This window comes from Bos indicus x Bos taurus, chromosome 13 (assembly GCF_003369695.1).
Source record: "Bos indicus x Bos taurus breed Angus x Brahman F1 hybrid chromosome 13, Bos_hybrid_MaternalHap_v2.0, whole genome shotgun sequence".
NCBI classification, from domain to species: Eukaryota; Metazoa; Chordata; class Mammalia; order Artiodactyla; family Bovidae; genus Bos; species Bos indicus x Bos taurus.
In genome coordinates, this window is record NC_040088.1 from 16,482,504 (window position 1) to 16,623,176 (window position 140,673).

Genomic DNA, 140,673 nt, shown 5'->3' on the forward strand with positions numbered 1-140,673 from the left:
TGTGACCCCATGGACTGTAGCCCGCCAGGCTTCTCTGTCCATGGGGATTCTCTGGGCAAGAATACGGGGGTGAGTTGCCATGCCCTCCTCCAGGGGATCTTCCCAACCAAGGGATCGAATCCAGGTCTCCCGCATTGCAGGCAGATTCTTTACTGACTGAGCCACATCCCTGGTTGGGGAACTAAAATCCCACAAGCCATGATGTGTGGTCAGTAAAAAAATAAGCAAATTTCTTAGTACCTGACTTTTAACTGAGGTATTCAGACGTTTAATGTGATTACTGACATGCTCAGATTTAAACATATCATCTTGCTATTTGTTTTCTACATGTCTCCTCTATTCTTTGCTCTATTTTTTTCCCTTTAACTGCCTCCTTTTGGAATAATTGAATAATTTTAATGATTTCATTGCATCTCCTTTGCTTATTAGCTACATACAGTTCTTCAGTATTTTCATGGCTGTTTTAAACTTTCTAGTGTATATCTTTATCTTATCACTTTTTACCCTCAAGTGCCATTATGTCACAAATACTATGATCCTTTTAATCTCATCTCTCCTCCTTCTGACTTCATGCTATTGTTGTCATATTTTTTGTCATATATATATATTGTTGTCATATATTTTGCTTTCTTGTACATCATAAAACTAAGTAGATTATTATTTTTGTTTAAACAGTCAATTATCTTTTAAGGACATTTAAATTATAAGAAAAATTATATACTCCCCCATGGAGTTATTTTCAGTGCTCTCCGTTCCTTTGTGTAGATCCAGATTTGTATCTTGGTATCGTTTTTCTTCAGTCTGAAAACCCTCCTTTAACAGTTCTTATTGTTCAGGTCTACTGGTGATGAATTATTTCAGCTTTTGTTGCTTTGAAAACATTTTCCTTTCATCTTCATCTTTCTCTCTTTTTAAAAACAAAGTAAAACTGACTTACACTATTAAATTAGTTTCAGGGGTACAATATCATGGTTCAGTATTTTTATAATTACAAAGTGGTCATCATGAAAAGTCTAGTTACCATTAGTCGCCATCAAAGTTTTTCCAAAATTATTGACTATATTCCCTGTGCTACACATTACATGACTTATATTTAGTTTGTAACTGAAGTTTGTACCTCTTAATCTCCCTCACCTGTTTCATACACCACTCTTGGCAAACATCAGTTTGAGCTCTGTATCTCTGAGTCTGTTTCTGCTTTGTGATGTTTGTTTTGTTTTTTAGGTTGCACATATAAGTAAAGTCATATGATATTTGTCTTCTTCTGGCTTATTTCACTTGGTATAATACCCTCTAGGTCCACCCATGGTGTCACACATGGCAAGATTTTTTTTTATATAGCTTAGTAATATTTCATTATGTGTATATACCTCATTTTTATCCATTCATCTGTTTATGGGCACTTAAGTTGCTTCCATATCTTGGCTGTTGGCAATAATGCTGCAGTGAAGCTGCTGCTGCTGCTGCTAAGTTGCTTCAGTCGTGTCCGACGCTGTGCGACCCCAACATAGGGGCACATAAATCTTTTCGAATTAGTGCTTTTGTTTTCTTCAGAAAAATACCCAGAAGTGGAACTGCTGGATCATACAACACTTCTATGTTTACTTTTTTTGAGGATTCTCCATACCGCTTTCCGTAGTGGCTGTACTCATTTGCATTCCTACCAACACTGCATGAGTGTTCCCCTTCTCCAGTTCCTCACCAACCCTTGTTATTTCTTGTATTTTTGGCAATAGCCACTCTGACAGGTATGATACCATATCTCATTATTGCTTGATTTGCATTTTCCTGATGATTAGTGGTATTGAGCATATTTTCATGTATCTGCTGGTCATTTGTGTGCCTTCTTTGGAAAAAAAGGTATATTCAGGTATATAAGCCCATTAAAAAAAAAAAAAGGGTTGTTCGTTCTATAAAACTCTTAGAGGAAAATATAGGCAGAACACTTGATGACATAAATCAAAGCAAGATCCTCTATGATCCACCTCTTAGAGTAATGGAAATAAAAACAAAAGTAAACAAGTGGAACCTAATCAAACTTAAAAGCTTTTGCACAGCAATGGAAACTATAAGCAAGGTGAAAAGCCCTCAGAATGGGAAAAAATAATAGCAAATGAAACAACTGACAAAGGATTAATTTCCAAAATACACAAGCAGCTCATACAGCTCAATACCAGAAAAACAAACCCAATCAAAAAGTGGGGAAAAGACCTAAACAGACCTTTCTCTGAAACAGACGGCTAACAAACACATGAAAAGATGCTCAACATAGCTCATTATTAGAGAAATACAAATCAAAACTACAATGAGATATCACCTCCGCTGGTCAGAATGGCCTCCATCAAAAAGTCTACAAACAATAAATTCTGGAGACGGTGTGGAGAAAAGGGAACACTCTTGCACTGTTGGTGGGAATGTAAATTGATACAGCCACTATGGAAGACGGTATGGAGATTCCTTTAAAAACTAGGAATAAAACCACCATATTATCCAGCAATCCCACTCCTAGGCATATACGCTGAGGAAACCAAAATTGAAAGAGACACATGTATCCCATTGTTCATTGCAGCACTATTTATAATAGCTGGAACATGGAAGCAACTTAGATGTCCATCGACAGATGAATGGAGAAAGAAGTTTGGTACATATACACAATGAAATATTACTCAGCCATAAAAAGGAATACAGTCCGTTCTAATGAGCTGGATGAACCTAGAGCCTATTATACACAGTGAACTAAGTCAGAAAGAGAAAGATATATATCATATTCTAATGCATAGATACCGGAGAAGGCAATGGCACCCCACTCCAGTACTCTTGCCTGGAAAATCCCATGGACGGAGGAGCCTGGTAGGCTGCAGTCCATGGGGTCTCGAAGAGTCCGGCACGACTGAGCGACTTCACTTTCACTTTTCACTTTCACACATTGGAGAAGGAAATGGCAACCCACTCCAGTATTCTTGCCTGGAGAATCCCAGGGACAGAGGAGCCTAGTGGGCTGCCGTCTATGGGGTCGCACAGAGTTGGACACGACTGAAGCGACTTAGCAGCAGCAGCAGCAGCAATGCATAGATACGGAATCTAGAAAAATGGTACTGAAGAATTTATTTGCAGAACAGCAATGGAGAAACAGACATAGAGAATAGACTTATGGACATGGGGAGAGGGGAGGAGAGAGTGAGATGTATGGAAAGAGTAACATAGAAACTTACATTACCATGTGTAGAATAGACAGCCAATGGGAATTTGCTATATGTCTCAGGAAACTCAAACAGTGGCTCTGTCTCAACCTAGAGGGGTGGGTGGGGAGGGAAATGGGAGGGGGGTTCAAAAGGGAGGGGATATATGTATACCTATGGCTGATTCATGTTGGTGTTTGGCAGGAAACAACAAAATTCTATAAAGCAATTATCCTTCAATTAAAAATAAATAAAATTTAAAATTATATATATATAAAGGAAAAAAAAAAAAGGCTTGTTTGTCTTTTTGATGTGAGTTTATTTTGATGCGAGTATTAACCCCCTTTGGCTATATGGTTCACACATATGTTCTCCAACTCAGGCTTTTTTTTTTCTTTTAAACTTTTTATTTTATATTGGAATATAGCCAATTAACAACATTGTGATAGATTCAGGTGGACAGGCAAGGGACTCAGTCATACATATACATATATCCATGCTCCTCCAAACTCCCCTCCCATCTAGGCTGCCACATAACACTGAGCAGAGTTCCCTGTGCTGTACAGCAAGACCTTGCTGGTTATCCATTTTAAATACAGCAGTGTGTTCAGTCAATTCCTAACTCCCTAACTACCCCTTCCCCCCGACCTAGCCCCCTGCCACCACAACCATAAGTACATTTTCTAAGTCTGTGAGTTTGTTTTGTAAATAAGTTCATTTGTACCATTCCTTATTAGATTCCACATGTAAGGGACGTCATACACGCTGTTTCTCACTTATTTCACTCAGTATGACAGTCTCTAGGTCCATTCATGTTGCTGCAAATGGCATTATTCCATTCTTTTTAATGGCTGAGTAATATTCCGTTGTGTGTATGTACCACATCTTCTTTATTCATTCCTGTTGTTGGACATTTAGGTTGCTTCTAGGTCTTGGCTATTGTAAACAGTGCTGCAGTGAACACTGGGGTGCATGTATCCTTTTAGACCATGTTTTCCTCTAGATATATGCCCAGGAGTCTCCCACTCAAGTTTTTAAAAAACGTCCTCTTTGATTTTTTCAACACTCCATCATTTGCTTGCTTATTTATTTAGGCTGCACCACACGGCATGCGGAACTTCCCCAACCAGGGATCAAACTAGCGCCCCTACAGTGGGTGACCTACCTGAGGGTGCGGGTCCTGGTTACACTGCATCCTCACCCCTCCTGCCGTCTTGTTGTAGTTCTCTACGTCTTTAGTTGTGGAGAACCTATTCTGCTAGCCTTCAAGTTGTTCTCATAGAGAGTTGCTCTCTAAATAGTTGTAATTTTGGTATGTCTGTCGGGGGAGAGCTGAGTTCAGGGTCCACCTACTCCACCACCTTGGCCACACTATCCATTTTTGAGGGATGTTTTTGCTAAACACAGAATTACAGACTTTCCCTCCGTAATGGGGGGACTTTTCAACACATTAAAGATGTCATGGCATTCCTTTCTGGCTTGCATAGCTTATGACGAAAAGTCTGCTGCTATTCTGATATTTGTTCCTCGGTGTATGTTTCTTTTGATTCATTCTCAGTGGTTTATCAATTTGACTATGATGTGTCTTAGGATGTAAGTTTTTTTTTTTTTTCCATATGTATTCTTTTTGAGGACTACTGAGTTTCTTGGGTCTATGCCTTTATCGTTTTCATCGTATTTGGAGAACGGTCATTATTTTTTCAAGTATGTTTTCCTTTTCTCTCTCTCATCTCCTTCTGGTATGTATTTTTGATACTTGGTATTGTTTCACAGCCTCTTCTGTTCATTCCTTTAAAAGTATTTTGTCTTTGTGCTTCATTTTGAATATCTATTTCTGGGCCTTCAATTTCACTGGTATTTTCTTCTGTGTGATCACTTGTGTCTGACTCTTTGTGACCCCCATGGACTGTAGCCCACCAGGCTCCACTATCCATGGATTTTTGAGGCAAGAATGCTGAAACAGGTTGTCATTTCCTACTCCAGCGTATCTTTCCGACCCAGGGATCAAACCTGCATCTCCTGCGTTCCCTGCATTGGCAGGTGGATTCTTTACCACTAAGCCACCTGGGAAGCCCCCATTCTTCTGGGAGGGTCTAATTTCTTCTGCTGTCAATCCTATTCAGTTTATTTTAATTTCAGATATTTCACATATCATCTCCAAAATTTGACTTGGATTTTTAAAAAAGTATATGCCCTATGCCTTTCCTCATTACGTTCATGCTTTCCTTTACATATCCTTATGTGTTTATAATATTATCTGTTAAGGTCTTTGTCAGCTAATCCTATCATCTGTGTCATTCTGGATCTGTGGAATTATTTTTCTCCTGACTCTGATCATATGTTTCTAATGCTTTGCCTGGTGAATTTGTTTTGCACCAAACATAATAAATTTTAACATTGTTGAGTGTTGGGTTTTGTTGTATTTCTTTAAACATGCTGGACTTTGTTCTGACAAGCAGTTAAGTTGCTTGCAGATCAGTCTGAGGATTAATACTGAGCTTGTTTTATGGCAGGCCAAAAGCAACCTTTATCCTAGGATTACTTGAGCCCCACTTCAAAGGCATGACCTTTGCAGGACTCTATCTATCACTGTGTGTTAGAATGTCCCTTCTCTGGCTGGCAGAGACTTCAACTATTCCCAGAACTATGGGAACCCTGGGAATTACTTGGCATGCAACTTTCTCTTTTTTCTTTCCCTGGTTGCATGGAGTTTAATCCCATGTCCTGATCAGAACTCACCTAGGGGTCCAGGAAACCCTGTGGGATTTTCTGAGCTCTATCTCTGTGCAGCTACCTTCTCTGTTATGTTGTTCAGTTGTTCAGTCACTCAGCTGTGTCTGACTCTTTGTGACCCCATGGACTACAGCACGCCAGGCTTTCCTGTCCTTCACCATCTCCCGGAGCTTGCTCAAATTCATGTCCATCGAGTTGGTGATGCCATCCAATCATCTCATCCTCTGTCGTCCCCTTCTCCTCCTGCCTTCAATCTTTCCCAGCATCAGGGCCTTCTTCAATGAGTCGACTCTGCATCAGGTGGCCCAAGTATTGGAGCCTCAGCTTTAGCATCAGTCCTTCCAATGAATATTCAGGGTTGATTTCTTTTAGGATGGACTGGTTTGATCTCCTTGCAGTCCAAGGGACTCTCAAGAGTCTTCTCCAACACCACAGTTCGAAAGCATCATTTCTTCAGCACTCAGCCTTCTTTATAGTCCAACTCACACATCCATATTTGATTACTGGAAAAACCATAGCTTTGACTATACAGACCTTTGTCAGCAAAGTGATGTTTCTGCTTTTTAATATGCTGTCTAGGTTTGTCATAGCTTTTCTTCCAAGGAGCAAGGGTCTTTTAATTTCATGGCAACAGTCACCGTCTATAGTGATTTTGGAGCCCAAGAAAATATCTGTTGCATGTCCATGTAAATTTTATCTGCCTCGGCCTTCCTGTACCCCTACCTCTGTCTCTTCAATTCAGTGATACAGTGGGTGTCAGTTTCCCCATCTCTGTGCTGAAGGTTGGAGGCATCCTAAATGAGTAAGATTGGTAATCACCCCTTCCTGTGCATTTCCTGTCTCTCAAGGAGTCACAGCCTGTGCTTCCTGATGTCCAATGTCTAAAAACATTTGTTTTATGTATTTCATCTGCTTTTCTGGTTGTTTATAGTGAAAGGCAAATCCCACGCACTTAATCCTTCATGGGTGGAACAGAAAATCTCTATCCTAGTTGTTTTCACCATTGGTTTATACTTTAAAATATCATTTATTTAATAGATGGTGGTTTCATTAAAAGTTATTAGAGACAGTTTAAGAAAATTGTGTTGGGAGTTAGTTCATGAATATTTTTGAGTTTTACAATTCTATCAGGAAGTCTGGCTCTGTGAAGATTTTGTGAAAAGTTGAACTAGGCAAAGATCTTCAAGGTTAACTTGAATTGATCAAGACACAACGCATTACTTAACCTTTAAATTTGTTTTCTTAAAGCATTCAAGATCTTGACAAGGATGCCAAAACCATTCAAGGGGAAAAAAATAATCTCTTTGGCAGATGGTCCTGGGTGAGATAAATGGATATCCACATGCAAGAGTGAAGTTGAACTCTCACCTCACACCATACACAAAAATTAACTAAAAATGCAGCAGTGACTTAAATATAAGAGCTGAAAGTATAAAATTCTAGAAGAAATCATCTATCTCAATATCCTGATGATTTTCTCTGGAAAACCCTAATATAGCAGTTCTCATCCACTACTCATGGATATGTACATGGTGCCACCACTGTGGAAAAGCATTTGGTGGTTCTTCAATTAGTTAACAGAGAAGGCAATGGCACCCCACTCCAGTACTCTTGCCTGGAAAATCCCATGGATGGAGGAGCCTGGTAGGCTGCAGTCCATGGGGTCGCTAAGAGTCGGACACGACTGAGCGACTTCACTTTCACTTTTCACTTTCATGCATTGGAGAAGAAAATGGCAACCCACTCCAGTGTTCTTGCCTGGAGAATCCCAGGGACAGGGGAGCCTGGTGGGCTGCTGTCTATGGGGTCACACAGAGTCGGACATGACTGACGTGACTTAGCAGCAGCAGCAGCAATTAGTTAAACAGAGTTTTCATATGGCCCAGGATTTCCACTCCAAAGTATATTGCCAGAAGAATTGAAAATAGGTGTTCAAACAAAAATTTGTGCAAGAATATTCATGGCAACACTACTGACAATAGCCAAAAGGTAAAAAACAACTCAAATGTTTGTTGACTGATAAATATTGATGAATATGTGGCATATCTATACAATATTATTCAACCATAAAAAAATAAAATTCTGATAAATGCTATAACATGAACGTTGAAAACACTATGCTGAATGGACAAAACCAGACACAAAGATCACACAATGTATAATTCTATTTACATTATAAGTATCCAGGATAGGCAATGTCATAAAGACAAAAAAGCAAACTAGTGGTTGCCAGGGGCTTGGCACAGGGGCTTCCCTTGTGGCTTAGCTGGTAAAGAATCTGCTTGCAATGTGGGAGACCTGGGTTCAATCCCTGGGTTGGGAAGATCCCCTGGAGAAGGGAAAGGCTACCCACTCCAGTATTCTGGCCTGGAGAATTCCATGGACTGTATAGTCCATGGAGTCGCAGAGAGTCAGACACAACTGAGAGACTTTCACTCACAGGGGCTTGGAATTAGGAGTGACTGCTTAATGACTATGGAGTTTCCTTTTGAGGGGTGAAGATATTCTAAAACTAAGCTGTGATGGTTGCACAATATCATGAATGTATTAAATACCAATGAATCATACACTTTTAAAATGGCTAAAATGGTTAATTTATATCATGTGCATTTTACTACAATTAAAAAATGTGTTCAAGTACACAGAGAAGGATGATTCTTGAAATTACTAAGAAACAAATTAAAGATACGGAAGTGAACTTTTTAAGTTAAAAAAAAAAAACAACAGTGAATGAAGAATTAGAGGGCGTAAAATAAATCACGTGTGTAACCGTAAGGAAATGGCAACCCACTCCAGTGTTCTTGCCTGGAGAATCCCATGGACAGAGGAGCCTGGCGTGGGCCACATGTAGTCCATGGGTCACAAAGAGTCAGACATGACTTAGTGACTAAACAACAACCACTGTTACAATAAACAGGCAGGCTTATAGAGAATTACAATCACAAAGCAACTTTATTTTTGTCTCCTACTCTCCCTTAAAATCCAACTTGAGACTAGTGTATCCCTTAATTCTAGAAGAAAACTCGGGCCTCTGCAACTTCTCTTCAGTCATGTCCAACTCTTTGTGACCCCATGGACTGCAGTGATGACAGACCTCCCCATCTTCCACTATCTCCTGGAGTTTGCTCCACTTCCTTAGTGCATCTTAGTATCATCCTGTAGTCACATTTGGGGCTTCTCAGGTGGCACAGTGGTAAAGAACCTGCCTGCCAATGCAAGAGACACAAGAGATGCCGGTTCGATTTCTGGGTCGGGAAGATCCCCTGGAGAAGGAAATGGCAACCCACTCCAGTATTCTTGCCTGGAAAATTCCATGGACAGAGGAGCCTGGCAGGCTACAGTTCATGGGGTTGTAAAGAGTCAGACATGACTGAGCATGCACACACACAGAGTCACACTTAAGGTGTGTAACAGTCTCAGTTCAGAAATTTAAATGTCCAATTCGGTTATAATCAAAATGGCTTATCACTTGAAGTTGAGGCTTCTCTAGGCCAGCTGCAGACTGGAAGCCAGCATTAGGGAACTGAGGTCTTGCTTGTGTACTAAGGTTTCTGACCCTTCCAGGGATAGGGCCGTGGGAGTGAGGAAATGAAGGCAAAGCAGGAACAATATCCTGAGTTGAGGTGTTGTGGTAACTGGACCCTGACCTGGCAAGAGTTTTAACTGTGTCTTTCTCCCGTGGACTCCTCCTGCACCCCTCAGGGCAGCTTCTCCCTCCCAGTCCTGCCATCTTCATGCCCAGAGATCCCTCAGGAGTGATGCCCACCCTGTGGCTCTGCTTTCTGCTCCTTTGTCCGCACTGTGAGCCGAAGTTCACCTCCTGGAGGAAACCCTTGCCTCTTGTTCAGGCTCTGAGATGACTACGTGTCGGTTTCCTTACACGCACACAGCCTACATCCGGTCCTAGGGAGGTATGCACACACCCCCTCTCCCGCTCTGCCCCATCCAGGCTCCAGGAGTAGAGGCCATACTCACCTCTGTCATCTGCTCCATCATCAAAGCACGCAGCCAGACACAGGTAGCTCATCCTTTAGATTTTTCCAGGCTGGGGTCTGTGTAGTCCACTGGATTGTCACCCTACAGGGGATGCTCATTAAGTTTCCAACCAGGCCCCCTTTCCTTGGCCTTGAGGTGAGGGGCAGCTGACACCCACTACTCTCCCTGAGGAGACTCAAAACACACGAATGGCTCTTTCAAAGTCACACCAAGAACTCTCCTCCTTCTCCTCTAACTCTTCTTTTACACCTTCAGTGTGGGTTAGGGAGTTAAAGAGGGCTTCAGGTTTTTGACTATCTCCATTATAAATTCAGAGTATGTAGTGTCTTCCAAAAGACATGTATTTTAACACTTTGTTACATGCACATTTAAATAAGTACAACCATTTTGAATACAGTTAACAGCCACTGTTGAGCCCCTAATTTGTCCCAGACATGGTATTAGGCCCTATTTTACATCTCATTTAAAGTCGGAAGGACTGATGCTGAAGCTGAAGCTCCAATATTTTGGCCACCTGATGCAAAAAGCCAACTCATTAGAAAAGACTCTGGTGCTGGGAAAGACTGAGGCAAAAGGAAAGGGGGGGGGGCGGCAGAGGAGGAGAGTGCAATGGACATGAGCTCTAGGAGACAGTGAAGGACAGGGAAGCCTGGTGTGCTGCAACTCACGGGGTGTCAAAAGATCTAGACATGCCTTAGCAACTGAACAACATTTAAAGATATTAACAGTTTAAATTCACTGAAAGTTATTAATAGTTATAATTACTTTGATTTATCAATTTCATGAGTTCCCACAGATAACTGGCATTAAAAAATCTACAGAGTGAGGTGGTATTAATAAGATTCTCAGTAGGAAGAAATATTTTGAAACCCTAGTTGCAGAACTGTAGATCTGGAAATGATGGCAAAGGTTATTCAACCTTACTCATTGCCCTTAAGCAGCAGCTGAGGTCCCGAGAGGCTGAGGGACGTGCCCAAGGTCATCAGAGTGACAGGAGATTGGAAGATGGGGGCTGCCATTTGCTGCAGCTCTTGTTTGTGAAAAGCATTAGATACATTCTGATGCATACTGCTAATTTTAATATTTATCAAACCAGTGGTAGAAATGACTTCTTAATGCAAAATAACTATTTCAGAGTCTTAAAAAATTGAACAATCTGGGCTTTCAACACGAGATAAAGCTGTGAGAATCCTAATCTGCTGTACAGGAGAATAATGGATTCTTAATTGAATCTGTGCCTCAGAGTGGAAGAATGGTTTTTAAATGGAAAATCTCACAGAGGTGGTGATGAGAAATGAGTTTAGCTAGATGAATGATCTCAAGAGAAAGTAAGATAGCAAAGCCAGGGTGGAGAGCGGCTTTTTCTTAAAGATTTCAAATAAACCAAATACAGGCAGTTTGTACCCAGATAGTGAACTACCGTGCTTACTCTCATCTTCCTAGTCTTGGCACTGTCTCATGTTCTGACCTTTATTGGCTACAGTACCCCAGGGTTTCACAGATATTTCTTAAGAAATAAGTATATATGGTATAATGATGATATTATTACTCTATCAAGTACTGTTGGCAACCCAGGACATGCCATTCAGCATTCTCAGACTTCAGTCCTGCGTTCATTTCCTCGGACACAACAAATCATATGCTTCAGGGCTGGCAGGGTGTCTAGAAATAATTTCAACCAATACAATTCAAAGATGGGAAAACTGAGGCCCAGAGAGGAAAGTAACTTGCCAGGAAGGTCACACAGTTAATGGCTCCCATCACAAAAGTAACGCAGTTTGACAGATTCATGAACTCTTGGGTAGTTCCACCCTCAGCTCTGAGGACCTTGGAGTCACATTTTGTAGCCTGAAGTGTTAATTAAACCTGAGGAATTATGGACTTACTATTTATAGGTAGGAGTGAAGACATTAACTAGGCCATGAAACCTGGGGACACAGAAGGAGATTGTCTCCTGAGATCCACATATTACATCAAGCCTTTATATTTTAAGGAAGAACTTGGCTAATGCCATAGTCTCAACTTTCCAACTCTGATCTTCATCTCGAGCTGCTACATATGTAGCCCTGAAGGACCATGACTGCAGCAGTTTTTTGCATCATGAGATAAACAGATAACTGTACTTCTGATAAAGGCTATTCTCACCAATAACAAAGGTTAAAACCATCCTTCTAAACGTATCAATTGCTTCAAAGGACTGTATTTCAAACCATTTTTCAATATTTTGGATTTTAACTGGTAATAGTCAATATGGTCTCATGAATGTAAAAGTGAAAAGGAAGCCACAAAAAAATACTTTTTTATCTCCCATGTTTCTTTTTACTGTTCAGAGTGGCTTTCACTGTACCGCCAGCATCAAATCTCTCTTAGGAGGCCTGGTGGTACGAACAAAAGCACTGAAATCAAAGAACTTCCAAGTTTTAATCTGCCAGAGACTGTGTGGTACTAGAGAAAGAGTCATGTGACCTCTCCATCCCATTTCTGTACAATGAGGATAAAACTCTGGAGGTACCTCTCCTGGATACTGTGTGGACTGGCTAACTGACCCCCTGGAAAGAACCAAAAATTCTATGTAACAGCTGAGTATTTATGGGCCACTAACTGTCACAAAAACTCCTAAGAGACAGGATTCTGTACAGATAGTACAATCTCTATTGGTAATTACTAATTACCCACTGATTACAAAGAAAGTTTTGAGGGTTCCCTAAGAGGGAAGGGAAAAGAAACACTGTACAATGTTGTTCAACAACACCATCTTTATTCAAAAATATATATCTATGAGACATTTCAGAATATACTGCTACCGCCAATGGCAGCCTATACTTCTAAATAAAGTCCTAAATTAATATACAAATTTAAGCTTTAAAAATATTCTTTAAGAAAAAAAACAAAACAAAAAGGAAGATTGAAGACTTTCTGAGGAACATGACCTAAAGGAAAGGTCTTGGAGGCCGATGGATGTCCTAAGTGTAGGAAAACACAAAACAAACCCCCCACCCCCACCCCACCTGGTCACCTCATACACACAAGGAGAAAGGGTCATTTAAATTAAACAAACGAAGTAAAAAGTACACTTGGGGAGGATGTGGGAGAATTGAGAGTTAAAAACCAAAAGCATTTCATTGGGGAAAAAAAAAAAAACAGGACTAACCTCCTTATAGGAAGTCTACTAGTAACAGGTGTTAAGAGGCCAACACATTCATTTACATAATTGCTACAGTTTCATTTCTTGCTCTTGCTGTAATAATTACGCACCAATCTCTAGTCAAAGACTCAATCAGATAAAACACAGCAGTGGGCAAAATCCATTATGTTATATAACATTTTCATCTAGCTGATGAGACCAAATGCCTTCTCCACCTTTCTGGTTGGTTTGTGACTGCTAAGACGCGCCTCCTTTGAAAGCACAGAGTGCGCCCACGGCGATCTGTTTGGAAGCGGCTCGCCTGCAAGACCACAGCAGCACACCACACGGGGAGGGCTTATATGCAGATACAGCAAAGGCTGGAATTCATTCTGCAATTGTGCTAAAGTCATTTACTGCCCTTTGGCCTCTGGGAGAAACACTTTACAGACAGACCCATTAATTTAATAATGACAGGACGACAGGCAGTGTCGATATGTAACCAACACACAGTCCGTATTCAATCTGAAAAATAGCTTAAATGCTACGAGGTTCTACAGAGTTAAACTGCATACCTGCTGTGACTTTTCCTTGTTTTCACTTCATGGCAGGCAGGAGAGCTTCCTGAAGGGAAGCCTGTTACACTTCTAAAAACAGACATCATCATGCTCTAACATGTTGAACATGTAGAATCACATGTAATTGGCTTTTTTGGTAATCCTGAAAAGAGCAACTCAAAATGATGGAAATTCTGAAGCCCCCTCCAAGGAATTCCTTTTATAGCTTTTGGATTTCAGCCTCAGGGCTCTAATTCCTATTACACTATTAGGGCGAATTGTTTTCTGCCCTTTCCAATGTCAAAAATCAGCCCACCAAATGAGAATGATTTACAGACAGCAGGCCTAGCCTTTACTAAAAGTAAGATAAAAATCCTAACTACATCATACAGTCATAACGTCAGCTGGCATGATAATGGAATTAAGACCCCCCCAGTTAATATCCCTCACTCTCCCCCTTCCCGAGATGGGTTAGTCAGCGGCACCTAACACAAAGCACTCCTCCTCCCCGGGGCACAAGGACACATATAGTGGCGTGAACTGAAGGACAGATAAGCATGCAGTGTGTCAGGTCTGCAGGGGAGAGTTTCAAGTTTAGTCACCATGCTGTGGACAAGCACCCACGCAATGAATTAACTGGTAGTGTGTGCCCTATTCCCCCAAAGAAGGGGTCAAAGCAACAGCAGAACCCGGACTCCCAGAAAGCCTTCAGTTTCAGGGGCCCACTGTGCCATTTCTAATAACTGCCTTCAAGCTTTCACAATGTGGGGCAAGGATAATGTTTCTAGAAACGTGCTCCTGACCAGAGGTTGGGACCCTTGATCAGAGCAGCCTGGGAAGGTTGATAGGAACCTTGAGGAAATACCTTATTTTTGATTCATGCTTGTGATCCCCGTGAGTCTGTCTGTCTCGGAACTGTGGCTTGATGTCCCAGATCAGCTTTGAATCTTTACTGCTAGATTCTCTAGTATGCTCACAGAACACATGCACCTAACCTCTGACAACACATTGCCAGAAGTCACAACAAGGGAGAATCTGAGATTTGGCAAACTCTTTATGGCGAAGACGCTCAAAACAGTTGTGCCTCCAACCTCTGGGGTGGATGGCAGCCAGGAAAGCCAACGATTCCAGACCTGAGTCCCTTGGCGGAAGCCTGCCCTGAACTTGAACAAGCCCAGCTCGAAAAGGAGCAACTGCTTTCATGACACAATGTCGTCATGAGGGACAAGATTCTTCTACACATGATTTTCATAACTTCTTAGGCGTACAGAGAGGGCTAAAAAGGGAAAACCAACAGGGGCATGGAAACGTGAAGTGAGTTTGTGTTCTTTCCAAGTATACACTGAAACTGGATTCCATTTGCCACTGTTCTCAATTGTGCTCGACAGAGGAGAGGCGGGAGAGGGAGGAGAATCAGAGTCTGTGGTTCTTTCTTGAGGATGGGGGCCGACTGAACGAGGGACAGAACCAGGGGCTTCCAGGTTATTTCCAACCATGACGCGCCCTCTTCTTTCTGCTGGTACAGATGGGAATCTGGGGCATGACACCTGCCCTAGTCAGTTGAAAACAGGTCACCAGCAGAGGGCAGGGGGGCCAAGCCCCCTGTGACGTTGGGCAGCAACGAGAGGTCTGGCAAGCTCTGAATGTGGGACTTGAGTTCCTTGCGGACCTGGGTTACCCGAGCAAGCTTCTGTTTATATTCCTGAGGAGACAAAGAGTTACGTTAAGGACAAAGAGAAAACAAGCTTCTGTTTATGGTCCCGAGGAGATGATGCAGTTACGTTAAGGAGCTGATACAGATACTCTCAGCCTCCTGGCCTGTGCTCCTGACCAGAGAGCCCCTCACACATTCAGCTAAGCTACCAGGCTCAGGTTTTCAAATGCTCAAAAGCAAGACTGTACACAAAAAATGAAAGCTCTAGAGTTCGATACTGGAAATAGTGAATTAAATGGTATTTAACTGAGTGCTTGAGATCTGGAAGTAAAAAGTGATGTTATGTATTTGTAGTGTCTTTGGTGCTTATCTATTTCAAAATGCTCTGTAAGATAATGCTTGAGCTTTACAATTATTTTGAAGGCTCCACCTAGACATGACTAGGAAAACCACTCTAGAGCTAACTATTTTCTGTGTTAAACTTAGATTAACCCAGAGTTAGCATCTTCATAGACAAGGACTTCAGAAGCTCAAAATTCCCACCGCCACCGCCTGGTTCAGGACTTCCTTGTTCTACACGTAGGCACTGTAGCAAGGCCCTGCTGAGGCTTTCTGGCAGTCACCCCTAAACATGCCCCTGGACTTATCTTTCAGAAGCCCAGCTTTCATCAAGTCCCTCCTCTGATAAAGGGAAGCATAGGGCCACACTATCTCCATGACTGATCTGAGTGCAAGGTCTTCTAAAATTAGCTCCTGCCCACATGCTGCACAGGCCAGAGCCTGCACTGGCCGTTTGTTCAGGATCCCCCTAAGCCTGAGGGGCTCTTTCTTCTCCTGGTCTCGGCAAGGTCCTGACTTTGCTCCTTCGCCAACTGCTGAGTCCCGCCTCTCTAGGAAAATCTTTCCTCCTCATCCAATACACTGGTCCCCCTCTCCGCTGGCCTTCCTGAGCACTGCGCCCCTCATGGACTGCTCTGAGGTGCTCTCTCCACATGTCAGAGTTCTACGTTCCTCTAAAATACGACTCCCTTGATGATAGGAACTGAATATACTATTTTCTTTCCTCAGCTCCCAGCTATAAGGTCTTGGGTAACAACTCTAGGCCAGAGGACATGCGTGGTTTATGGCTCCTTTGGGGCTCGACTTTTTCTTTTTTCACCCTCTTCGGTGTTTCCGCAAAGACAAGGTGGCTCCTGAGACGGGGCCCTTGCTGACTAAAGCCTCTCCTCCAGGAACATAACAGAGCACTGGGCTGAGACACAACGCCCTGGGCTTAGTCCTGGCTCCGACTCCCAAGTTCCAGTGTGACTGTGGAGGTGTTCCCTCCTTTCCTCCATCCTTCTTTATCTGAAAATGAGGGAAGTGGAGTACCCATAAGGTTTTTCTTCATGTTCTAGATTCCTTCATGCCAGACATCTTCCACATACTTAGAGAGGCAAAAGGTTTGAAGAAGAGTGATAAGATAGGAGATAGGTTAAAAAAGAACACTTAGCTGAAGCTGTAAAGACAAATTCCAAGCAAGGAGTGGGAGAGGGAAATGGGGAAATGAGCAGGGAGGCTCTGCCCCTATGTGACTGCTGGCAGTCAGCCTTCCCCCTGAAGTGACAGCTGCTCACACAAGCCCTCAAACAGAGACAAGGGGCAAGTAAAGAAAGGCAGCTCTTCTGATAGCCCCTTCCTTTCCTCTGAGACTTAACACAACTAAAATAATGACTTCTATAAATTATTCCTAGTAACTCCCCCAACAAACCAGTAAGCATCAGAAGGCAAGGACCAAACCCAACTGCCTCCCCAGCATCCACCATGCCCAGCAGTGCCCTGCAAACAGTAAGTATCTACACAGCTGCCCAATGAATTAACAATATATAAAAGATAGGACTATGTACCAGTAATTACCTTTCATTCTTGAAACAAAAAACTGATTTCAAATCTGAGGACCTATTAATAAAATGTCAAAGTTCTCTGCTCTTCCTTCTACAAACAGTTTTCTCCTCTGGTTTTACAGAAATCACAAGAAGCTAACAGAGGACACCTATTCTCTGTTACTGGACATGGATTCATTTATTGAACTTCTCCTGAATTCTAGTACAAAAAGGGTAATAGTTACCCCTTGTTCCCTGTGACCATCCTCTGACCAAAGCTGACACATGAAAGCCACCTCAACTCACAGCCATCCAGAGTAGACAGAGAGCACTTCAGTTGAAGGAGGAATTCCTCAAGGACAGTTTGAAAATCACCGACTCCCTGGAGAGGTGACCTAGGATCAGAATCCAAGGGTCCCTACTCTCGGGTGATCCTCAGACTAATTTAGCAAGTCCACCTGAGATCAAAAGGTGGTTGATTGGATTAACACTCCCACACCATCTTAAATTCAAACAATTCTCATCTTAAAAAAAAAAATCTCATTTGTTCCTCTTTTAGGAGTACAAGAGGTGGGAGGGTATCTCATCATGTTTCAGTTCAGTTCAGTTCAGTGGCTCAGTCGTGTCCAATTCTTTGCAACCCCATGAATCGCAGCACGCCAGGCCTCCCTGTCCATCACCAACTCCCGGAGTTCACCCAAACTCATGTGCACTGAGTCGGTGATGCCATCCAGCCATCTCATCCTCTGTCGTCCCCTTCTCCTCCTGCCCCCAATCCCTCCCAGCATCAGGGTCTTTTCCAATGAGTCAACTCTTAGCATGCATGAGGTGGCAAAAGTATTGGGAGTTTCAGCCTCAGCATCAGTCCTTCCAATGAACACCCAGGACTGGTTTCCTTTAGAATGGACTGGTTGGATCTCCTTGCAGTCCAAGGGACTCTCAAGAGTCTTCTCCAACACAGTTCAAAAGCATCAATTCTTCTGCGCTCAGCTTTCTTCACAGTCCAACTCTCATATCCATATATGACTACTGGAAAAACCACAGCCTTAACTAGATGGGACTTTTCTTGGCAAAGTAATGTCTCTGCTTTTGAATATGCTATCTAGGTTGGTCAAACTTTCCTTCCAAGGAGTAAGCGTCTTTTAATTTCACAGCTGCAATCACCATCTGCAGTGATTCTGGAGCCCAAAAAAATAAAGTCTGACACTGTTTCCACTGTTTCCCCATCTATTTCCCATGAAGTGATGGGACCAGATGCCATGATCTTCATTTTCTGCATGTTGAGCTTTAAGCCAACTTTTTCAGTCTCCACTTTCACTTTCATCAAGAGGCTTTTTAGCTCCTCTTCACTTTCTGCTATAAGGGTGGTGTCATCTGCATATCTGAGGTAATTGATATGTCTCCCAGCAATCTTGATTCCAGCTTGGGCTCTTTCCAGCCCAGCGTTTCTCATGATGTATTCTGCATATAAGTTAAATAAGCAGGGTGACAATATACAGCCTTGACGTACTCCTTGTCCTATTTGGAACCAGTCTATTGTTCCATGTCCAGTTCTAACTGTTGCTTCCTGACCTGCATACAGGTTTCTCAAGAGGCAGGTCAGGTGGCCTGGTATTCCCATCTCTTTCAGAATTTCCCACAGTTTATTGTGATCCACACAGTCAATGGCTTTGGCATAGTCAATAAATAAAGCAGAAATAGATGTTTTTCTGGAACTCTCTTGCTTTTTCCATGACCCAGAGGATGTTGGCAATTTGATCTCTGGTTTCTCTGCCTTTTCTAAAACCAGCTTGAACATCTGGAAGTTCATGGTTCATGTATTGCTAAAGCCTGGCTTGGAGAATTTTGAGCATTACTTTACTAGCGTGTGAGATGAGTGCAATTGTGTGGTAGTTTGAGCATTCTTTGGCATTGCCTTTCTTTGAGATTGGAATGAAAACTGACCTTTTTCAGTCCTGTGGCCACTGCTGAGTTTTCCAAATTTGCTGGCATATTGAGTGCAGGATTTTCACAGCATCATCTTTCAGGATTTGAAATAGCTCAACTGGAATTCCATCACCTCCACTAGCTTTGTTCATAGTGATGCTTTCTAAGGCCCACTTGACTTCACATTCCAGGATGTCTGGCTCTAGGTGAGTGATCACACCATCATGATTATCTGGGTCGTGAATATCTCATCATGTTTAGATTGCTATTATATTCTAGATATCATTAGAGAAAATTCATTTTAATGAAAGGAAGTATGTTCCACATTAAAGTCCTCTTTTCATAGCACTCTGAAAGTGGATGGATCAGGCCCACACCTCCTTGTGACCCAGGGAGGTCTTCTTGTTTTCTACCCACACACATTTCTATTTTAAGGGCAGGTTCATGAGTCTAGGAGGAGGGCATCACTAGACAAAGGATGAAAGCAGGAGCCGATGAACAGGATTAAAAAAAAGAGTTGCAAGATACAACATTAATATATAAAAGTCAATTGCTCTCCTATATATTGGCAATGAACTAGTGGAATTGAAATTAAAACCCAATACCATTTACATTAGTCTTTAAACAATGAAATACTTAAGTATAAAGCTAACAAAATATCTATGACATCTACAGGAGGAAAACTACAAAATTCTGATGATCGAACATAGAAGAGGTAAATAAATAGAGAGATATTCCACGTTCGTGGATAGGAAGATGCAATTCTCTTACAATGTCAGTTCTTCTCAATTTGATCTGCAGATCCAAGGCAATCTCAATCAAAACCACAGCAAGTTATTTTGAAGATATAAACAAACTAATTCTAAAGTTTATATGGTGAGGCAAAAGATTCTGAAGAGTCAACACACTATTAAAAGAACAAAGCTAGACACTACTTAACTCTAAGACTTAACTTTAAGCTGTTGTAATCAAGAACGCAATACTGGCAAAAGAACAGACAAAAAGATGAGTGCAACAGAACAGAGGGCCCAGGATGTATCAACAGTCAACCGATCTTTGACAAAGGAGCAAAGGCAATACAATGGAGAGCAGATAGTATTTTACATACAACATCAACAACATGATCCATGAAAGAAATGACAAACTGGATTTCATTAAAATGAAAAATTTCGACTCTAGAAAAGACTGCCAAGAGAATGAAAAGATAAGCCAGAGAGTGGGAGAAAATGTCTGTGAAAAACATCATATGTCATCAGGGAAATGCAAATTAAAACAATACCGAGGGCTTCCCTGGTGGTCCAGTAGTTAAGAGTCCACCTTGCAATGCAGGGGATACAAGTTTGATCCCTGTTCCAGGAAGATCCCACATACCTCAGGGCAACTGAGACCATCTGCCACAACTACTGAGCCCGTGCTCTGGAGCCTGTGCTACTGAAGCTCACACACCCTGGAGTCTGTGCTCTGCAGCCACTGCAATGAGAAGCCCCCATACCACAATGAAGAGTAGCTCCCACTCACTACAACTAGAGAAAGCCTGCACACAGCAACAAAGACCCAGCACAGCAAAAAATAAAATAAACATTAAAAACAACAACAGCATTGAAATACCACCCCATACCTGCTAGAATAGTCAGAGTGCAGAAAAGACATCACCACATGTTGGTGAGGATGCAGAGCAAGAGGAAGGCTCAAATACACCACTGGTGGGAATGCAACATGGTACAGCCACTCTGGAAGACAATTTGGTAGCTTCTTACAAAACCAAACATACTCTTACCATACGACTATGCTTGCTGGTATTTATCCAAAGGAGCTGAATATCTGGGCCCACACAAATACCATCACACCACCGTTTACAGCAGCCTTATTCATAATTACCCAAAGCTGGAATCAACCAAGACGCCAAGTAGAGGAGTGGATAAACTCTGGTACATCCAAACACAGTATTATTCAGCACTAAAAAGAAATGAGTACGTCAAGGCTGTATATTGTGACCCTGCTTATTTAACTTCAATTAAATAAGCAGAGTACATCATGCAAAATGCTGGGCTAGATGAAGCACAAGCTGGAATCAAGATTGCTGGGAGAAATATCAATAACCTCAGATATTGATGACACCACACTTATGGCAGAAAGCAAAGAGGAACTAAAGAGCCTCTTGATGAAAGTGAAAGAGGAGGTGAAAAAGCTGGCTTAAAATTCAACATTCAAAAGAGGTGAAAAAGCTGGCTTAAAATTCAACATTCAAAAAACTATGATCATAGCATCCAGTCCCATTGCTTCATGGCAAATAGATGGGGAAACAATGGAAACAGTGACAGACTTTGTTTTCCTGGGCTCCAAAATCACTGCAGATGGTGACTGCAGCCATGAAATTAAAAGACGCTTGCTCCTTGGAAGAAAAGCTATTACAAACCTAGATAGCATATTAAAAACAGAGACATTACTTTGCCAACAAACGCCCATCTAGTCAAAGCTATGGTTTTTCTAGTTGTCATGTATGGATGTGAGAGTTGGACTATAAAGAAAGCTGAACACAAAAGAATTTATGCTTTTGAACTGTGGTGCTGGAGAAGACTCTTGAGAGTCCCTTAGACTGTAAAGATATCAAATGAGTCAACGCTAAAGGAAATCAACCCTGAATATTCATTGGAAGGACTGATGCTGAAGCTTCAATACTATCGGCCACCTGATGTGAAGAGCTGACTCACTGGAAAAGACCCTGATGCTGGCAAAGACTGAAGGCAGGAGGAGAAGAGGATGACAGAGGATGAGATGGTCGGATGATATCACCAACTCAATGGATGTGAGCTGGCAAGCTCCGGGAGATGGTGAAGGACAGGAAAGCCTTGCGAGCCGCAGTCCATTGGGGTTGCAAAGAGTCTGGACATGACTAAGTGACTGAACAACAAAAATAAATGAGCTATCAAGCCATGAAAAGACAGGGAGAAACTTTAAATGCATATTATTTCTGAAAGAAGCCAATCTGGAAAGGTTAACTACTGTATGACTCCAATTATATGACATTCTGAAAAAGGCAAAATCATGGATACAAAGGTTGGAGGGAGGAGGTAGGGATGAATAGGTGAAGCAGATGATTTTCAGGGTAGTGGAAACACAATAGTGATGAATTACACATCGTCCAAACCCACAGAATGTCCAACAGCGATGTGAACTCAGGTAACTATTAATCTGGTGTCAGCATAGGTTCATCAGGGCTTCCTTGGTGGCTCAGATGGTAAGGAATCCACTTGCAATGCAGGAGACCTGGGTTCAATCCCTGGGTTGGGAAGATCCCCTGGAAAAGAGAACAGCTACCCACTCCAGTATTCTAGCCTGGAGAATTCTGTGGATAGAGGAGCCTGGCGGGCTACAGTCCATGGGGTTGCAAAGAGACTGAACAACTTTTACTGCTCACTATGTGGGTTCATCAGGAGCAAAAATGTACCCCATCTGGAGGACGTAGATAGTGGGGGAGACAAGACAGGTCTGGGGATAAGGGAGTATATAGGAAATCTCTGTACCTTCCTCTTAATTTTGCTGTGAACCTAAAACTGTTCTGAAAAATGGTGAATCGGCCAACTGGTTAAAATGTATCAGCAAGAGCCACTAGGTACATACTCTGAATATCTAAATACAGGTAAAGACTGCCTTTAATACTGTTAAAACATCCCTGGACAGGGGGAGAATAAGATCCCACAAGCCATATGGCACAGCCGAAAAAACAAACAAATAAACAAACAAAACTGTTAAAATATGTAGCTGCTTAACTGGGACAGCTGAATGACCCCACTTAATGCCTTGAGGAAAGACAAACAATTCACCCCAAGCTCTAATTAGGTCAAACTGAGGCTATAGTAATTTTATAGTCCCCTAAATAAAGGAAATGGCAACCCACTCCAGTACTCTTGCCTGGAGAATCCCATGGGTGGAGGAGCCTGGGGGCTACAGTCCACGGGGTCGCAGAGAGTCGGACACGACTGAGCAACTCCACTTTCCAAACAGATTTAGTAGTAACTGACTCTGATATCCTAACCGTTTTTTTTTTTTTTTTAATTAGAGTCAGCCTTTTCCCAAGTGTATATATGTACAGCTTGTGTCAGAGTCTGTGCGACCCCATGGACTGTAGCCCACCAGGCTCCTCTGTTCATGGGATTATCCATGCAAGAATACTGGAGTGGGTTACCGTTTCCTCCTCCAGGGGATCTTCCCAACTGAGGGACTGAACCTGCATTGGCAGGCAGATCCTTTAATACTGAGCCACCTGGGAAGCCCTTAATGCTGCCACTGACCAACAGAAAATTAAGCATGAATCCAAATAAAACTACTTCCTCAGACACAAATCCAGCATTTACCTGTCTCTACGTCTTCCCTCAGTAGGGGCAGGGCACACCCTTGATAGCTGCCTTCCCGTTATTCTCTTAGGTTCTAAACAGGCAAAGGAGACAGACCTCAGGAGAATCCAAGCATCTTTTTCCTCAAGGTACACTGTGTTTTCTGACAACTAAGACCCACAAGCTCGGCAAGGTTCCACACTGAGCCCTCAGGAACTCCTGTTCTCAGCAGAAATCAGGAATTCTTTTCAAGACACCATGAAACCAACTTCCAGGTGATGAGACCCATTCAAATTCTTTTGACTCACTGAAGTGTGCTGCATCCCACAATCTCTTCAGCACACAGACAAATGATGTGACAAGGTGGTCACATGCTGTTTGCTTAAAATACCTTAGACCTGTGTATAACAGAGGACTCAGCCTTTAATCTAAGGCTCCCACTACCCTTCCTGGTCCAGGAACTCGAGAGATGGAGCCCTGCACCATTTACACCAGCAGATGCCACCCCTGCCCTGCTCCTGTTTCTCAGTCTTCTCTCCCCACCAGCTGATTCACCTCACCCACACTTCACACGGCTCTTTTTCACACCTGTATCTTCAGACACTTGCCTTTTCCTCCACTACCAGGCAAGCAAGAAGACAAGACAAACCCAGGAAGCGCTGTTGCTTTGCCTTCCCTGCTCATGCATAATTTACACTGGGGTGGTGGCAGAGGCGAAGCGCTGAGCTGAATCCGCCGTTCGCTACAGGCACTCACTGCAGCAAAACACGCCCCCACCGACCCCCACCATGGGGAGCCATGAAACAGGCAGGCGTTCTACCAGACTTGCGGCTACTGCTGCCCTGGTGCAGGATCCTGGAGGGGAGGTAGTGCAGGGGGAAGCAGGCACACATGATGAACTGCCTGGGTTTCTGTGATCGCCAAGAAATGCTGAAAACAGAGAAGGTAAAGGACAGAGGTGTGGCTCTAAGACTGAGCCTAGGATTTATGTTCCTGGCAAAACTCTGGAATTTTGCCTCAAAGATTCTTTGAACCAGAAGTAGAAAATGTGTCCAACATCCCCCTGCTTCCTATGGATCCAGCTGACACTGTGGGAACACAGCCCAGCACAGCACATGGAGACAACTGGCCGAGGGAAGCAAGGCTGACACATTCTTTGCCTTTTTTGGTTAGAGGGGTAAGCCAGAGCTGACATGCTGCAGATGAGCTGGGGGATAAGACGGTTAGAAATGACAGGGGCCAATGTCGCAACGACCTTTCGAGGGGAATTTCACTTTCAAAACAAACAAAAATTGTAAGCATTTCCTCTAGCAACTCATGTAAGAAATACAGATCAAAATGTAAACTGTCAAACCTACTTTTTTCTCCTTGCTAAGAAGTATTTACACAACAAAAATTGTGTTAGAAATAACACCAAAGGCAGGGGCTTGATTTGATAAGATTTCCAGTAACAAGATGTCTGTTTTCCTTTATCTTGCCCTGTTGTGCTATAGGACATATGGTATATAAAAATCACCCACTGCCCAGCTACTTCCCATTAAGAATTATAAAGGGTTATTATGCATGAAGAAGTTTATGAAGGGCCCTGTTTGAAACGTGACCTGCCACACTGAATTAAAGTCAAAGAACGGCTTCATCACAGGAACGCCAAGAGAGCCAGGGAGAAAGGGAAAGCTGAGTCTTGCCCCAAGGTTACTTAACATGCCCCCTCAGCCCTCTTGTCTTTCCAGGAGGCTTAACTCTATAGTTGCTGATGCTATAGACTTAGAAATCTACACTTAGAAATCACAGCTTCAACTTAAACTACAACTAATTAACTCATCCTTCATTTTTTATGGGAAAATACAATATCTAAATCTTTGGGCTGAAAATAAGAATGCTGCTTTTAATTTTTCTTCAAGGATCTACATGGGAACATTAAAAACCCATCGCTAACTCGCACCTCTCTCCCAGCCAGCTCCATTGCTCCATGTGACTTAGTGGCAGCTGCGACATTTCAGAATGATCCCTTCTGAGGTGTCACAGCAGGGCTGGAGCTGCTGAGTTAAGATGCTGGGGAAGATACAAGGGAAAGAGAAAGCTGTGGCTCTGATTCTAGTCTTCAGTGGCTTTCAGCTCTGTTACCAAAACCAATAATAAAGGGGCTACTACTGCTGGGGCTCCGAGTGGGCTACCTCAAAATGGCTATACCATGGCATATTAATTATTTGAAGTTGCATGAAAAGCACTGATATAAGAAATTAAAAAACAAGAAAAATTCTGATCCTCTTCTGTCTCCCTGAAAAGCAGGAAATAAATCTCTCAAGTGAAAGGTTCGCTTTCTGCATCTGGAGGTGGAAAGACAGACACCCTTATTGTCAGAGACAGGAATTCAGAGCTGAGAAGCCTGTATAAACAAACTCTGTTACTTCTCTGATTCACTACCCCACACTCAAATTCTGTTTAGATTCTTTTCTAATTGAGCACCCAAAGCCTAAGTTTCTTTGTGCTGTCATTCCTCACAAATTTACTATGTAAAACATATAAAAGCTGCCTGCTTTGGTTACTTCTTAGGTCTCATTTTTAGAAGACCTCTGTGTATATGAAAAAAAAAGACAAAACATTTCTTTTTTTCCTCTTAATCTGCCTTCTGTCCTTTTTGTTTTTCGTTTTAGTAGTACAATCACAAGAACTCAAGAGGAGCAGAGGGGGAAATTCCCCCTCTTCAAAAGTACCCATAGTGTTTCCCAGGAGGGAAAGCGACAAAATGACTATAATTCAAAGTATTCGCAGAGCAATACATTACTTTACCAACAAAGGTCTGTCTAGTCAAAGCTATGGTTTTTCATAGTTATGTATGGATGTGAGAGGTGGACCATAAAGCTGAGCACTGAAGAATTGATGCTTTTGGAGTGTGGTGTTGGAGAAGATTCTTTAGAGTCCCTTGGACAGCAAGGAGATCAAACCAGTCAATCCTAAAAGAATTCAGTTCTGAATATTCATTGGAAGGACTGATGCTGAAGCTGAAGCTCCAATATTTTGGCCACCTGATGTGAAGAACTGACTCATTGGAAAAAACCCTGATGCTGGGAAAGATTGAAGGTAGGAGAAGAAGGGGATGACAGAGGATGAGATGGTTGGATGGCATCACCGACTCGATGGACATGAGCTGGAGCAAGCTACAGGAGTTTGTGATGGACAGGGAAGCCTGGCATGCTGCAGTCCATGGGGTCACAAACAGTCAGACACAACTGAGGGAATGAACTGACTGGCGGAATCAAATGGGAACTGGCTTCTTAAGCTGGAAATCATACCACAAAGTGTTTTTGGAGTATTTCTTTCTCCCCAGAAGACCCTCTACACAAAAGGTTTAAGGGAGCTTCTACTATCACAACAAAAACCCCCTTCTGAGAGGGATTTGCAAAAGCAAGGGAAGAAGAATGAAAAGTTACTATGTATCATGTCCAACTCTTTTGCAACTACAGCCTGCCAGGCTCCCTCTGTCCGCTCCATTCTCCAGGCAAGAATACTGGAGTGGGTTGCCATTCCCTCTTCCAGGGAATCTTCCCAACCCAGGGATCAAACCTGGGTTTCCTGCATTGCAGGCAGATTCTTTACCATCTGAGCCACCAGGGAAGCCCAACACACAGAATTAAACTAATAAAAATGAAACTAACAAAAATAAAATCCATTTTGCGTGCACGTGTGCGAAGTCATTTCAGTTGTGTCTGACTCTTTGTGACCCTTGGGACTGGAATCCACCAGGCTCCTCTGTCCATGGGATTCTCCAGGCAAGAATACTGGAGTGGGTTGCCATGCTCTCCTCTACGGGATCTTCCCAACCCAGGGACTGAACCCACATGTCTTGTCTTCTGTATTGGCAGATGGGTTCTTTACCACAAGTGCCACCTGGGAAGGCCAAACTCCATTCTGGGACTGGGCAAATTTTCAAATCTTAATGTAATCATAAAGCTAAAACTTAAAATTGAACAGATGCCTGTGAAAGTGCTTTAAAAAGAGACTAATTTTAAAATGCACCTGGGTCCCTCAAAAATGCTTATACCAGTTATACAATGGGTCCCTCATACAAAACCAGGTAAAACCAAACCACTAATGCACAGGAAGTATATTTATAATTAATTCATTTTTTAAAAAGTTAACCTTCAAAAAACATCAGCTTTATGCAAATAAAGCCCCCACAAACTGATTTCCTTAACAACCATTTTAATAAAAAACCAAGTTATTGATGTTGTGCAAACATGAAAGGTGCAGGCAGACCTTTCAGCTGTTTCTCTTGTCGAGCCCAATACTGGTGGAGTCAAATATTCCTGCAGGGCAGCAGTGAGAAGCAAAGGGTAGAAAGGAAAAGGGCATTTTTCACACTAAATAACTTTAAGCAATGTTTGTTATAATTTAAAGTGCTGAAAGGTCTGCCTGGAGCAAGGTGGCCTGTAGGTTACTGCTCTGCATTTGATACAGCTCTCTCTACAAGCAATAAAAAGTTTTCACTTCCTTCCGTTAGCCAAAAAAAAAAAAAAAAAAAAGGAAGTAAAATGCATTTCCTAACTCTCCCAAAAGACTGAGGGTACGTCACCCTCCCATGGGAGGGAGGTCTCCATAGTAGAACAGAAAAAACCTGGAGTCAGAAACTCCAGATTCAGGGATTTTCCTGGTGGCCCAGTGGCTAAGACTCCACTTGGTGCTCCCAATGGAGGGGACCTAGGTTCAATTCCTGGTCGGGGATCTAGATCCTACATGCCGTAGCTAAGACCCAGCTCAGTCAAATAAATAAATAAGAAAGAGTTGGACACAAAGAGTTGGACACGACTGAGTGACTGAGCATTCACACACTCAGGTGAGAGATGGTGTCAGTTTGGACTACACCGGTAAGTGGAGACAGAGATGAAGAGAAGGAGGACAAATTCAAGAAAAACTGAGGAGATAAAAATCACAAGGGCTTAGCAACTACTCCAATGTGGAAGAGTGGTGATGGGAGGCTGTCTTGCAGAGCTGCAGAAGTGGAGCTGAAGAAGCGACTGGGACATGAGGTGAATGAAGTGACTCACGTGGGAGGTGGGAAAAACACAAAGAGAAACACTGGATGAAGCCCAGTGTCTGGCTCTGATGAATGGCAGCTGGAAGGGAGAAGATGGTGAATGTGATCATATTAAGCATAAGGTGTCTGTGGAAATTAGATACATGGGTCTTAAGTACAAGGAAGGATCTAGGTATAGACCTAAATTGAAGCCATCAGCACAGAGGTGGTAGCTGAAGCCACTTCAGAGAATGAGAATGAGAAAAAAGCTAAAGGAATATCCATTTATTGGGCAAGAATAGAGAAAAGCATATTAAAGGACAAAAGGCCTAGAACCAGCAGAAGGTGGGATCCAGAAACCAAGAGAAGGAAAACACATGAAAAGTAATAAACAGTATTAAATGCTATAGTTTCTAGCCTCTAGCCCTTGCTGGTCTGGTGGCTAGGATTCCTGGGTTTTGTATAGATGACTGTTAGTCACTAAGTTGTGTCCAACTCTTTGTGACCACATGGACTACAGCCTGCCAGGCTTCTCTGTCCATGGCATTCTCCAGGCAAGAATACTGGAGTGGGCTGCCATTCCATTCTTTCTCCAGGAGATCTTTCTGACCTAGGAATTGAACCTGGGTCTTCTGCATTGTAGGCACATTCTTTACCAACTGAGCCACCAGGGAAGCTCCCATTAAATGCTATGCTACTGCTGCTGCTAAGTCACCTCAGTTGTGTCCGACTGTGTGACTCCATAGACGGAAGCCTACCAGGCTCCCCTGTCCCTGGGATTCTCAAGGCAAAAACACTGGAGTGGGTTGCCACTTCCTTCTCCAATGCATGAAAGTGAAAAGTGAAAGTGAAGTCGCTCAGTCATGTCCGACTCTTAGCGACCCCATGGACTGCAGCCTACCAGGCTCCTCCTTTCATGGGATTTTCCAGGCAAGAGTACTGGAGTGGGTTGCCATTGCCTTCTCCGATTAAATGCTATAGAGAGGGCCAAAAAGAGAAAAGAAAAAGAGAGCCAGAGACTGAGAAATATCTTTAGGCTTCTGAGATTAGACTACTGGTGTGTGTGGGTGCTCAGTCATGTCCAGCTCTTTACGACTGACTGCATGGACTGTAGCCCTCCAGGCTTCTTTGTCCATGGGCTTCTCCAGACGAGGATACTTGAGTAGGTTGTCATTTCCTCCTCCAGGGGATCTACCGGACTCAGGGGTCAAACCTGAGTCTCCTGAGGTTCCTGCACTGGAAGACTGATTATTTACTGCCGAGCCATATGGGAAGCCCTAGGCTACTGTGGGGGATTTTAAAGACAGTAATGGAGATGTACCTGCCAAGCTGCAGTGGGGTTAAGCAGAGGCAAAATGGGGAGCCACGATGCAATGATGTGGTAAAAAAGGGAGAGTAGTAGTGATGCGGGGTGTGCTCGTGTGAGCGTGACGTAAAAACCATATTAGAGAGGCAAGGCATGATACATCTGCTGAGAAGGAGCCCTTCAGCCAGCCTACTGGAGACTTTTTACACAGAAAGGAAAATAACTTGGTCCTAAAGGTCCTGTGCGCTAAGGAAAGGCAAACACTAACTACTGAGGTTGGACAAGCGCTGGAACCTCTTTGTTACGGGTGAAGGTAAAATTATTATTTTATAAATGAAAAACCATGCCAAAGATAGGAGGCTGCCAAAACCACTGACTGGCCTCAGTAGAGAAAGGCACAAAGAGCCTGGAACGGGCACTGCGGATCCTCATCACTAAATCTTGACTGGGGTTAAATGGTATATTTCTGGGAATAACTCCTTGTGAGTCTTATGTCCCACAGAGCAGAAACAGTGGTGGGCAAAATAAAAGCACCAAACAGAGCCTACCAGACGCCATGAAGGAAAAGTGAGATGAGTCTATTTTAATCATTATCAAAACCTCAAGAATGCTTAGAAAGCCACCAGCAAATTTTTGCTGAGTTGAAGTTCACAAAGTTACTCTGCTTAAAATTCTCAAAGAACCTCATGACTGGAGTAAGAGAGATGTCCATACTTTTTCCTAAAGATGTTGAAAGAATCTGAATAAGGAGGAGAACAAATAAGGAGGCTTGCAGAGTCATAGAGAAAGTTGACTGGTACCATCACTTCTTCACGTGAAGCATGCCATACCTTTGGGAGCTCAGGGACTTTGTAAAGGTTTCATGTTGACTCCTTATTATAAGCAAGCAAATTTTTGCTCTAAACATGGAAAAAGACTCATTCTGACCTTACTTTAAGCCCTTCATTTTATAAGGGAAAACAAAGTCAGAGATACAACTTGCAAAAGCAGAGCATGCCATAATCTAGTTTCACTTTCTTCAAAAACCACAACTTACGGTAGGAGCAGAAGGCCCACCTGAACAGGAGTAGGAACATTCATAAAAACCAAAATAGAGCTTTGCTCAACGTAACACACAAGAGCTCAAATTTCTGTAATCTGAACTCTGCTCTCAAAGCTATGCTCACTCAAGTCAATGTTATAATAAGTAGTTGCCATCTTCACACAGCTGTTTCAAATGTAAACAGTTAATTTAAAACCCAGAAGAGAGCCCCATTTGTCTAATTTGTCTGCTTCAATGTTCACTCCTTCATAAAACAAAGACTAATCCTTAACTTGTGGGTATATATCCACATTACACACATACGTATGTATCTTCTACCTATCTGTCTGTCTATAAAGCTCAGTGAAGTTCTAGTCTACTTAAGATGCTTTGAAAAAGATCAAGAACCCATAAGTCAGAAATGCCTACTGAAGGCAAAGACCTTGAAATACATATGACCTGGAGTATACTTAAAGACAAGCAGACACCTGCACACATACAGAATCCATTTTTTTAAATTTCTAGGAATTAAAAAATCCAGATACTAAAAGTTAGCCCAAAGTTTAAAAAAAAAAAACTTCAATAAAAGTAATTGAATATCAAACCATATTCAAGAAACCATTTAAAATGTTTACAAAGTTTTTTGCTAATAAGGGAAAATAACCACGTAAAGTTTTTAAAGGCATATATGATCATTTTAATTTTAAAACAGGAGGAAAAAATAAAAGAAATATATCAAAATTAAAAGTAGATATCTCTGAATAGTGAGATTATGATTTTTTTTTCTTTATATTCATTTTTTCTAAGTTTCCTGTGAGTGCTTCTTTTGTAATTCAAAAAAGAAAAAGAACTGAATATTAGTTGAGTAAGAATGAATGTTTGGGGACTTCTCTGATGGTGGGGTGGCTAAGACTCCAAGCTCCCAATGCAGAGGGCCTGCTTCAATCCCTGGTCAGGGAACTAGATTCCACATGCTGCAACTAAGACCTGGTGCAGTTAGGCAGCTAGCCAAGTAAGTGAGTTAAGTTAGTTTAAAAAAAAAAAAGAATGAATGAATATTTTGGCAGACAAAGCAGTGATGCAGGGCTTGAACACTGTTTTTATTCAATGTATATATGCACTTCATAATAAATCTGAAGAATTAGTGCTACACACACTTGCTAAAACTCAGTGGAGCTGTTCTGGGAAGGAGGAGGAACCATCAAAAGTTGATAAATAGGAAAACAATGCTGTGGCTAAAGGTATGGATTTACAGCTGGGAGAGCTTTGAATTCACGTCACTGTTTTCAAAGTAAAGTCTCAAGTGTCAGGGAACCATGCCCTTAGGTCACCAAGTAAGTGAAGTACATTATATGAGGCCTTTTCTCCCCTAGAGTAATGAGAGATTAATATAGAAAGACACACACACACACACACCCGTAAGCGCACACACGGATAGATAAGAGCTCCAGCTACAAATCTGGCCTGAGCTAAAAGGGTCAGCAGTACCTAAAAAGAATGGAAGGAATCCAAGGATTAAACACACCTTCCAAACTCCAAATCACTTACAGAACCACGCAACTCAAAAAGTCCCCACCTACTGGAGGGAAACTTTAAAAAAAAAAAAAGAAGAAAAAAAAGGGGATGCACATCAAAGCAGGGGTGAAAAAGCAGTGAGCGAGCCAAGGCCTGCTGTGTGGGGAAGGACACAAGTACAACCCCATCCCACCAGCCCACCGCTGATCAAGTGACCAGTGTGAGCAGACTGGCCTGCTTCCGCCCATGGTGCTGACAGCGCTGCTAGTCTAGGGAGGGGAGAACACGCTAAGGAAGGGAGCAGTACAGAGGACCCACAGGCAGGGCCTCTCAGTTCCCAGGGAACACGGTAGATGATCACTGGGGTCAGGATTCTGCAGACTGGGGTTCTCTCCTCACTGACTTCCTTCTGTGACCCTGAACTGCTCAAAGGAACGCTGAGCTCTGTCTTCTCATCTAAAAGAGGGATTATATCGCCTGCTCCCATCTGCCCTGACTGTAATGGACAATGAGATACTGGCTTCCCTCACCATGGAGAAAGGGGAGGATTTGTCCAAAGCTGACCAAAAATGGAGCTCTCTATCTCTACCTACTGCCCATCCCATTACTGGAATGAACATCTTTCACCATCTGCACCCTGCAGGGGGGTGGGGGATGCCGCCAGAAATAACAGATGCCGTTAGTGCCCCCTGAGCTATAGCCCAAGAATCTCTCAAGTTTGTTGGAACCAAATTACAAACAGATATAAGAAGTCACAAGTCAGTGCTGGATTCTGGGCCATTTCCCCCTTCCCAGCTGTGCTGTGCTGTCTTAAGTGAAAGTGAAAGTGTGAAAAGTGTTAGTCACTCAGTTGTGTCCAACTCTTTGTGACCCCATCGACTATACAGCCTGCGAGGCTCCTCTGTTCATGAAATTCTTCAGGCAATTATACTGGAGTGGGTAGCCATTCCCTTCTCCAGGGTATCTTCCTGACCCAGGGATCGAACCCACGTCTCCTGCACTGCAGGTGGATTCTTTACCATCTGAGCCACCAGAGTCTCAAAGGAAACGTCACATGTACTCTTGAGTATTCATTACAGTGGAGGGCGACCTACCAAGTTTGGGAGACACAGCAACAGGCCCAAGTTCAGTGACCAATTTCTCCCTTCTTCTCAGAGCAAGAGAATGCAGAGTTATGGCAGGAGGGTACTTAGGAGCTTGGTGGCAAAGTACGCTCTCTCAAACTCAGAAAGGTTTTCTCAGGGGCCATTCCAGAATGCTTTCCTGCAACCATTTTAAAGCCCCTATATAAGACATCATGTCTCTAAAATAAGATTCTTGGGACTGCTGAAATGATCAACTCTGGCTACTCTTCTGTGTAGAGCGTCTTTCTGCTGTGACCTGACCTCATGAAATAAATAAATAAAATTTTAAAACCACAATAAATAAACCAAAACAAACTTGATAAAATGACAAGATGTCTGCTTTAAATTGTATTTCTGGTCTGCGCTAACTCTGGGTCTGAAGAGAAGACTATATGATTCAGAAGCTGGACTATACACCTCCTGAGGTCCTATCCAGCTCCATAATCCTGTTGAAGACCTTACCTAGACATCCAGGCCTCTCCTCTGCAGAATAAAGCTGGCAGTCTTGCCTGTGCCCTGGTGACTTTGTTAAACACACATGCATACACACGCAGGCCTTCCAGAGGTGGGTGAACACTGCCCACTGGAAGGAGAGGCGCACACTGCCGTCTACTGCGGCTCTGGACACTGAGGGCACCTAAACAAGGCCTCCGTAAAACCAAATGCGCTGGGAAACGATGCTCTAGCATGTCTGAAAATTCTGCAGCAGAAATTAAAGAATTATCTAACTAAATGGGAAGACATTTCACGTTCAGGGACTGGAAGGCTTAAGACTTAAGATGGCAATAGTGCCCAAAGCAATCTCCAGATTCAACACAACGCCTATGAAAATTCCAACAAACTTTATTGGAATGGAAAAGCTGATCCTCAAATTCCCACAGAACTGAAAGAGGCCCTGAACAGCCAAATGACACTAAGACAGAACGAAGTTTGAGGATTCACATTTTCTGATCTTAAAACTTACTATGAAGCTACAGAGATCAAAGTAGTTGTGTGTGATACTGGCATAGGACGGACATACAGATCAGTGGAACAGAACAGAGTCAAGAAATATACCCATACATCTATGGCCAATCGATTTTTAACAAAAGTACTAAGTATTCAGTGGGGAACAACAAACAGTGCCAGGGCAACGAGGCATCTATATGCAAATAAAGGAGGTGCGCTCACACTCCCCTGGCCCACCTCACATCACAAGCAAAAATGAGCTCAACAACCTCAATGTAAAAGCTAGAACTAAAAAACTCCTAGAAGAAAACACAGAATAACTCTTCCTATGACCTGGATTTTGCAATGGATTCTTAAATGTGACACCGAAACGTAAGCAACACAAGAAAAAACGATTTAGATCTTATCAAAACTTACTGCTTCAAACAGCATACTGAAGAAAGTGAAAAAACAGCTTACAGAATGGAACAAAATATTTGCAAAGCATTTAACTGGTAGAAGTCTGATATCCACAACATACCAAGAACTCTTACAATTCAAGAACAAACAACTCAGTTCAAATTTGGGCACAGGACTTGAACAAACACGCTCTTAAAAAAGATACACAAATGGCTAACAAGCACACACTAAGATGCTCATCCTCGTTAGTCACCAGGGAAATGCAAATCAAAACCACGCGATACGACTTCACGTCCGCCAGGATGGCTAGAACTTAAAAAGGACAGACAACGCCAAGTGTTGACAAGGATGTGAGAAAAGCAGCCTCATACACTGCTAGTGGGAATGGGAAATGGCACAGCTGCTATGGAAACCAGTTCTGGCGTCTCCTCAAAAAGTTAAACATAGACTTCACCTTACGATTCAGTAATTCTATTCCCAGGTATACATATACCCAAGAGAAATAAAACATATGCTCACACAAAAACTTGTTCACAACTGTTTATGGCAACACTGTTCATAATGGCCAAAAGGTGGAAACAGCCCAACCGTGCATCAGCAAAGGGACGGGTAGACATTTGTGCGTATCTATAAAATGGACGATTCAGCCATAAGAAGAAATGAAGTACTAATACATGCTACAACCTGGATAAATCCCAAAACATGCTAAGTGAAAGAAGCCAGACCCAATTATATGAAATATCCAGCGCTGGCAAATCCATGGGCACAGAAAGCTGATTGGTGGTTATGAGGGGCTGGGAGGAGGGGCCCACAGGGAGGGACTGGTTAATGGGGCACAGGGTTTTCTTTTGCTCTGACAGAAAGCGAGCTATTTTAGAATTTGATACAGGTGGTGGTTTCTCAATACTATGAATGTACTATGTGTCGCTGAAATGCATATACTTTAAAAGGGTTATTATTTTCATGTTTCACCTCGTATTTTTAAAACATCTGCAGACAGGAACACAGTTCTCCAGAGCTCGTCCCTGTGCGGCATTCAGTCTGTGTGTGTACCACTGGCAGGGACATCACACACAGACCTGTCTCCTTTCAGTTTAGAGCACTTAGCAGTGCTAAGTCAACAAACATCATGATGTTTTAAAAAAAGGACCGATGTGTCAAAATTATGAGCACCTTCCCCATTCTGATTTTTTTCTTCAATGCATGTACAAGTAAGATTTCCCTCCCTCTCTCTCTTTCCCCTTTGCATATGCCCAGATGGAATATACCATATCAGGCTTTCTCCAAAGTGACAAGACTGGAACTCTGTCCACCCTACTCTACAGCTTGTGAGCTTCTAGCAATCACTTGGGGTTAATGGTCACCTCTGTCCCCCAGAAACAAATTCTCCCTTTGCTCTAAGAACTGAAGTTTTAGAGGCTTTTCTGGCTCCTTTTCCTTTATTGAATTCACTTTCTTCTACCTCCTCCACATTCCTGATCCTCCCTTTCAGGCTGCTATTTGTGCTTCCTGCTGCATGTCCTCTTTCCCATTTCTATGTTTTCTCATGTTCACGACAAAAGCATGACAAATATTAAGCAGCTTTCCTTCTAACTTGCCTGGAGTTTAAGGCCAATGTCTATTATAACATCCAAAAGCAAGAGCATGGGGAAAAAAGAAAGGAAAAAAAAGGTAAACAAAGAAAAAATGAATCATGATTCTATTTAAAGGAAAAAAAATACAAAGGAGGAAACCCACAGTTTCCATCAAATACTCACCTTTCTTTACTAATATAGTCTTTACAACTAAGAATTAGTTTTTAAATGCAACCTAAAAAACCCTCTTCATTGAGTAAGGTTGTATCAGGTGATGAATTTCACTCCCAGAACAAATATTTACTGAAAAAAATTACGTTTCTGATACTGGAAGAGCTGCCAAAGAACACCTATTCTAGTGAACTCTGGAAGACCTGCTGAAGGCATTTTTGTTGAGTTGCTAGGTTGCATCTGACTCTTTGCAATCCCATGAACGGCAGCCTGCCAGGCTCCTCTGTCCAAGGGATTTCCCAGGCAAGAATACTGGAGTAGGTGGTCATTTCCTTCTCCAGGGGATCTTTCCCACCCAGGGATCGAACCCATGTCTCCTGCATTGGCAAGTGGATTCTTTACCACTGAGCCACCAGAGAAGCCCACTGAAAGCACAGCATTGTTCAAAAACTGTCTGTGCATTTTATAATTCACTTCTATTTTAAATAAATGTCTGATCGATACAGTATATTAAACAAATAACATTATCAACTTTCCTCAGTTGATTTTAGCTTAGACATAGTGAGTTAAGGTATTCCCCTTATTGAGAACATTTCTCACATTCTACTTTAACTTCATTCTTGCTTCTACTAGAGTGGAAGCTCACTGAGGGAGAGCACATATCCTGCTCATCTCCACTTATCTCCTGCCTGGCGTGGGTTCTGCTAACTTCATGGCTGAATGAGCAGCTGCTAAGAGTTTTGTTGTTGTTGAAAGAGTATGACGCCTAATTCCCACGGGAGGGCTCTGGGAGCCCGCTTCCCGTACCTTCTGTCTTTGTCTTCCTTTACTCATCTGTCTGCACCAGTGTGGTTGTTCTCCATTTACAAATGTATTTCCCTTCTTCAGTTGCTACTTCCTCTTATGAAAAGTCTGTATTGCCTGCCAGGAAGTTTAGACTTAACCTTAAACCACAATCATAACTGCAACCACAATCGTAATTGCCAGCTGCCTCCTTGATCTATATTACGTACAATCCCTTGGTTTGGTTTTACGTTCAACCATCCTGTTTATGCAAAAACATTATTTCCTTGAGGGCAGAAACACAATTTCTCTGGGAGCCATAACTCTTGTCTTCTACGTCTCAGGGTCTGAATCATCCTAGGCTCTGAATCATTATACTTCCTATCCCAAAGTTCAGGAGACACTGAGAATCTAAGATAAAATTCTCAAGTGAAATAATAAAGAGGTATACTCATTATATAAGGAAGACATAAACCTGTAGAAAAAAATGTTATGTGTTATCAAATTAGAACTCTGGGAAGAAAAGAGACTCTCAAGCAAGTAACTACATTTCCAGAGTTCTAAGAATTCTATGTTCATACACTGATGGCAATGAAAAGATTAAAAAATAAAAGTAGATTTCATTCCTCTTCTGACGTGGCAGTTTTAAAACAAGGACTGGTAATGTTAAAAAAAAAAAAAAGAATGTTAAAAAAATACATATACTTTATGTACTGTCCCTATCAATAAGACACTTTTGGAAGATTTAGAAGAAATCATAGTAATAATGTGTCTTTCAAGTGGCACATACTTATTAAGTTTTATCATCACCATAAAGATATAATGGAATTAAGATCAGTCTATTATGGGATATGAGAAAAAAATCTCAAGATTCTAGGGAGCAGACTGTTCATATTTTTAGCAAACATGGATAAAGAATGAAATCATCTCTCAACATCTTATATCTAACAGTTTGCTTTTTTAAAATGTAGCAAATTTAGCTCCATTTTTACAATGAATAATTTTCACTCATGTGTCTGACAGACATAGTTTGGGATAAGAACTGGGAGTTCAGAATCTATACTTTCGGGTGATGGGACATACCTGTTCTGATTCTTAAAGAATTCCAATGCCCAAGTGAGTAAAAAAATTGGGGCTGGAAAGCAACGGATCCAAATTTCTGATCCATTTCTGCCTTAATAACCTCCTGTGGCATTTAGCAAACCATTGGTTCTACAGAAACCAGGAAGATTTCCCCAGAAGAAATATAGGGAGGAAAGTGCAACCATGAGAAAAGGAGACGAACAAAGGGTTAATTCACTCTACCAACTCAATCTCCTTCTCAAAGACTCTGTCCTCTATGGTAGCCTGCCACGTTCCACCCAACAGCAGCTGCTCATGATAATCAATGTCTGACAGATCAGAGAAAGCCCTTAATGTGTCGCCAAGGGGCAGTTCAACAGATGGTATGGTGACTTACAACCAGAATCATTAATTACACTCTCTTATTAGTCCCGGGGCACAGGGCTGAAAATGCTTCCTCAGTGAAAGATGAGCATTTCAGATAAATGACCGTCTGGTACTGCCTATGAAACTCCCTTTAGGATTTCTGATCAGTGTTGATTTCTAAATCTAAGCCATACTATTTTTATATCTCTTTCCCATCTTCCACTTTCAAGCTGGCTAGGAATATGAAGTCCCCCCTACCACTACCCATCACAGCTCCCGTAACCACTGCAGTAACGACATGGGAAGAAACACATCTTTCATTTCCCTGCACAAGTCAAATGACTGTGTTGAAAGGCAGACATAATCATGGCAGCCTCAGGGCTAGCTCACTTTTCCGTCCCTCTGGGCCAGAGAAAGTGTCTCTTGAGTGCAGGGTTGGCAGATGGGGACAATCCCCTCCCTCCCTGACCTACTCTTGTTTCCTATAAGAAGTGACTGATTTTTCAACTCAAAACTGTCTTCCCTTCCCAAGCCACTGGTTGCAACTCTTCTCTATATATCTTTGAAAAAAAGAAGGGCAGACATTCCTTAAAAGGAAGCTTAGCTGCAGGATGCAAGCAAAAGTTCCCAGATATCCACACTGCTGGTTCAGGTATCAAAGGACTGAGATAAACCACCAGGTATTTAATTAAGCCAGACAAATGCATGGAGAGAAACTAGTTCTGGAGCCGCTCTCCAAGGGCATTCAGACAACGTCAACTCAGGGTAAAAATAAGCTCCTTCTCAACAGTTTGAGAACTGGGCTCCACAAACATTATTAGGTTTATGTGGAATTTTAGAAGAGACTGCAGACAGAGCTTGGAGGCACACTACTTACTGGCCTTAGAAAGGATATAAGTTGGAAATAAATCTCAATATAATCCAAAAGAAAGTTTTAACCATTTCCCAAATGCAATCATTCCTTGGCTGTGCTGAATGCCTATTCTTCTCAAACCTCAATCTACAATTGTTTTTCTTGAAATATGAGCTCAAACTAAAGCAATGAGACCCTAAATGCTGTGATTTAAGACTTCATTGCTTGCTTTCTGCATTCCACTTTGTTCTTTCCTGGACATATAAAAAACATGACTTCAATTTTCAACTTGGTTTAAATCATTACAGTATCTGATGGATGTTCTCATCTCATGAATGTTTTAAAGAAAAAAATGTGCTAATTAAGGCATAATAAAACCCTCCTAACGTGGGCTCCAGGAAGGTAAACTTGGGGAGTTTGGGTCTGCCTTGCTGTGTACTCACTTCCAGTTTTTTCTCCTTTTCTGACAAAACGTCTTTCTGGTTCTGGGTGTACTCCACCAACATCCGAGCCAGCTGGCGTCGGTCTTCCAGCTCCGCCGCCAGGCGCCCGTTATATTCGGCTAGTAACAGACATGCTTCATCTACTGTTTTTGAAAGACGTTCAGCTGCCTCTTTGTCTAAATACAAGTGAGACCAAAAAGAGAGAGACAATAAATAATGACACAGGCATAATTGCAAAGACTTCTGGGGGAGGTTAGCAGTTTCTCCCCTAACACCCAAGTCCAAGAATAGGCTGGAACCTGTAGACAATGGACTGGCTGGCAAAAAAATCAGAGGCACTTACTCCTGTCAACAAGATGGGACTTTCTGAACTACCTGAAGTGAGGCAATTGTACAAAGAGGTGAATCCGACAAAGGACTTCAAAATGCCTATTCCTATAAAAGCTCTACAAATAAACAGATTTACAGTCATATATGAAATAATATTTCCCCGTCTCTGAAAATTTCAAAACTGCTTTCTTCATATTATGTCATTAACTACTCTTTGCATATCCATCTGAAATACAAAAGTAAGCACCCATTTCTTGAGTGTGAAAACTAAGACAATAAAAGCTACACAACAGATTCAGTATCGTGGGCTTCGCTGAGGAGCTGTGGACTCAAAACCATAGCTCTAAAATGGACCTATAGGGACTTCCCTGGTGGTCCAGTGGTTAAGGCTTCACCTTTCAATGTAGGAGGTGTGGGTTCGATCCCTGGTTGGAGAGCCAAGATTCCACATGCCTCATAGCCAAAAAACCAAAACATAAAACAGAAGCAACATTATAACAAATTCAGTAGACAAAACAAAAAAAGCTCGATTAAAAATAAATAAATAAAATGGACCTTTAAGATTATATTTCTTAATCTGTGTAAGCATTAAATCTCTTGTTCAGCAAAATATACAGTCTGGTAAGACAGAAGTTTTTAAATGCTTTTGAATGTGACCCATGCTAAGAAATACACTTTATATAAATATATATTAAAAAAGAAACCAAAGTTTCATTAGACAATACTTCCTTCAGTGTGTGCAGAGCATTCTATCTGCCACCTCATTTAAAAAAAAGAAAAGGTTGGTTATTATCTACCAGACTGACTTCAGGCCCAATTAATGGGTTGCAACTCATTGTTTGGGGAAGAAACTGCAGAAGAATCAAAGCATAAGAAAGGGTATCCTTGGGAAAAAGTGGTGAACCACACTCAACCTCAGGAAGTGAAAAAAGACAAAGGATGATTTGTATTAAAGAAAACCTGACGTAATTAATTACACGTGGGGATGGCGAGATTAACACTGAAGTATGCACGTTGTTGTTGCTGTTGTTCAGCTGCTAAGTCGTGTCCAACCAACTCTTTGCAACCCCATGGACCGCAGCACGCTAGGACTCCCTGTCCTTCACTATCTCCCTGATTTTGCTCAAACTCATGTCCATTGAGTCGGTGACGCCATCCAACCATCTCATTCTCTGTCGCCCCCTTCTCCTCCTGCCTTCAATCTTTCCCAGCATCAGGGTCTTTTTCAATAAGTCAGCTCTTCACATCAGGTGGCCGATAGTACTGAAGCTTCAGCATCAGTCCTTCCAATGAATATTTGGGGTTGACTGGTTTGATCTCCTTGCTGTAAAAGGGACTCTCAAGAGTCTTCTCCAATACCACAATTCAAAAGCACCAATTCTTTGGCACTTAGCCTTCTTTATGGCCCAACATTAGTACATGACAACTAGAAAAACCATGGCTTTGACTATACAGACTTGGCAAAGTGATGTCTCTGCTTTTTAATATGCTGTCTAGGTTTGTCATAGCTAAAAAGGCTTTAATGCTTTGAAACAAAGCACTAGAGACGCCAGTAGCTCCATGGGATAAACTGAAAGTGAGTGTCAGTGATACAGATTTGTTGCTTCCTCTGAATGCAGGTGGTCAAGGTGAGAGAGTTCAGCACAATCATAGGTAACCCAGATTTAAGAATTCCCCACCGAGTTTCTCTGGCAAACAGTGTCTGACTATTAGACGCTGCCTCAATATGAATACTGGAAGGTGAACTGTTGAGGGATTCCAAATTAGGCCTGATGCCAAAGATCAGGTACTTCTAGGCTCCTCGGGGACAGGGAAACAACAGGATGTTCTTGGTGGAGGAGGAGTGAGCCAAGAGAAAACAAAGGAGAGAGACGATTTCAGTCACCGAGGGTAAAGAGGACAGTGAAACTTATTCTTCGAGACTGGTGGCACGGTCTAGGAACAAGCTGCTGGGTCGTTAGGTTGGTTACCTTCATCACTGCTGAATTATTTTTGTAATGGTTAATTTCATTAAAATGTTTCAGGGCCTGTGGCAGAAAATGACAAGTAAAACACTACTTTTTGAGATTAAAAAAAAAAAAAATCAATTCTCACACTCCATGAAGTTGTACAAGGGAAATAATTCATTCACACAAATAACTACAACCCAGAAAAAGAACCTGTGATAGTTTTATGAGCCAAAGAAAAAAATGCAGTTGAAATGTAGCAGTGAGATGCTCACTTTGGGGAACTTACCCGTGGCTACCCTCAAATGCTCTGCCCTCCCAAGTCCACAGACAAGCGCTGTGTGCCTCTCTCAGCCACTCTGTCACTTAGCACGGGCACCCCATCTGCTGCCTCCAAGACTCAAGTGTCTGGGACTGTCACCTGCGTGTCCCCAGCCGTCTCTCCCTCTGGAAGCATTCCCACTAGCATGCACACACGCTGCTCTGCCTTCTGACCACATGTCCCTCCCCAGCTACCGTGCACGTGCCTGCTCCCCTTACAGCAGAACTACTCGACAGAGCTGTCTCTCCTCCTGGTCCCCACCCTCTTTCCTACCAGGTCACTAAACTCACTCCAATCAGACTTTTATACCCCAACCTTTCCAAGCAGCCTGACATATATGTGGACTCCTATTGTGTGTCCAACGCTGTTTTAGGCTCTGAGCCAAAAGGTAACAAAAAGACCAAAACTTTCTGCCTTCAAGTTTACATTCAAAGGGAGGAAAAGAAATAAATAATACACTATATTTTACTTATTTACCAGCTGAAGATAAGAACCCTAGAGAACAAAAAGGCAAAGCATTTGGAAGGAGGTGGCGCGAGAACAAGTCATGTGACCACCTGGGGAAGATCATTCCAGGCAGAAGAAACAGTCAAGTGCAAGGGCCCTTGGAGAGTGCTCGGCAAGGAACCCACATGACTAGAGTGTTCTGAGCAGAGTGGGGCATGATCCAACTTCTATTTTAGTGGATCACTCTGGTTACTATGTTGAAGACAGACTGATGGCTGGAGGACAAGAGGCAGCAGGGAGAGCAGACAGGAAGCTACTGGGATAATTCAAGTGAAGATGGTGGACACTCCCACCAGGTGGTAGCAGCGGAGGTGGTAACAGGTGTCAGGTTCAAGCTGTAGTTCAGATCAACAGGAATGATGAGAGGGTCCATCTATTAAGATAGGGAAGACCATGAGACAAATTTGGGGGGAAGAGGAGGAGTCTGGTTTGGGACAGGTGAAGTCTGAAATGTCTTTCAGGATATCCAACTCAGTAACACTCAGAGCAGGAGGCTGGATGTATGGGTCTCAAGTTCAGGAAAGAGGTCAACCCTAGAGATGTAAATGATCATCAGCACAAAAATTGTTATTTAAAGTCATCAAACAGGATGAAAGGAACTGTCAGTGAAACTAACTAGGGAAGAGAGCTAATTACTCAAAATTAAGAGGAGAAGAAGGAAGTATCAACAAAGGAGCCTGAAAGACACAAGACTAGAGAGGAAAGCTAGAACATGTGGCATCCCAGCCTCCTCCTGCTGCCAGAAACACAGCATCAGAAACAACACAGACGTAGCATCCTGACATTTATCGTAGTATCATGGCCCTTTCCTTCTATCTTCAAAATGCATCTCTCCAACTGCTGCTTCCCCAGTCATGTCTCTTACTCCTGCTCTCCTTGCTCTTCTAAGGACCCAGACCACTTGACTAACCCAGAATAACCTCCCCACCACAAGATCCCTCACTCAACCACATCCACAAAGTCCCTTTTTCTATGTGAGACAATATATTTGCAGGCTCTAAGGATCAGAACATGGACATTTGGGGAGGACCATTATTTTGCCTACCACACCAAGTGAGAAAGTATTTTTAGGAAGAAGAAATGATCAACTGGGCCAAATTAAGAATGGGCAAAAATGTATAAGGCCTTGCTAAGACTAGTAAGGGGGCACTCTCTGTCCCCCTTCTGATGCCTATGTCAGAAACTTCCTCTGTCTGTTTTTATACTTTAATAAAACTCTGCACCCCCCCGCCCCAGACACACACACACACAAAAGAATGGGCACAAAAAGTTCACCACTGAATTTAGCAACATGGAAGTCATGAGCCAACACTGATAAGAGCAGTCAGTGAAGTAAAACCAAAGGGTGGGTGGCCGGGGGGGGGGGGGGGCGGTGGTAGAGAATAGGGACAGATGAGTATACGCCATCTATTTAGAATGTTTAGCTACACAACAGAGAAAGGAGACAATAGCTGGAGGAAGGTACTAGGCCAAGAAAAAAAAATTTTTCCCACATGGGAAAAAAATATGTATTTTATGCTATGGAGAATGGCCCAGTAGCGGGGTGGGGATGGACTGGAGATTCAGGAGAAAAGGGGAGAATTGTCAGAGCAGTGCCCTTGGGTGGGTAAGAAGAAATAGGCTTACTAGGCTAACGGGCTGCTTTAGAAAACAGCATGTTCATCCACAGAAATAGGAAGAGAAGTTAGCCAATGTTAATCATTTGTTTTGCCAGCCACATACAATTGTGAGTGGCGGCCGCCAGGAGCTGGGGCGTGGGTGGGGACAGTGAATTGTTACTCTAATGATAGAGAGCTTCAGTTCTGCAAGATGGAACGAGTTCTGGAAACTGCACGTGAATGTACTCAGCACTTCTGAATGGCGCACCTCTGAACGGCACACTTCAGAATGGTTAAGATGGCAAATTTTGTTAGGTGTATTTCACCATAATTAAAAATCAAAATAAATACTTTTTAAAAGCCATGTAAGTCCTTTAAGTCAGTGAAAACAGACAAATGCAACTACACATGCTGCTGATTTTATGTTAACTTGTTTTCAGTTTTGCAGACTGTGATTCAAAAAGTTGAGTTTTTCCAGGAGATTATAGGGTGAAGGGAAAAAAGAGCAAAAGGCACTGAGGGTGTGTGCGAAGGGTGATTATAAAGACCCGAAGCCGAGTAACAGAGAACATGAGGCCAGGAGGGGGCTAAAGGCTGGGAAAAGGGGGAAAGATCAATAGCCTGTGCGCTCAACAGGTTGTTCGATCCAGTGGGTTTGATTGCTGGGGTTGGGGGAGTAGAGAGTGAGCCAAGAGGCCTGGCTGTGCTCTCCAGTAACCCACTCCTGCCTGAGGGGCTTTCCGCCCCCTCTGTCTGGGCAGCACTGTCTTCCTTCACTTCTCCTCATAGCTTGCTTCCTAAATGAAGGAGGCGGAGAGTTCACGCTCACTCCTTCCTCTCGACTGACCAAGCATAGAGGGGGAAGAATGTCAACTGCCCCTCCCTGTTTAACTGGGGGTTATCATCAAAAGTACTCCTTGGAAGGAAAGTTAGGACCAACCTAGATAGCATATTCAAAAGCAGAGACATTACTTTGCCAACAAAGGTCCGTCTAGTCAAGGCTATGGTTTTTCCTGTGGTCATGTATGGATGTGAGAGTTGGACTGTGAAGAAAGCTGAGAGCCGAAGAATTGATGCTTTTGAACTGTGGCGTTGGAGAAGACTCTTGAGAGTCCCTTGGACTGTAAGGAGATCCAACCAGTCCATTCTGAAGGAGATCGGCCCTGGGATTTCTTTGGAAGGAATGATGCTAAAGCTGAAGCTCCAGTACTTTGGCCACCTCATGTGAAGAGTTGACTCACTGGAAAAGACTCTGATGCTGGGAGGGATTGGGGGCAGGAGGAGAAGGGGACGACAGAGGATGAGATGGCTGGATGGCATCACTGACTCAATGGACGTGAGTCTGGGTGAACCCCAGAAGCTGGTAATGGACAGGGAGGCCTGGTGTGCTGCGATTCATGGGGTCGCAAAGAGTCGGACATGACTGAGTGACTCATCTGATCTGATCATCACAAGGGCAAGGTGATTAAGATTAACAATACAAACCACTGAAGAACCTCAAGGGGGCGTGGCAGGGTACAATATAAAAATCATGACACTGAGTCATACATGTTTTTTTTTGTTAAGAGGGTCATGAGTTTAATGCTTCCCCCTCCTTTGCCCTCCTGCACACGCAGTTTGTACCCTGATTTCAAAAGACCGTACTTGAACTGAGTACCACAGGCTGTGGCACGCTAGCATTTCTGCAATAATTCTTAGAGTCACTATTCAAGCTCAGACTATCCCAGCAGCTCCTTTGTTCAGTCCGTGAGTTATGTTTGCAAATCTCAAGACAATAGAGAACCTAGGCCCAGGTAGAAGGTCTGTATCTGCAGACGTTGGCATGTCCTGGGGTCTGATGCACTGGAGATACGTTCCCCTTCCCTCATCCTTCACCCGACCTCTAACTTCTCACCTGTTATTTTTTCCAAAAGAGAAACGTCTTGCACTTCCTGGGGTAAAGAAGCAATTTTCTGTCGGACAGTAGCATCCCCCGATGCAGCATTTTCTAGGTCCTGCAAAGCTTTGATCAGCTCCTCAGTCTGTACAAGGAAAACAAAGATAATACCATCCGTGAAGATATGTGGGGATGTGGGGTTTAGAGAAACTTAGCTGGAGTTCAACAAGGTGAAGGCGGATTCTAAAATTGATCATCCCTGACATTTAAAAAAGAACCACTGTCCCTACCCCAGTGTATACTGAATCAGTGATACAAATTCTAAGAGAATGCACATAGTATTTCTAAGTGTGAGGCAGAACACAAATGAAATTCTACATAACTGTGGAAAAGAATTTTTTTTTAAGGGTATGTTTTTGGAAACTTAAGAAAATGGAGTCTGGTTCACACTGCTTAGTTTCATAGTCTCTAGTACAGAACGGCCTCCAGTTTAGAGTAAAGGAACATGTATCAAATGCTCCAGCAACCTGATTAAATGAAAGGACACTACCTACTTCAATTCTTTCCTGGATTTGCTCTACAAAATGAATGTCACAAAGATGACGTTTTTGATTTCGGCAGCCACTACCAAAACTAAATGTGTCAAGCTCGTTAATTATAAACAAAGAGGGAAGAAAACAAAAACAAACAAAAAAACAAACCAAGAACGCATATTCTGTATATACCAAAAAGGGGTCTTTTAATTATCAGGGAAACATACAACATTGACAGGTTAGCTAGTTCACAACGACCCCCAGAGAACCCTGGAGACGGCAGTCAGGTTAGCTAGTTCACAACGACCCCCAGAGTGCCCTGGAGATGGCAGTCAGGGTGTCCTGAAAGTTGGTCATTTGGGCTGTTCTCTTGCAAGTTTTTAAATGCAAAGATACATGGCCTAACACTGTTTTCATTTAACTCCCAGGCTAATTTGACATCTTAACATAACACAGATCAGACATGCTTTCTATTTACACAGGCCTTAAGCACACCCATGTGTAATAAAATAAAGCTGCATTAGGCAGAATGAGAGCAGTGCAACTCAGTGAAATGTGTATGGGCTTTGAAGTTAGCCAGGCCCAGATTCAGTTCAAACACCAAGTAAGTTACTTAATTTGTCTCCTTGAGACTCACTTTCTTTGACTGTAAATGAATACATAAATAAACAAACAGCTAAAACGAACCAACCATACAGAGTTCATGAACTAACTTACACAAGGGGGTCAAACAATGCAAATATATGGCTAAAAACTCAGTCAATGCTAGCATCTGGTCTAATATTTAAATAGGCTATAGTGTAGCAAATTTGCTGTTGTTACACACACTATCCTCAGATACTAACACCTTGTTTACTTATAAGACAAGCCATAGTAGAGGACTTCTGAATGTCTTTGTAATATCTACTGCTTTACAAAAACTACTTTTAAAGAATATTTTAAATTTCTAGGAGTGAAAAAACGCCAAATCCAATTACTCTGTAAAACACAAATCCATCCCGGAGTTGAGGCACGCAAAGACAAAATCAAGCCTGCTTCACGACGTGGATCCTGCACCCAGTGCCAAGAGCTGCCCTCTGGTGATTCCACACTACTGATCACTAGCTCCACCTTGTGGCCAGAATCTTCAACTAGGGGTCACTTCAAGCCATTCGGCCCAGTGCTCTGGGGGGTCCGGACGTACCAGGAGGGGCCCTGCGGAAGGATCCTGGGGAGAGTAGCTGCCCGGATAGTCGTCATCCTCCTCCTCCTGTATTTGCTGAAAAGTTCGCTTCAGAGATTTCTTCTCCTCTGTTGCTAGAGGAAAGAAAAGAGGGCACACGTGGGTCACTGCAGCCTGAAGAGGTAGGTCAAATGCTAAGCACAACGGGTCACAAGTAAAACAGGGTAGAAGGGTGCACCTTTCCAGAGATGGCTTAACGTTAACCCTAACTGCCACTTATTTTCCAGTGGTGGTCATTCCGTACATTATTGAGAAGAGTCAAAACGGCCTCAGTTGGTCGTCTCAGACTGGCTCACTGGAAAACCACCACCGGAAAAAAGCATCTAAAAGTGAAACTTACCAAATTAACATATTTCACTAAAAAACTTCATTATCTTTAAAAGAAAAGAAAAAGTTAACAGGAAAAGTAAAAAGGTAACAAACCTCATGAGAAAATATAATGAAGCAAGCCAACGTGTGCCAAGGCCTGAACAGACTATACCGTGTGTACAGTGAGAGACTTTACACTTTCCGGGATCATTTCAGAAAAAAGTAGTAGACAGACCCATCGATAAGACTGTGTCAAAAGCTCTAAAAACAAATACCCTTTAAATCGTCCCTTTAAGAACAAAACAAACCTAGTTTTACACTAAAATTTAAAATAACCATTGCTGAGCATGATGATACTACTAAGAGAAATGACCTAAGTCAACATTTAAAATTAACCACTTTTGAGGCTAATGGGTTACATTTTTTAATTATCTGTATCATGTGCTCTTAAATTTTTATGATGGATGTATTAATTCCAAAATCATTCCTTTTGCATCAAATTGGACAATACAAAATAAACGCCAAACAACTGAGGGACATAAACGAGAAATTCAAGTTTGGAAAGTAAAGAAACTACTGGACGCCTAACATGTGCCAGGCATCCCAAGAGCCTCTTTACATTTGACCCTTTCAACAATTCTAAGGCGTGGTGTGTCTCCATTTTATAGGTGAGAAAATGAAGACCCAGAGAGGCTGAATAACTCATGTAATGGTATGATTTCAACATCTGTGTGCTTTCCACCAAATTCAACTAAAACTTACTTAGTGCCACACAACTATCCTCTCCTCTTGTCAAGGGAGGGGCACCATGCACCTGCCTCAGATTTCTGTGAGTTATAAACAGGACAGGATACTTCCTGCTTAATTCAACATTCTCTTCTGGACCCCAGGATGTAGCTTCTGTTCTCTACCTTACATATTAACCGAGCAAACTGTGTTTGACGTGAAAGCCAAGTCAATATTGTGGGTTTCATTTTTTTTTCTTAATGTTCTGTTTGCTCTGCTAAAGAAGAGAAACAGCAGCATCTGTATGACGGGCAGTCCTGTCTTTGTGCTATTCTATTATGCACAGATTTATTACCACAGTTTGGTTAAATGATACCATTCCCCCAACACACTTTAAATTTCAGTTGTCATGGCGTATTTATTCGGAGTAACTGCATCAACCACAAACCTCGCTGCTAACTTCGGTCCACAAATCACTTTGTAAATAACTAAAGGGCATCATGATTAGTGACCGCATCACCTCTTTCAAGGTAAGTAACTGGTCACTGTTATTCAGTTCACACATAGGCAACGAAGTGTTTAGTCGTGTTGTTAGTCTCCCAGTGTCAAAATCCACATGACATTTTATAAAAATAAATAATCAAAACAGGGAACTGACTGACAAAGATGAAAGAGAAACAAAGAAACTAAAACTAAAATTAATGCTGGAAATGAAATTCACACGAAACATAAACATAAATGGGGCTGTACAAGAGACTGGGGCTGTAGGGATGCAGACCCTTGTCATGTTCTCCAGGAGACTCTGGATTCATAGCCAGAGGGAACTTAGTGAAGGCCAACTTATCAACATAAATGAAGAAAGTGGTTGTGATGAAAAGAATATCCTAGAGGAAGTAATGTTGACAAAATTCACTTTAGAGGAACGCTTAAGAGATACTTCACAACAGTGACAGCACAAAGGAAAAAATGTTAGAAACGATCCAAAGTTAGAAAGGAGCATGACAAAGATGGAAAAGATGCAACAAGCTTTGTTCAAATCACTCTTGATAAGTCTGTTACAGAGAAATAAACATTGCAACTCATGTTTCTAATTTATGTTAAAACATGCTAAATAAATCTTTGTTTTACTTTTTTGTTTTCTTATACAATTGAGATCAACAGTGAGTTTTTCTTTGATAAAAAAATTTTAAAAGTCACAGAACAACTGTAATTTTCCACACTGATTATTAAGATCACTTTGATGATATTCAGCTTGACCAGTCATTTTTACAGTCCTGCACTATGCAAAGCAAGGATGGCTGTATTTTTCAAACAGAAAACCTGTAAGGCTATAATTTGCATATGAAATGTCTTTGCACACACTGGCTGCCTAAGTAGTGTGTAGCGTGTGGTATGATCCTGTCGACATTCAGTCACTACAGCGTCAAAGTGGCTATGTTTGATTAGTGGTCACAAGAATGTAAGCACTGGAGCAAAAATGAATTTATAGTATTGTTCTGTTCACTTCCAAACACCTAGAAGAGAATGCTCAAAAAATAACTGTTAAAGACACTAAAGAAGGGAGAAAAAATTATAAAACTTCAATTTTCCAACTCTCATACAGAAATTATTACATATAAAAACCACATATCACTGAACATCTCAGGACACTCGGAACCACTGAATTCAGATAGTGGAAGCCCTTACACATAACCATGTCTTTGCTTTCCCCACTGCTCCCCACCTCATTTTTCATGAGAATGTCAAGGCCCATCAGCTGAGGTTTCTCTAAAGCCAGAGACCTTGTTTAGTAAGTCTGGGTCCTACAGCAAAAGCTTTCTGTCTCCTAAGCGGGAGTTCTTGCTGTCACTCACTCACAGCAATGCAAAACTAAAATCAAACTGATGACAATTTTAGGGCTGTTTCCATCCTTCAACATCCTGATGGAAGAGGGTGTAATAGGAAGTAACCATCATCATCCTGTTTCCGGTTCTCTCCTGTCTCCACTTAGAGGACCTATTGGAAATAAATCATTTATCATTTCCCCCACAAGGCTCCTCCTTTCCTGAGCTGTCTAGTTCCACTGGCTCCATCTTCCAAGTACCATGCCTTGGAGAATAGCAGACTCTCTCCCCGAGTCCCAGCTTGTAACAGATTCCACACCTGTGAGGAATTCTTCCATATGTCCACTTTCTGCTTCTTCCCAAAGCCTCTTATCAGCCACCTGTCCTTTCTCATGCCTCATCCAGACCGCTGTCCCAACTGCCTCCTGCCTCTTCCAACCACTTCTTCTCCAACATAGACTATACTCCCTTCTCTTACTAAAGCTGAGCTCTGGCCCCATCAGGCCTCTATTCAAAACCCTGGAAAGGCCACCGAGGCTCAGTTTGCTTGGTAATGAATGGAAATGGCAGCATCTCTCTTAGCACTCGCTTTCAAGCATCACCGTCTCCCTCTAACCCCATGGGCCTCTCTTTGAAAGCAGTTGGCCCTGCTACTTTGCATGGCCGTTGGCAGGCACAGGCCTTCTGTGCTGATAGAAACCTTCAGCACCTTATTCCTTTACAGCCCTACGATGCTCACTAAAGTGTCAACACACCTGAGCCTGAAACCTCCCGAGGGCAGAGGAAGCACAGTGCTTGGAAAGCCCCAGGGCTGTGCCACAATGACCATCCCCACTGTCCTTTACACCAACCAGACTCTCCTCTGCTCATGTGCAGGGTTAGCAGTGAGGATGCCCAGAATCCTCAATTGAGTCACACAACCATTAAAACGACCCAGGCATCTGCCAGGCCCGTTCCTGAGTGGATTTCAGACCAGGGACCTTCCGCTATCCATCCGGCTCTGACCACAGCAGTTCCACTCATCCCCTTTTCACGCCCTCACTCACGCTGTTCACAGGCAGGGCAAACACCTTGGGGGCAAAGTTCCTTCTGTCCTCATCTTGCACACCTTCTGTTCCGTCCTCCAACTCATTCCCGCGTCTCCAGGGGGCCTTGCACTCCGCTAACCGTCAAATGCTCTGGTGACCGAAGGGTTTACAGTATGCATAGACCTGACTATGATAGAATTTCCGACAATAAAATTAATTCTAAGGCAAAAAGTTAGCCCGAATGGTCCCCAATCACATTAGAAAATGCAGTCATCTACCCAAAAAGCTGGACCTTCTAAAGATCTACTAAAAATTTCTAAGATTAAAAAAAAAAAAGAAAAAAGAAAAAAACCCCCACAGATTTTATATTACTTTTATAATGAAAAAAGAATCAGGAAATACTATTTCTAATAGCTCCCTCATTCTTTGTTCCCTCCCTGCAAAAGAGACTCTTCTTTTAAAAAACACATTAACTTCTACTTGTGGGGAGAAAAAGATGTGCAGCAAACCAAGGGCTGACACTCGAGGCACAGTTCTGGAAACACCCGACCCTTCTCATCTCACTGGACTGTACCGCCAGGTCCAGCCCTGAACCCAGGAAGCTAAGCCTAGAGTGTGCGCTCTGAACCACCATGCTTTCCAACCTCGCGCAAAGTCTCAGGGACTGAAAATACTAACAAGATTCTTCCTACTTTTGCTATTGGCTTGTATTTAGAAACTCAGAATATTAGATATTAGAACTGGGAGGGGGTGCCAAAAAGAAGCCATGTGATCACATTAATAACTTCATATCTACATGATCTCAAGAAATCTTCACACAGGCCTATGAGGTATTACTATCAATAGCCATACTGTACAGTGAGGAAGCTGGGGCTCAGAGAGGTCAAATGCCATGCCCAAGGTCACACAACTTGCAAGCGACAGAGCTAGGATTCATACTCTGGAAGTTTGCTTTCAAACCCTTGCCCCGAATAGCTAAACTAACTATACTAAAGGTCCAGGGAAGCTGAGTGACCTACTCATGAATTCATAACCTAATTCAAGTCAACTGAATCCATGTGCTTGCAAGGAAAAGTTAAGGTGTGAAGAAAATAATGCTTTTAAGTTATACAGACCTGAGTTTATATAGACTTACTTATCAATTGTATCTACTTGGACAAAAGTACTCTATCCTTTCGAGTCTTAGTACTGTCATCTGAGATACAGTACTAAATACCTATAGTCCTTAAGTACCTAAAATAAATTAACAGGAAAAGAAGCCAGCAGAGAGACTGGAGTTGAATAAATGCTACTTCCTTTGTACTTCGCTTTCCCTTCCAAAGTCTACAACTATAGGATGCTGTGTGATTTATGCGGGACTCAAGTAAATGATGATGTTCCACCCAGACAAGCAACGACTTGAGTATTCCCAAGAACAGAGCGACAACTTTAGAATCCCTGGGTCCTGTACCTGAGAGACAGGTGAGCGAGTCAATTCCTAGGCAGGTTGATAAGAATTCCGGGGGTCCCCGAGGAGAGAGGGGTCTGGGGTTCTCAAGGAGGAAAGGACAAACATTTTTTTTCTCTACATTCATTAATCTTAGTCATATACAACGTTTTTTTCTTTAAGTCTGTAACTGATGATTACACAACTCAGTTTAAACTCTGCTAAGGATTATATAACCAACAATGTATCCTGCTTGAGGGCAGTTCTCCTTCCTGAAAACCTTCTGGCTAATCCTGTTATCTTAAAATGTAAATTGTGGGAGTGGGTCTGGTAAAATTTTCACAAACTTGAGACATTTTTTTGATTTATTGTAATAATTAAAAAGTATGTAACTCCCTTGCTAACACTAGCAAGGGGGGTATTCTCCATCCCCCTTCTGATGTCTATGTCAGAAGCTTTCTCTGTTCCTTGTCTTACGTTAATAAAACTCTGCTACACAAAAGCTCTTGAGTGATCAAGCCTGGTCCCTGGTCCTGTAGCTAAATCTTCGGAGATCAAGAATCCGACACTGTTCACCATAAGCTATCACAGGTATATAAACTCAAAAAAAGTCCAATTCTAAAAATTCCTAAACTCATACATTCTAAAAGATTAGAACTGCCAAAGTTCCACGAGAAAATTTTTATTCCAAGGGTAAACTTTTATAAAGCTGTCTGCAGACAAAGAATTACTCATGAATTAACACTGCAATATAAATGGACTATTTAAATCTGGAAATAAGCTTCTGGAAAAATTCATCAACATTCTGAAAGGACTGTGTAAAATATTCTGGTAATTGAAGTTTGAAGAAGACAGTGAGAAGACAGTGAGTTAGCTGAGACGAATACACACGCTGGAACCTTTTGATAAGTGTTTTCATCTTTACAAACTAGAAAAAGAGAAATTATCTTTGGATCAGCATCACCCTCCACAGTAAAGGAATATTGTCTCTATTGTTAATGTCTAGACACTACAAAAAAAAAAAATCAGAAACCTAATGGAGCTATTTTCAAATCTACTGCTACCACAAATCCCCCAATTAGTCTGACTGCTCCCTGAGTGCAGAACTATTTCTCACTCCTCTCTGCTCTTTCCTATACTGTCTAGCAGATCTGTTTACTCATAGCATATGTCTGGCAAATGTTTGCTGAATTGAAATTCAACACTTGGCTTCAAACATCATCTTTCAGAGCTCTCCTACTTGCCCAAAGGTGTTTTTAAGAAATCAGCACTGTTTACCAATGAACTTGAAGTCAGAGGAGAGAAAAGAATGCTGGATAATTCACCGACGCTGTTCAAAACACCTCCAAAGGACACAACACGAACACGGCCAGAATCCAAAATAGGAAGTATCTTGCTCTTCAGAGCGACCCCAAAATTGTCTTCTGTCAACTCCAAGTAAAACAACAATGATCTGCAATCTGAAAGCACTTATGCCATTCTTATCAAGCCTCTAACCTATAATTTCACAGGAAGTTATCCTACCTTAAAACACATATAAACTCAGGTCTGGAAGGGATCATGAAAGGTATACAATAAAGAGTTGTTGAATGAATATCATCACGTATGCTGCTGCTGCTAGGTCGCTTCAGTCGTGTCCGACTCTGTGCGACCCCATAGACGGCAGCCCACCAGGCTCCCCCATCCCTGGGATTCTCCAGGCAAGAACAGTGGAGCGGGTTGCTATTTCCTTCTCCAATGCATGAAAGTGAAAAGTGAAAGTGCTAATCATGGTTAAATTCTATTACAGACGCATGTATAAAATACTAGAGGAACAAGGAGGGAATTGGCTACATGTACCCAGTCAAGCTGGCAAAGATGTCAGAATCAGAGTAGCATTCTTGAAGAGTAGGTTCACCACGTACAAGGGGGCAGAGAGACATTTTAGGCAGAGGTAACAGCAGATGCAACGGAGAAGGCAATGGCACCCCACTCCAGGACTCTTGCCTGGAAAATCCCATGGACAGAGGAGCCTGGTGGGCTGCAGTCCGTGGGGTCAAGAAGAGTTGGATATGACTGAGCAACTTCACTTTCACTTTTCACTTTCATGCATTAGAGAAGGAAATGGCAACCCACTCCAGTGTTCTTGCCTGGAGAATCCCAGGGACGGGGGAGCCTGGTGGGCTGCCATCCATTGGGTTGCACAGAGTTGGACACAACTGAAGCAACTTAGCAGCAGGAGCAGCAGCAACAGCAGATGCAAAGGAAGGGGAACCACAGAGCATTCAGAAGGGAAGTTGTTAGGAATGGCCAAATATGGTACATATGAGGAAATGGGAGAAGAATCTGGAAAAGGAGACTAGTTCACATTATAAAGAGAACACCATGTCAGGACTCGGACTTGATCCTCCAGGCAATGGGTATATATGCAGTCACATGAGAGCTGTGCCAACCAGAATTCAATCACAACTAACCAGAAGCCAAAGAACCAAATAATGTTTGGTCTTATTTCTCTTCAAAGGAAAAAACAAAATAGCTTTTAAGGACTTGGCAAAATTCACATACATGCATGTACACATTACCTGAGGATATTCTTGGTTCAGTAAAGACCAAAACCAATTTTTGATGACAGCTGACACCTGTCAAAGATACATTACCAAACCACATGAATATTTAATGAAACCAAGTTCCAAAAGGGCTAAAGGACTTATTCAAGAGCCTATAGTAGTTAACGGCAAAGCTCGGACAAAATCTTACTCAGGGTACTTCCTAGTTCCCTAGAACTCTCAACAAGTTTGTCGTTCGTTCCCCTTGTGCAAGGAAAGTCTCAGAAAGGTAGGAGCGACCCAAGGAGAGTACAGAGCAAAAGGCAGGGAACGAGATGATGAACAGCATGAATACGAGAACCAGGCTTACACGCTGCAAGCACTATGTAAATTCTCACCATCATTTATGAGCATTTCTCTCTGAAGAATCATACAATCGCTGGTGGTTCACAGCAACCCCCACTGCAGCTTTTCATATTTGATTCGAAAGTAGGCAAAGACCAAGAGCTGTAAGCATGTGGTGATGTCTCTACCTTTGGGGGGAGGGCTCTTGGAGTCCTCCATAGACAGCTTCAGCTGCTGGATGAACTCGCCGCCATACACACTTCTTTCTTGCCAGATGTTCAGCAATCTTTCTAAAGGTTTTTTACAGCCTTCATCTGCCTCTCTGCCCAGAAAAGATGAAAAGATATATATAAGCTTAAGATTTTTTATTTTAATTAGGACAGATTTACTTAAAAAAAAAATAAAAAACAGAAAACATCAACAACTGACTACATGATTTACATATTTAAAAACAGAAGGAAGAGTAAGGTACATACTGTAATTAATGGATACTCAAAACTTCACCAGAAACTATATTCTTCCTGTGGTGTGTAGGGAAGAGAGAGGGATTATGTTACAAAAGTAATCTGTGTCTTTTATCCTCTTTGAAAGGCAAATAGGGCAAAAGCCAAAGGCTCATTTTCACTGACAGAAAATTATCAAAAACCAATCATATCAATTGTGACAGCCTGCTTTTTAGAATGCATTAACTTAAATCTAGTGCCAGACATACTGCTGGAAAATTAAAGCAGGCCAAAACTTTTTAGGATGAGAAAAAAATGATTAAAATCAAATGTTTAAAATGGGGAATACATTTGTAACAACGCATCAATGCTAACACACCAACACCTCTAACATGCACAAATACAACTGTACACATATATATGTCAAGACTAATCTCAACTTTATACTCACTACTTCATAATTATTTTCATTCCTTGCTAGGTCTACATTCCAGGTTCACACAAAGGTGTGGAGCAGATAATCTTAGAACACAGGGAGCATAATACAGTTCTTTGTAATTTATATCTGAATGAAAGAAGCTAGATAGTTTTATTCTTGACATATTACTCTTCTTAAAACAGACCATTTTTCAGGGCAATGACCATAGCTCACAAGCAGTGTTAGACAGTTGTTTACCATAAAGTGTCAGACAGCAAGTGGAAGCGTCGGGGAAAGACTTTTCGAAAGGAAAACAAATCCCCTCACCATCCGCTGTATCACTATGAATTGTTCTGTTCCGTGAAGCACTGAGGGGCTTTACACAAGAAAAAATACCCCGACATTTTAGCATCTAAGTCAATAAATAGCTTTAACAAGAACCTCAAAAAGTAGTGAGTGAAAGTCACTCAGTCCTGTCCGACTCTGCGACCCCATGGACGGTAGCCCCCCAGGCTCCTTGTCTAGGGGGATTTTCTAGGGGGTTGGACAATCTGGAGTGGGTCGCCATGCCCTCCTCCAGGGGATCTTCCCAACTCAGGGAAGTTGGGAAGTCCTGCATTGCAGGCAGATTCTTTACCAACTGAGCCACCAGGGAAGCCCTCCATACCAAGTTCAACTTAGGTGGGAACTTCACCCACCACCAGCCCTCACAACACTTTTAAAACTTAAAAGATGAGCTGAGGTTTTGGCGTCATCTGGTCAGATTGTATTACTTACGAATTATTAGTGGCAAATTTTGCTAATTTGGGGGGGTCAAAGTACTAACTAAATCAGGACACATGCAAAATTAATTATTCTTTTGTTCAGCCTTTTTTTAAGTCAGAGGTCAGGATGAGGAAAAGGGGGGAAAACTTTCCACTGATAGCTTATAAAACTTAGAGATATGACCTTGATATTTATAACAAAAACATCTCTACTCCATCTTCAAAATACACCTAGAAACAAATCCCTTCTCTTTCTCTGCTATCAGCCTGGTCCAAGTCGCCATCATTTCTGGTCTAATGGCTGCAGCAGGCTCATTACTAGTCCCCCTACTTCCACCCTGTCCTCCATCTAGTCCCAAGTTTTCAAACTCCAATTCCTACCTGTCTTGTGGAGGCAGTTCACACGTCACTTTCTTTCTCCAAACTTTCAACAGTTCTTCCTATTCTCCCTCAGAATAAAAGTGAAGGGCCTAATAGAGCCTACAAAGCCCTTCTCGGCCCAGCCAGTCATCTCTCCGACTCACCTCCTGTCCTCACTCTCCCTTCCCTCCCTAGCAGCTCCCTGGCCCTCCTGCCTCAGCGCCTGGCCCAGCCCATCATCTCCCCGACTCACCTCCTGTCCTCACTCTCCCTTCCCTCCCCAGCAGCTCCCTGGCCCCCCTGCCTCAGCGCCTGGCCCAGCCCGTCATCTCCCTGACTCACCTCCCGTCCTCACGCTCCCTTCCCTCCCCAGCAGCTCCCTGGCCCTCCTGCCTCAGCGCCTTTGCACTTCGCCTGGAACCACATTACCCGACACAGCTCAGGCCCAACAAGGCCCCTCTGCTCTCCTTCAGGTGTGTCTGTTCACACAGCACCGTTCCAGTGAATCCTTTGCTAATCTTCCTATTTAAAAGTACACTCCTTACTCCTGCTTAATTTTTCTCCACAATGTTTAATATTTGGATGTGCTGTATGTATAGTTTCCCTGTTTATACTCTTTCCATTTGAATGTAGTTTTCACAAGGGCAGGGATGTGTCTTCCCCCAACTGCTATATGCCCAAGAATAAACACAATAAATGCTGAACTGCAATGTTTTTAATAAAATTTTAGATAAGTTTCAGTAGGCCAGGCAATTAGTTAGCTTTCAAAGACTATTTTACCACATGGAGGTCATTCATGTCAGATGTCATTTCAATTAAATATTCATCTGCTCATTCATTGGGGTTTGTGAAATACCGTGCTTGGAATACACTGAACAAGGTCTAAGTCCTCACCTCTAGGACTTGATCTAGCAGCACCCCACCTCTCCACATCTTCACATTCTAGAACACTCAACCGTGTTCTCTACTCAGCATTTTGCTGCCACTGGTGAATGTGGCTGTGTTCATGCTATCTCCGCTCCCTGGAATGGAACCCCCAAAACAGAACATGGTGAAGAGCAAGAAGCTGTAATTCAGGTAGCTGAAGTGTATAGGGAGTATGTAGAAACAGCAGAAGAAACTGGAGGGATAGAGACAGAGTGGCCTGAGATTATAGAGGACCTTATTTTGTTGTTAAGTCGTTATGGCCTTTATCCTGGAGGCAACAAAGTCCCTAATCTGATCAAATGTAGGCTTTAGAAAAATAAAGTCATTTTAACTATTGTAACAACAAAATCACAACTAACCAGAGTTTAACTGGTTGGTATTTTAACATGAAATCTGTTCTCTTGGGCTTCCCTGGAGGTCCAGTGGTTAAGAGTCTGCCTCACAATGGAGGGAATGTGGTTCAGTCCCTGGTAGAGGAACTAAGATCCCACATGCCAAGGGGCAACTAAGCCCACGTGCTGCAAAGACTGTGCGCCACAAGGAAAGCTCCTGCTGACGCAATGAAGACAGCGCACAGCCAAATAAGTAAACAGCGCACAGCCAAATAAGTATTTTTTAAATTAAACAAATAAATAAAATCCATCGTCTGCAAATTTTCCTAAAAGAGAAAGCAATCATGTCAACAAATTCCTGAAAGGACTGAGGGACACCACCCAAACACCACGCGCCATTCCTGAGGCAGGTGGCCTGGTGCTCCATTAAGGCCGGCAGTGCAGCTGCAGTCTCACTACCGGACAGTGGATACTGATGCTCACATCTGTCATCACCAAAAGATTTTCAAAAGGCTTTCGCCACTAAAGTGAAGTGAAGTTGCTCAGTCATGTCTGACTCTTTGTGACCTCATGGACCATAGCCTACTAGGCTCCGCGGTCCACGGGATTTTGCAGGCAAGAATACTGGAGTGGGCTGCCATTTCCTTCTCCAGGGGATCTTCCCAACCCTAGGATCGAACCCAGGTCTCCTGCATTGCAGGCAGACGCTTTACCGTCTGAGCCACTAGCCCAAAAGGGCACTCTAGTTTAATGAGTGAACTAATTAACCGTGATAGGCTGATTCCTTGAGCACTATAGTAAAACAAAGTTTTGCCACCTAAGGTCCAAAGACAGAGACACAACAGTCAACAAATCTTTTTACAGATGGGGTTTTGCTATAAGTAGCTCCAATGAAGCTGAAGTCACTTTAGTACCTGAACTGGATACAACCAAAGCAATAAAATCATTTTATGAAAGGAGGAGCTATCTTTTCAAGTTGTACTAAGTCCATTCTAATTAGAGATATTTAAGTGAAAAAACACCAAAAAACCCCTTGCCACCTATCAATGAATAAACTGAGAGATAAGTACATATATAAGTTATTTTGTGGAACACAACTTAGTATGTATCTTAATTCTAATTATTATAAATTCAACCACTGAAAATCTAATCTAAAAAGTGAAAAGTATGTGTTATACCCATGTGGGACTGCTGATTGAAGTGTCAGCTGGATACCCGAGGGCCCGCCAAGCCAGGTTACAGGTCTTCCTCTGCAGTGCTAAGGGCACTGCCTTCCTTGGCACACCCACCATAGCTCGTATGTTTCTCTCTAATCCCATGCACAGTAGGCCAATGGCAGGCCTACTCAGGATAGAAATGCTAAGTACCCTCAGCACTTCCAAAAGCACTTCAGGTTAACAGCAGAGCAGAAACAGTTCTTTGCAATTGTGTAGAAAATAGGAAAAAAGTTAGGAAAGCCTGGCGTCCATGCAGCCCATGGGGTCGCAAAGAGTCTGACATGCCTGAGCAACTGAACTAAGAAAAGAGTTAACACGGCAGGCCTGAGACTGCTGCCCTGACAAAGGCCTGCTCACAGGGCTGGCCCCTGACTGGCATCTGGGAACTTGGATTTCAGACATGGCCCCATCACGTCCTAATGGAAGAGGGTGGTTTTCTGTGCTTAAACTGTTTGTACAAACAGTATGGTTTTATGCTGAACACCTGCTTTTCTTCTGCGAGTCTAGAATTTTGGCCAAGAATACCTGTGACCAACCCCAACAAAACCCCTAGGTACTAAATCTCTAATGGGCCCCCAGGTAGTTGACACTTGGCGTGTGCCATCACAACTCAAAGTGGGAAGAACTGAGTGTGTCGCGTGGGACCCACCACGAGTGGACCCCGGGAGCTTATGCCTGGCCTCCTCTGGACTGCAGCCCTTGCCTCTTTTCCCTCTGCTCATTTTGCTTTATATCCTTTCACTGTAATAACTCACAGCCATGAACACAACTACACACTAAATCCGGTGAGTCCTCCTAGAAAGTCACCAACCTGGAAGTGGTCTTGGGGACCCATGATTGTTATAACAGGAAATAAATATGTATAGGGGGATAATTCCAAATTCATGTCTCCAGAAATTAATTTCCTACTGAGCTTCCAACTATTTCATCCATCTGCCTATCTGGCATCATACCTTGGAATATCTATCAGCCATCTCGAACTTAATATAGCCAAAACAAAATTCCTGATTTCCTCTACCAATTCTTTACCCCAATCTCCATCACAGTAAGCAGGGCCATCAGTCATCCATATACTCATGTCAAGAACCTAGAAATATGCGCTCTTTGACTTCTCTTTTCCCTCACTACCAGCTTCCACTTAATTCCCACAAATCTTCTCGATTTTACATGGGAGTGGGCCACACAAATCTATCCATACACATTTAATAAAGCTGTAATTTTCTCAGCGCTTCTGAGTCCTAGCCAATGTCATCTCTACCCCATGCAAGTGCAAGACCCGCCATGCCCATGTCCCTGCCCTTTATAATTCATTCTCCACCCCAAAGTGGAGGGATGCTAGAACAAAAGTAATTGGAATACATCATTCCCCTGCTTAAAATCCCTCACTGACATCCCATCAGGACAAAATCCTAACACTCTGCCAAGGCTCACAGGGCATATGTGACTGTCACCTGGCCTCTCTGGTTACTTAAACTGCTATTCAAATTATATCTACTCCCAGGAGCTTGGGTTCCAACCTGTAGCTTAGATGGTAAAGAATCTGCCTACAATGCAGGACAGCCCGGTTCGATCCCTGGGTGGGGAAGATCCCCTGGAGAAGAGAATGGCAACCTACTCCAGCATTCTTGCCTGGAGAAGTCCATGGACAGAGAAGCCTGGGGGGCTGCAGTCCAAGGGATCAAGGAGAGTCAGACACAAACGATCGACTAACACTTATTTACTTACAAGCTTGGCAAGCTTTCCCAGACTTGAGAGGTTTGTTCCCCTCCCCCCACCCTAGGTGGCAGGGGGTTTGAAGGAGGAAGTAAGAAATTATCATAAAGAGATTCCTAATCAATTTTAGTCAATATTAATGGGTCTATCTTTGTTCATTAATTGGACACACAAAAAACAATACAGACAGCATTTCTCATTGTTGATAAGGTGCCTCGGGATCAAAGTGGAGTGGCTGGACTTTCTATCCTAATAATGGGAGTGGGAGTAGGGAGGGAACTTAGAAACATGGGCATCTTGGGAATAATATCCAAACAGAACCTTAAAAGAACTAGAAGAATGCAAAGAGGAAAGGTAACAGGCCTATTTTATGTTTTTTAGGATCAGGTCTATTTTCCCCACGATGCCATGGAATTTGCCAAGACATGTTTACAATGTCTCCTGGATAGGTTTTAAGATGAAACCAAGTAGAAAAGGAATTTTTAATCTTGGTATTGCTCATCCCTCTTCTCCCACCCCTTTCTACTTATCCTTTTCTGATTTGGGGGCAGCTAATGATTACTGTTCAATGTTTAAGGAAAATGTGTGTTATCCCCACAGGAATTATTTTAGTCAATTTCCTATACTCTAAATTAGTTAACTTATTCAGTGACTATTTACTGTATCCCTACTCTGTGCCAAAGCTGTGCAACAATATTGCTCAGCTCTTGGGATACCACTGATATCAAGACTAAACGGTGTTACCTAAGCTATGTAAGCCAGTAGCTCTACGCCAGACACTGCACCAAGTGCCTGGAACACAGCAAAGAACAAAAATGAAACAGTCCTTCTCTTCACAGAGTTTATAATTTAGTGCACTCCCATGAATGAGCAAAGACTGTTTTACTTTAACCTCACAACAACTCTAAGGAGATAGGTGGTAACATCCCCTTTTAACCAATTAATGAAACTCGGGTTCAAAAAGCTAAGTAACACATCCAAGGCCACTCAGACAGTGTTGGAGGTAGAGCTGCAGCCCACATCTAAGAAACTGTTAACTAAATCTCCTCAAACAAAGAAATTGCCTCTCTCCAATTTCAGATGGCTACTCTAGTAGTCTGTTCTAAGTTTATTCACTGTTACGAGGATTCCATGTTTTCAAGTTCCTAACACATTCTGCTTTTTCAGTAGCCATGTTCACAAAAAAAGTCACTTGACAAACAAATATTTTGTTTCCATCTCTATAAAGCTAGATGTCATCTCTTCAAAATGTTCTGAATTTCTCATTTCATTCTTTCAAACTTTGCAAATCTTTCACGGAATGCCAAACATATTTCCACACTTAAGGTCTTTCACTTACACTCTAGACCCTAGAACAGTTTCTGTTTAACCCACTAGTCTCCTCACTGCCAGTCTCCTTTGGCAAAGATGTTTACTTTCATATGTTTACTTAGTAACATTCTAGTGAAAAGTAACTTTTCTTTGCTTCTTCTGGGCAACTAGGTGTCAAAAGCAGTTTGCTTTTAAATGAATAAAAATGATTTGTAAAATTTTTAATGAAATGTATAATTTCCATGATCTCAGCTATAGGTATGCCCTACGCTCCCGTCCTCTGTCACAAAACACAACAGGGGCAGAGTCTCAGTATGACAGAGCCAGAGAAACTTTTAACACTAATAGCTCCTATCTTTGCAGTTACAATAATGACTACTATTTTTAGTGAGTTAGACATCCAGACACCCAGAAGGAAGTAAATAAAAACAAAGGCACAAGCAACTAATTTCTTGCTAAATAGCATGGTTTTGTTACCGGAAGGTTCCCTTGTATAATTTAGCTTTGTTTTTTGACCATAAGCTAATGAGGTAACTCAGCCAAACCAAGGAAAATACCATATTCTAGAAATAAATTCAATAGTGAGTACCTCTAAGAGACAAAATGTGCTTCAAGTGCTAGACTGAATCCCTTCAATACAACAAAATATTTACATGTCTGAGAGAGTTCTCAAGGGCCCAGGCAAAATATAAAACCACACTCTCTATAAAGCACATCTCTTTTAAGTATGAAGTTGGTGAGGTACAAAGGCTATCACAAAAAAAGAACAAAAGGGAAAAAGTAATGCATTTAAAAATAAAACATACCTGGCAACGTGAGAAAAAGCATCCACAAGGACAGATTCAAACTCCCTCGTGAATTCGGGTCCTTTCCTTTTACTGTTTTGAATGACATCGTTGGCTAAGTATAGAAAAGTAAGCTTTCTGTTTGATTTGGCTGGAAAAAAAGAAAAGATAGCTTACACCAAGGAAATTCTCAATCCACAATTCTTTTGCATTATGCTACTCCTAAAGAATATTAAGACAAACATTATCCACTTGAGGTCTAGACAGCTATGTTTGAAAACAAACAAAAAAAACCACAATTTAAGGAACTCCTGGAGGTGTGTCTAGTAAAATAGGACTGAGAATACAAATTTTGAAAAAAACAGGAAACAAAAAAAGCCATCTTAATTTCTGTGTTATTTTAATCAGTGTAATTAATTGGCAATAAAAATGAAAATAATCCAAAGAAGATTCCTAAAAGATAAGCAGTCAATATTCTCCAGAAGACATGTTAAAAGCAAGATTTTCATTTATTCTGTTGCAAAGATGAACATTTCTAAGTGAAGTCGCTCAGTCGTGCCCGACTCTTTGCGACCCCATGGATAGTAGCCTGCACCAAGCTCCTCCATCCATGGGATTTTCTAGGCAAGAGTACTGGAGTGGGTTGCCATTTCCTTCTCCAGGGAATCTTCCCAACCCAGGGATCGAACCCAGGTCTCTCACATTGTAGACAGACGCTTTACCATCGGAGCCACCAGGGAACATTTCTAACTCACTGTTAATTATCAAATACCACAGAATGAAAGACTGAGTTAGGTTTCAATTTTAAAATAGATTTCTTGTAATTTATGCTCCTGGACCAAGAATTTGAATTTCTTTTTCAACAGTTCAATAACCATAATCAGTCAATGATACCATCTCTACAATTCAGAGGAATCTCTAGATGTACCTATCCGTGGATATTCATCTTAAATAAAAATACATGTTAATGCTACATAATCAGTGAAAATTTACACACGTCTGAAACCTGGATATGCAAAACCATGGCTCCCACAAAAATTCTTCTCTCTTATACCTACTAAATGCAGCATTCTCTATTACTCTACATGGCATCATATATTAAACCATAAAAACCTCATGCAATCTATCTGAGTTACAGTTGCTTAGTGGAACATACTGAATTTCCCAGCTTCTCTGCACATAACTTTTCAACCATGGAGTTACATCAATATCATTTTTGGTCCCAGCTTTCCTTTGTAAGAAATAAATTGTAACACAATCAGTTCAAAACAAAGTTTTCTTCAACATCAAAGTGCCTGAAAAACTCAAGCAAACCCTATGTCAAACTTTACACACTGAATTACTAGTCCTTATTCCTTGCTCTGAGAAACCATTTCTGTTTCTTTTGAAATGCACACAGCATGCATAAATTCTGACACAGCAGGCATAAGATCTGACATTTTAAAATGTAGTACAGAAGAATAACTCAGGTAAAAACAAGATTTTTAAGGCATGTTATAGTTTAAACTGATGACTTAAAATGCTCATAAAATCATACATGGATACACTGAACTGTATTAACCTTCTGGTAATAACCTAGTTTAGACAGCCAGCTGATGTGAATATTGAACACCTTGAGCTATCTTTAACTGTTCTAATGATTATTCAAAAGCAGAATGTAAGCGTCAATAGTTTCAATATGCCACTGTTGCTACAAAGGTATGATTACAGCAAAAAGCGCTTTCTTCAAAAGGCACTTTTTTAAAAAAGTAAACCTTTTTCTAGGATATTGCAGCAAATTAAACTATCACGTAAACAACACCATGAAAGCTGAAGATTCAGAAGTAAAACAGAACTTCTACAAAGCAAATCGAACTAAGTGAAGGTTTACAAATATGATATACTTTATGTTAAAAAAAAAAAGCCCAGAATCCATATTGCAAAATGTCTATTAGGCCATTCAAGACCTGATATATTGTGCATTATTACAAATATGATAGCTAAGAAGATACAGAGCCAAGGTTTTCACCATCTATGATGTAATTAATTCTCATCACCCTCAAACTAAGCAATGGGAATTTGTTTAGGATAAAACTTCATCCCTCCACATTCAATGTCCTGAATAGTCAACATTAGCACCATGTGTGCAAAGGCAATATAACAAAGTCTTAGACGGAATTCCCTGGTGGTCCAGTGGTTAGGATTCTGAGCGCTCACTGCCTAGGGCCTGGTTCTAGCCCTGGTCAGGGAACTAAGATCCCACAAGCCACAGCCGAAACAAACAAAAACAACAAAAAACCCCCCACAAAACCCTAGAATACTTGAAAATACAGTCATAATACACAGAACACACACACACACACACACACCCCCACCCACCCGTCTACTCCAGCCCTGGGTGATAACTCACTTGTTCAGGTGTCTTTCCAATATGTCAGTACAGATTCTTTCACTCCCTACAGAGGCTCATTCCAAATTGGTTCAAACAGTTATTGAGCAAGGTTTAAGTAACTGGCTGTCCAAAAATTTTCACTTGTTTGGCTAGTTCAGACATCTAGGGAAACTAACTTTTTTAAAAAAGGTTTATTTACCTGCATTCAGGCTAAGGTACAAAACACTACTGAAAAATGTTCATCTAAGAGCATTTTCCCTGGAGAAGGAAATGGCCAACAACTCCAGTATTCCTGCCTGGGAAATCCCATGGACAGAGGAGCCTGGCCGGCTACAGTCCATGCGGTTGCAAAAGAGCTGAACACGACTTTGCAACTAAATAACAACAACACAGAGTATCTTACACCAAATTGTTTCAAAAATTAAGGGAGTCGTTCTACCTAGAACAGAGTCCAAAGGGATAAATTAAGACTTATTCCTAGGAAATGGAAAGAAAATAACAGTAGGCATAGAAATAGTATTCTATTTCCAAGCAGGAAAAGGAAAAAGTTTAAAGTCTCATAAATATTTGGAGGCATAAAGACAATCTGTGAGTGTCTTAAAGAAATGACTACAGACAGAAATGTCCACTTTTAAAGACTCAGGGTGGGCTAGAACCTAAAGGGCTAGTCAATCGAACGATGGGGCACAAAATCCTTTTCCACTTTAGTGTGGAGGCATTTTCAATTCATGAAGGAAGCTTGGGTATTAGAAAACTGTATCCTGAGGTTTGGAAGACCAGCCTCTAGTCCTATATTGTCCAATATGGTAGCCACTAGCCACATGCAGCTATGAATATTTGCTTTGTACGTAACAAAACTCAGGAACTGAATTTTCCATTGTATTTATTTGAAACTTCCTTAGTCACACATTGTGAGTGCTCATGGCAAGAGGCTACCTTATTGGACAGCAAATGTAAAACATTTCTTTCATCACAGAAAGCTCATGTCCCAACTGGATAACCTTTAACAAAGCATTTAATCTCTTCGTATCTTTATCTTTTCATCTATAAAACAGGGATAATAATGCTGACCTACTTACAACATAAGGTTCCATTATACAAGATTAGGGTTTAAGGAGCTTCATAAACAAAAGAACTCTAAATTGTTACTCTCAATAACTCAAATAAGGTGAGGTGGGGAATCAAGATGGCATCACAAAAGAAGTGACATTTGAGATGGATTTTGACATGCCTCTGAGATCCTACTAGAAAGGATCCTATAGAGGCAATTCAGATTTTCTCCCCACATCTCAGATGATCTGAGTGGCACAGTGGGGTCCATGAATGAGGTTCTGGGAGCCCCAGGCTCTATTCTCCAACTACCTAGAAGGATGAGGGGGCTGCCCCCCCACATCTCGGTACAACACGTGATATCTGGAGGGGGTTGGGGGGAGGGCCTCTGCCAGAGGACTAGAATTGGGTCTCCCCAAAGAATCCTGGATTTTGGTGTCTGCCAATCTGATGTTATCCGAGGCTCATGGGTTCTCTCATCTGCATAACAGGGTGACATCCTGAGCTCACAGAGAGCAGAGGACACATGTAAAGTTACCTCCTATGCTATAAAAGGTCTACCACACACAGGCTGTCCAAAACAGCACTAAGCTTCATTTCCTCAGCTTTTTGCTCTGAAACTCACCAGGGCATAAGACAGCTATGTAGGTGCCCATCTTTCCTCACCTGAAAGCAACTGTGGCAAAGACCGTGTCGCACATGGAGTCACCAGTATCCCCCCTCATGGTATCCATCCAATGCCTACACTGTGCCTGACACCATGCTAGACGTCCATGTGGATTAGGCTGATTACTCTTCACCATACACCCTTTGAGCCTCCTTTTTTCTCACCTGCCAAGTTCCTACTTCATAGAACTCTGGGAATTTTAAAAAATGACATGTGTGTAAAGAGATGGGTACTGCACTTGGCACAGAACAAACGAACCGTAAGTATCACTTATCATCATCTTCATTTTACAGATCAGGAAACTGAGAAACAGAGAAGTTAAGCTGCCGGGGCTCAGTAAATGACAAAGTCGGGCTTAGATTTGAGGCAGTTGGCCTCTGGGGCCAACAGGCTTTCAAGCACCCAACCCAGTGCCTGGTACATGACAGGTTGAGCTCAATCAATGGCAGCCAGATCCTGAGCAGGATCTAGAACCAAGGAGACCTGCATGAGAAGAGGAGCCTGAGAGGCTAGGTGTAGGTGGAGTGGCCTCTTAACTTCTCTGTAATGGCAGTGACTATATCCACTCCCCAGGACAGTGCTGAGCATTGAGTACAAGGATGTACGAAAGGTCCTAGCACACTAACTGGCACAGAATAAAGCCTCTGTAAGGGCCAACTGTCCTCATTTTCGTTTGACAGATGAGAAAACAGAGGCTTAGAAGAAACTTGCCCGATATCACTCAGCTAGTAAAAGTGGCTGAGCCAGGGCTCGATCTGGGCAATCTTACTTCAAATCCCTAGCCAGCTCCTGGCACACAACAGGCCAGGGCTTGTACCCTCCACCTGGCGCTCAACGGGGCCGAGAGAATAATAGTCACTAGTGTCAGAAAAAGCCGGAGGGGGAAAACGACTGGATGAACTGAGAATCCTGAGCCCCGGTCGGTGGAACTTTAGACAAGCACCTTAAACCTTCCGAGGCCTCGGTTTCCTTCTCCGAGAAATGAGGATAACACTGTTTCCAACCTCAGCAAGCGCAATCGATCACAGGCCCGGGCCTGGAAAGCCAAGGCTCAGCAAAGCAGCTACAGGAGCCGCGGGAGTGGGTGCGGACGAGGGCTACCCGGGGTAGGACCGGAGGGGGACGGAGGGGATGTTTACCTTTGCGGAGCTCGCGATGCCACACCGACACGATGGGGCCCGCGTGCTTGCGGTGGTGGATGAGCCACAGGGAGAGGGTCTGCACGCTCTGCTGAGAGTTGCTCAGCTCCGAGAGCTTCTTCTCCAGCGCCGACTCGGAGAAGGAGGACATGGTGGCGGCGGTGAGGGCCGGCAGGGAGCGGCCTAGGCCGCCCAGTGCGGCGGGAAGAGTGACGGCACGAGGCCGGGGCCTCACTCCACCCGCCTGCGGGACTCTTTACGGACTGACAGACGGCCGGGGGGCCCGGCGGGGGAGGGGATGGGTCTCCGCAGTAACAGCCACCCGCACCGCCGCCACAAGATGGCCACCGACCTCTCACCCCGCCGCGAGCGCAGGGTCAAAGGGCAAGCGCAGAAGTGTTGGGACACCGTGGGGCGAGAGTCAGAGTGTAGAAAACACCCTAGTGTTGAACGCCTATTTGAAACTCGCTCTTGAGTAGTCCGAGAGCGGCAGACCGGGAAAAAAAGCGCAATTCGACGGCCTCCGGAAGGCGCTTTGACCGCTCGCGCCCGCACGCCGGCGCAGTGAGTCTCATCGGAACCCTTTCTCCCGCTCCCGCAGAACCTTTCTGGCTCTGGGCGGTGCGCGAATTACGCGTCACTTCCGGCGCGGCGGAGGAGGCGGGAGACTGAGGGAAAGGCTGGAAGAAGAGGTAAGGGAAGACTGGCGCGAGCAGGAGGGAGCCCAACAACCTCGAGCCCTTAGAGGGGAATCCCAGGGAGACGATGAGGCTGAGAGATCATAACCTGGGAATGGAACGGGGCCTTTCTCCCTCACCTGGCAGGCCGCAGCCACACTCTTCCTCCTGCTTTCTGACCTACCACCACAAAAAGCTTTTTTTTGGTTCTGCCAAGCCACGCACGTGCACTTTTTCTGCCTCCACACCTTGGAGTTTGCTCTTCTTTCTCCAGAGGTGACGCCCCCCTCCCCACGTGGTGGGTTCCTACTCCACCTCCAGAACCACCCGTAGTGGCTAGTTCCGATGTTGAGTTTGTGACAGCACCGCTGTAAAACACACCTTTGTGCTGTTAGTTGTTGTGCGTGCCTGCGTGCGTGCTCACTAGTGTTTGACTCTTTGCAACCCCTTGGACTGCCGTGCCAGGCTCCTCTATCCATGGGATTTTCCAAGCAAGAATACTGGAGTGGGTTTGCCGTTTCCTACTCCAGGGTATCTTCCTGCTCTTCGGGGAATTAAAGGCTGCCCTCTTGAGGGGGTGGGGTGAGGGGTCCATTTGACTGTTGCTCAAATTTAAGTACCATATGTTAACTTTGTGGGTGGATAAGGAAGTCAGTGGGTTCGTTAACCTCCTTTAAGAAACACTATTTGACACTCTGTTTTCAGAAACAGAAATACTCTGTACCCTTTTCCTATTTCAAAAAAGTTATAAATTTCAGTTATCAAATCAGCAGAGCAGTTTGTTCTTTTAACTGATAATGAGGTTGGTGGTAGGGAGTTAGGTTATTGTAGACATAACAGAATTTTAAAATGTCCCGATCACAGTGGAACCGACCAGTTGAAGCAGATTCCACTTCGGAGACCCTGTTCTATTATAGTTGATGCCTGTTTTTGCTCTTACTGCCCTGTTTTTTGCTTAGCTGCTTTTACTTTTCCAGACTGGAATGGTGATAATCATAGCCAACATAATGAGCTGCTGCTGTGAGTTAGACACGTTGTTTTCACACAGTGACTCATTTAATCGTCGCAACAAAGCTATGAGATGGTATTATGTATTCCCATTTGGCAAATGAAGAAACTGAGGCTGAGAAAGTTTAGGTGACCTACCTAAGATCACATATCTAAGATTACAGGGAAGGGACTCTACCTATATTTTTTACCCTAACACCTTATTTGTAGCTGATTGAGTGAATTAATATCAAAAAGCTGAAAAGCCTAAAATCACAGTCAATATCCAGTCATAATTATAACCTAGGGCCTTTGAGTCCAGTTGCTCAGTCGTGTCCGTCTCTTTTCGACCCCATAGACTATATAGTCCACGGAATTCTCCAGGCCAGAATACTGGAGTGGGTAGCCGTTCCCTTCTCCATGAGATCTTCCCAACCCAGGGATCGAACCCAGGTCTCCCGCATTGCAGGAGGATTCTTTATCAGCTGAGCCACCAGGAAAGCCCAAGAATTCTGGGGTGGGTAGCCTGTCCCTTCTTCAGCAGATAGTCCCAACCCAGGAATCAAACCAGGGTCTCCTGCATTGCAGGCGGATTCTTTACCAGCTGAGCTTCCAGGGAAGCCCCAAATCTAGGCCATCTTTCTGTATTAAGTAACAGTGTCATATAGTGAGCACTTTTACACCAAGTTCCTATGTATTAAGCATCTTACATACATTCTTTTATTTAATCGTTAACAACAGTCCTATGGGGAATGGGTATCACTATTTGATATATGAGAAAACATTAAACATGGATGAGTAATCTGTTCAGTGTCACTTGGACACAAGAAACAACGGAACTGGGAATCAAATTGAGGTTATCTTGTCACAGATTTTTCACTCTCAAGCCAGGGGTTCATTTATTCTTTCAGCCAGTAATTTTTGAGAGCCTTTGTCTGAAGCACTATTCAGAATAGTGCAAACAGACTGAATCTTTGTCCTCAGAAGCCTATCTTCTGCACAGGAAGATAAACATAGTTGTGTGTAAAATGAGCCCAAAAGTTGTAAGTGCCTTGAATAAAAATAAAGGAAGGTAAGAGGGTTGGGGTGGAGGGGGGGTTCCCTGGTAACTCAGTGGTAAAGAATCTGCCTGCCAAGGCAAGAGACTTGGATTGGATCCTTCGGTCCGGAAGATGCCCTGGAGAAGCAAATGGCAACCCACTCCTGTATTCTTGCGTGGTAAATCCTACGGACAGAGGAGCCTGGTGGGCTACAGTCCATGGGGTCGTAAAAGAGTGGGACACGACTTAGCGACTAAACAACAACAACAGAAGTATAGCACCTTATCCTATACAGAGTGTCCCATTTGTCTTCCGCACCTGTACACTATGGCACAGAGGTCTTATATCGCCCATGCCTGTGACAAAGCAGAAAGAGTCGGGGAGGAGGGGGAGAGGTTGCCAGGGAAATGAGTTCACTCAAACACTGATTGCAGTTCTGTTCTAGCACCTCCCCAGGGACTGCTTTCCACAACCCAGTAGGGCTCCACTGAAGTTGGAAAAGATTAGAGTCGAGAACTGGTTTATTCAGTCATTCTCTGCCACAGTTGAACTCTGGGTTGTCTTCTCTGCTCACCCAGAGAATCAGCTTGTTCTGAGTGCCTCATCCCAATATCACTTTCTGGGCCAGAATGCCCCTTGCTATAAGTTATATAAATATCAGACTTTGCAGTACCACTGTAAATAATCAGGGTTGCATTTTATAGGAGTAGAATCTAGGACACCTAAGCTTCTAAATCTCTAAACAGTTTCTTCTGTAATTGACATATTGTCACACAGGTGTGATTTCATGGCCATCCCATAAAGGTGTTATATATGAGTACCTTTTATAGTCATGCCAAAGTAGCCATTTGTTACACTCTCTTCCTTACAGAAAGCTGGTTTATGTATTTCTGAACCCATAACCCATTCTTTGAAGATCTCCAATTGTGGTAAATCTTCATCTGTACAGGATCCCATTGGGAGAATATACTGCTATTTATCCATTATACTATAGATGTGCAGTAGTTTTTAATGTGGAGGCAATTCTGGATAGTGTATTCCAGAACACACCTATTGTATGCATTTCTGTCAGGTATATTTATCAAAAAATGTAATTACTAGATCATAGTGTGTATGTATGTTTATCTTTAGAATAATAGATACTGCCTGAGTATTTTCCAAAGTAGTAGTACCACTTATACTCTTACCAGCACTGAATGAGAGTTCTAGTTGCTTCATATCCTTGCCAACACTTAGTATTTGCTTTTTTCTCCCCCTTTTTACAGTTTAGCCCTTCTAGTTGTTGTGTAATGGTGTTTTGTTGTGGTTTTATATTGCATTTTCCGTACTAATGATGTTGCTGCTGCTGTAACTCTGTGCAACCCCATAGACGGCAGCCCACCAGATTCCCCCATCCCTGGGATTCTCCAGGCAAGAACACGGGAGTGGGTTGCCATTTCCTTCTCCAATGCATGAAAGTGAAAAGTGAAAGTGAAGTCGCTCAGTCGTGTCCGACTCTTCACGACCCCATGGACTGCAGCCCACCAGGCTCCTCCGTCCATGGGATTTTCCAGGCAAGAGTACTGGAGTGGGGTGCCATTGCCTTCTCCAACTAATGATGTTAATATCTTTTCATATGTTTATTGGCCATGTGGATATACTCTATTGTGGTATGCTTGTTCAAGTCCTTTTCCATATTTCTGCTGGATTGTCTTTTCCTTAATGATTTATAGAAAGTCTTTATTATAAATATGGATGTGTTATCAGACATATCAGATATCTTTCCTCACTTTATGGGTTGTCTTCACCCTCTTAATGGTATCTTTTGATGAACAAAAGTTCTTAATTTTAACATCATCCAATTTATCAATTTTTTTCTATGGTTAGCTCTTTTCTGTGTCCTGTTTAAGAAATCTTTGGCTACTCCAACATTACAAAGATTTCCTTTTTCTTTAGAAAGATTGATTATTTGACATTTCACATTTAAATCTAGTGTGAGATGTAATCAAGACCTCTTCTTTGCCAGTTTATTTCAGTGTCACCTTTGTCACGTATGTGAGCCTACATGGGGAGGCTCTGTTGAGGCGGTTAAGTCTCTTTGTGTGGGGGTTATTTCTGGACTGTATTTTGCTCCATTAATTTGTCTTTCTTTTTGCCAATAACACACTGCCTTTAATTATCATATCTTTACAGTAAATCTTGAAATCAGGTAGTGTAATTTACCAGTTTAATTCCTCTTCTTCAAGATTATCTTAGCTATTATAGGTGGTTTGTATTCCCATATCAATTTTAGAATAATTTTGTAACTTTCTACAAAAACGCTACTGTGTTTTGGTTGGGATTGTGTTGACTCTGTACCAGTGGTTCTCAGCCAGAGTGATTTTTACCCTCCACAGCACATTTGGCACTAGCTGGAGACATTTTGGTTGGTACTCTTAGGGGAGTGCTCCTGGCATGTTGGGGATGGGGCCAGAGATGCTGCTCAACATCTGACAATGCACAGACCAGTCCTCTACCAATAAATTATCCAGCTCAAAAATGTCAATAGAACCACTGTAGAGAAATTCAGAATTAACGTAATCAGTGTTTCTTTGGGCTTCTGTCTACCATCTTATTAAGTATTGGTCTTCTGTTTGACTCACTGGTTTTGCTTCCTTTTTTTCTCATTTTTCACCTTCTTTTGGATTAACAAAAAATATTTATTATCCCTTTTCATGCTATTCATGGGGTTCTCAAGGCAAGAATGCTGAAGCGGTTTGTCATTCCCTTCTCCAGTGGACCACATTCTGTCAGAACTCTCCACCATAACCCATCTGTCTTGGATGGCCCTGCATGGCATGATTCATAGTTTCATTGAGGTATACAAAGCTGTGATCCCTGTGATCATTTTGGTTAGTTTTTTGTGATTGTGATTTTCATTCTGTCTGCCCTCTGATGGATAAGGATAAGAGGCTTGTGCAAGCTTCTGATGGGAGGGACTGGCTGTAAGGGAAGCTAGGTCTTGCTCTGGTGGGCAGTGCCTTGCTCAGTAAACCTTTAATCCAATTTTCTGCTAATGGGTGAGGTTGTGTTCCCTCCCTGTAGAACCAGACATGGAACAAGGCTCCATGGATCACGGCTGTGGTCTTTCCAGTGGTCATGTATGGTCATGAGAGTTGGACCATAAAGAAGGCTGAGCCCCTACAATTGATGCTTTCAAACTGTGGTGCTAGAGAAGACTCTTGAGAGTCCCTTGGACATCAAGGAGATCAAACCAGTCAATCCTAAAGGAAATCAGCTTTGAATATTCATCAGAAGGACTGATGCTGAAGCTCCAATACTTTTGCCAGCTGATGCGAAGAGCTGACTCATTGGAAAAGACTCATGCTAGGAAAGATTGAGGGCAGGAGGAGAAGGGGGCGACAGAGGATGAGATGGTTGGATGGCATCATCGACTCAATGGACGTGAGTTTGAGCAAACTCCAAGAGATGGTGAGGGACAGGGAAGCCTGGCATGCTGCAGTCCATGGGGTCGCAAAGAGTTGAATGCAACTGAGTGACTGAACAACAATGAATTTAGTATCCCATTTTTACTGCTCTCTGAACTTGTTAGAAACATATTCTTTTATAGTTCTTTTGGAATTTACCCTACAGATTTCAACATGCATTCTTGACATGTTAGCTAATACAGATTTTTTTTTAACTACTTGCTGGTACTACTAGTGTCTTAATATCCTTATTTCCTTTTACACCATCCATGCACCTTTTGTGCATTATTGTCTTGCATTTTACCTTTAATTTTGAAAGATATTTTTGTAGAGTGTAAAATTCAAGGTTAGCGGTTACTTTCTTTCATCGCTTTAGAGATGTCATTCTGTTGTTTTGTGGATTTCATCATTTCTTTAGAGAAGATATCTATCACTTCTACCACTGTATTAAGATTTTTCTCTTTATTTCTGGCTTTTTGGCTGTATGATGTGTCTCTGTGTTTCTCTTTGTATTATCAGCTTAGAGTTTCTAAGCTTCTTGAATCTGTGGGTTAATCTCTTTCATTTTGTTAGCCATTTCTCAGCCATTTGTCCCCCAGCAGCAGCCTCCTCTCAGAAGTCATGTATTTTGAGATTCCTGAAGACTATGGTTTTGCTTATAGGACCCCAATCCTATATGACCACATTAAAAGCATCATCGTTGCTTTTTCATCAGTGACAGCCCTCGGCCTAGGCCTCATCATAAGCTTGAGCCACGTCCAGAATCAGCAAATAGACCAAAGGAAAACAAACAAACCAGCTGTTGGTTGTTGACTCACTGTGACTTTCATCCTTCGCTGGAATATTAGTCCATCTGGTCTTTGTTGCTTCTACAACTATTTGATGCTTTCAGTTCAGATCAGGTCAGTCGCTCAGTCATGTCCGACTCTTTGAGACTCCATGAATCGCAGCACACCAGGCCTCCCTGTCCATTACCAGCTTCTGGGGTTCACCCAGACTCACGTCCATTGAGTCAGTGATGCCATCCAGCCATCTCATCCTCTGTCGTCCCCTTCTCCTCCTGCCCCCAATCCCTCCCAGCATCAGAGTCTTTTCCAATGAGTCAACTCTTGGCATGAGGTGGCCAAAGTACTGGAGCTTCAGCTTTAGCATCATTCCTTCCAAAGAAATCCCAGGGCTGATCTCCTTCAGAATGGACTGGTTGGATCTCCTTGCAGTCCAAGGGACTCTCAAGAGTCTTCTCCAACACCACAGTTCCAAAGCATCAATTCTTCGGCACTCAGCCTTCTTCACAGTCCAACTCTGTGCTTCACAGTCCAACTTTGATTTAAGAAGTGGTTTTTAAAATTTCTCTGGGCTTCTCTAGTTGTCACCAGGTGTATTGGCCTGCTATCCTCTACTGGAGCTACTTGAAAGGAGAATCTGTACAGATGTTTTTGAGTGCTTTGTCATATGCCAGATGCTCTTGCAGCTTCTAGGTGTATGGTTGCCTAGTCTAAAGTAGGTAAAACAGGCACAAACAAAATAATTCAGCATGCTGAATACTGTAGTAGCAGTGTATACAGTGCAAGGAGAAAGGTGACTATGACAGCACCACCTGCTTAGGGAATTGCAAGTTTTGTCATTTCACATGGTGCAGTTTCCACTTCAAGGGGCGAAGCAGCAAGAAATGAAGTTGATGAGCATGGGCCTGATGGTGCAGAGCCCTGTACGCCATGGTACAAAGGCGTTTGTACTTTAAGCAGGCTACAAAGAACAGGTGATGAATTTTAACCGTGGAAAAGAGTGATCCAGGTTTTTGTTTTAAAAAATTACTTACATGTCAATGTGAAATGTGGGTTCAAGAAGGACATACACACAAGGCAAGGGTTGCCAAAGAAAAAACATTATGATCAGTCCAATGTTAAATAGATGATTATAAGCATCAGTAGATTTGAAAGATACTGAAGGCGTAGAACTGATGAAGCTTAAGGGAAGAGTGGAATTAAGAGAAAGGTGAGGGCTTCCTCGGTGGCTCTGTGGTAAAGAATCCACCTGCCAACGCAGGAGACACAGGTTCAGTCCCTGGTCCAGAAGAATCCCACGTGCCACAGAGCAACCAAGCCTGCGCACCACAACTACTGAGCCTGTGCTCTGGAGCCTGGGAGCTGCAACTACTGAGCTCTCCCACCCCAACTACTGAAACCTGTGAGCTGCGACTACCGAAGCCTGTGCTCTACCACAAGAGAAGCCACTGCAGGGAGAGCCCAGCCACCACAATGAGGCGTGGCCCCTGCTCGCCACAACTCTAGAAAAGCTTGGGCAGCAACGAAGACCCAGCACAGCCAAAAATAATTTTTTTTTTAAAGGGAGGTGAAAGAATGCAGAGTCTAAGGTGTCTAGCCCAGGTGAGGACCATAAATCACGAAGGGAATACAGCAGAAAGAGCAGATGAGTCCAGTTTGGGACAGGCTGTGGTGTCTTCACTAGCTCTGTTACAGTTTTCGTCATGTAATCTGAGAACGTAGTTCCTGGGACCCCCAGGTTATCTTCCTGAAACTCCTGAGATGAATAAGAGAGATGCAGGACCCCAGGCCATCGCCTTCCACCCAGCTTTAACCAGACACTGATTTTATCAGTTTTACATGCTGGGCTTCCATTTAAACTGTTCTATTTGAAGGAAGTTTTCCATGCTAAAAGATAAGAAAGTTACTAAGCAGTGTTTCCTTCTTCATTCATCTTCCCATTTTAAGTCTGTTTTGAGTCGCTTGCTTGAATGGAGTCCTTTGGTAGGACATGCAGTGCTACCCTCTCTGAATCCTTGTCTGTGGCTGTTTGACCCTGATGGGTGCATCTCTTTACTGTAAGTAGGGTTTGGGGGCCACAATCCTTAATTTGCAGTCAGTAGATGCTATTCCACTGTCTTCTATTGCAAATGAGAAGTCCAAAGCTGGTCTTTTTCTAAGTTATTTGTTGTTTCTTCCTGAAGGCATATATGATTTTCCCCCCTTTTATCTTTTAGTGTACAGGAATTTTACCAGAATGTGACTAGATGTGTATCCTTCAGTCTTTTCAATCTCCAGGTAAATCCTTTTGCAGCTCAGGGAAGTGTTTCAGTTGTTTATTTGTTTTAGCTCCTCCATCTGTTCTTTTTTCTCCTTCTAGAATTCCCATCCTCCAAGCCTCACATTTTCTGTTTCTTTGTATTTCTGCTCAGTTTTAAGATAGCTCTACTTGATCTTGCCAACCACTAATAGGATCACAGCGATTAACTGTCTTAAAAAATTTTTTTTTAATCAGTTTTTTTGGTATGGAAAGACATATTTTTAAAATTCTAAGAGATATCTTTTTGTCTTGTAATTGAATTTCCTTATTACTGTTTTTTGGATTTTTATCTATCTCCTTTTGTTGTTGTTTGGGTCATGCTAAGTGGAGTTGGTGATGGACAGGGAGGCCTGGCGTGCTGCGATTCATGGGGTCGAAAAGAGTCGAACACGACTGAGCGACTGAACCGAACTGAAGTGAAGTCCTGTCTGACTCTTTGCAACCTCATGGACTGTAGCCCACCAGGCTCCTCTGTCCATGGGATTTCCCAGCCAAGAATACTGGAGTCGGTTGCCATTTTTCTTCTTCAGTGGGTCTTCCCAACCCAGGGATTGAGCCTGTGTTTTCTCCATTAGCAAGCAGATTGCTTACTGCTGAGCTACCAGGGAAACCTTGTATCTCCTTCAGTTGTTCTGTTACTCTAAGGTTCACCACCTCAGGGGTGCTCTGTCTGCCTTTCCTACTCCTGACCTCTGTGTCCCATTAAGTGGTAACTTCTTTCTTTCTGTTGTTACAGTTACTAGTACCTCTGGATCATCGGTGTGTGAGCTGGTGCTGATGGAGCGTCGGTAGTCCTTGACTTAGCTTTCTGGCATCCATACCTGGCATTTTGCTAGCCTGGATTAGAGAGGATTTGAGCTTCTTCCCTTCCCTGGCTTATTGGAGGTCGCAGAGACCAGGAACCTCACAGACCAGCAGTGCCCTTCCTCTCGTGGAACTCTGGGGACCAAACTCTGTACAGGGTATGAGAACCTAATTGTTGCCCCAGAGCCCCTTCCTGACCCCAGGGGAGAAATCCAGGACTAGCTCTCTCTCTGGGCTGAGCAGGTTTTGCCCACACCTACCAGGCACCACTTGCCTGCCAGCTGTAATGGGACAGGGAGAAGCAACAGACACTTTTATAAAAAAAAGAAAATTATTTGTTTGGCTGCCTTGGGTCTTAGGCATGGCATGCAGGATTTTTATTTGCAGCATGTGGAATCTAATTCCCTGACTGGGGGTCGATCCCAGGTCCCCTGCATTAGGAGCGTGGAGTCCTAATGCAGCGTGGACCACCAGGGAAGTGCCAGCAGACACTTTCTTGTCATTATCTGTTCAAAAGCCCCCAGCAAATAAAGAGAGTGAGAGAGAGAGAGAGAGACACCACCAGGCTAGGTGATCTCTAAGCCTCCATCCATTGCCTGCCTTTTACAGCCACATGTATTTATGGTCTCCAGCTTCAGCTCAATCCTCAGTACCCTGGGACCAGACTTTTATGTCTTCCCAGCATGCTTTGCTTTCCCCAGAGGGAATATTGGAGACTTTTATTTCTCTCCTCAAGCCCTCTGTTTCCCCTCCTTCTTGTTCACTGTCAGCCCATGACTTTGCATTTCCCCTCGTAGAGAAAAAGAGCTTCTCTTGTGTAAAGTTGCTGAGCTCCTTCGATTACCTATAAACCTGTCTCCTTTCCCTGCCTACCTGCCGTCCACCTCTCCATCCTGCCCCAGCCTCTCTTCTCTCGTGGTCTCTGTGATCGTGTGCGCTCCTGGTTTTCCCATCTCTCTGGCCGTTCCCTTTCATTTTGTGTTGCTCTCAGCCCCACCCAGTTCTGAGTCTTCTGTATTACTAGCTGCCAGGAGTCTTTTTCAGTGAGTAAAGTTGATTCAGTCACCCTCTGCTTAGAACCTGTCTATGATAAGAAGAGGTGTAACTAGTCCACACTGGTAAAAGTCAGAGTAACGGTTACCTCTGGGTGAGGAACCCATGGGTAGGGGAAGTGGGAATTGATTGCAAAAGGGAATGAGGGAGCCTTTCAGTGTGCTGGAAATAATTCTGTATTTTATTTTGGGTAGTGTTTCGTGGGCCTCTGCATATATTGAAATCCACTGAGGTTTCTATTCACTCCTCCCTTGAGTCTTGCCTCAGCGTTTTCCTCCTGTGAAACCGAGGCTGTCTGTCTGAGTGTTAAGACACGTAGGTCTTCCAGGCTCATGTAGGACAGTAAGCACAGGTCTCTCCTAATTCTTCATAGACCGTGTTGTCACTGTATATCTGCTTCCCTCACTGGACTGAGGGCTCCCGAAGACCAGGAACCGGCTCTTTTCCGTCCGTTGCTCCCCCAGCACCTTGTGCAGTGACTGGCACGTAGGCCCCTGCTGAACGTCTGTTGAGTGATGAATGCGAGTTCACTTTGTATTTGCTCTGAGCTTGGCTTTCTGTACTGAAAAGTCTCCTTCCCTCCAGCCTGCAGGATGTTTCCTCAGTGAGAGGAAGGCTGTTGCACAATGGCGGTATTTGATACCCCGGAGGAGGCCTTTGGTGTCTTGCGTCCAGTCTGCGTTCAGCTCACCAAGACACAGACGGTGGAGAACGTGGAGCGTCTGCAGGCCCAGTTACAAGCCGTAAGTGACTCTGCCCTTCAGGAACTTCAGCAGTACATTCTCTTCCCTTTGCGATTTACCCTGAAGACCCCAGGCCCCAAAAGAGAGCGCTTGATCCAGAGCGTGGTGGAGTGTATCACCTTCGTCCTCTCTTCCACATGCGTCAAGGAACAAGAGCTCCTCCAGGAGCTCTTCTCGGAGCTCTCTGCCTGCCTGTATTCGCCCAGCTCCCGGAAACCTGCGGCTGTGTCGGAGGAGCTGAAACTGGCTGTGATCCGGGGCCTCGGCACGTTGATGCACTCAGCTTATGGGGACATCCTTCTGAATTTTTATGAGCCCTCCATTCTGCCTCGCTTAGGATTTGCCGTATCTCTGCTGTTGGGCCTCGCAGAACAGGAGAAATCCAAGGAAATTAAAATGGCTGCCTTAACATGTCTGCAGGTTCTGCTCTTTCAGTGTGACTGTCCGGACCATCCCCGCACCTTGGATGCGCTCCAGCAGAAGCAGCTGGGGGATTTGTTTGCTTCCTTTTTACCTGGACTCTCCACTACCCTGACCAGAGTCATCACAGGAGACTTCAAACAGGGGCACAGCATCGTCGTGTCTTCCCTCAAGGTCTTTTACAAGACAGTGAGTTTCATTATGGCCGATGACCAGCTCGGAAGGGTCTCAGAGGTCCAGGCAAAGTCTGCCGTGGAGCGCAGGGTAGCAGAACTGATGGTTCACAGGGAAGCCAGCTGGGTAAAAAATACTGGTGACAAGTTGACCATCCTTATTAAGAAGATAACAGAGTGCATTTCAGTCCACCCACACTGGAAGGTCAGGCTGGAGCTGATAGACTTTGTCGAGGCCCTTCTCTTAAAGTGCAGTCGGTCACTGATCGAGTCAGCTGGCCCCCTTCTGAAGGCCCTGGTGAGTCTGACAAACGATGAGAGTCCTGACGTCCAAGCCCAGTGCGATAAAGCCCTGAGGCGTTTTGCAGACGAGAAGGTGGTAGTGGGCAGCAGAGCCTTCGCTGACATCCTGTCAGAAAACCTGCACTCCCTGGCCACGTCCCTTCCCCGCCTGATGAGCTCCCAAGACGACCAGGGCCGATTCTCCACTCTCTCCCTGTTACTCGGATACCTGAAACTCTTGGGCCCCAAAGTGGACTTCGTCCTCAACTCTGTGGCCCACCTCCAGCGCCTTTCCAAAGCGCTTATCCAAGTTCTGGAGTTAGACGTGGCCGACGTCAAAATTGTTGAAGAGCGGCGCTGGAACTCTGAACATCTGAGCGCTTCTTCAGAGGCTCCAGCCGCAAGGCCCTGGGCTCAAATGCAGAGGAGATATTTCCGCTTCTTCACCGACGAGAGGGTTTTTCTGCTCTTGAGGCAGGTTTGTCAGCTGCTTGGCTTCTATGGGAACCTCTACTTGCTTGTGGATCACTTTATGGAACTGTACCACGAGTCCATGGTGTACCGGAAGCAGGCCGCCATGATTCTGAATGAGCTGGTCGTGGGAGCTGCTGGGCTGGGGGTGGAGAATCTCCATGAAAAACACACTCCAGCTGACCTGCAGGAGCTGAGGGAGATTGTGACCTCCATACTGGAAGTGTACACGAGCCAAGAAAACTGGTATTTGGTCACTTGTGTGGAAGCTGAAGAAGCGGGAGAGGAGCCGACGATGAGGTGGACGGGCCTTCAGGCCCTCGCTTCTGGTCCACACACCTGCCCACCTACCTCTTTCCCTGAATTCTCAAAGCCAAGTCCCACGGTCTGCTCCATGAACAGCAACATCTGGCAGATATGCATCCAGTTGGAAGGGATAGGCCACTTCGCACACGCACTAGGGAAGGACTTCCGTTTGCTCTTGATGTCAGCCCTATATCCAGTACTGGAGAAGGCTGGGGACCAAACCCTGCTCATCAGTCAGGCGGCCATCGGCACCATGACAGACATCTGCCAGGCTTGTGGCTACGACTCCCTGCAGCACCTGATCAATGAGAATTCCGACTATTTGGTGAATGGGATCTCTTTAAACTTGCGTCATCTCTCTCTGCACCCCCACACCCCGAAGGTCCTGGAAGTCATGCTGCAGAACTCGGACTCGAGCCTGCTTCCTTTGGTGGCAGACGTGGTTCAAGATGTCTTGGCCACCCTGGACCAATTTTATGATAAGAAAGCTGCAACTTTTGTCAGTGTCCTGCACGCCCTGATGGCAGCGTTAGGTAAATTGAGAGCCCTTTTTAATGCTGATGGGAGGGAAGGACTAGTATCCTTGTTTGTTGCATCTTGTTTTTGTTTGTTTGTTTATTTGTGGTTATGCTATGGAGGACATTGTTTCATTATTTGTATAGTTGTTTATCTGGTCCCACATGTTATGCTAGGGTTCCATTGCTTATGTTCTTATGCTTATAACAGTCTCTTCCATCCCAACAGGCTCAATGCCCCTGCTCCATCCCAGGGACATAAAACCCTGCACACTTTAAATATAAACGTTATTTTTATTTTACAGAGAAGGAGAACTAAAGCTCAGTGAGCTCCTACTTAGCCGAGGTCACACAATTAATAAGGAGGAAAGTCAGGATTTATGACTTTTTTCTCTTCAATATACCAGACTTTTTCTGACAGTATTTAGAGTTAGCAGTATCTTTGCTAATGGACAACAGAACTAGCATGAATTATTCAGTCCACAGATAATCCAGAACAGTACTGTCCAACAGAACTTTCTGTGATGGTGGAAATGTTCTATATCTGTTCTGTCCAGTACACTAACCACATGCAGCAAGTGCACCTGAGGGACTGAAGTATTTTTATTTAAATAGCCACACATAGCCAGCGACGGCCACGTCAGAGCAGGCCTAGAAACTTTAACCTTTTAATTGTATGAGTTGGTTTGAATTTCTCTCCTTCCCTTTGACCTCGTTGGGTGTCTGTTGGAGGTATTAGCCACCATTGGCAATGGCAAAGTTTTGGACTCTTAAGAAAAAGAGCCCTCCACTGGATAGTCCATCTTTGCATGAAAAAATAAAAAACTAAAAAACGAGCTATATACATGAGCTCCTTCTATCCAGAGAACATACATCCAGTATTTATTTCAGTACTGCTAGTAGCTGCCAAAGTAGGTGGAAAGGTCACTGACCTCATTCTATCAGCTGACAAAGCCAAGACCACTTAAGAAAAGTTTGTCAAGGAAGATGACTGAACAGGGACAGTCTTCTGCCCTGTAGCTGATCCTGCTTCCAGTGTTCATTCATGAACATGCAATGTAAATGTTCTGTGATTCATTCATTAAATAAAGAGTGCCTGTTAGATGTCAGACACTGTGCTAAATCAGGGTACAGCAGTGAACAAGACTGATAAACTCAAGGAGCTTTCCTGCTCCTGTGAGAGGGTAACAGGAACAGTAGCAGAGTGGTCAGGAAGGGCTTCTCAGAAGAAGGGACATTATAGTTATGACCCAAAGTTTGAGAAGGGCTCATCATGGAGCTTTCATGTCCTTTTCAGGGTTTTAAAGAATATTCAGGCCAAGCAAATAGCAGATGCAAAGGCCTGGAGGGAAGAAAGGGCTTGGGGTCTTTGGAGAATGGGAGAGGGGTCACTGTGGAGAGAGTGACACCAGATGAAATTGAAAGGGTGGGTAAATGTGAATCCCACAGGCCTTGTAGACCAAAGGAAGGAGTAGGGGTTATATTTTGCAACCACGAAGAAGCCTGTGTCCTGGGCTAGTCACTGGGATAGCAGCCATGACCAAGGAGAACCTGGTGGTCCCTGCCCTTGTGGAAGTGCAGCTAACACTTGCTGACTGTTTATAGATTTTAGATTATGAATGGCTTCCATGGCCCAAATATTCCAGGGCCTAGACTCCTGCCCGTAGTGCTTTGGAGAACTCTGCTGCTGCTGCTGCTGCTGCTGCTAAGTCGCTTCAGTCGTGTCCGACTCTGTGCAACCCCATAGACGGCAGCCCACTAGGCTCCCCCGTCCCTGGGATTCTGCAGGCAAGAATACTGGAGTGGGTTGCCATTTCCTTCTCCAATGCATGAAAGTGAAAAGTGAAAGTGAAGTCGCTCAGTCGTGTCCGACTCTTTTCGACCCCATGGACTGCAGCCCACCAGGCTCCTCCATCCATGGGATTTTCCAGGCAAGAGTACTGGAGTGGGGTACCATTGGAGAACTCTACTATGTCTTAATTTGAGTTTTAAAAAATATATTAAGAAAAAACCTATTAAAAATATCCTCGGGGACTTCCCTGAGAGTCCAGCAGTTAAGACTCCATGCATCCAGTGCAGGGGTTTCGGGTTTGATCCCTGGTTGAAGAACTAAGATCTCACATGCTGTGCAGCATACACACACTCATGGTAGTTGTGCCTGCTCAGTTGTGTCGAACTCTTTGTGACCCTTTGGACTGTAGCCCACCATGCTCCTCTGTCCATGGGATTACTCAGGCAAGAATATTGGAATGGGTCACCATTTTCTCCTCTAGGCGATCTTTTGGACCCAGGGATCGAACCCTCTTCTTCCTGTATTTCCTGCACTGCTGATGGATTCTTGATCCGCTTTAGCCATCGAGAAAGGCCAAAGTGTGTTAGTCACTCAGTCACGTCTGAATCTTTGCAACCTCATGGACTGTAACCTGCCAGGCTCCTCTGTCTATGGAATTACTTATATATATATATTCTCTCAGGAGATATCTCATTTTGGGCCTTGAAAATGGAATTGCCTTGGATTGCCAGTGTCTTTGATCATTTCTAAAGGAGGGATCCTGTATAGCACCCTTTCCTTAAATTGTAGAAAGGATAATGAGGATGGCAAAAGCTTGACTTGATAACATTCTAGGAAAAGCTGCCAAAGTGGGGATAGCTATTCCAGAAGTTTCAAAATAACCCAGACAACACTTGCATTTTGGATGGTAAGCAGTTCTGTGGGGAACGCACATGTGGGGATCAGCCCCGCATGAAGCAAAGTAGCACTGTCTGCTGGCTTTCTTTCTTCTAATTGATGGTCACATTCTCTTAAGACGGGAGTGGAAGTGTGGTCTCAGGGAACTTCCGAAAGGTTTTAAAAGAACCCGGTATGCCTTTTAGGAAACCGAGTTACTATAAGCACAGCGTTTCACACTCATTGACTAAAAAGCCATAAGGTTCCATAGTGAAGGCAAGAACTGTCAATTAAATTACTGCTTAGCACCAGCTACTGGTTGGCTGATTATTTGTAACAGCAACAACAACAAAAAATTGAGTCTCTTTGAAAAATGAGAAAGCATCCATGCCACACACCTTGGCCCCCGAAGAACGTGCCACATGCACACACGGAGCTGCTGTATTGTTTTGATGGCCGCATAGTGTTCTGTTGCACGGCTGCACCATGATTTAAGCAGTCCTTTCTTGGTGGACATTTTGTTTGTTCTGATCTTTTTGCTCCCCCCAAAAAATGCTGCAGTGAGTATCTTTGTAGGTCATTTTGAACATGTCTAAGTGTATCTATAGGGTAAATTCCTAAGACAATTGCTGGCTTAGAGAGTGTTACATTTGAGTCTTTGACAGAGAGATACAGTTTCAAATTGCTCTGTAAAGAGGTTACACCAATTTAAACTTCCATCAGCAGTATAAGAGAGCAGCAATTTTGCCACCCCCCACCCACCCTGTATATTACCTTAGCTTTTTGATCTTTGCTAATCCAGTAGGAGAAAAATTGCACCTTATTATAGTTTAATTTGCATTAAGAGTGAGGTTGAGCTTCTTTTCATATGTTTAAAAGCCATTTGTGAGCAAAGACTTTTTAATGTCTGGCAGTAGCCTTAAATCTAGAAAATAATCTTCGCAGCGTGTCTGCTTTCAGCAGTGTAAATGCTGGGTACTGGCTTTAACCCATTGGGACTGCAGTCCCTCAGAGTACAATAAGGACAGGTTTATGTCTGGGCAGTGAAGCACTGGCATAATCGATCCCTTCATGTAGGAACCTTCAAATACTGAACCAGGGGTTCTCATGTCCAGCATTCACTCTCTGCCACTCCCAGTTGCCTGGCCCAGGCATAGCCCATCTGCTACTGCTGTGACTCTTTGCAGATACTCCTTGATAGAAAGGAGATTGTTGCTGCTGTTGTCTTAGTTGCTAAGTTGTGTCTGACTCTTTGTGACCCCATGGACTGCAACCTGCTAGGCTCCTCTGTCCATGGAATGTCCCAGGCAAGAATACTGGAGTGGGTTGCCATTTCCTTCTCCAGGGAATCTTCCTGACCCAGGGATTGAACCCACGTCTCCTCCTTTGGCAGGTGGATTCTTTACCGCTGAGCCACCAGGGAAGCAGAAAGGAGATTAGCAGGTGCCAAAGGTTATCAGAGACTTTCCCCTGCTGTCTGCAAAAGGAGGACAAAAATTCAGGCTACAGGGCTTTCTTATTGTTTTGTTCTTTAAGTATTAACTGCCATTTTGAACTGAAGCCCTGGGGGACCCCAATATATAAAAAGAGTTAAAACTAGAGCAGTGCTGGCCACAGAAAGTGTAGAAACCCTGTTCCCACCCTTTAACCTGCTGTCTGTGGGTGCCCTTCCTCTTGTGACCCTGAGACGTTTCTGCAGAGCCCTAGGGCTCCTCAAGGCACAGTTTGAAAACCAGATTCGGTACTGTTTGAAGCTTATTCCGTGGTGACACATCAGAAGTATTAGAGGATCACTGAAGAAGGAAAAGCTTTGGAGAGAAAATGCCAGCCTTCTGAAGCATTTTGTATCAAATACCTGTGTGAGCCTTGTTAGTTCTCAAGGCTCTGCTGAACCTCTCTTGTGCTGATGAGCAATGTAGTCTGCACTCAGAATTTTGTCTCTTGTAGCTGTCCTTCAGTCTAGTGTATTTATTCATTCAGCGTGTGTTTTGAGCATCCACTCCATGCTGGGCAGACTGACTTTGCAGGGGTAATCACTGGAGCACAATGTCTAATGGGAGATTCAGGCACTAAACAAGACATACAAAGTAAATACAGTAACTGCAGATGCTGATGAGTTGAAATGAAAGAACATTAGACGTGAAAAGAACATATCTAATATAGCATACAAGAGACTGAAGTTGGGATGGGGTACGGGAGTCAAGGGATGGCTTTACTGGGTGAGGTGTATTTGTATTAAGATACTAAAAGTGAGTTGGAATTAACCAGATGTGACATAGGGGTGAAAGTATTCCAGACAATGAGAACAGCATGTGCGGAAGTTCACAGGCGGGAGGACATCTGACAGACTGGAGGAACCAGAAGACGGTCAGTGAACAGGCAGCCAGGAGTGGTTAGAAGAGAAGATTGGAGAGAGGTAGAGACTGGATCCTGTGGTGGCCACACGGGCCATAGCAAAGAGCTTATTCTAGTTAGAAGGTACTAATGCCTATCGTCAATGACCAAGGTGATCTTTATAACACTTTATTTACAGTTCAGTGGTTCCCAGACGCGGGTCATCTCGGGCAACTCCAGGAGCAAAGCGTAGGGGAAGAGGGAAGTCCTTTGAGCCAGAGACCAGCAAGTCTTGAGAAAGGCCTTGAGAACCCCACCACAGCCGAAGACATCGAGCAGTTCGTGCTGAACTACCTCAAGGAAAAGGATGTGGCAGCTGGGAATGTCTCAGATCTTGATAATGAAGACGGTAACTATCATTTATTTTGGCTTCAACTGTTTTGTTTGTTTGTTTGTTTTCTTTTTGAAGTAGATTATTGTAAAAAAATGAAACATCGTTATAGACAGTTTGGAAATAAGAAGTGTCATTCATAAGCCCACCATGCTGACGTAGGCATCCTCACTTTGTGTGCTGTCTTTTTTCCATCCTTTTCTGTTGCAGGCCTGTTTTTATTTGATTGCAGCCACAGTTGAAATGTATGATACCCCTTTTGCATTTAGTTATATAAGAAGGAGCTCTTCATGTTGCTATGGAGTTTTCATAATTAATGTTTTAATAGCTGCTCCTAAGCATCCATTCCCCTGTGGGAAGTTTAGGTTGCTTCTAGCTTTTCACTCTGATAAACAGTGCTTCAGTGTATGATTCTGTGCATGTGACCTTTTCCTTCCTTTTGCATATTTCTTTATAAATCCCAGAAGTGGGATTTCTAGGTCAAGGATATGAACATTATTTTACGCCTGCCAAATTGCCTTCCAGAAAGGTTGTGTCAATTTACGCCTTCCCCTTAGCAGTACAGGATTAATACTGGTTTCACCACAGCCTTGCCAACAACGACTATCACCAGTTTTACTCCTCGCTGAATCAAACTGGTTCTGATTATTTCACTTTGCATGTCTTGGATCACTAGAAAGGTCAAACATCTTTCTGCATGCATCTTTCCTAACAGTTTTTTTTTTTCCTTACGCCCATTATCTTTTCATACGCTTTGTCCATTTATTTTATTTATTGGTAGGAGGAGATTCCAGTGTTTTTCTTACCAACTGATATGATAAAGAAGGGAGTTTAGGCTAGTTGAAGCTTTGGCCTGTTGTTTTATTCACAAGCTCAATCTGGAGCTTCAGGTCACGGAAGGATTAATAAATTATTAGAATCTCCTCTGCAAACATAAAATGCCAAGTCATAATGAGCTTGGTGGTCTCAGAACTATCCTAAATCGAACTGAGTCCCAAATTAGTTTGTTAGGTTGGAGTTGAGCAGATTTCTCTCTCTTTTTTTTTGGCAGTCTCTACTCTGAGGCTCTGGTGAACTGAAGCCAATACTTTTTCAGGATAACAGGAAATAGTAGTTCAATGCAGCAAACTACAACAAATTCCTTCTAAATAGCAGGGGAGCATCACAACCAAGAAACAATTTATGCAGAGCTGAGTTGTTTTTCTCTCCAGAAACAGAATTTTCTAATCAGAAATCCATCCAGCTTTTTCTTCTCCATTTTGTTTCTGGAGCCAACCCAATCCTTGTAAACTGCACCCCTTAACCAAGCCTAGAAACCATGAAGGAGAGGCATCTTGATCCCTGGTAATCCAGATTGCCAATTCCTGTTTGAAATTCTAGCATCGTCCCTGAATCCATTCTTTCATGATTAGGAGCTTCTGGTTCTAGTTGATGTTTGCCGGGAGCGGAATGAATGAATCAAATTTTTCTTCCAATAGCAAGAATCTGCAGCTCTCAAATAGCATTCCACAGTAGGTGAATTTCAAACAACCAGTCCTCCTCTAGAAGCAGAGCACAGCCTTGTTGTTCTTATCGTTATCATTCATCAAGTACACACCACACACTTGGCATTATAAGGAATGTTTAGATTGATAGTGGTTTGACATGGGTTTTTTTGTTTTAGCCATAAACGCACCTTGGGTATCTGAAGCCTCTCACCAGGAAATCCAAGCATCCTATAAACACATTTTCCTTTATCTTTTCAGCATTGTTAGAGACAGATGTGGACTCTTAAGATTCTGTTTTTCCAGCAGAGGAAACTGAAATGGAAGAAAGTTAGGGGAGCAATGCTCAGCTCCGTGTAAATGAGCACAGCTGATATTGAGGATTGGGGAGGAGGCTAGAGGCTATAAGCAGAGGGAGGAAGAATTTCAGGGAAGGCATTTTGGCCTGGGTTTCACGCTACTCAAGTGTTTTTTGTTTTAATTTACAAACTTACACTTATCTCATGCAATGTAGCACTCCAGGCGGTGAAAGCAAATAACTGGTGACATTCATCTCATTTAATTCTCTCAACAAGCCAATGCTTTATCCCCATTTTTGTCAAGTGAGGTAACATGGGGTGAGAGGAGCTGCTCGTAGGATGAGGAGGCAAGACTAGTCCTCTGACCAAACCCCATCACTGTATGTTGCATCAAGCTGCCCTGGTGTTATCCCTCATACCAGGAGGTACAAGGCTTGATCTTGGCCCTCCAAAGAGCTTCCAGGCTGGTAGAGAAGACAGACACGTACCCCCTTAGTCAAAAGGAGAGGAAAGAGAATAAAGGGCCAGAGGCCCACCAGGGAACTGCCCAGCCTCAGGGCTCCCAATTAGAACCTTGCCCTCTTATGTTTTTATTTTAAATATTTATGAATGGCAACTTAGAAAAGGCTAATGGTGTAGGGAAAAAATAAAAATCCTTATCTCGTGACCTCATCTCTGTTAATATTTTGTACTTCCTCCTGTCTTTATATAAAACTTTATATAATAGTACTCACACTGTGTATGCAATTTTGTATCCTGCTTTTCTCTTTTTAACACAATGTTATTTCATAAGCATTTTCCCTTGTCCTTAAAGCCCTTGATAAACACAAATTTTCAGGCCTTCATAACATGCGGTTCATTTTATGGATCATACCATGGTTTATATAACCATCCCCCTACAGTGGACATGGAGGGTTTCCCTAGCTGTTAGAGGTAGTATTTTGGTGAATATCTTGACTCAGAGCTTGACCCACCTTTTTTACATGGTTTTCTTGGGATCAGTTCCTCGACATTTTCCCTCTAAAATCTTACTCCAGATCTGAGATTGGGAGGTTAAGTTGAGGTGCGGCATCTCTCAGGAAACACTGCCCCCAGGTATCCTTTTTTTCCAGAGGAGCAGTCAGACCCTCCCGAAGTGGAGGGGGATGACACCGGTCCCCACGTGGAGCCACCACTGCCAGTGCAGATCCAAATAGCCACGGATGTGATGGAGCGCTGCGTCCACTTGATGTCAGATAAAAGCCTGAAAATGCGCTTGAAGGTCAGTGTGCAGCCCTACCCCTGTGTTCACAGAGCAGCGGGATGAGGTTTGGTCTGCGGGCAGTGACTGCAGGGTGAGCAGGAGCCACCCTTATCTCCGGTGCATGTGTGGTGGCCGAGAGAAGGCCCCAGGAGGAATTTATCTGTGGGATGCCATCTTATTCTTTCTGTATCGACCCAGATGCCAAAAGGGAGCTGAGTCCCCTTGATGGAATTAAAAAGCACAAAGTTTCAGAGAGTCATCGCATCTCCAAGGGCGGCGGGGAGGGAAGTCATAAGCTTTGGGAAGGATATCATTTTCTGTGCTGACTTAATGTGGGACACAGGTTTTAATACTTTAAAGTGGTCGTTCTTCCAAGCCTGACTGTAGCCCTTATCTCTGTTTCCGCTTCCATTCTCATCCTAGGCCGAGCATCAACACTTTTCTTAATCTTACATCCTCACTTGCTGGCAGTTTCTGAAGCAGCAGTTTCCTCCCCATCAGCAAGGACTTAAACTATACAGTAGTGATTCTGATAATAGGCTGGGGGCATGGGGGCAGGGTGAGCATGGGAGACACAGTTTTCAGATCACCTGGGGGCAGATCTGACACCCAAAGGAAAGTACAGCCTGACCCGCTCCTGCCCACCCCCAAGCAGGAGTGAGGAACACAGCCGCCTCCATGAATTACTGATAGTGACTAGGGCACTTCGCCCTGACCAGGGGCAGTGGGCTGGAAAACCCTGGTCCACAGATTACTTCAAACTTCAGCATCTGGGTTTTGTGGACTTGTTTAGTCTTCCCAGAGATACTTCTTAGTATTTTCTGTTCCATTCAGGAGTCATTTTTCAGGTGCCTTTTGTTAGTGGTGTCTGGTTGATACATTAACAAAGTGTCTTCCCTCTTCTGGACACTTTGTAGCAGCCATGTATGAAAGTGAAAGTCACTCAGTCATATCAGACTCTTTGTGATCCCATGGGCTATACAGTCCATGGAATTCTCCAGGGCAGAATACTGGACTGGGTAGCTTTTCCCATCTCCAGGGGATCTTCCCAGCCCAGGAATTGAACCTAGGTCTCCCACATTGCAGGCGGATTCTCTACCAGCTGAGACACAAGGGAAGCCCAGTTGCCATGTAAACACTGTAGCTATGGAGAACGTCAGCACTGGAGTCAGATCGGCATACCCGAGTTCAAATCCTGGCTCTGCCCCTCACTAGCCACATCACCTTTTTGAGCATGTTCTGCTTCATCTGTAAAGTAGACATGATGATGACCTGCCTCACTGAGTTGTTGGCTATAAGTAAAAAACAGCATCAGGTGTGGCATTTATACTCATTCACTTATTCGCTCAGTACTTACTGAGGACTGCTACAGATCAGACAGAGGGTGTGTAGAAGGAAGTGAAGCAGACATGATCTCTGTCTTCATGGAAATTTCTGTCTCTCAAGGGGAAAGAGGTGATGCACAGATACACACATGTACATGGAGGAAATGCTGTGAAGGTAGTAAGAGGTTCTATGATAGAAAATTCACCCCTGTAGTAAACGTGTTTGGAAACCTACTCTCCCACGGCCTGTTGAATAAGAGGGAGCTTACGTTCTGATTTAGACCAGGTTGTTGGTGATGTTTAAGCTTAAAGGCTGAGAAGGAACCAGCCCTGCAGGGGAAAAAGGGAGAGGAAGAACATTCCAGGCAAAAGGGGGAAAACATGCATCTTTGAGTCAATGAAGTATGGTGTAACTTGCCCAGTTAGTGACAGAACACAAATCCAAAGCCAGTCAGCAATCCCAAAGCCATTTCCCCCTGAGTACTACCCTTCTCTCCTGAGGTTTCTCTTCTTCCCCTAACTATTCAGCCCTCAAGGGCAGGGCCTATTTTGTTCTGTTTCTATTCCAGTCTTCCTATGACCAGCACACACTAGGCATCCAATCTGCGTTTCCTGCAGACCTCACTCTGTCTTCCTAACTCACATACGCACCCTCACCTCTGTGCTGGGGGAAAGCCCGCCCTGGTCATCATGGTGACCGCTGCCTGTGACCCTGAGCAGGCCGTCTATCTTCAGTGAACTTTGAGACGTGAGAGATCAGGAGACATGTTTTCAGGAAAGGTAAAAAAACCAATTGACATCTAGGCTATCCCAGACCTCTCTTCTGAGGTCTACTGGTGTCCCAGCTGCCTACTTGACCTCTCTGCTTAGAGGTCACAGAACCCGATCTCCCTCCCCTCTCCCAGTTTCCTCCCCCTCCCCTGTTCCTGTCTCGTAAAGCTGCACCTGCATCTGTTCAGTTGCTAAGCCTGAATCCAAGCAGCTCGTTTTAATACTTTTCTTCACCTCCACAAAGAGCAAGTCCTTCAGCAATTTAAGCCATTTCATCTCCAAAACAGATCTCAAACGCTTCACATCCCTGCCTCTGTCTCCAGCGTGTGGCTGCGTGACTCCACCCCCACGCCACCCAAGTGGACATATGTCTTGGCTTCCTCCAGGGCCTCCTCACTTCTTCTCACTCCCCCTTCAAGTCCCCTCTCCACTCAGCAGCCAGAGTGACCTTTTTAAAACATGAATTGTATCATGTCACGTTCCTGAACATTCCCCTGGCTCCCCACCACATTTAGTACCAGATAAAAAAAGTCTTAACGTGATGCCTTCATGGTCCAGCCCCATCTTACCCTCCTCTGTCATGCTCCATGCTGCCCTGCTCTAGTTTCTTTTTAATTTTATTTATTCATTTATTTGGGTGTACAGGGTCTTAGTTGCTGCACACGAGATCTTTGTTGTATCATGTGAGATCTAGTTTCCTGACCAGGCATCAAACCCAAGCAACCCTGCATTGGGAGTGCCAAGCCTTAGCCACTGGACCACCAGGGAAGTCCCACCCCTTCCACTCTTTATGTGACTAGCTCCTGCTCATCCTTTATGCCTCCTTGTGGAAGTTACTACCTTGTTTCTGCCTTGCTTATCTCCTTACAGCAACCTTGCAAGGAAGATACTGACATCCCCACTTTTGACAGAGGAGGAAGCCAGCCCAGCAGCCCTCCCGGCAGCTTGTATGGTGTAGATCCCTCCCTTTAGTGTCTTTGCATTTCTCCCTTGATTTTGTCCTTCGTAGCACTCGTCACAATTGGCGATCATTCATCCGTTTATTTGTCTTAGCTAAGGTCTGAGACCTTGGGTCTTTCCGCAGTTGACCATAAGCCCCTCATGAAGGCAAGGAAACACGTGTATTATGAACACACATATTTTGTCCCTGTGTGCTACCACCCAGTATACCTCACCAGTGGTTGACATGTAGTCAGGAACTCATGAATACTTATTTGACTTAATGAGTGTCTAAGTTTTATTCTTTTCAAGTGGCGACTTGATTGCAGATATTTGGTTTCAAGCCTTTATGGTCTGCTGCAATCATGTCCTCTTCCCTTTCAGGTCCTGAACGTGCTGGATCTGTGCGTGGTTGTTCTGCAGTCCCACAAGAACCAGCTGCTTCCCTTGGCTCATCGGGCATGGCCCTCGCTCGTACACCGACTCACCAACGATGACCCCCTGGCGGTGCTCAGAGCCTTCAAGGTACCTCACCAGAGCCCCACTGCCATCAGTCATAGGGATGGGGAGATGTAAGCTGAAAGCTCAGCAGTGTTTTGGGGGGATTGGTTCTCTTTTTATCTGATGTGACCTACTATACCTTGAAGAAAGTACAGAAAAATAAGAAAAGCACAGAGAAAAAGAAATGAAAGTCAGTTTCCTTTTGAATTTGAAGCAGAATGAGTGAGCTAGTAGATGAAAGGGCCACCAGTATCCACTGAGCACCTCCTGTGCCCCAGGCAGCATGCTTGGCAGTTCTCCATGTGTGAGCTCATCTTACAACACCCTTGCAAGGAAGATACTAACATCCCCATCTTTGACAGAGCAGGAAACAAGCCCAGAGATATTAAGGAACTTTCTCAAGATCACACAGCTAGGGACTTCCCTGGTAGTCCAGTGGTTAAGAATCCGCCTGCCAGTACAGGAGACACAGGTTCAATTCCTGGTCCCGGAAGATCCCACATACCTCAGGGCAGCTAAGCCCTTGTGCCACAACTACTAAACCCACAGTCTGGGCCCAGGCTGCACAACAGGAGAAGCCACCACAGTGAGAAGCCCACACTCCGCAACGAGAGGGTAGGCCCCCACTCAGCACAGCTAGAGAAAGCCCTCACACAGCAGTAAAGACCCAGATAGTCAGTGATAGGACCTGAGTCTGTGAGCTCATGCCCACCTCTGTGCATGGCACAAAGAGTCAAGGTGAAGAGGCCGAGGGTCTGCAGTCTAGCAGTGGGCATCCTCTGTCCAGCTGAGCAGCTCTGGACAAAGCTTGCGGCCACCCAGCCCACCTTTCTCATAGTTGTTGTCAAGGATAAAATGGGACTATTTGATGAAATGCTTCAAAAAGGTAAAAGCCCTCTGTGTATGCATGGTATTATTCTCCCTGAGTTAGTTTGGCTTATGTTAGCACACATATTTTGGCTTATTTATTTATATCCTTCCTTGTTCTAAAAAGCACTTAAGGCAGCTTACAGAGATACATTTACCATGGCAAGCTAACATAAATTAGAAGTGAGTGAGCAAGATAAGGCAAAGAAAAAAAGATGTGTAGGGATATAAAATGAAGCCAGGGATGCAACTGATATACTTGGCAGAAGTATATTGTGTTTCTGTAAGATTCTTTAACATATACTGGACCAAAATGCAAGCTTACATTGATAACATACAAAATTGTTAATGTATTTTCAAAAGCAAAATGTGCAAGGTGACACACAGATGTGTTGGTGGTGGGGCGGGGTGGGGAGAGAGAGAGAGAGGGAAGAAGAGAAGTTAGGGGAAGGGAGGAGGAAGGAGGTCTTGCTCAAATTGTACTCAGCTGTGTTGTTTCCTTTAAGAAAATTAATAGGTTATCTGAAATGACAGCAAGTGTGGAAAAAAATATAAAGGTGTATGCACTGTAACTGAGGCTGCTTTCCCACTGCCAGACCCATTGGTGACCCTTGAGCTCCGTCAGGCCTTGTGCAGCCCAGCTGAGGGCGCTGAAATAAGTGCCTCGTTCTCTACAAAGTCAGCAAATGCTGTCTGTGCTGGATATGCCTTGCTTACCAATTTTTAAAGAAATTCTTATTATCCTGTACACTCAGTCCTGTGCAGTGGGGCAAAACGTTTCAATATGTTCTGCTAGAGAAAGTTTAAAACGAGACATGCAAAGAGACTGCCTGTTGTGAAAGTTGGAATGAGGATGATGTACATAAGAGATTGTGCCACGGAACAGAAGGAACTCTGACTCAGCTCTGCCCACCAGGGTCCCTGCCCAGACCCAGCCAAGGACCTCGGCCAGTCACTGCCCTCCCGACACCTGCACATGGCAGCAGCTGAGCTGGGCCTGGGCTCCTGGGCCTGTTTGTGTGTGTTCAGCCAACTCTTTCAGAGTTAAAAAGCACAAGTCTTTCCTTCAAGGGCTGTTAGGAAGATTCGAGAGATGATCTATGTGAACTGCTTTAAGCTCTTGGTTTTTTTTTTTAACAAAAAAGGAAGGAAAATCCAGGTATTAACCATATTATTCATCCAACCCAAGATTCCTTTGAATTATTCTCCACATAATCTGTATTTATGGATAGAAGCAGCCATGCCTCGGGAACAGAGACCTCCGAATTCATAACTGTCAGAATCACAAACCGTGGGCAAGGAATTAACAGCAATAATTCTATTTTTTTTTTCCAAGCAGAGACTGAGATGAAATTGAATTACCAAACATTCTCTTAAACGCTCTTGCTGCCTTAGCGATGTTCAGTCACCGGATTAGGGACTGTTTCCGCAGGTTTTGCGTACCCTGGGAGGCAAGTGTGGCGATTTTCTAAGGAGCCGGTTCTGCAAAGATGTCTTGCCAAAGCTGGCTGGCTCTTTAGTCAGCCAGGCTCCCGTCAGTGCCAGAGCTGGACCAGTTTACTCCCACACGCTGGCCTTCAAGTTGCAGCTGGCCGTCTTACAGGGCCTGGGCCCCCTCTGTGAGAGACTGGACCTCGGTAGGCACCAGCCCGTTTCGCCTGGACCCACACCCCATCCTCTCTGTCTCACCCGCTCTGTTGCCCTCTTTACTTGGCCCTGCTTCCCTCATCTCCCTTCCTGTGCACATCCTTCCATCTCACTTTGGCCTCATTTATCCGTTTACCTTGCTGTGTTTTTGGACTTGGGGATGGAGTATAGAGCCCATGCATCTTGCCGAGCTGTTCCAGTTTCATGCAACAGCAGTGGGTTACTGCTCATCCCTGATGAAGTCTGAGGGCCAACGCTTGTTTTGTTTTTCCTCTCTGCAGGTGAGGGTGACCTGAGTAAAGTGGCGGATGCCTGCTTGATTTACCTCAGTGCCAAACAGCCCGTGAAATTACAAGAGGCGGCCAGGAGGTACGTCTGCTTGATCACCCGCATCTCTTTTACGTTTGTCCTAAATTATGGATGATTTGCTAATGGTGAGCAGAGTGGAGGCATCTCTGCTCCTTTCTCTTCTCTCTCTCCTCGCCAGGTTAAGATGGGTTCTTTAACTGTGCCAACATCCAGAGATGGCATTTTGACTAGACGCCTTTCTCTTGGAAAGTAACCTTTTCCTCTGCTGCAGCATCAGCAACAGTCCCAAAGGGGCCAGAAGCATAAAGACAGTGTCCTGGAGGGGAGCAGGCAGAGGGTGATTGGCGTCTAGCTCTCCTCCCTGGCGCCTCTCTCTCAGCTCCCCCACTCGCAAAGCAAAAGCATTGCGTTATTGATCTACCAGACCTTGGCTCCACAGAATGTCTGAATGGTCTTCAGGTGCCACAGACCCTCACAAATCGTATGCAGCATTGTGTGTGTGTGTGTGCAAGCAGACACGTACATGTCTTTCTCTAGATGGAGTCTACATCATTCATCTGATATATAATAGGAGTCTGTGAACCAAGAATTATTCAAAACCCCTAGACTAATGATTTAAAGGGCCTTTTCAACTCTGAAATTATGTGATTCTCATTTCTAAAAGATTTGCTTATTGAAGAATAGCTCTACTGCCTTCAACAGAAGAACCTATGTCTGGTTCCGAGAGTCCTAAGGAATATTCAGCAAAAGCTAAAACTGAGCACAGCAGCCTTCCCCCGACTTGAGACCCACAGTGCACCCTGACCCTCCTCTCCCAAGCCCTCCTTCTAGCCGGCAGCAGCCTGCGCCCTGGAACTGCCATCTTTGGATGTTTGCAGCGGAGGTGAAAGCTGGCCGGTCTGCCTGGCACTGCCTGCTGCCCTGGGCCTTACAGTTCCACCTCCCCAGGCAAAGAAACAGCCCCTCCCACTCCATCAGTTTCTGGAAATGTGCCCCTAATCTTCCTTGGTGGGCTCAGTGTCGCCTCACTCCCTGAAGGGCTGGAAGGCTGCTCTCTGTCTGTGAGTGAGGAAAGCCCACTTGCTCCCTTACAAACCTTGCACTCTCTGGGAGTGATGGAAATATCTCTTCAAATTGATTTATTATCCTTTCCAGTTTTCTGCTCTTGATTTCCCCAGTTCCCTTTTTTCTTTCTGTCCCTTTCCTGTCACATCCTCTAGGCCCAGAATCAGTCATGGTTTCTCGAGCGCAGGGGTGCATCTCAACCAGCTTCTTGTCCCCAGACATTCTCGTTCCTTAAAGATGAAAATCGTCCTCCCCCAGGCAGAGTCCCTGAAGCTAATTGTGCTCTGATTTAAAGTACAACTCACGAACATGATGGATCCATCTGGAAGCAGATTCTTCTGGGTGTCTGCTACAATCGAGAGTCTGAAAGGTCTGGTTTTTCTCATCTCCCATCTCATTCTACTTTTCCTCCACCCTCCCCATAGCTGTCCTTCCAATTCAGACCCATCAAACAGGCTAATATTCACAATTCATTATCTTTTCATTTCTAATTTTCTTTTTTTTTTTTTTGCCACTGAAAGCAATCAAACCCAAACTGGACCTTGCTGACTCTTGAGTTGGAATTCCAGGTGCCTCAGGAGGAGGCGGGTGGGGAAGGAGGAGGTTGCTGCCAGCCTGATCGAGGTGCCTTTTGTTTGCTCCACCGCATTCCACTCAGGGTTGAGTCAGATGACCTCCTTCTGCCGGGCGGGCCAGGCGGGGAGGAAGTACAAGGTTGATTGCTTCACGAACGCATCATCTGCAAACTTATTTTGAAGTCAGAGGAAAAAAATACCTGTGTTGTCCTTGATCCGGAGCTGATTTGGCATCTTGATTCAGAAATTAATAAGCTCTCTAAATGGGAGAAGAAGCGTGAGACAATAGGCAACCTGGTCCCTTTGTGAGTCTGATTGCAGAGCAAAGCAGGGAGAAGGGTGGGCCAGTGAGTATGAAAGCAGTCAGACCTCCAGGGACTAACGAACGAGGTCCCCTGAGTGAGACACAGGCCCCAGCTCAGCAAATGGCTGCACATCCATCCTGTTGTTTGTCCTTAATTCTCCTCTTTCCTTCACACGCCGCATCCGTTCCAGAAGTGAAGCCTGTCTATCTAACTTGCGATATCTCTCTTAACACTGTCTGCTTCTCCTTACCTCCAAGCTGCCAGGCCAGGCACCCTCATCTCTTTACGATCCCCTGCAGAAGCCTCACCCCAGCCCCCTGCTTCCACTCCTGCCCCTCAGTGTTCCGCCCCAACAACTGTCAGTGACACCCCTACCCACTTGGGGGAGAAGTAAAGGTGGTGTGTTCTTTGCCAGCGCCCATAAGGGAGTTCTGTAACCAGAGGGTTACAAAAACTCCAGTCTCAGCTCCGTATTCAAGAGAACTAGTACAGACTAGAGCCGTTCAGAGACGCCCCAGCTCCCTCCAGGGCAGTGACTTCCTGGCACCGGGCAGGTGACTGGCTGGGCTGTGGTAGGGCTGGTGAGGATACCTGGGAGGGCAGGTGGCTGCTCTGAGCCCACCCCCACCCCAACGCAGAAAGGAGATGGAGGAGCAGCTGTGTCTGTAGGTCTGGCAGGTGGGGGTTCGGTGAGACCTCGGCAGGGTGGCCTGCCTCGTGTGGGGATGGAGGCAGACTCAGCAGCTCGAGGCGAGTTCCCCTTTGCGTGTATTCACGGTTGGATTTTTCCTTCCTCCTGTTTGCTCTTCCTGGCTCCAAAGAATGACCAAGCCTGTGTTTACTTTTTTAATTTGTCATATTAAATATAGCCTTTGTGGCAGGCTTTTACATCCTGGCTGTAAACTCTAGAAATGGAAATTGATCAGGGGGTGGTTGATATAACCAAGGCCATAAATGCTAAGAACGGAGATGCCATTCCAGTTTAATGCTTTTATCTAGCGAATGTGCCTTGTAAGGAGGAACATAAATCTTGCAGCTTGGTTGGGGGGAGGGGGGCGGGATGGGGGGCATGGGGGTGGGTGGTAGGAGTAGGGGTATAATCTTGCTGTTTGTTACCACCAGGTGTCACTGTTAACTGGCTGTGCAAGAGAAAATACCAACTCTCCCAGAGTTCACCTAGTTAAGTGATTTCAGTGGGTAACAAATGAGAAAACCATGTTTGGGGTGTGGGAGGAGGGGTCAGCATGTCAGTAGCTATAAATAAGGCCCAGTCCCTGAGAATAAGCACTGGAGTACAGAGTAACACGTTCTCTCAGCCACGCCCCCGTCTCAGCCTTGGAGAACTTAACTGACATCAATTCCCCAGTGGCCCCAGTGGCCTTTGAGGCACCTCCCGGCATGCAGTGGGCCTCCACGGTTCTGTGCCTTTCTGGCCACGGAGCTTTTCCTTCTCCTACATGAAAGGAATCTGAGATAAGCACGCATTCCCCCAAATTCCTGTGTTTTTCCTTCCAATCAGTACATGCTCTCAACCTGGTTCAGTTCAGCTCCATTAAAACCACACTCCTCAGGCCTCTCTCCGAGCAGCCTCTGAGGTTCCCTGTCTTTTGCATACATCATCCAGTCAGTCTCCCACCCTCAGGCTAAACAGAACTAGAACTGGGCAATATCTGTTTTTTCAAACTTGGAAGCCCATGCCCAGCAAGGGAGGGACAATGCTTTCAGGCCACCCAGTTTCCACCCCCACAGTCCTAACTCCACCTGTCACCCTGAGGTGCCAGGTGGGGGTGCAAGGTGCCAGCAGTTAGTGACCAGCTGGTACACCTCCTGGTTGGGCAGGTGTGGGACGCTGTGGTTCTTGATGCGTGTGGTGGGAAAGGGAGAGAGCCTCCCCCATCTACCTCTCCTGGACATTGTGTAGACAGGCCCGGGGCTGCAGTCCTGGACGCAGGCAAACCCAGGTTCACATCTTCCTAGCTCTGCGACCTTGAGCAGGTGGCTTCGTTTCCTTGCCCCTCATCTCCTTTCCCTGTAAACCGGATTTGGTGATAACAGCTTCCTCCCGACATGTCACGCCAATGCTTAGCATTAGTGTGTAAGACTCCACTCGGCAATCATTCATGCTGCTGATTGACTGAGTAGCTACTCCGTGCCTGGCACTGTTCCAGGCATGAAAACTAGAGGGGAGCAGGAGAGAGAAGGCCTGTGCCCTCATGGTGCTCCCATTCTGGAGTTAACATTTGTTTGTATGTGCACACCTGTGTGGAAAACGTTAGTCGCTCAATCATGTCTGACTCTTCTGTGACCCCATAGACTGTAGCCTACCAGGCTCCTCTGTCAATGGAATTCTCCAGGCAAGAATACTGGAGTGGGTAGCCATTGCCTTCTCCAGGGGATCTTCCTGACCCAGGGATCAAACCAAGGTCTCCTGTGTTATAGGCAGACTCTTTACCATCTGAGACACCAGGGAATCATCCATGTGGGGAGATATATAATTTGCCAAATATATGATATGTTTTGTATTTGTTACACATACATGTATACCCTTGGGCATGGTATTTTTGTTGGAAGCCTGCTTCATCTTGACTGAAATCTGAAACGGGGTATTCACCTCAGAAGGATCTTTTTCTTAAATCTTATGTACTTATCTTGACTGCACCTCGAAGCACGCGGGATCTTGGTTCCTGAACTGGGGACAGAACCTGTGCCCACCGCAGGGGAAGTGCAGAGTCTTAACCACTGGGCCTCAGGGAAGTCCCTGAAAGGTCTTTTTCATGTCAGTTGTTAAACCTTTCCCTTACCACTTTTGCTTGAGCAGCCAGGACCAAGTTTGAATGCTCATTTACTGACTGACTTCCCCGCATTCTTTCTAGCAGTAGGATCTCAGCCCATCAAAGATGCAGCCACTGCCTCAAACCCTGGACGAACTCAGACTGGCAGAGGCTTGTTCATTTCATCCCCGTCAGAGCCCCAACTCCTCTTTACCCACATGTGGGCTTATTATATTTGAATGGATCAGCAGCCACAGAGGTGATCCGTTAGTTCAGCTGAGCTTGAAATTAGCAGCTCACCCCCTTAAATGGTGTGGGCAATGTGTTTGAGCTTGGGCTGCCGAGCTGTTTCCCCCTCAGACTACACCCAGCATGGAAATGAGGGCACTCCTAATATTTTTCCTTTTGATATTTGATTAATGGTGGACAAATCCAGACCCAGTAGTTAGCTTTCCTATTATCCATCTTTTGGCAGGCACTGCTGCTTTTCAAGTCTCATTGTTCTAAAAATGCACTCAGATCTGAGGCTGTTCACTGTGTGGATATAGGCATGATTTCCTGGTGTCAGAGATAAGAGACATCTGCCATGCAAATTACAAACGAAGTGGGTTGCTGGGTTTCAGATCAGAAGGCAGGGACCTCTGTGCCACCAATTAAATCAAATGCTACCAATCCTTCCCCTGCTTTCTCGGTGTTGTCACATGACTGATAATCTGCCAGGGTCATCCATTCTACCACCCAGTGGTAAAGCCCAGTGTGGGGCCTGCATGCACACTTATATGTGCCGTACTGGGTCGGGAACCATGATGCTCATGATGGGAGATCGAGCCTGGTAGCTGGACAGCCTGCACCAAGTAGATTTCAGATATCAGAAGCCTTGGCCGACTACAGAGTGGTCATTTCATCCCTTTGCAGGGTCTGAGGTCTGTCTTGAACACCTAAGAAGCAGGAATGAATGTTGACAATCTCAGTGCTTAGTGAAGTAGCCAGGGACATGGCCTCAATTGTCTTATTATATATGTATTTATTCAAAAGATGCTTTAGAGTCTCTTATTCGCCAGATACTGTGCTGAGAGTTCAAAGGTAAAGACCACGGTAGAGTTGGCCTCACATGACTGCTTAGCAGTGGTATCACCTTGGGCAAATTAATTCCTTCTGGAAGTCTCAGTTTCCTCATCTACAAGACTAGAATAAGCATATCTTTTTTTTTCTGCATGATAAAATTATTACAAAGATTTAGCAAAGTCATGTATATTAGTCTATAGCACAAAATGTCAGCCCAAAGTAAAAAGTCAATCATTATCATTATTTAAACTTCTTCCTTATTCCAAAAAAGACCTTGAGTATCTTACAAACTGAAGTGTATGCAACAAGGTAAATAAGAACTGAAGACATTTTTTAAAGGAAAAATAAGAAGAGGGGAAACAAAGTGAAGCCAGGGCTGAGGTTCATTTGTAAAACACAGACTTGGAGCTCTTCACCTGTGCTAGAGATGAGCCTGCAGCAGGCTCTGGGCTTCCTAACACAGGAGGCAGAGAGGGAGACATGCCTGCTGTGCGACTTACAGTCATCACTGAAGTCAGAACAGAAAGCTTTTAGAAGGCAACCCTCTGGAATCCCCTTGGTACTAAACCCTGAGAAAATGCACCCCCTGGGTCATCTTAAAAGAACACTAGGTACCTTTGTGACTGATGACTCCTAACATCCTTGCAGTAAATACAGAAGTATTTCCTAGAGCTGTTTCTTACAGCTCCATCAGTGGAGGCTGCTGGCTTGGTGCCCAAGCGTGGGTTCAGGAAAAGAGTTTGAGGGTGGCAGGGAAGGGGGTGCAAAACAGGTAGGCTACCAGGAAGATGTCTTTTTCTGCAAGGGTGTGAATCTTCCAGGGAGGGCCAGGAAACTTGGCATGCAGCCGGAAAGTACAGACGGGCAGGGCCACTTTGAGATCCATGCCCAGCAGCGTTGCCATCATGGGATCTGGGCTGTCAGTGGGGCCTGGAGCCGGAAGAGCTGGCCAGATGGGAAGGACTGCTTTTAAATCCGGCCCCAGTGGGATTTAAACCCTTCTCGGCTCTGGCTTATTTTTGAATTGTCGGTAACAGATTGGGCCTCTCAGTGCCATATCTTTTTAAATATGCACAAAGCCATGGAGTCATTCCACTGCAACTATGATACTCTGTCTTGTGATACTTTAGGGACTGCATTAGCATCGTAAGCTTTCACTAGTGTTTATGGTTTTAATTCCTATCCCGGTTGCATTTAAAAATGTTTTTAATACCGGGCTCTGCATGAGTGTGCGGGTTGGCGATCGATAGATGAATGGCTGTGAACAGGTAAATATAGTTAAGTCGAACGAGTATGTATAGCTGCAAAGGCAATTGGTGGTATTTATTTGGAGAGTAAATCGTTGCTCCAAGTCATAATCCTCCATTTCCAACATTTAGAAACAAAAAAACGGCCTCTGTGCAGGGGAAGATAGCTAAATTGAATAGCAAGAAAGGACAGGCTTGAAATACTGGTTAACCAATGAAGCGAGACCCATTAGAGTAAATTACCGAGTATGGAAGCATCGCCCCACTGCTTTGCTGACTCCAACACGTGGATACCCTTAGCATCCGTTTATTTAAAAGGAAACGCACAGCCTCATTTGTAGCGTCAGCATGTACTGAGTCAGCAGGTACAGAATCATGGGAGAGGAGGTGGCCGGAGAAAAGAAGAATGTGGCGGCTGTTCTGCCAGAAAGGGAACCACAGGGAAGCCAAAATCACTTTGCAGTATGCCTGCTTTCCAACAAGTGAGTTTATCCTCCAGTTGCCTTTAGTTGCACCCACATTGAGACAGCCTGTGTCGTGTCCCTAAGGAGACGCCCTGAGTAACTTCTTTCAGTGCTCCAAATAAATAAATAAATAAACCTCTCAGAGCCACAAGTTCTTTACCACTGGCATTTATGCAGACAGCTCATGAGAGCATTTTATAAATCCAGAAGGAGACAAGGAGCAGCAGATCCCTCAAGCAAGTAATTGACAGAGAAAGAATAGCCTGTCACCCAGGAGAACTGGGAGCACTGAATTTCAGTTACGGTTTATTTAGCTTTGCCGAGCCTCAATTGGCCGGCGGTTTTCTAGAATTCCCCTTGAAGCCAGCGCGGTCTAGCAGGAGATGGTGAGGACACACTCCATAATATTCGCGTCTTCAGCAGAAGGGTGTCTTTTTGGTTCTGCCCCACTTGGGATGGACAGGCCCAGGACTCAGCCCCCAGATTTGAGAACTTCTGGGGCATGTTGGAGCTGGAAGGGGCTTAGAAGCAATCTCACTGATGTCCAGGAAAGACTTGCGGGTCCCCACCTCAGGAGTCCTTCCCCGGCTCCGGCCCAGCCGTGACCTGAGCCTGGCCCTCTTCATGTCACACTGTGGGTGTCTGTGGTCCGTCTGTCCTCCCCCACCAGACAGGGAGCCCTGAGGCCAGAGCCTTCGTCCACCCATCTTTGTGTCCCACACACACCTGACACAGCTCCCTGCGCTGGACCAGGTGCCAGTAAACATTTGGTGAACCACACAGGGATGGGACCAGACCCAGCCAATCAGATTCCAGCAGCACGTTTCCCAGCCCCCCAGGCGCCCTCACCCCTGGCTTTGTCACTCAGAGCACCTGATATTGATCGTAAAGGAATGAGTCGCTTCTGTTGGTTTGGTGTCTGGAGTTTATTAGGTACTTACTGATACCCGTCAACTGTAGATAGGGCTGAAGTGCAGGGAAATGGCTGCCTGCATGAAGTGAAATTCAATAAAACCGCATTTTAAGTGAAAAATCAGTATAAACACCAGGCTTCTTTGCCATGGAAACAGAGGTTGCTTAGAAACTGCCTAACGGCGAGTTCTAAATTTTTTAAAGTCAAGTTATCATTTAAGCTACACGGCCCTACAGGTTATTGAGAGATAATCACTCGCCTCAGGACACTCGGAGGCAGGAGGCCCAGCTGAGTGCCTCCCAGAACTCTGGGGACCAGATAATCTCTTGATAACTGTGCTCCCTGGAGCCACCGATTTGGGCCTGGGGGAAAGAGAAAGAAATTTTTGTGCAGGAGTTAAATGGTGTACATATATATATATTTTTAAAGTATTTTTCTTTGGGCTTGAAAAAAGATGGAGTTGGCCATTTGGCGTGTTCACCAGCCATCCCGGCCATGTCTCAAGATGTATTGGGAACATTTTCCAGGCAGTTACTCCAATCAATTCAAAGCAGAGGTCTCCTCTTTGTCTTTCATCTTTCGATTATGCAGAAGGATGCTTTCAGGGTCTTTGGCTTTCTGCCTTTCCCTGTCTGGGTGCCCGTCTCCCCAAAAAGGCCAGGAACCTGGCCTGGGACAGGGTGATCCTAGAGGTTGGAGCAAAGCTGGGCCTCTGAGTAGTCAGACAACACCACCTGGGTCTCAGGCTCAGCTCCCAGGGCCTCAGAGTGAGCGAGGGTTTGGGTTCAGAATTTGTCAGTGTTTAGAGTTCAGCAGGTCGCATGTCTTTTGCCAAGCAAAGAGCACAGCTCTGCCTACCAGGCACCTGGCACAGTTGAACGGCACAGTAATTGCTCGCGACCTCAGGCACATGGAGGGCAAAGAACAGTGCATTCATTTCTTCCTGAAAATAATGGGCAAAATTACAACCCCAGTGGCTGAGAATTGGGACCCCTACCAAGTCAATATGAAGGAAATTATGACTGAAGCAAAAGACAAATGTTCTGCCCTTTTCAGAGCATCTGAGAATTTTCCATGGTGTGGCAGTCCTGCCGGGGTTGGTAGTGATAATTATTCCTGAGACACACACACTCTTTCTGGAAGGAACAGTTGTTTTCATCATACACTTCAAAGTGTTTTCCTGCACCTCATCTCCTTAGAGCCTCCGAACAAACCTGTGAGGAGGGTGGGGCCAGTGTGATTATTTTCCTTTGGAGAAAAAGGAAAACAGGTTCACAGAGGCAAAATAATTTGCTTCCAGACGCAGAGAGAAGAAACCAGCATTGCCAACCTGCCATTCTGGGGATTCTATCACTTTAGGAGCTCAGGAATGAGACCCAAAATAATTCTTCCAAGAGTTTGGCCCTGGCTTCTAGAAGAAGATGAACTTTGCACGTGATTTTTCCTTTGCTTCCCCGTTAGTGTCTTATTTAGGGTTCTCGAAGGGCAGAGAGAGTGGTTTCCTTCCTTTTCCTTTCCTGCCAACGAATATAACACCCGAATTTAGCAAGTTAAAAAGGGATGCCGAAAATGAACTTCAGCTTTGCAGAACAGAGCGGTGACTGAACTGGGCTGCAGCACCACTTGGCTGGGTGTCGCCCAGATCAAAATACTCCTTGAAGTTGAGAGTGTGCACCCATGCTATCGCTTGAAGAATTGTTCCAGTTCTTGAAGGAGGAGAAAAAAAAAAAATCAAATGAAATCATTTGCATTCTAACAGCCTTTGGCACCAGGAAAAACTATCAACTGTGTCACGTGTAAATAGAAATCTGCTTCCCAGTTTTGGTGCATTTTTTCATCACTTCCCTCGCCACTCTAATTATCAAAGATATTTTTGTTTTTAAACAAAAATTGTCTCCTACGCAGGCCCCATCTCCTTTCTGCGGTGAAGTGGAAACAATGCATTAGAATATTCTAATCACTTCTCCAGGAGCCACTGCTGAGGTTATAAACTCAAGATTATCCTGAGTAAAGAAAACTTCAGGCACTAGACAGGTCAGAAAATCAAAGTGCCCCCTCCACCTGCCTCCCTGGCCACCTGAGCCCACATCTGTTATACCCAAGGAAGGAAGCACAACTGGCTCCACTGAAGTAAAACCTGAATCCCGTCCCCCAAGGGCACAGGCTTTTCAGATTAACAAAATTAAAAGCCAGAATTTAGCGCCAGTTAGCAACCGTTTTGGACATGACCAAGCAGGCACGCCACAACTGTTTAAGTTCCTATCCGACACCCAGTAGTAGGGGAGAGACTCCTCAGAATGGTCATCAAGAATCAAACGTGATCCATCAGATAGATTCTGTCTACTGTTAGCTGGTAGACAGGGATCCCATGCGGGCAGCCCTGTGTAGGGCCGGATCTGTGTTTTCCCAATTAAACCCCAGCAGAGCCCTGGGTGAAGTGTATCTCCCGTTTTCAGAAATGAGGAACCTGAGATGAAGATAAGTCACACAGCTAGTGACGTCTGTGGTAACGTGACTACCGTTAGTGACATCCGTGGATCCTTCCTTAGTGGTGAGCCATTCACCTCTTCTTTAGGTCATTTTACAGAATATCGCTATTTCAGCTCTAATATTTTGGTCACCTGATGCAAACAGCCAACTGATTGTAAAAGACCCCAGTGCTGAAAAAGATGGAGGGCAGAAGGAGAACAGGGCATCAGAGGATGAGACGGCTGGATGACATCACCAATGCAATGAACAGGAACTTGGACAAACTATGGGAGATGGTGAGGGACAGGGAGCCCTGGCATGCTGCAGTCCATGGGGTTGCAAAGAGTCAGACATGAGTTAGCGATTGAACAACAACTATTTCAGTGAGGGATGCCACCTGAAGTCGTTAGTGGGCAGCATGGTAAGTCCCTTCCTTATTAAACATGAAACCTGTTCAATCAAATGTTGGTTGAGTGCTTACCGTGTGGACACCAAACACCCGAGATACATCAGTGAACCAAACAGGCGTCCCTGGCCTCAGGGGCTTGTGCTATAAGGAAGGGAGATGGTCAGTCAATAGGCCATTGACAAATGCTGGAAAGAGTGTCCTGAGAAGGAAAAGTCGGAGCAAGCACCTAGGCAAGGTGGTCGGGAAGGCCACCCTCTCTGTGCAGGTGGGTCAGGTGTGAGATGGGCACGATGGCTGCAAGAGAGCCACCCAGCTAGGGGAGGGCCTCACCCTTCCTGAGACTGAAAAGCCAGACTCTGCATCGCTGAGTCAGCCGAGCGTAAGAAGTTTACACCTGGGTTGCCCAGTGCCATGGCCCTGGGCATTGTTTAGAAATGAAATGTGAGCAGATAAGAGGCAAGGGTTGTGACCCCACAATTCAGACCAAGATAAAGAACCTCACCTGTGGTGGGTGTCTGGCACTGGGTAGCCTGGGCCCTTCTGCTGTGTTTGTGTTGTATGTTCGTGACCAGTACTTGGCATCTGCTAAAGGTCTCAGGGCAGGGCTTAGCCCATCCTGCCACGGGAGAACAACTGGATCAGATCTCTTTGTGGGTGAATCCAGACCACCGAAATTCCATGGCTCTCAGAGGCCTCGACTACTGAGTTCATCAGCTTGCCGGAGGGAAGAGATAAGGACCTGAGGCCCACGAGTTGAGGGTTGCTCAGGTCCCCAAGCAGGACAGGGAGTCCCTGCCCCCGACTGGTCCCGTGAGCGGAGAGGACCGTGTAATGGAGGTGGGCCCTATCCATTTCCTTTCTTCTAAAAACTGCTTTGTAGCCAAGAATTTAACCACTTTCTTTGCCAAGAGCTTGTTTGATGTCAATATGGTTCCACTCAGACTAATTACTTTCCTTCTTTTTCTGTCAACGGAAATGAAACTCTTTACCTCTCTTTCTGTTAGAAGGAGACCATCTATGGGACCATCATAATGGTTTTCAGAACTAAAGCGGGTTTTGTTCTGCTGTTTGAAGTGATGTGGTTATCAGTTGTTTTCACAAATAGCCCAGTATAGAGCCTCTGGGGGTGCGGGGAGCCCAGCAGCCACCCCCCACCCCATGCCCCCACACTCCTTTTCCATCTCTCCACAGCGTTTTCCTCCACCTGATGAAGGTCGACCCGGACTCTACCTGGTTCCTCCTGAACGAACTTTACTGCCCGGAGGAGTTCACGCCTCCCCACCCCAGCCTCCACCCTGTGCAGCTGCGGGGGGCCACCAGGCAGCAGAACCCCTACTCAGCCAACGTGCTCCTCCTGCTCCCGGAGCTGCAGTGACAGCCCTCCCCTTCCCGGGTGGGCAGGTGGATGCCAGAGGAGGTCCCTTCCCTCCCCTGCCGAGGAGGACGAGGTCGTGGGGCCGACCCCACCCTGGCGAGGGCGGCGGTGGTGGCAGCGGAGAAGACTGCCAAGGTGGATTAGACAGCCGATCGATTTATAAATTGATCGATCACACAACTGCTCAGAAATTGGATTGAAGGAAAGCAGCCGACTGTTATTTATATTTCATACCTGGTGTTTTCAAATGACATTGTCTGGCAGCTCTAAGGGCTTAACTCCTTAGCTTACCACCTCTGCGGCCCCAGCTGCCTCACAGGCCACCCCACACACACACCCATACCCGAGAGCTTGGGGACATGTGGGGCAGAGGCCTGTGCATTGTGTGTGTCCTGTGAGCGCTCAGGGGCCACGTGGAAGCGACACCCATCCACGAGTTTTCCGGTCACTGGCCGGCAGCACCAACTCACACACCTCCCTCTCCTCAAATAAGGAGATGGAACCTCCCCTGTTCTTTGGAAGGAAATGAAATAAAGGCACTTCTTGAATGAAAAGTATGATCAAGACCTCACTTTGAAGTTTGTTATTTAAATTGGGTGACTTTTTAAAAATGAGTTTATGTTTGTAAAGGGATAACAGACTCATGGTATAAAATCCAAGTGGTACAAAACACTGAGAAGTCATTCTCCCCATCCTCATTCACCAGACATCTAGTTTCCCTCTCTAGAGGCAAACTCTCCTGACAGTTGTTTGGATGCCTTTTAAGTATTTTTCAACTGTCTACCATGGATAATGGTCTACTGACGGCCATGTGGCCATGACGCAGTTGCACCAGTCAGGACTTGGCCAGCCCTGCTTCATCCCTCCCCTTCCCAGTTACCTCCACGCCCCCACTCAGCCCCTGCGTTATTTTGAAGCAAATCCCAAATGTCATATCCAAACTGTTTTTTGTGTTTTTTTTTTTTTATGGACAACCAGAATACATTGGGCTTCCCTGGTGGCTCAGATGATAAAGAATCTGTCTGCAATGCAGGAGACCCCGGTTCGATCCCTGAGTTGGGAAGATGCCCTGGAGAAGGGAATGGCTACCCACTCCAGTATTCTTGCCTGGAGAATTCCATGGACAGAGGAGCCTGAGGGGCAGCAGTCCATGGGGTTCTAAAGACTTGGACACGACTGAGCGACTAACCCACAGAATAGCATTAAAAAATGTTTAACAATGGTCCTTTAATATTATATTCAGTCAGTGTTCAGATTTTCCCAGTGTGTTTGAATCAGGATGCAAATAAGGTGTATACATTGCCATTGTCGATATGTTCCTTAATAAATCTCTTAATTTATAGATTCTCCACCTCTCTTTTCTTTTCCTGGGAAGTTTTTGTTAAGGAAACAGCCATTTATTCTACAGCACTGCCCACAGTCTGAATTTATTGATTACATCCCCTGGGGGTCATTGCACAGGCTCCTCTTGTCACCTGTGTTTCCTATAAATGAGGCAAAACAAGAGATCAGGGTTTTTTTGTTTTTATTTTTTGGCAGCACTCCTCTGTGGGTGGTATCACTCACTTCCATCAGGAGGTGTATGATGTCTCATCTCTTCTTGTGATGTTGGCAGCCACTGGTGGGTCGCGCCTGGACCTAGTCATTCATTACAGACCGCAGAGCAGTGCTCTTCCCGCCCCACCATGCCAGCTGGCTTGTAGCTAGAGCCTTGCATCCCTTCATCAACCATGCGGTAACCTTGAGAGAGTTTGTGTGGAAAAGGCAGGATAAACACTTGATTTTCATAGCTGGGAGACTTAAAGCCCACAGATTATGTAAATTCAGGTATACAGCCACACACACACACACACACACACACACACACAGGTGCTGAAGGACACATGTGCAGGAATGATGAATGCTTTCTCAGCAGATGCATGGTGAGGCACTAGCTAGATAACTCCTCCAGTGACATAGATAATCCCCAAGCTCTAAAAATAAAAAACAACCAGAAGACGGCTGGCATGGGGACCTCATGGAGCAAGGGTCCCCAGCCCATTCCAGAGAGGTCCCACTCCTTGCCTTGCAGAGCCTCCGTGCAAGGGCAGCGGATGCCCAGCTGGCTTCTGGTCTGGCTCTGTCAGTGAGTCATCAGCTCCCACCCCCCACCCCCCAGCCCCCGCCAACAACTTTGGGCCTCAGTTATCCCACCTAGAAAGTGGATGGAATGGGCCGGGAGAACTCTTAAACTTGGACGATTCTAGACTCCGCTAGGAATCACCCCCTGAAAACATTCCTCCTCCCGTCACTCCCTGGAGGGTACAGCATCCTCTGAGCCTGCAGTCACGGCAGGCTCCACCTCCTGCTGGGTCCGCTCAGCTGACCTCGAGAAATTCTGTGTCCAATTTCAGATACCTCACCTGTGACCCCCACAGGGACTCCAAGTTAAGAAGCCCTGAAAAGAGAGAGATAATCACTTAACTCTCTTCCAGTTTGAAAATTCTGGAGTGATTTCCTTTGGGCAAAGGGAGGAAATGCCCTCTAATTGAGGGGATTGTCAAAGGATTCACAGAGCATTGTTCCCGATTCCACTGGGGACAGAGTGATAGACTAATTCAATCTCTAGGTCCTGACAAATGAGAAAAAACAGGTCAGAGAGGTGGCGTGACTTGTCGAGCATGACCTGGCTCCCAGAGAGATTAAAGCAGCCTGCCTTCCTTCACCAGGTGCCAGGGTATGGCAGGCCAAGATGGTGTGCCAAGGAGTCGGGGTACATGCACACCCACCCTGTACCATGATATTAGAAAGCTCGTGCTCTGGGGAAGCCCTCCAGGGGATAACCTGCACGAGAGAATTTCCGTGATGTTCCGAAAACCCACCGCTTCCTCGAAGAGTTAAGATATCCTGAGTCTCTTTCAGATTCCTGCAGGCAGATTGTTGAACTTGATTAAAAAAAAAAAAAAAAAAACTAATTAGAGTGCCTCTCCAGTTATTATTATATTCAGGCAACTTTAATTTTGAACCTGTCCTGCTGACTCAATCTAGTCCTTGTTAACGTCCGCTTCGCAAAGCGATCGTTTCCCCCTGTTAAAATTTCTGGTGCAGCGATGGTTTCTCCTCTCATTCAGGGTGTACCCTGAGTACCCTGAGTGACTGTGTGGCTGGAGTCAGGGGTAGGGGAGGAATGAATAGGCAGATGCTGAAAGGCCCTGCAGTTGGGGTTGAGATGTTTGAGCTCTGATCTGCAGGAAATGGAGGATTCAGGGATGTGTAAAGCTGGACCCAGGGGATCCTGAGAAGAGTTAGATGTGACCCTCGGTTGGGGCGGGGTTGGGGGGCACCATACTCTGGAAAGAACATGGATGTGGAGTTCATCAGAGCTGGGGTTGATTTCTGACTCTGCCTCTTCATAATAGCATGACCTCATTGGGTCACTTTACTTCATATTCAAATCTCTAAACTGGAGCTGCTGGGACTGCCCTGGTGGTCCAGTGGTTAAGAGTCCACCTTCCAATGCAGGGGGAGTGGGTTCCATCCCTGATCAGGAAACTAAGATCCCACATGCCAAGGGGCAACTAAGCCCCCGCACCACAGCTAAAGAAGCCTGCTTACCTCAATGAATATCCCATGTGCTGCAATGAAAACCTGATGCAATCAAATAAATAAATATTTTAAATAAGTAAAATGGAGCTGCTGCCACTGCCTCTTTTGGCGGCTGCTTCAGGAGGAGTAAATGCTATAGTGTCTCTGGTGAGTAAGTGCCTGGCTCCCAGGACAACACACTGTCCTTCCCCCATCTCCCAACCCCACTGCTCGTGGCTTTGTTAGGGATGCAACACCTACTCCTCCAAGACATTTACAGCTGAGCAAGTAGATGGTTATGTCTCTGAATGAACTATCCAGGAACTACAGGGCACCGCAGCAGAGGAGGAGATAAGATCCTAAAAGATAAGCAGACAGGCAGAGAGGATAAAGGGCATTCCAGACAAGGTAATAACATGCCCAAAGGCATTGGGCATACCTGCCAATATCTGTACTCATCATAACTCCTTCCCTTGCAGCTGGCAGGGGACCCAACTCAAACTGGCTTCAGCTACAAAGAAATGTCTGGGCTCGCATGATCAATGGGCCTAGCTGGCTTCAGCTCCACAGCCAGCCTCTGCCTTTTGATTCCACTTCCCCCAGTGTGGCCTTCCTTCTCAGGCAGCCTTCTCTGTTAAGTGCCTGAGGTGGCCACCGCTAGCTCCAGACATAGGTTCAACAAACCTGGGAGAGTGTGCCCGTCCTTCCGACAGCTCCAGTTCTCAGCTCAGCCCGTCTGTCGCCACGCTCCAAACCAAGCACTGTGCATCCAAGCAGGTATCCACAAACTTTCTCTGTAAAGGGCCAGCTGGCAAATATTTTAGGCTTTGCAGACAGGTTCTCTAGGACAGGGGTTCCCAACCTCTGGGATCTAATCCCTGATGATCTGAGGTGGAGCTGATGGAATAATAATAGAAATAAAGTACACAATAAATGCAATTCGTTTGAATCATCCCCAAACCACTCCCTCCTCTTTGGTCTATGGGAAAATTGTCTTCCATGGCTGGGGACCACAGCTCTATGGCATCTTCTTCCTTGATATTTTTTACAACCTTTTCACATGTAAGCACTATTCTTAGCTCAGGAGCCCCTCAAAATAGGACAGGGGCCCTTTTTTTTTTTTTTTTTTTTTTTGCCTGGGGACCTTAGTTTGCCCTGATCTACATTTTCACAGGCAGGCCTGGAGGCAGGTGTCAGGTCAGCTCACCAAACTATATGGAGAGGGAACTGGACTGGTTTCCCCTAAAAGGAAGTGCTGCATTTCCGTTACCAGGAAAAGAGATGCGGGGTGGAAAGGGGCCAAGTCGACAGGCTGTGTCTGTGATAGGTGACAAGGGTGGCTTGGCTGTCTAGGGAAGGGGTGTGTGAGGAGGTTGTGGGGGCCGAGGCCACATGTACGAAGGGCCTTGACTTGTCAACCTGGGGATCCTAGCCTTAAGAGGTCAAGAGGGGAGGCCTTGGAGGGTTTTTGAATGGGTGAGTAATGCGCTGAAAGCAGCGTTTTAGGAATATTCATCTCGTGGCAGCGTGCAGGAGAAATTGGAAAGGAGAGAGCCTGGCAATGAAATTGTGTTTCTGAAAGTCCCAGGATGAGAAAATGTACCTCTTCCATCAACCCCAAACTGTTTGACACGCCGTGGTTCATGAGCAACTCGAGGCACATAAATATGTGCTTTAAAGTTTAAGAGTAAGAAGTGAGATGAATGGAACCTCTGATGAGGCTCCCTCCTTGTTCAGAAGCCCAGGGAGTGATTTTCCAAAAGCAGCTCCGGCTGCGATGAGCAAGGCAGGGCTCCTCTCCCTTTGTGTGACTCACCCCAGCCTCTGTGTCGGCCTTGATTGGAAGCAGAGTTGCCCGTGTTGCCTTGCCTCCAGAGTAAGGAAGAGAGGCCAAATTTCAGAAAATAACTCTGAGTGATGGCTGCCTCTGTGGAAGCACCGATTGCTTTATAAATGGCCTTCCCCTCCCCACCGCCCACCCCCTTCCCCACAGAAGTTTGGAGGCGGCAGTGGCTTTCCAAATTATGCTTGAAAAGCAGCCTGATTTCCCTGAGGAATCCTCTCCGAGATGAGGAGCTGTTCTCCCTTTTTTTCCGACACTTTCACCCAGAGTACAAAGCCTGTCTGCCAAGGGCTCAGAGGGAGCGGTGCCCACCTCCCTTCAGAGCCATCAGCACCAGCCGTTTATGAAAATCTCTCTGGGTTGCCCGCCTGTGCAGCAGGAAAGGGTTAAAAAGCGCTGGTGACCAGCTGCCTCCAGCACCCCCTTCTGTTTTCCCTCCTTGGGAAATTCTCCATTCTTTTCGCACAACAGCTCCCGGGTCTCAACCTGCTCTCTCAGTCAGTACCTTCACGTCCTCAGCTTCCTCCCACGCAGGTGGCTCAGAAGTAAGGAAGCACCTTCCGGAATCTCTGAGGCCGTTTCCAAGGGAAAAGAAGGCGGGGGCGGGGGAGGTGGAGCAGGAAGGAGTAACGGAGATGAGTCAGAAGTTTCTTCAAGAAATAAAACACGGGAATTCCCTGGTGGTCCGGTGTCTAAAATCTGCCTTCCGTTGCAGAGGGGCGTGGGTTCAATCCCTGGTCAGGGGACTAAGATCCCACGTGCCGGATGGCACAGCCAACAAAAAATATACAAGAACTAAAACCTGTTACGTTCCCCAGGGCAGAGGTGTGCCGTGGACACAGACCTTGGTACACCCCATTTCCCCTCCGCCCCACTTTCACATCCTTTCTTACCTCACAGACCCCACCTCGTGCTCTCACACGTTCCACTGGGACACTGCCCAGCCCCCGAGAAGAGGCCAGAGAGGCCAGAAATGGGAATCTAACCATGCCACAGTTTACAGGTGACCTTGGGTGGACCCTCCTCCTCCCCAGGGCCTCAGTTCCCTGTCTGCTAGATGAAGGATTTGAACCAGTCTCTAAAATTGCTCCACTTCCTAAATGGTGACGGACTTGATAATAACGTGTTGCAAGTATGTGGGGAAAACAGGCATGTACGTTGGCACGAGCTTGGGGTTTCCCTGAGAGTCCAGTTAGTAAGACTCCTTGCTTCCAGTGCAGAGGACATGGGTTTGATCCCCGGTTGGGGAACTAAGATCCCACATGCTGATCTTGCGTGCTGTGCAGCGTGGCCAATATCTGTATGTATATATCAGATCAGATCAGATCAGTCACTCAGTCGTGTCCGACTCTTTGCGACCCAATGAATCGCAGCACGCCAGGCCTCCCTGTCCATCACCAACTCCCGGAGTTCACTCAGACCCATGTTGGTATATATATATATATATATGTACACACACACACACACACACACACACACACACACACTCCTCTCTCCATGGAATTCTCCAGGCAAGAACACTGGAATGCGTAACCAGTCCCTTCTCTAGGGGAACATATATATATATAATAGGTATATTGGAGGAAGCTCTCTGGAGGTCAACTTGACCATATCTCATAAGTTTCGGTGTACACGCCTTGTGACCAGCAATTCTGCCTCTAAGAATTTAATACTGATGCATGTGCACAAAGGGTACCTGCTCAGGCGAGTCACTGCAAGGTTGCTCCTGCTTTGCAGAAACCCACAATACTGAATGCCCAGCATGCACCAGGCATTATGCTTAATGCTTTACATTAATACCTCAAGAGACTGGGAGCGAAAGATAGGAAACAACCTAATCACAGGACTTCAAATCCACCCAGAGGAGGCTGAAAGACCCCCTCACCCTACCCCCCAAAAAGCCCCACCAGAAGTTCTAGTGAGCTATACTGAACAGTGGTAGATCAAATGCCATGAAATGTTAACTATTTCCTAAAAGTAAATACGGAATTAAAAAGAAAGCAGAAGGAGGGGTTGGGGAGGGAGGGAGGGAGGGATTGGTTAAATGAACTATGGTCCATCCGTATAGCAAAATGAATGAAACAACAATGGATATGAAACTTTTAAATCTACATACTCTTTGACTCAGCAGTCCTGCTTTTAGGGATTTCCTTGTCCATATGCAAAGATGAGGGCTTCCCTGGTAGCTCAGCTGGTAAAGAATCTGCCTGCAATGCAGGAGACCCCAGTTCAATTCCTGAGTTGGGAAAATCCCCTGGAGAAGGAATTGGCTACCCACTTCAGTATTCATGGGCTTCCCTGGTGGCTCATATGGTAAAAAATCCATCTGCAATGGGGGAGACCAGGGTTTAATCCCTGAGGTGGGAAGATCCCCTGGAGGAGGACATGGCAACCCACTCCAGTATTCTTGCCTGGAGAATCCCCATGGACAGAGGAACCTGGCGGGCTACAGTCCATGGGGTCACAAAGAGTCAGACATGACTGAGCAACTGAGCACAGCACAGCATGCAAAGATGGTGAACACAGTGTTCATTGAAGCAACGTTTGCATTAATAAAAGTTTGGAAATTACCTCAAGGTCCATGCAGAAGGTCTTGGCTAAATAAGTGTCATACTGTTGTGCCAAATAGACTTGAAAAAGAGCTAGTTCTCTGTGTACATCACCAAGATTTATTATTAAAGAGAAAGGCAAGCAGGGCAATGCTAGTATTTATGGGGGACAGAGATACTTTATGTGAGGAATTCCTCTTAAAGAATACCGAAGTGGCAGCCTTCTAGGAAGAATAGCAGGATCAGTGATGAGAAATCTTTTCACATTGCACCCTTCATATCTTCACATTTTAAAGCCATATACATAATCATATGTGTAACTTCTTCACTCACTCAAAAAATTATTATTAAAATATAAGGCATTGGTGAGTCTGTTATTCTACTCACATTTTGGTGATAGGAGTATAACATCATCTGGGCTTCCTCTCATGTGCTTTGCATTTCTCCAGGACAACCAGGCTTGGGAAGAGGAGGTATTGCTTCAGCCAAATAAGGAAAGGGATCTTGGCAAAGATCCCTTCACAGGATGGGTTGTGTACTGTACAGGCAACCACCGCACAGCTCCTGTCTGCATGGAGAAAGACCATCCCCCCCATCAGTGCCCCAGCTCATCTGAGCCCCTCATAGCCCTAAAAGAAGAAGGTGGAGGCTCAGAGGCTTTCCTGGCTGCCTTAGTGCTCTTGGGCATTGCACATTGCCCTCTGCCCTAGCCTCTACTGTGGCTCTGTCAGGCTGGCAGCCTTGTCCCTATGGAGAGATGGCGTTCCTGGCTGCATCTTCAGCACCTTGGACAGGGCTGTGGCATGTACCTTCCTCTCACTGTTAGGATGACAGCCACCTAGGCATGGGCCCAAAGGCACCAAATAGAGGGCAACCATAGAATTCAAACCGGAGGCAGCCAACATCCCATGATGAATTACATGATCAGTTACACCAGGTTACTCCACAGAATCCAGAATCTGCAGGTTGAAAACTTCAATTCCGTCCAACAAGCATTTTTCAAGGCTTTTTGTGTGCCAAACCCCAAGACAAAAAGGCATACATTCTGTCTCCTAAGAGCCAAGTCCAGAGGAGAGCTAAACAAGACAGTCATCATGAGGAGGCAGTGATAAATTCTGGATTGGAAGAAGGTTGGGAGCAGCGGTTAAGAGCATGGCCTCTGGACATACAGCCTGGGTTTGACTTCTGACCCTGCTGCCTTGGCAAGTCTCTTCATTGCTCCAAGATTTAACAGAATGGGCATAAAAATCATACCTCTGTGAAAGCATGGTGAGGATTAGAGCCTGGTGGGAATAAAATGCTCGACTCAGGGCCTGGCCCCTGGGCAGTGCTCTGTAGGAGCTTGTTGTTGGGCGATGATGATACCTGAGAGGTATAAGCGCCAGCTCAGAACATGAACTGAAAGGAAACTTGGAGGTTTCATGGAAGAGAGGCCATCCAAGCTGGCTTTGCAGTATTTGCTCCTCAGACACAAAGGGAGGGGCCCCTCTGGGAAGAGGGAAGGAGGTGGGGACAGTAAACAATAAGGCTGGGGATGTTCCTGGTGGTTCAGTTCATTTCAGTCACCCAGTCATGTCCAATTCTTTGCGACCCCATGGACTGCAGCACGCCAGGCTTCCCTGTCTACCACCAACTCCCGGAGCTTGCTCAAACTCAGGTCCACTGAGTCGGTGATGCCATCCAACCATCTCATCCTCCATCACCCCCTTCTCCTCCTGCTTTCAATCTTTCCCAGCATCATGGTCTTTTCTAATGAGTCAGTTCTTCGCATGAGGCGGCCAAAGCATTGGAGTTTCAGCTTCAGCATCAGTCCTTCCAATGTATACCCAGGACTAATTTTCTTTAATTGACTATTTTGATCTCCTTGGTCTCCAAGGGACTCTCAAGAGTCTTCTCCATGGTTCAAAAGCATCAATGGTTCAAAAGCATCAATTCTTTGGGGCTCAACCTTCTTTATGGTCCAACTCTTACATCCATACATGACTGCTGGGAAAACCATAGCTACCTGGTGGTACAGTGAGGATAGGAATCTGCCTGCCAGTGTAGGAGACATGGGTTCAATCCCTGGTCCAGGAAGATTCCACATGCTGCAGAGTAACTAAGCCTGCGTGCTACAACTGCTGAGCTCAGACTCTAGAGCCCACGGCCTCAAATACTGAACCCACGTGTCACAGTTAGTGAAGCCCACTCACGCTAGAACCCACGCTTTGCAACAAGAGAAGCCACTGCCATAAGAAGCCCACATACCCCAAAAAGAGTAGCCTCCTCTTGCCACAATAGAGAAAAACCTGTGCAGCAATGAAGACCCAGTGCAGCCAGAAATATAAATAAATAATAAATAAACATTACAAGCACAAAATGAGTTGATGTTATTTTTTTAAAAAACATTGTGCTGAGGGATGAGAGGGGGGTTCAAGAGGAAGGGGATATATGTATACTTATGGCCAATTAATGTTGATGTATGGCAAAAAAAATCACAATATTGTAGTTATCCTCTAATTAAAATTTTATTCTGTAAAGCAATTATCCTTCAATTAAAAATAAGTAAATTTTTTTAAAAGAAAAAAATTTTTTTAAGCATTGTGGTACAATCCTTAAGAAATAAGTCTGAACAAAAGGATGAAACTTCAGGAAGGGAGACTGGTCTATTCCACACCCAAAGGCAGACACAACTCTGCTTCCAGAGGGTGCTCAGTGTGTGCCTGAGGAATAGATCGGTAGCATTGCCCCGGGGAAGTTGTTCTCTGTAATTTTTCTGCAGGACTGGATGGAGGGCCGAGTTCCCCCTTGCCAGGCTCCCCCCAGTGTTCCCCTCCACTGCCCCTGAGGCCTCTTGTGGGGATAGAACTGTCCTTCGTGCGGTGAAGTGCATGGGGTCTGAAGGCAGCCTGCCTCTGCCATTTATGCACTTTCCAGCCACGACCATGTGACAAGTCAGTTTCCTCATCTGTAAAATGGGAGTAATAATAGCATCGCCTCTTGTCGAATTTTTGTGAGGACTCACAAAAATTTGATGTAGGAAAAGTGATCCCACATGTGGGATCTTAGTTCCCCGACCAGGGATTGAATTTGTGCACCCTGCATTGGAAGACAGAGAGTTAAGCCCTGAGGCACAAGGCAAGTTCCAGGAGCCTGGTTGTTAACAAGAATGAAAGAGTTCAGGACACTGGGGCTGCCAGGTAACTACATTCTCAAATAGACCCTCTATCGACCATCAAGGAAGATAACACCAGGGTGTGAGCTGATACTCCTGGCTACACAGCTCTCTCTAATCTTCACAGCAGCCCTGAGACTGAATGTTGTGCCCATTGTACAGGAGCAAAAACTGAGCTCAGAGGACCGAAGAAGCAGATTCCCAGGGTCCCACTGCGAAGCAGGGCTCTCCCAGGGCAATTCCAGCTTGTGAGTCCCTGCTTTCCAGACTTTGGGGAAGTCTGCACAAAATAGCGGGGGCAGGGTTGGGGGGAGCCCTAGAATTTACACTCCAGTGTGGGAGGCCAGACTTTTCTGAGAAACGTTTTCATTTACTAATGGATTTAATGAGTGTAGAACTTCCTGTTTTAAACAAACAAGTGATTAGCATTGACTACAGAAGTGAAAACGAATCCTAATGAATTGCTAATTAGCCTCCTCCTCTTCCTGGGGTCTTTAACTGGTAAATTCTCTCTGGCTACTGGAAGTTCTAGTCAATGGGACTGGAATTCATTCATTTTTCATTCATTCACCTCATATCTATTTCTTGAGGACCTACTGTGTGTCTCTGTGAACAAGGACAAGCAAGATCCTTCCTTACAGTCTGATTGCAAGACAGTCTATGAGGAAGACATCAACTAACCTCACAAATATATAATGACACACTTACAGGACAGGGATCTGGGCTGGTGTGCAACAAGAGGGCTTGTACTTGTCCTGGGGTGGGGGTGTCCCTCAGAGAAGGCTACCTAGAGGAAGGGATGTTTGAGCCAAGATTGAAAGACTAAGTAAGTCTTGACTACATGAAAGGGGACAGGAAAGAGTAGCAGAGTGCTTCAGACATCTCTAGAACAGCACATGCAAAGGTCGGTGGTGAGAGAGAACAGAGTGAGTCTGAGGAAAAGGAAGAGGCCAGCAGGAGGAGTGTGCAGGAGTGTGTGTGTGTGTGTGTGTGTGAGAGAGAGAGAGAGAGAGAGGGAGATGAGGCTGGGGTGAGGGATGTTGGTTCTCTCCTCTGTAGCATACAGGGCCCAGTGTCTAGCCCACATCCTTGTCTTACCATCTCAGTGTGCGCCCACTAACTTCCTGCTACACTGTGTTTGCATCTCTTTGCCTGAAGACTTTGCATAGATAAGGAGGGCCTTCTTAGCAGACCAGACGTCTTGGTATATTAACAGCTTGGGGGCAGCCTTCGGCCAATGACTGACAGAAGTTAATGTATAAAAGCCACAGGTCCCCCAGCCCTAGGGATGACTTTGAGGTCCATGCTCTGCGCTGGCTCCCAGAACTCCCTGGTAGGACAGAGCCCCACTCGCTCACAGTGGCTGCTTGCCTGACCACTCACACTTTCCCTTTCTCACTTTCCCACTCCCCTTCTGGTACTTTCTGGAATCACCTCCCCCAGTAAACTACTTACCCTTAAGCCTTTGTCCCTGGTGGTCCAGTGGTTGAGAGTCTGCCTAGCAATGCAGAGGACTTGGGTTCATGTATGCACTAATATAGGGTATTTGTTTATTTCTTTCTGACTTACTTCACTCTATATAACAGGTTCTAGGTTCATCCACCTCACTACAACCGACTCAGATTCGTTCCTTTCACATGTATTTATTTACATCTGAACTAATAAAATATTAAGTCCCCCAGTTGTACCAACCACATTGCAAGTGCTCTGTGGACACAGTGCATATATTGGAGAAGGTGACGGCACCCTATTCCAGTACTCTTGCCTGGAAAATCCCATGGATGGAGGAGCCTGGGAGGCTGCAGTCCATGAGGTCGCTAAGAGTCGGACACAACTGAGTGACTTCAGTTTCACGTTTCACTTTCATGCATTGGAGAAGGAAATGGCAACCCACTCCAGTGTTCTTGCCTGGAGAATCCCAGGGACAGGGGAGCCTGGAGGGCTGCCGTCTATGGGGTCGCACAGAGTTGGACACGACTGAAGCAACTTAGCAGCAGTGCATATATACGGAATCTAGAGAAATGGCACACAGGAGCCTATTTGCAGGGCAGGGACAGAGACACAGATGTGGAGAATGGACTCGTGGACACAGTGGGGGCAGGAGACGGGGGAACAAACTGAGAGAGTGGCATTGACATATGTACGCCATGATGTGTGAAATAGACAGCTAGTGGGAAGCTGCTGCATGACACCGGGAGCTCAGCCCTGTGCTCTGTGACGACCTAGATGGGTGGGATCGGGTAGGGGGTGGGAGGGAGGCTCAAGAGGGATGGGGATGTACATATACATATAGCTGATTCACATTGTACAGCAGAAACGAATACAGCAATGTAAAGCAATTATCCTCCTATTAAAAATAAATAAATAAAATATTATGAAAAAATATGTGTGGCTAATGGCTATTATATTGGACACACAGCTCTGGGATATGCCCTACTGTCTGTAGGCTGCTGTTTCCTGGACATCAAGTCTGATGGATTATGGGAGGGACAGCCAAGTGGACCCAGCTCTCTGCACCCAGCTCTGCCAGTGGGCCCATTAGAGATTCCTCAGGTAGGCCACCAGAAGGCAGCCACTCAGGTCCCAGGGTGGTCAACAGTGTGGGTCTGTCTACAGATGCCATTATTAACTCCCCCTTCTCTGAATGGACCACCCTTCAGCTGCTCCTCACCCCACTCTCATCCCCTGTAGCTGGAGCAGAAAACCTTGAGGGAGAAGCTACCGTGGCTGATATGTTGGTAGTGGGTGGGAGTTTGGAAGTGCTGAGTGAGACACCTCCTTACCCACCAGCCTGGCTTCCTTTTGTGTAGTGAATTAAAAGGTTCTCTTTGATTTTGAGGAATAATTGTATTTTTCTACTAAGATAGTATATTAAACTCAGAGTGCCTAGAGTTCAGGACAGAGGCAGGCTCAGAGTAGGGCCTTCTAGAAGTCATCAATAATTAACCTCCCCTTCTTCTAAACAAAAGAACCCTGCTATTTATCTAGGCACACAGCTGGTCAGAATAAAGGTCACCCTTTCCCATCTCCTTTGAGCCAGATGTGGCCATGTGACTATGATAGAGAAGCAGAAATGATCTTCAACTTCAAGCAAGCATACTTAAAGAAAGGCTGTGTGCCCCTCTCTCCCTTTTCCCCCTTCCTCCTGGCTGAAATGCAGACCCAGTGTTGGGAGGTGGAGTGGCCGTCTTGGGCTATGAAGAGATATCTGGCCAAAGGGACGGTAGGTCCCACAGTAATTAGAAATGCCAACTAGTTCAAAACAAGGGTCTTGTGATATTTAGGGAAGGAGAAAACAGGGCTCCAAAACACTTCCTTTGTTTAAATGAGATACAGTCCAAACTTTGACCCAACCCTTAAAAGCTGTCAGTGCCTGTCAGGGACAGATCTTTGTTCATCAATTCATTTATCGAGTGCATGCCATGGACCTCGAGACCTGTGCGAGGCACTGGGGACACAGCAGGGCGCTGAAAGTCTGGGCCCTCACAGAGCCTTCATTACCATTCCTGACATTTTATAGCTCGGGGTAGTGTTTTTACAGTCACCTACAGTGAAGATGGCATTGAGTTCACGCTTTAAAAATAACCTGCTCCTCAATCAGAATGCTCATATATTGCAGATGGGAATGCAAAATGGTGTAGCCACTTTGAAAAACAGTTTGGAAGTTTCCAGACATACACTTACTTTGCTGCCTAGCAATCACATTCAGGTATTTACCCAAAAGAAGTGAAAATGTGTCCACACAAAGATTTGTGTATGAATGTCCATGGCAGATTTATATATAATGGCTCCAGCCAGAAACAACCCAAATGTCCATCAATAGGAAGTGGATAAGCAAATGGTGATATATCCATACAACAGAATACTACTCAACAGTAGAAACAAATGAAGTAGTAGCATACACAACCTGGATAAATCTCAAAATCACTGCTTTGTGGGACTAGCCAACCACAAAAGAGAATATACTGTCTGATTCAATTTATACGAAATTCTAGGAAAGGGAAAACCAATGTATAGAAAGTAGATGACTGGTTACCTGGGGCTGCAGTTTGGAGAAGGGGATTGATAGCAAAGGGGTACAAAAGAAGTTTTGGGGTTCATGAAATTATTCTTGATTATATACTGTATATGTTTATCATATAATGGTGACTTTATGACTGTATCAAGTTATACACTTTAAATGGATGCTTTTATTCTATTAATACATTAGTCATATATACCTCAATAAAACTGACATAAGAAATATTTTTAAATTTTTATTTATTTTACTTCCTGTCGGCTGTGCTGGGTCTCTGTTGCTGTGCGTGGGCTTTCTCTAGTTGCGACAACTCTCTAGTTGTGACAACTCTCTAGTTGCAGTGTGTGGGCTTCTCATTTCGGTGGCTTCTCTTGTTGTGGAGCACAGACTCTAGACTATGCACGCTTCAGTAATCGTGGCATGTGGGTTCAGTATTTGTGCATGGGCTGAGTTGCCTTGCACCGTGTGGGATCTTCCCAGACCAGGGATAGAACCCTGTCCTCTGTTTTGGCAGGCAGATTCTTAACCACTGGACCGCCAGGGAAGTCCTTGACAAAAGAGAATTCAACCATATTATCCATAAACTAGTGAGGAAAGATAACCTGTTTATATACTGCAGCAACAGATAAATTATATTTTTAAATAAATAAAATTACATAACCACATTCACAAAGATAAGGGAATAGACCTGCCAAGCCCTGGATCTGGAAACAGGCGGAAGTGATCAGGAATTCAAGACCAAAAGGATTCTTCAAGAAGTAGAGATAGCATATCAGACTCTTGCTTGAATCCATATCTTAGGTAATGAGGGGAACAGCCGGTCTGGCAATTAGAAACTGAACCATGCCACCTTGACTCATTAACTGTATCTGTGACATCTCTGATAGCACTGAAATCTGGGAATCCTAAGCTCCAGTAGGAAGCACAGTTTGAGACTAGATGGGGATTTAGACAAATGCAGAGAGAGAAAATGAGCATAAAGATTCCTCTTCAAAACAAGCTTGCAAACCAAAATTCTAAAGCACTTGAAGTAAACCAACAACCGACAAACTCAACTCTTAAGAGATGAATTTGCTCATGAAAAGTGCCAGTAGTAAAGCAATCTGAAAAATCCATTAAAGGTTTAGGATCCTAACAAAGGTAAGTGTTAGTTGCTCAGTCATGTCCAAGTCTTTGTGACACCATGGATTGTACCCTGCCAGGCTCCTCTGTTCGTGGAATTCTCCAGGCAAGAATACTGAAGTGGGTTGCCATTTCCTTCTCCAGGAGATCTTCCTGACCCAGGGCCCAAACCCAGGTCTCCTGTATTGCAGGCAGATTCTTTACTGAGCCACTGGGGAAGCCCCCAACAAAGGTAAAGGAATGAATAACATGTAAAAACATGTTACAAAACAAAGACAAACAATTAACTGCTAATGTGAAAAAGAAACAATTAGAAATCCTAGAAATGAAAAGTATCATTATTGAAGTGAATTCAAATGGGATACATTCTAAATAAAACACAGTTGAAGCCACAATTAGTATATCAAAAGATGCGTGCATGAGTCCTCAGTTGCATCCAACTCGTGCAACCCCATAGACTGTAGCCTGCCAGGCTTCTCTCTCCGTGGATCTTTCCAGGCAAGAATACTGGAGAGGGTTGCCATTTCCACCTCCAGGGGATCTTCCCGACCCAGAAATCAAACCCTCATCTCCTGCGCTGCAGGCAGATTCTTTACCACTGAGCCACCTGGGAAACCCTAGGTTTGAAAGATATTCCTGAGTAATTCACCCAGAAAGCAGCACAGAGAGATAAAGAAGTGGAAAATAGAAAAGCATATTTAAGACATAGTGAGCACATAGAAAGAGTCCAACATATGTGTAACAGAAACTCTAGAAGGATAGAATGCAAAGGTATAATGGAGATATAACATTTAAGAGATGGTGACTAGAATATTTCAGAATCAAAACAAAAGTCCTCAGATGAAAAACACTTACCGTGTGCTAAATAGAATGGCTAAAAATCTCAGGAATTCCCTGATGGTCCAGTGGGTTAGCACTGGATGCTTTCACCACAGGAGCCTGGATTCAATCCCTAGTCAAAGAACTAAGGTCCTGCAAGCTTCACAGTGTGACTGCCCCCTTCAGCCCCAAAGAATCTCAACCAGAACCATCGTAATTGTAGAGTAGAATGTCAAAGACAAAGAGAAAAATCTTAAGATTTAAGAGAATAAAGACAAAGTGCCTACAAAGGAAACCCAGTTGAGCTCACAGCAGATTTCTCATCAACAGCAATAGATGACAGAAACAGAGAAATAATATCCAGATCATGCAGAGGGTAAAATTGGATCAGCCTATCTCGATACACAGCCAGATGAACACTGAAAAAGGAAATCAAATTACAGATCTTTTCGTAGATTGAGAGTTTACCACCTGTACTCTTACCACCTGTACCACCTGAGTATTAAAGCATGTACTTCAGCAGAAGGGAAAGTGAAAGAAGGAAAACATTAAGTGCAGAAATTGGTCAAGTATACTGGTGAATCTAAATAATTTCTGATACTATAATTTCTGTGATGAACAGTGGAACTAACATTCTAACGAGGATGATGCAATGGGGGATAATTCAGCTCATAGTTAGATGGTGTTAGAGGGGTTGTCTTGTCAAGAGGAAAATAAAGATACTGAAAAACTTTATATTAACGCTGTTAGGAAAATATATACTTAAGGATGTTAAAAAATTAAATCAGGGATTTCCTTGGTGGTCCAGTGGTTGAAAATTCACCTCCCAATGCAGGGGACGTGGGTTCAATTCCTGCTCAGGGAACTAAGATCCCACATGCTGTGGGGCAACTAAACCCCCACACCACAACTAGAGAAGCCCTCACACCACAACAAAAGATCTGCATGCGTCAAGGAAGATCCCACGTGCTGCAACTAAGACCCGACACAGCCAAAACACAAATATAAATAAATATTAAAAAAAAAATTTGAAATAGTAAAAGAAATGTGATACACAGCTTTCAAATCAGTGAGGAAGATAAAGGATGGAGTGCTAAAGAATGCTATCCATCAAAATTCAAAAAAGAAGAAAAACATTAAAGTAACCCTATGCGTTCCCCTCCCCCAAAAGTGTCATGTTAACAGAAAACACACACAAAAATACACTGAAAATAAGATGGTAGAAAATAAGTCTAAATAAGTCAGTAATCACAATAAATGTAAGTGGATTAAACTTATCTATTAAAGACAGAGACCATGAGATTTTTAAAAGAATCAAAATCCAGCATCAGCTTTGTATAAGAGATATACCTAAGACAATGACACAGAAATATCCCAAAAGAAACAGATATCACAGGCAAATAGTAACCAAGAAAACTCATCTAAGAATGCTAATATCAGCAAAATAGAATATAATGCAAAAAAGGACTCCTAGGGATAAACTGTGGAGAAGGCGATGGCACCCCACTCCAGTACTCTTGCCTGGAAAATCCTGTGGATGGAGGAGCCTAGTAGGCTACAGTCCATGGGGTCGCTCAGAGTCGGACAGGACTGAGCGACTTCACTTTCACTTTTCACCTTCATGCATTGGAGAAGGAAATGGCAACCCACTCCAGTATTCTTGCCTAGAGAATCCCAGGGACAGGGGAGCCTGGTGGGCTGCTGTCTATGGGGTCGCACAGAGTTGGACACGACTGAAGTGACTCAGCAGTAGCAGGGATAAACTGAGTCATGATATTTATGATAAAATGAAGAATCCCATCAAGAAAGTGAAAACTCATGGACTTTTCCTAGCATTTCAAGGGAGTCCTTTTGCCACTACACTTATTCGAGGATTCATTGTTCATTAAACTAAATCTGCACACAGGCCTAAGTCCCTTAATGTAAAAAAGGGTGAGGCATGAGGACAAAGGAGATTGAAAAGTAATGTCGCTTACTAAATTATTAAGTATACAGCTCTGGGCTAAATCAACATAACTGCAAGTAGAACAATAAAGGCCCAGCACATCCTAAATCACTTGTGGTACATTTGCATATTAAATTGGAACATTTATGTAGCTGAAGCCTAGAAAAATGGCCTTTATTTAAATGTGCCCACAGTTAACACTTTCAGAAACCAAACTCATATGGCTCCAAATGCAACTCAGCAAACCTCCTTCTCTTTGTGAGAAGTGAGGGCAGTCAAAGGGTTGAGTTATAGGTGAAGGAGATATTGGAGGCTCAAGAAACCTGGGGCATTTGACAAAAATCACATTTGATGACCATGTAGACAAGAAAGAGAAATGAGCTAGATGAGGCACAATTAGGTAAATTTGTCTTGGGCCCCAAAGGGCAGCTGATTAATTGGTGCTGTTAAGCAGGAGGAGAGTTCTTAATTGTAGAGTTCTATAACCCAGCCTCAAATACTAGGTCCCTCATTTATTTACCAGCTAGGTGATCTCAGGAATTGTTTTTCTTTATTTCTCTGAGCACCAGTTACCCCAAAAGAAATAGCTGCCCATTTCAAGGGTTGTCGTGAGAATTAAATAACTCCTTAAAGCATTTGGCATACAATAGGCATTTGACAAAGAATAGGGAGAGAGTTTAGGAGCCAGACAGTAAAGAATTTGCCTGCAATGCAGGAGATGCAGGTTCAATCCTTGGGTTGGGAAGATCCTCTGGAGAAGGAAATGGCAATCCACTCCAGTATTCTTGCCTGGAGAATCCCATGGACAGAGGATCCTGGCAGGCTACAGTTCATGGGGTTGCAAAGATTCGGACATAACTGAGCGGCTAATACTCACTTTTACTTTAGGAGTCAGATGAATGATACAAGTTTCAGAGTTCTGGTGACACAGAGTTCAACAGTATGAAAAAGCAGTTTGTAATTTGAGCTGCAATAATAGGAGTGTGCTATTGGTATTGAGGGAGATACTAGCTCTGCTCTGTTAGCACTAACTAGATCCCACTTTGAGTAGCAGTTTCACTTTTGAAAGCCATGTTTTTACAGCAAACTAGATCAGTGGTTCTCAAACTGTGGTCCCCAAGTCCAACAGCATCAGCATCATCTGGGAATTTTTTAGAAAATGCCAATTACTGGAATTCACTCCAGCCCTACTGAATCTGAAGCTCTGGGGGTGGAACCTAGAAATGTATGTTTTAGTAAGCTAATGTTCCCTGATGGGTCAGATGGTAAAAGAATCTGCCTGCAATGCAGGAGACCCGGGTTCATTTCCTGGGTTGGGAAGATCCCTTGGAGAAGCGAATGGCTACCCACTCCAGTATTCTTGCCTGGAGAATTCCATGGACAGAGGAGCCTGGTGGGGTATAGTCCATGGGGTAGCAAGGAGTTGGACTCGACTGAGCGACTAACAAACCTTAGCATGATTCCAACACATGCCAAAGTTTGAGAACCAGTGATCTGGATAGACATACCTGTTAGTGGTATATAAAGGTCTCAAAACTACGCACAAGTTCCGTTGAAGGACTTGAAGATGTTCAGCCTCAAGTAAAGAAGATCTGACCAGTCTAAAAATAGGGATCAGATGGAAGATCTGATCTTCCATGTTACCTCAGTGATGGTTAGGACCAAGTGTGGGAAACGCGGCAGAATAAAGAGAGCATGTAGATTAGAGAACGTGCCCTTATCTGCAGATAAAACGCAACTTGCACAACAGCTTGAATGAGAAGTGATTTATTGATCAGTAACAGGAGTCTAGAGGTTCCTATCTGGCTAATCCACTGGATCAAAGACCCAGTCTTCTCCCATAAGTCTTTTGCATCTCAAGTGTATCAGCTGCTCTCCACATGGCTGTCCAGTGGTGGGATATATTCCCAGCTTACATGCTCAGACACTAAGTAGCAGAGGAAGAAAGTATGACTTCCCTGTGTCTCCTCTTAAGAAACCTTTCCGCAGAGGGACTTCCCTCTCCCTCCATCAGGTGGCCGCTTGCATCTCATTGTGAACGTGACATACCAGGTCACATGACCTTTCCTAAACTAGTCTCCAGCTCTAACTTTGGCATAGGCCAGAGTTAATCCACCTCTTCTGTGCCAAGGACCCCTTTGGTGAAGCCTAGGGACCCCTTTCCAGAATACTCTACTTAACCTCATAGAATAAAAATGACAGGATTACAAAAGAAATCAATTGTATTGAAATACAGTTTTCAAAATTATATTTTTAAAGTGATTTAAGAATTAAATTGCTTCTTTACTAGTGCACTAAATAACAAAATCTAGCAGCAAAATCTAATAACAACCATAATTTTTAAGTAGTGATGAAGGTAAACAATTTTCTGAGGTACCTGTAATAACTGTTTTGTGATACAAAAATATTTGTGATTTCCATTGGTGACAAAGTCACAAGTTACTGCTAATGATACTGCGGTTTGTTGCTTACATTTGTAATAGAAGGAAATGCTAAATTTCAGTTGGAGTTTAATGCAAAGAAAGACATCGTTTTTTTTCTTTTTTTCCCAGTGAAAGAGTGTGACTCTCAAGCATTCCATCCACAGACCCTTGACAAGAGAGGTCTGTGGACTCCACATTAAGAGCCTGTAGCTTGGATTAAGTAAGATTTGTATTCTGAGTCATGCTGTTGTTGTTGTTCAGTCGCTCAGTCGTGTCCAACTCTTTGCGACCCCATGGACTGCAGCACACCAGGCTTCCCTGTCCTTCACTATCTCCTGGAATTTGCTCAGAACTCATGTCCATTGAGTCGATGAAGCCATCCAACCAACTCATCCTCTGTCGCCCCTTTTCCTCCTGCCCTCATCTTTCCCAACTTCAGGGTTTTTTTCAGTGAGTTGGCTCTTCGCATCAGGTGGCCAAAGTACTGGAGCTTCAGCTTCAGCATCAGTCCTTCCAGCGAATATTCAGGGTTGATTTCCTTTAGCCTTGATTGGTTTGATCTTGTTGCTGTCCAAAGGATTCTCAAGAGTCTTCTTCAGCACCATAATTTGAAAGCATCAATTCTTCAGTGCTCAGCTTTCTTTATGGTCCAACTCCAACATCCATACATGACTACTGGAAAAACCATAGCGTTGAGTATACGGACCTTTGTCGGCAAAATGATGTCTCTACTTTTTACTGAGTCTGGGAATGGCTAAGTCTTTACTGAGACAAGTGGCTTCAAAGGAGTGTGAATATCTGCACTAAATCAGGAAGAGGGACTTCCCTGGTGGTCCAGGGGTTAAGAATCTGCCTTCCAATGCGGGGGACGTGGGTTCAATCCCTGGTTGGGGAACTAAGATCCCACATGCTGCAGAACAACTAAGCCCCACACTGCGACTACTGAGCCCAAGTGGCAACTAGAGAAGCTTCCATGTCTCAGTGAAGATCCGACACAGCCAAATAAATAGATAAACAGTTTAGAAAATGAAAAATAAACTAAATCAGGACTAACAAGCAAAGAAAAGAAGTGAGAGTGGGAAGAGGGTGGGAGAGTAACGTAGAGGAGGAGTGAGTGTGAACCTTTCTCCAGGGTCTGCTCCATGTAGAGTCAGCAAGGGCTTCTTCTGGAAGTATAATACTGGAGGAAGAAATGTCAAGGGGACTCAGACATACTAGGATAGCTGTCAACCTTGACATCTTACATTCGCCTCATTTTATTTACTTTTGTTTCTTGGTCAGTTTTCTTTACATGTTTGTATGTATTTCAAGGTACAGCTATTCAGCCCCCCGGAATATATCCCTTTTATCCCAATCCTTAGAAGTGACCACAGCTCTCAGCTCAGTGGATATCTTTTCAGACCACTTGCTATGCACACGTGATATCCCAACCCTTACAAATTTTCATTTATTTATTTCTGGCTACACTGGGTCTTCACTGAGGCCCTCAGGCTTTCTCTAGTTGCAGTGCGCAGGCTTCTTAACTCCGCGCACTTCTTAAGTTAACTTCTTAACTCTTAACGGGCTCTAGGCCCGTGGGCTTCAGTACTTGCAGCGTGTGGGCTCAGTAGCTGTGGCGCATGGGCTTAGTCGCTCTGTGGGATGTGGAATATTTTGGGGGGCAGGCAGAAAAATCCATTCGTTTTTAAGTAGTCTTTATAAAAGCAGACAAAAGAAGTCCTAGACAAAATGAGAGGATATTACCAGGGAGAGCAGTATTTTTTTATCATTATTTTTTAAAGCTTTTTTGATGTGGACCATTTTTAAGCTCTTTGTTGAACTTGTTACAATATTGTTTCTGTTTTATGTTTTGGTTTTTGGGCAGAGAGGCATGTGGGATCTGGGATTTTAGCTCCTCCACGAGGGAACCAACCCGCACCCTCTGCATTGGAAGGTGAAGCCCTAACCACTGGACCATCAGGGAAGTCTTGGCGGGGAGTGTTGAGATACTATAGGAAGATGTTGTCATAAAATGTAAGTTCTGGTCATGTTAATTTATAAATTTTCCTGATCCAACTAAAATAACAATCAAATTCTTTTTAACTAGACAAGTTGATTCTAAAGTTCACATGGAAAAGCAAAGAAGAATCCATGGAAGTTCTAGAAACAAAAATTAAACAAAAAGGGAAGTAGGAAACAGGCTTAGAATATATCAAAATATGTTATAAAGCCATAATAATTGAAACAGTAAAGTATTGACCCATGAATGAGGCCAGGGGGTAGAAAAGAAAGTTGTGAAACGGTCCAGATATATGATAATGATGGCACTTCAAATTAGTGGAGGAAAAATAGTGTTGAGATAAGTGATAGACATCTAGAGGAAAATAAAACGGGAACCTTACCTCATACTTTGAAGCAATTTGAATTCCTGAAGGGTAAAATTTACATTCATAGACATGAAACAATACAGAAATGACAAAATAATGCTTCATAGATATAAAGATTAATAGACTAATCTTATTAATAGATTGATACAGATTAACAAATATAAGGTACTTAGCAAATTTTTGAAAAATTTAGTTGGGAGAAAAGAACAGCAAAAACAAAGCCAAAAGACAAATAAATAAAGACTGACAAAAATATTTGCCAATCATTGCACAAAGAACTCCTGCAAATCAATAGTATGACAACCAAGAAAAAAAAAATAGAAAAATGGGCAAGGATTATGAACTGTTTGTTCACAGAAAGGGAATACAAATGGTTCTTAAGCAAAAAGATGCTCAGTTTCACTCATAAGGAAAATGAAAATTTAAACCACCACGAGATCCTATTTTAGCCAACAGACTGATCAGGATCAAAATATTTGATAAAAGTGTTGGTGACATGGGGGGAATCAGGAAATAGGGCCTCTCTCTCACGTATACAGCTTGTGGGTGTGTAAGCTGGCCCAGCTTCTGCGGAGATCAATTTTGTAATATTTACCAAAATTAAAAATGCAGAAACTCTTTGAATCAGCAATTCTAACTTCTAAATATTTATCCTACAGATATATTTGCATATGGATGCACAGATTTATACTCTGGGAAATTCACAATAAACATTGTTTATGATAGCACAAGATTGAAAGCAACCTCAATGTTCCATGCTAGGGGACTGACTACATAAATCATGGTTCATCCACATAATGGGCTATTCTACAGCCAATAAAAAACCCATGTGGAACCATCATGAAGGTAGATTGTTAGGTGGAAAAAGCAAGATTCAGACCTGTGTATATCACATTATATCATTCAAGTATTTTAACACACACACATGCACACAAATGTAACTGGAAGGAGAGTAAGAAATTCCTAATGGGGAGACTTCCTTGGTGGTTCAGTGGTTTAGAATCTGCCTTCCAAAGCAGGGGACTCGGGTTCAGTCCCTGATCAGAGAACTAAGATCCCACATGCCTAGGGGCAACTGAGCCCATGCGCTGAAACTAGAGAAGCCCGTGAATCGCAACAAAGAGCCCAAGCAATGAAAGATCCCACGTGCCACAACTGAGATCCCACTCAGTTAAATAAACAAATATTTTCTTTAAAAAGAGCTTCCTCATAATGGTAATTGTTTCCAGGAAGAATTGGGAAATGGTGGATAAGTGGAAATAGAATGTAATTCTCTATAAATACTCTTGAATTTTAACATTCATATCATGTGCCCTTATTACTTATTCCAAAAAAAGTTTTTTTTAAGATAGTCAAGGTGGCTTGGGGGGAGCAATTTGAAAGAATATCTGGTGCTAGCAATTTCATGTTTAAGGATTTCCCACACACTCTGAAATACCCTGAGAGTGCCACGCTGTTCGCAGAGCCATACTCAGGTGATCATTACCTGTAATAGTAAATCATTAGAAATAACTTAGATGCCCATCAGGAGGAGAGTGGTCAGGGTAACTGTGGTACATCCTCTGTTGAAATACTCTCCAGCGAGCAGCAAAAATGAGATAGGTCTGTATGTGGCATGCGGTTAAGTGAAACAAACACCGACCCTTATAAAAAAAAATGTATTATTTTTTTAAGTTATACATGTTTGTTTCTTTAAAGAATCACATAGCACATTACTTCTCCAACTATACTCCTCTGGCCACCTCCATCAGAATCCTGTTGGATGAGGACTTCCCCGGTGGTCCAGTGGTTAAGAATCTGCCTGCCAGCGCAGGGGACTCCAGTTTGATCCTTTGATCCCTGGTCCAGGAAGATCCCACATGCTGCAGGACAGCTAAGCCCCTGCACCACAACTACTGAGCCTGTGCTCTGGAGCCTGTGAACCGCAACTACGGAAGCTTGTGCTCCATAAGAGAAGCCACGACGATGAGAAGCCCCTGTACCACCCCTGGAGAAAGCAGCACCCATCAACGAAGACCCAGCACAGCCAAAAATAAATAACCCCTCCAAAATTTCTGTTGGACATACTTATTCCTGGACTCCACTCTAGAGTTACTCAGCCCCAATCCTGGATGGTTCACAAGCTCCCGTGACTCAGATGGCCCTGGGTTTAGGTGATGTGTGGGCCCCAAGAGGGCAGGGCACCTCGCCCATTCTCAGGGTCCCTAACAGGGCTCATGAGTTCCTTCCTCCTCCCCCTGGACCAGGCCTCCAGCATCCCTGCCCAACGCTAGTCTTCACTGAACTGCTCGGATGATTCTGCGAGGTCCCTGGCTGTCTGCTTAGCTGATCTCACAGCCAGCACTTACTAGGGGCTCAGAGGGCAGTCAGTCCTGCCCTGTGCTGGGAGGGTCCAATCCCTGACTGAAACTCACTGAACTCTCTCTAATCCTTCTGAAATGGGGCATCCGTGCCTCCCACTCTGAATCCTGGGGTGAAGGAGCAAGAACTGGGGTGGGGGTGCAGAGGCCTGATACTTTGCTGTCAGTTTCTCCCATTCCCACCCAGCAGGGAGCAGAAAGGGAAGTTCTGAAGTAGAGTTGACAGGGGAGCCCTGAGAGGGTCTGCCCCTGAGGGCAGCTGGGCAGGCAGGATGCGTGGGGACTGGGCCAGGATTCAGGGCCTCGGAGACCGAGGGAGCTGGGCCAGGGCTAGAGTCGCCCAGGAGCATGAGGGGGCACTAACCATCGAGGTGGGTGCCATGGGTCTGAAGGTCAAGAGGGGTCTGGAGTTCTGAGTTTACAACAAGCACCCGCCCCGGGCTACTCTTCTACTAGGGAGCAACTAACTTTGGGTTGCGAGGGGAAGTTTCTGAGCATTCAGGACAGGGCCTGGGGACCCCCTATAAGAACTTCTCTCTCCAGACTTCCCTAGTGGCCCAGTGGTTAAGAATCCCCCTGCCAAAGCAGTCCCTGGTGCGGGAAGATTCCACAGGCCACCACAACTACTGAGTCCACGTGCCCTGGAGTTAGTGTTCCACAAGAGCAGCCACTGCAGTGAGCAGCGTATGCACTGCAACTGGAGAGTAGCCCCCACTCGCTGCAACTAGAGAAAGCGCGTGAGCAGCAGCAAAGACCCAGCACGGCAGGGGAAAAAACAAAGAACTTCCCTCTCTCAGGGCTGCTGTTTCTCTGCTACCACCCCATCCCCCACCCGAGTACCGTAGGCTGCCACTCTCAGCTCTGCTCTGAGGTCAGCATGATTTGGCTGTGGCTTCTACATAAAAAATCACGGCAATATCAACAGAAGCCAGAATTTTCCAAGTGCCTCCCAAGTGTCTGTTGTGGGCACGTGGGTGCTTTGCTATCGTTAAGAGGATCCCATTTCCCTTACAATTCACCCCTGTAAAGTGAAAAGTGAAAGTGAAAGTCACTCAGTTGTGTCCAACTCTTTGCGACCCCATAGACTATACAGTCCAGGGAATTCTCCAGGCCAGAATACTGGAGTGGGTAGCCGTTCCCTTCTCTAGGAGATCTTCCCAACCCAGGGATCAAACCCAGGCCTCCCGCATTGCAGGCAGATTTTTTACTAGCTGAGTCACATAGGAAGCCCATACAAATTGTTATGATGATTTACATTGTATATGATTTTCTGTGCTGTGCTGTGCTTAGTCGCTCAGTTGTGTCCAACTCTTTGTGACCCCATGGCCTGTAGCCTGCCAGGCTCCTCTGTCCATGGGGATTCTCCAGGCAAGAATACTGGAGTGGGTTGCCATTCCCTCCTCCATGGGGTCTTCCCAACCCAGAGATCAAACCCAGGTCTCCTGCATTGCAGGCAGATTCTTTACCATCTGAGCCACAAGGGGTGATATTAAAATTTCATTTTTTTTATTTACAGAGGTGTGTGTCCATCACCCCAAATAATTCCATTACCCCAAAAAAGAATCACATACCCAATCAGTCCCCACTCTCTTTTCACCCAGCCCGGGTGACCACCAGTCTGCTTTCTGTTTCTATAGACTTTCTATTCTAGATATTACATAGAAATGGAATCCTACAATATGTAGCTCTTTGTGTCTGGCTTCTTTCACTTAGAGTAACGTTTTGATTATCACTTAGAATAATCCATGGTGTAACACATATCAGTACTTGGTTCTTTCTTATTGCCAAATCTCAGTAATATTCCACTGTCTGGATACACCACATTCTATTCATCTATTCATCAGTTGATGGGTATTAAGGTTGTTTCCACTTTGGGGCTATTATTTATGAATGAATAAATAATATGAGTGAGTATTCATGCACAGGTTTTTGTGTGGACATATGTTTTCAGTTCTCTCGGGTACACACCTAGGTGTAGAATCGCTGGGTCATATGGTAACTCTATGTTTAACATTCTGAGAAACTTCCAGACTGTTTTCCCAAGGAGCTGCATCATTTTATCTTCCCACCAGCAGTGTATGAGGGTTCCAGTTTCTCCACAGCTTTGCCAATGTTTGTTATTCTGTCTTTTTTTATTAGGTGTTTTTATTTTTAGCTAATTAATTTTTGTGGCTATGCTGATCTTTTTTGAGGTGTACGGGCTCTTTGTTGCACCGTGTGGGCTTTCTCAAACTGCAGCACACAGGCTTCTCTGGTTGTGGCTCAGGCTTAGTCGCCCTGCACCATGTGGGATCTTAGTTCCCCCATCAGGGATCAAGCTTGCGTGCCTTGCATTGCAAAGCAAATTATTAACCACTAGACCACCAGGGAAGTCCTCTGTGTTTTTGATCCTTGCCATCTTAGCATATATCAAGTGGTACTTCATTATGATTTTCATATACATTTCCCTGGAAGTGTTCCCATTTTACAGAAAAGGAAACTGAGACTCAAAGAGGTGAAGAACCTTCCCCGGGGTCCTGAAACAGTCATGGGCAGAGGCAGGATTCTATCCCAGGCACTCTCTCTCCCCTGAGCTGTATTCCCAGAGGAGCAAGAAAACGCCCTCCCAGGAGGAGGGCACTCACCTAAAGAGTGAGAGGGCTGTAGATGAGACACAGGCTCTTGGGAAGGTAAAAGGAGGTCCCGTGAAGCCTCAGGATTTCCTGTGGAAAAGTCCTCTCCTGGCGCAGTATAGGTGCTCAGGGCCTATGAGAATTGTTACCACGCTAGCACGAGCCTGTACCCCCTAGACCTTCCCAGAGGGACCTGGGCTTTTCAGGCCTGCCTTGCACTTGGAGATTTCTAGAAGGGACCATGTTCATTGACTGCTGGCCTGAAAGGACCATCGGTCACAGACCGTCCAGACCGGGGATCCTGTAACCAGTCCGAGCCCTGCTGGCTTCACAGCCTCATTGATACACATCCTCATCCAGCCAGCCATCCGCCAGCCTGCTCTTCTCTGAACTTCAGCTTCCTCATCTCAAAACTGAGGATACGTGCCTCCCTTTGGGGCTGCTGTGGCGGTCGGCACAGTGCCTGGGGCACACTTAGTGCTCAGCCAACGTCAGTCATCATTC

At 44.3% G+C, this 140,673-nt stretch overlaps 2 protein-coding genes and 1 long non-coding RNA gene across 4 annotated transcripts; 1 reads left to right on the top strand and 2 right to left on the bottom strand.

Moving 5' to 3' along the window:
• Positions 1-12,644: 12,644 nt before the first annotated feature.
• On the bottom strand, positions 12,645-70,540 carry RPRD1B (regulation of nuclear pre-mRNA domain containing 1B). The gene is made up of 7 exons (XM_027558570.1): positions 69,958-70,540; positions 64,752-64,881; positions 56,649-56,782; positions 48,240-48,352; positions 46,542-46,668; positions 39,945-40,120; positions 12,645-15,291 (listed from the first exon to the last, which is right to left on the bottom strand). Exons 1-7 carry the CDS (start codon positions 70,106-70,108, stop codon positions 15,142-15,144), a joined length of 981 nt encoding a protein of 326 aa, XP_027414371.1. The 5' UTR covers positions 70,109-70,540; the 3' UTR covers positions 12,645-15,141.
• Positions 70,541-70,563: 23 nt separating this feature from the next.
• On the top strand, positions 70,564-111,951 carry TTI1 (TELO2 interacting protein 1). Of its 2 annotated transcripts, XM_027558568.1 has the most exons (9): positions 70,564-70,649; positions 79,928-80,153; positions 81,634-83,976; positions 89,160-89,369; positions 92,247-92,395; positions 95,797-95,937; positions 98,213-98,417; positions 98,709-98,796; positions 111,211-111,951. In XM_027558568.1, the coding sequence occupies exons 3-9, from the start codon at positions 81,675-81,677 to the stop codon at positions 111,392-111,394; spliced, it is 3,279 nt and encodes a 1,092-aa protein (XP_027414369.1). In that variant the 5' UTR covers positions 70,564-70,649; positions 79,928-80,153; positions 81,634-81,674; the 3' UTR covers positions 111,395-111,951. The 2 variants fall into 2 exon arrangements, with proteins under 2 accessions (XP_027414369.1, XP_027414370.1); XM_027558569.1 differs by lacking the exon at positions 79,928-80,153 and having other exon boundaries at positions 70,568-70,649.
• Positions 111,952-112,544: 593 nt separating this feature from the next.
• LOC113903044 lies at positions 112,545-117,535 on the bottom strand. Its single transcript, XR_003514003.1, has 5 exons — positions 117,307-117,535; positions 115,643-115,855; positions 114,256-114,318; positions 113,797-113,831; positions 112,545-113,134 (listed from the first exon to the last, which is right to left on the bottom strand). It is a non-coding gene; the product is annotated as an uncharacterized LOC113903044 (long non-coding RNA).
• Between the last annotated feature and the right edge of the window lie 23,138 nt (positions 117,536-140,673).

Coding starts and splice junctions, on each gene's coding strand:
- RPRD1B (XM_027558570.1), bottom strand. CDS start 70,108: ATGTCCTCCTTCTCCGAGTCGGCGCTGGAGAAGAAGCTCTCGGAGCTG. Junction 46,669..48,239: donor CTTCCGCAGGGCCCCTCCTG/GTACGTCCGGAC, acceptor TTCCTTGTACAG/ACTGAGGAGCTGATCAAAGC. Junction 15,292..39,944: donor AAAAGGAGAAAAAACTGGAA/GTGAGTACACAG, acceptor TTGTCTCCTCAG/GAATATAAACAGAAGCTTGC.
- TTI1 (XM_027558568.1), top strand. CDS start 81,675: ATGGCGGTATTTGATACCCCGGAGGAGGCCTTTGGTGTCTTGCGTCCA. Junction 95,938..98,212: donor CGGTGCTCAGAGCCTTCAAG/GTACCTCACCAG, acceptor CTGTTTCCGCAG/GTTTTGCGTACCCTGGGAGG. Junction 98,797..111,210: donor TTACAAGAGGCGGCCAGGAG/GTACGTCTGCTT, acceptor ATCTCTCCACAG/CGTTTTCCTCCACCTGATGA.